Below are 133,973 nucleotides of genomic sequence, written 5' to 3'. Positions count from 1 at the left end.
GTAGTGTAGTACTTCTTTCTCAACATCTGCTCATTAGTCCCTCTTTAGTCGTTAAAAGTTAAGAGGAGACGCTTCTTGTTTTCTGGCATCCCGATAAAACATCTCCGGCCCTTCAAGTTCAAAAACTAAATTACTCACCAATTCCCTCTCCCGCTTTTCCCAAATTAAATCTAAAAGACTCCCATAACTACATTTATTTTCGTAAGATCTCTCTCCAAATCTGCGGATTTGTTCGCGTGGAACTACATTAAATTGGTCAAATCTTTGGATAAGCCAACACGGATAAAGAATGTATTCAAATGTCACATTCTTTTAAAATGACTGCGTCAAAGACGGATAACATTTATATTACTTTTTAGTTGGCAAGAGGAAGAAGGATTTGGATTAAATGTACAAAGTGTGAAGTGTAATCTGAAGAGAGTTGTGGGTGTTTTGAACCCTTACTGTTTCTAAAAAATAGTAATTTGCCAGAGCTTGGCAGTGATTCATTGACATATTTTTCTTTTTCTTTTAAAGAAAAGTATTATTTCGATACTCAATAAACATCTCAAAACGCTAAACAAAATTCTAAAATTGTAAGTACTGGCTGAGATTTTTCGTCAGTTTTCTAGACCAGCAATAGTATTTTTTCCCCGTTCACTTTTATCATTTGGCTTACTATCAGAAAATTGGCCAGGTGCCTATTTTTTCGGTGACCCTATTTTTTTCAATTTAGGGAAAAAATTTTCCGAATTTTGAGCTGTAAATGTTTTTGGAATGTTTGCTCGGCAGAGTTCTTACAAATGCCCTTGAAACGGTAGAGCGCGGTTGTAAGAAGCGTGACGTGCTTATATCTTACCTAAAGCTATTCAAATCTGCCCCTCCGTTTTTATCCTCCGAATATTTTTAAGAATAAACCCTAGACGGTCCATGCCTTTAATTGTATATAATTTTTCAAAACGAACCTAACTTCCCAGGTATCCCTCTTTTCAGCAATCACATCATCCTTGAAACGTGACATTTCTTCCCTATTATTATCATTACAAGGTTTTAGACAAGAAGTTCCTGGAATAAATTTTGCTTTTAAAACTTTATAATTGTAGCAGTATTCTTTATGATGAACTCTAGTTTTCAGTTTCAGAGAATCATTAGCATATGGAGCAAAATTCAATCAGTCATTTATTCTTCCACTGGTATATGAATTATTTAAAAAATCAACGTCCATTTAGTTGAACAGAGGTGTTCACATTTCCGAGTTGTCTGAAAATCCTTCCAATATCCTTTCCCAGTTTCTTGAAAAATCCACGTTTGACACGATGATGCTCGATTGGCTGAAACACACAGAGGATTAAAGTAGGCTATGCAAGTGCGCTCTACCGCTAGGTTTATTCTTTTAAAGTTTGTCAATATACCTGAGCCATTACAGTAGAAATGAGAAGAACAGACAGAATTAGGTGAATGAATATTATTTGTACTTTCATTTCGATCCAAACTGGTTTTTTTTCTGTTCCCCATTGTCCATTTTTTTATACTCCCTGACCCTAAGTGTTTATTTACCTAGAATATTTATCCACGCTCTGATTGTTTTTCCGTTTCAAATATTTACGGTTTCTCATATCTCTTTTATCATACTTCCTTATTCTCCTACAGTTCATGTCACCAAAAAGATCTATACTCTAATAGACCGGCACACTTAAATTAACATCTGGTTGTCGGGAGAAAGAATTCAATTAAAACAGATAAAAATAATGATTCAAGACTGAAAACCTATAACTCTACCTGGAATAGTATCTGATACAGTAAAAAAGATTTCTGTTTCAGATGAAACAAAATATTTTTCAAAAATTTTCTGAAGCACTAAAAAAATTCCACTTAGAGAACTCCAGAACATGAAAAGACTGCTATCCTGTCCAGAGTGGTATAGATTGTAAATAAAACGGAGAATGTTGATGATGCTCCACCTGGACCCCCTAGTTTGACAAAACCATCCTAGTTTAAATTTTTCACCATAACTTATAATCAGTTTATTATTCCTTCAATACAAGAAATAACGATCTCTGCATTTACTTTCACCCAAGCGCCCTAATAAACGTTTAAAATTAAAAACACTTGCCGTTTCAAATGAATCAGAAAATTTAAAAGTTTTTCAGTTGCCATTCAGTTGCCATTACATTTTTGAACGGATGATTATTTTTTCAAGTTCCCGTCACAAGACTTTTACCCAAATAAACACGCTATTAAATAATAGAAGCAAATTTTACGGAAACCTAAAAATTGGTTGCCCTCACATTACTTGGCATGTATCTCTGTTTTTCACGATGCATAAATAACTGTCGTTTTGAAATCAGATCTTTTCATCTCAAGAAAGTTACACAAAGTTGACCGGTCATTTCAATTATAGCACCGACTTTTTTGAAATGCTAACTACAAGAAATACTAAGAGTATAGTGTATAATTAGAGTTTTGAAAAATAATCTGTTTCGGATGTAACAGAAACTTCTCATAGAAAGTAACTTTTTTGCATCGGTATTTTTTTTAATTTGGATTTAATACTGTATTAAAAACATACGATGAGAAAGAACAGTTTATAAGACAATAATATTTTCTGTTTCAGATAAAACAGAAGTTTTTCGAACATTTCTCTTGAAGTAGTGATTCGGCAATATATTGGGTTTCCGCACTAATCTGATAGTTATTTTTAACCTTAAAAGTTTAAGCAAGAAACATAACAAACTTCAATACTGACTCGGAACATTTTAAACCACTCTTACTAAAATATATAAAATGTAAGAATCTTTTGGTTTCCATTGAAACAGAAATTTGAAATGTTGCCCAGTTTGATAGAAAATGCTGAATAGATATCAGTAATTTTCATGGTTTGCTAACTCCAATTAAACATAAAAATAAATGTTGCTCCTCCAGAAAATTCTGTTGAACGTCCAGACTTTTGAATTTCTTGACCGATTTTGTAGATTTTGTGCATCTAAGCCGACAGAATAGTTGAACGTTTCAATCGACATGATATATTTTTCTCCATTTCAAAATTATGCTGGTTATTAATGTAGCTTTCACAACACAATGAATTTTCCCTTTTGTAGTTTTCTAGAAGAATGGAAAGGATTAATTTTTTAATTAAAGAAATAAAAGAGTCATCAAAAAAATTGGAACCAAAAAATATTTTCTGTTTTAAACGAAACAGAAAGCTTTCATAATTCTTGTTGTGATACTTCTCCTAACTTCTCCAGTACTTCTCCTAACCGCCATGGAAATGTTATCTACGGAAGAAAACACAGATGTATAGTTAGTGTATAATTAGATTTGTGAAAAATAATCTGTTTCAGGTGAAACAGAAATTTGTTGTAGAAAGTAACGTTTTTGCTTCGGTATTTTTTTGAAGATTTGGATTTAATACTGTATTAAAAACATACGATGAGGAAGAACAGTTTAGAAGACAACAATATTTTCTGTTCCAGATAAAACAGAAGTTTTTCGAACACTTTTCTTGAAGTAATGGTTCTGGTTTGGGACTTCACAAATCTGATAGTTGTTAAGGTTTATCAAGAAACATAAAAACTGCAAAATTTAAAACCACATAACGAAAGTTTACTGAAATATAAAAAATGTGAGTATCTTTTGGTTTCCATTGAAACAGAAATCTTTGAACTGCTGAATAGATATTAGCAATTTTCATGGTTTGCTTACTCCGATTAAAAATGAAAATAAATGTTGCTTCTCAAGCGAATTCTGTTGTAATAAGACACTCGTATTTCTATATTGATTTAGTAGATTCTTGTGCATCTGAGCCGTCAGAATAGTTGAATGTTTCAGACGATATGAAATATTTTTCTACATTTCGAAACTATACTGGTTTCAAATAAACTTTCAGAACATAATGAATTTTCCCTTTTGTAGTTTCCTACAAGAATGGATAGGATTAATTTTCATTTATCTAAATGGAGGAGTCATTAAATATTTTCTGTTTCAAACGGAACAGAAAGCTGTCATAATGTTTTTTGTGGTAGTAAGTCAGTACTTCTACAAAGTTGACTGGTCATTTCAATTCTATCGCGGACTTTTTTTTGTATCTCTTTTTTGTACGTTTTTCTATTTTTCCATCAATCCCTAACTGCCATGGAAATGTTATCTACAGAAGAAAACACAGATGTCTGCAACCTTCTCTTCTTAAACATAATGCATTTTCCTTTTTGTAGTTTCCTAGAAGAATGGAGAGGGTTACTTTTTTAATTCGGGACAAATCGAAATCACTAAAAAATTAGAACCAAAAATTGTTTTCTGTTTCAAACGAAACATAACATTTTCATAATTTTCCTAGTGGTAGTAGATCAGGGAATTCAGGAAACTGCTGGAACATTTCAATTTTTTCACCGGCTATTTTTACTTCTCCACGTTTTTCTCATTTTCCATGAATTCTTCAAAACCGCCAACGGAATGCTAAACGATGAGTGTATGATTAGAGTTGTGAAAAAATATCTGTTTCAAATGAAACAGAAATTTGTTGTAGAGTGTAACAATCTTTTTACAAGCACTAACATTTTTGCTTAAACAATCTTTCATGCTAACTAGGAAATAACTCACACATAGGTTGCAGAAGCACATCGTGTTATTTAGATTTGATAATCGATAAAATGAAACCTACGGTGGTAAAGAAAATCAGACTGGAAGGTTATAAGAGAGCAATATTTTCTGTTTCAGATGAGGCAGAAGTCTTTCGAACATTTTTCTTGAGATTGTTCATTTCTTTTTATTGGATCCATTTATTCAAAATACCTCAACGAATCGGTGAATGATCAAAAATACCGTAACGTAAATGATCTAACCTAATATTTGGTAAGGCTTGTGCAAGAGACAGAACAAATTTGAAGCCTTCTTGCAAAAGTCATATGAACATACTTGAATTCTACTTATTCCTGAAAGTCTTGTTTTCCACATTCTAAAAAAAAAAAAACTTGAAAAATGTTCTGTTTCAAGTTTCTGAAATTCTCCTTATCTTTATTTTTTGATACTTCCTCAAGAATCGGAGCTGAAAATATATGTAGGTTATTTGTCATTTATCTATTCGCTCGGCACAGTTCTTACAACTGCGCTCCATCGATATTCCTCTTGAAAAATGTCTCTTTATCTCTGCGCCTCTCAATTTTGCACAAATTTTCTTTGATTTCGGTAGAGCGCTGTTGTAAGAGCTGTGTCGTGCTAATACTAAAAGTTATTTTGGAAACACTCAAAGTTAGTGGTGTTTCAGATTAAAAAAGAGCAGTGCTAATGTCGAAGCCTTACCCATTTCCGTATCTGTTCCAAACTAAAATTTTGCAGTTTCAAATTTTTTTGAATGTGAAATTCTTTTTTTTAAATCAATTCATTTTTCATGTCTGTTTAGAATCGTCATCAAATCACTCTGAACAATATTTTGGTGTTTAGTCTCAAAAAGTTTACGTACATATGAAATCTTCAATCTCCCGAAAGATTCACAAAAAGTTCTCGAGATTTCACTCGTTCAAGAGAACACTAATTGAATCGGAAACCTTCTCTAATCAACAGATCTTGTTAGGGGAGTGCAAAATGTTAGACTGGTTCCAGGAATCGGTGTGTTAGAAGAAAACATATGTATACATATATGAAGTTGTCTTTTGAAGTTTGCTTTTTAAAAAAGAAGTTGTGTGATGTCTTAATCGGATTGACTTATTTTCAAAATTCAAAAAAAGTAATACTTTGAAAAATATTCACTGTTTCAACGACTTTATGTTTTGTTTAAGAGAAAATAAACTTTGATAGGCTAATAAACCCTGTAATATTTGCTCATGAGTTATGAAATTTAAAAAAAATTCGTCCTAATAAAATTTCGTGTTTTGAAAGAATAAAAACCTCAACTTCTGTCTCAACCAAACTCCTTTTTAGCATACTTGCAACGGGCCGGGCCGGGCCGTAAATTTGCAAGTATGCTTTTTAGAATGGTTTTAAAAGTGAAAGAACAGTGATCAAACAATTTTTTACATAAGAGAAAAACGCCCAATACACTTTGAGAGTGCATTTTATTATGCTCTGTCTGTGTCAAAGAACTGTTGGACTGTTCCGGAAATATGGATACTGTTTCAATGTTTTTATAAATTTTTTGAGCGAGGAGAATCAACAATACAAGTCTGATTGTTCCCAAAATCGCTGACTTAGTCTACCGCATCGATTAGATTCCGTTTGATCCATTTTGTACATTAAAAGTATGTGAAACAGAAAAAAGTATCCAACACTTTGATATATTAGATAAATTTTGATATATCAGATAAATGCTAGAATAGCTTTTTTGGCCATTTTTGCATTTTTTGGCACTTTTTCCCGGCCCGCGGCACATTAACGAATAGCCATGCGGCCCGTAGCATATCACGGATATAGAACTCGCCGAGATCTACATTTTGGTATATTTTTCAGCTCATAATATTCATTTTGACGCGAGTTACGCGCCGGCCCGTTTCGGCCCGGATGAAAAGTATGGAAAAAACTACGGCTGGGAGTTGTGAAAATGGAAGTATTAGGATGTGTGTTTAAATCTTTAAAATTTTCTGAAACAGTGAGAACTTCGTTTTCAACAATTTCGGTTTCAAAACTTTCTTTAATTCTTATTGTTGCTCTTTATTGACAGAACAACCAGATATCGTGGACTATTGAAAAAAACAAGAAATTCAGTAACTGTAAAACTGGAGAAAAAGATAGTTGAATCTCAAGTGATGTACTAAAAACAATCGGAGAACCAGTTTTTACCGATAAAAAATTATAATCTAGTAAAGGCAAGTTTTCAAAAAAACTTACTAAATTTACAGACTTTTACGATTGTGTTGATTTTATGCCTAATATTCCATTCCACTCTTCTTCTCTTTCATGAACATTTAGAAATAGTTACTGTTTCAGAATATTATTTTCTTTTGTTTTAGCCAGTGGTGGTTTGAGAGAGAACTAGTTAAAATATATTTTTCACGAATAAAAGTATTAAAAACAAGAGCGTGTGAAAATTTGAATATTCTTTGAAACAGTGAGAATTTCGTTTTCAGAATGTACTGTATTTCATCCACATATTTAATTCCAACTGTGTTATCACAACAATACATTTTTCGACTGTTCTTATTTTTAAATAAAGGTTTGAACCAGTTAAAAAAAAAACCTACTGTTTCTGACAAAAAATATCACAGTCATTGATCAATTTAATTAATTCCATTAGGTTAACTGTTGCTTATTATAGACTTTCAGTCTTGAATCATTTTTTCTATCTGTTTTAATTAAATTCTTTCCCCCACCCCTTTATTCTCCTACAGTTCCTCTCTGATCTCAAAAGAGCTATACTCTAATACACCGGCACACTTAAATTAACATCTGGTTGTAGGTGAAAGAATTCAATTAAAACAGATAGAAAGAATGATTCATGACTGAAAGTCTATAACCCTACCTGGGTTTCTAAAGGTGGCTTGTACATCTTTGGCTCTAACTTTCAAAAGTCTCTAAATGCAACGTTTTTCCAACAACATTTATGAATTGTGAAAGTTGAAGCATGGTGTGGCAGATCTATGAAAGTAGATACGGTAGCTTAGTTTATTTTACAAAAAAAATCCAGACATGATCTCTATACACAGTGATTGTCATACCAAATTAGTTTGTTCCGTTTTTCTGAAATTTTTCGTGGCTATTCCAGAGAATTCACTTGGAATGAATACCAGGTACAGTAGAAAAGATTTCTGTTTCAGATGAAACAAAATATTTTTCAAAATTGTACTTATTGTACTTTTTTGTATTCTATATTTGATTGATTAACCTTCACGTATCGAGAATGCGTAAACAAATAATAATAATAATAATTTTCTGAAGCACTAGGAAAATCCCACTTCGAGAGTTCCAGATTTTACGGGAACAAGAAAAGATGGCTGTCCTATCGTTTGTGAGCCCATCTGACATTGTTATAGGTTGTCAATGAAACGGGGAATGTTGATGCTGCTCCACATACATCCCTAGTTTGACTAAACTACCACAGTTTTGATTTTTCAGCAAAAATATTACTTTCACATAGTTTATTATCAGTTTTTGGGATTTTCAATACAAGAAATAGGAATAATAATAGTTCCCTTAATGAAAAATTAGAATCGAAACACATTTTCTGTTTCAAATGAAACAGAATTTTTTTTACAATTTTCATTGCGGCAGTCGGTAGAACTTATAATGGATGATGAATTTTTGATGTTCCTGTCACAAGACTTTCATCCAAATAAACACGCTATCAAATAATCAAAGCAAGTTTTACGGAAACCCAGAAAGTTGGTTGTCCCCGCATTACTTGACAGGTATCTCTGTTTTTCACGATGCATGTATAATTTTCGTTTTGAAATCAGAAGTTTTCATCTCAAGAAAGTTACACAAAGTTGAGCGTTCATTCCAATTTAAGTATATTATTAGAATTGTGAAAAATAATATGTTTCAAATGAAACAGAAATTTCTCGTAGATAGTAACATTTTTGCTTCGGTATTTCCCAGAGGACCCGGATTTGATACTCTATTTAATAAAAATACGATAAAAAAAGAATAAATTAGAAAAAATAGCAGTATTTTCTGTTTGAGATGAAACAAAAGTTTTTCGAATATTTTTCTTGAAGTAGTGATTCGGCGATATATTTGGTTTCCGCACTAATCTGATAGTTATTTTTAACCTTAAATTTTTAACCTTTTTAACCAAATTTCAATAATGACTTGGAAAATTTTAAACCACTTTTACTAAAATGTATAAAATGTAAGAATCTTTTGGTTTCCATTGAAACAGAAATCTTTTAAATGATAGAAATTTGAAATGAAATGATAGAAAGTACTGAAAAGATATCAATAATTTTCAAAATTTGCTTGCTCCGATTAAAAATGAAAATAAATATTGCTCCTCAAGCGAATTCTGTTGTAATAAGAGTCTTGTATTTCTAAATTGATTTAGTAGATTTTTGGGCATCTAAGCCGACAGAATAGTTGAATGTTTCAATCGACATGATAATAACATATTCCCTGTTTCAGACAAAATGAAATATTTTTCAATATTTCAAAAGTATGCTGGTTAACAAAAAAGCTTTCACAACATAATGCATTTTCGGTTTTGTAGTTTCCTAAAAGAATGGAAAGGATTAATTTTCATTCATCAAAATGGAAGAGACATTATAAAATTGGAACCAAAAAATGTTCATAATTTTCATAGTGGTAGTTCATAATTTTCATAGTGGTAGCCGTCCATTTCATTTTTTTTTCAATTTTATCACCGATTTTTTCATATTTCTCCACACTTTTCTACTTTTCCTTCAATTCCTCAAAACCGTCAGGAAAGTGTTATCTAAGAAAAAACCGGTGACTGTACAATGTATCTTTATCTTTATCTTTACTAATAATATTCAGCAGATCCGTTTGTCTGTCCGTCTGTCGCCGACTCCAGCGCCTTCTGTACTGAACCGTTTTTAATGAAACTTACACAGATCGCTTGGAAATTTTCCCCGGATGATGCCCGTCTATTTTTTAGATAGAATAGTTCGAAAATAGGTCACTACGTGAAAAAACGTGGTTTTCAAGCCTTTCATTGCCTTCCATTTTCGAAATAGGGAAATAGGAGTTCACGGGAAAAATAGTTATAGAAACTTTTCATTCTTCAAATAAATTCATTTCTTCAAATCGTCTAGAAAATGCGTGGGTTTCAAACTATTTTTTGGCTCTATTCCAGGTTAGATGTCCTTTGAAAACTCAAACGTCCCATGAAACACTTAGACGTCCCTTGAAACACTTAAACGTCCTATCATGACCTAATTTTTTTCCGAAAGTTAAAACGTCCTTTCGAATGTTTAAACGTCCCAAAAAATGTTTAAAAGTTCCATAAAATGTTTAGACGTTTCCAAGAAATTCCAAAGGCTCAGCACCCTGGAAGTAGTGGTTTCCTTAAAACAGAGACACACTGATACTTGCTTGCACTTTTTTCCATAACTTTAAGCTTGATGTTTCTGTGTTAAGAAATCCACTACTTCCGTGTGCGGAGCCTAAGAACAGTGTCAAGATTCAAAGACGTTTTTGTTTTTAGACAATCACTACTTATAGGTGTCACAGCAATCTCTTGGTTTTGAAAGTTCAAAGGACGTCCGAATATTTTTTGGACAACTAATTAGTTAAAGCAAATTTCAGGATTTCAAGGAACGTCTAAACATTTTATGGGACATCTAAACGGTTTTAGTACCCCAAAGAACGTTTAAATGTTTTGAGGGATGTCTAAGTGTTTTAAAAGGTGCTTAAATGTTTAAGGAACGTCTTAGTGTTTTTTGAGACGTTCGAGTTTTCAATATAGTCTTTTTTTCTTGACACTCTTTCAAAGTTGGACATTTTAACTGAAAACGGTCAAAGTTGTTTGATTTATGGCCATTACTGTACTCCATTTTTAGCGGCTGTCTAACTTTTAAACTTAGAAATATGTAGAATAGTTTTGAAGTCTTTCAGAGAAAAAATTCAGGAAACAAAACTTTTCAGATCAAACCAGACTGAAGAGAAGATTTCCGTGTATATGAAAAACAATTTTGAAAGATTTTGGGGGGGGGGGGGGGGGGAAGCGGCATTGCTGCCGATCAGTCAAAAACTTAAAAGTAATACTTTAAGTTAATTTTTTAAAGATGTGAATAGGAAAGTTTCCAAATTTCTAAGCTTCAGTAAAAGAGTTGGTCATTTTCTGTGTTTAGTACAATTCATTCTGAGACTTCGGATGTCTCCATCATTAAAGAAGTTGCTACAGTCATAAGCTTAATAGAAATAAATTGAATGAAAAAAACATTACTCAAAAAGTGGTGGTGATTTGTGAATAAGTAAATTTGTCGTTGATCGATTACCTTCAAAAGGCAATAACTTCTAGGATGAGGATTTGTTAAAACATGGTCTCAGTCTGCCATATTCATAGAGGGAGACGGCATTGCCGCCGAAATTTGACATTAATATTTGAAAGATCACTCGCCTCTTGAGGAGGGAGAAAAGGAGAAAAGTTCCTGTTCTTTTAAAATAGTATGTTAGATAAAGAAAAAAAATGAATACAGTTCTGAATAGTGAATTGAAAACTGCTCATATTGAAATCCATTTTTGATCAGGGTAGAAATGTCCTTGAGTAAATTTGTCGAAATCGTATCAGAAAAGAAGAGATGTTTTAATTTTTCTCTACCGGAACGAGCTGTTTAGCTAACAAAAACTACCGGCAAGTGAAGAAAATTAATACGATCCAGGGGAAGGAGAAAATTCTGAGACCTCGATACTCTGAACAATTTGAGAGACGCCACAGGCGCTGTAACACCCAAAAGGGTGGTGTAGAAAAGGAGGTTGAGCAGCCGTTAGGCTGCGTTAACCGACTGGTATAATTAGAGTTGTAAAAAACCTTTTTTTTCAAATAAAACAGAAATTTATTGCAGAGGTTTGATACTCGATTGAATTCCACATTCGGTGAAGAAAAGCAGACTGAAAAGTTTGATGAACAAATATTTTTTTCTGTTTCAGATGAAACATAAGTTTCTTGAACTTTTTTCTTATAGTGGTTCGCTTGTGGGTCTACGAATTTGGTTCAGCACTATTCCGAAAGTTGTTAAGGTTTATCAAGAAACAAACTGCAAAATTTAAAACCATGACGATAAATGTTGCTTCTACAGAAAATTCTGTTGAAATAAAACTTTTGTTTTTCTAGATTGATTTTAGTAGGCTACCATCGAAAAGTTAGAACTAAAAAAGGTTTTTCTGTTTCATTGTCAGACGAAACAGAATATTTTTTAACTTTTTATAGTTGTAGTGGAAAGTTCGTAACGAAACGCACATAGAATGGTTCAAATTTCTCTGTTCGCCGCTCTGTTAGCATCCCGATCGCGGCGGGACCTTTGCTCATAATTGTAAGCGCCTTTAATCGCACACTCTGCGTCTCTCTCTCGAAACTCGGTTCTCTCTTTCTCACAGGAGAATAACTATTATTCCTCCCCATTCGGGTTGGGATAATACATTTTCCTGTTTCGGTATCGTTCGAATAGAAACGAAGATTCTACAGTAAACACAACGTTTACAGTTTTATTGCTTGTTTTTAGGCATTAGTGGCGTTGTTTTTGGTAGCTAGAAACTAAAAAGGTTTATCTTGAAAAGTCTAGCATCGCCACCAAGACTTCATTGCGCATACTGATGTGTTCGCTCTACCACTGTGGTTGGAAACCGGCGCTCCTGACAAAAGATTTAGATTTCTCTTTCCAAAATCGACTGAAAAGAAACGTAATATTTTCCTTATGGGCTTCGCTAGAAAACATCTAATTGACGTGTTTTTCTGCATTCGGCAGTGACAAAAAACGGGACACGAGACTTGGTAGATGCAACCACCAAACAATTCTCGTTTGAATGCTCTCGAGGTGACCGCACACCCCGCTGCTTGTAAACCTGGAACAAAACGACTGTATTTAAGCCTTTTCCTTGCCTGTGGCCCCTTCTCCGTTAAATTTTCTCTTATATGACCTGGACCCGTAGGAAGACATACTACTCGACTTTTATTGAACTCGACGTTTCTACTCAGAAAGTTGGTCGACCATTACAATTTTATCTCACCGACTTTTTTGTATTTCTCCGCATCAGTCTGAACAATATTTTGGTGTTTAATCTCAAAAAGTTTACGTAAATATGTAATCTTCAATCTCCCAAAAGATTCACGAAAAGTTCTCGAGATTTCTCTTGTTCAAGAGGACACTAATTGAATCGGAAACCTTCTCTAATCAACAGATCTTGTGGGAGTGCAAAATGTTAGACTGGTTCCAGGAATCGGTGTGTTAGAAGAAAACATATGTATACATATATGAAGTTGCTTTATGAAATTTGGTCTTTCAAAAAGAAGTTGTGTGATGTCTTAATTGGATTGACTTATTTTCAAAGTTCACAACAAATTGTGAAGGAAATCCTGGTTTCAGATATAATTTCAAGCTGAAATGACAGTTTTCCTTTTTGATTTTGTAAATAATTATCAGTGTTTATATTTTTCAACATAATCAAACAAATGATAGCTCACAACATTCGTCAGAGGTTTGGTTTTTTTTTAATTTGGATAATTACTTCTCAAGAAACTGGCAGAGAAACTAGCAAAATGTTTATTCTGTTCATCAGAAACTATTCTGAAACAGTGAAAAATAAGTTTAAAATTCCACTGGTTCAGAGTACTCTAAAAGTAGAAATTTTGAAAATCCTATTTATTTATTTATTTACAAGCCGAGTGATGAGCTCTGAAACTTTTCATACGGATAAGCTTTTTTTACATGGAATTCCAAATCGACAAGTAATATATGCAAGATATTCTCACTTTTGCAACGTACGAGCACATGTGAACCGCTGGTAAACACAAATGGAACCGCACTGTGGCGTATATACCACCGATTTGAAATACCATGTGAAAAAGCTGGTAGTCATATAAAAAGTTTGAGAGCTCATTGCTCGGCTCGCAGAGACATTTAGCAGGTTTTGACTGCAGAAATGGACTCCCCGTGGTCGAAAATACCTATGACCAAATTGTTAGATCGTTTGAAAGTGGCGCCTCCAAAGACTTCCTTTGTTAGATCCCATAAAAATTTTAAACATAAAAGAAGAAGCACACTTGGAGAATGCAATTTATTATGCTCCCTAACAAGAAAATGTTTGACTGTTCCGGAAACATGGATACTGTTTCAATGTTTCTATAAACTTTTTGAGCAAAAAATATCTATGCTTTGAAGACTTTAAGAGTGTTAACCAGAACTTTACTGTTTCAGCAATTTTTTCAATAAGATCTAGTACAGAATACCGGATTATTTACGCAGCGAACAGATCAGAATTGTGTTTGAATTAGAGTTTTTCTGAAACAGTGACAAATTTTTTAAATCTGTTTTTTTTAAATAGAATTTTTTAGGCTTTTTAAAAAAAATTTGAAAAGTTTGAAACGTCAGAAATACACCATTCAACTCCTCTCTATTATCAAGAAAAATTGAAACAGACAATTATTTTCACGTCTTGTATTAATCAGAGAGCTTTAAATGCATACAAAAAATTGAAAAAGCAAGTTGTTTCATATCTCTATTGTATCTCTAATATTCCATTCAACTTTTTTTTTGTATCATAAACTTATTAAAACAGTCAAATATAGTTTTGAAAAAGTTACTGCCTCAGACAATTATTTTCATGTTTTAGCCAGTTAAAGTGATGATGAAATCGTATTGTTAGAAAAACTTATTCATGAATGAAAGTATTAAAGAACGAGATCGTGTCAAATTTGAATATTTTCTGAAACAATGAGAATTTTATTTCCAGAATGTACTGCATTCCCTTTACATATATATTCCCAGTTGTGTTCATTCAACACTTTTCGATTGTTCTCTTTTTTAAAATAAAGTTTTGAAACAGTTAAAATAAAAGAATTTCGTAAAATGAAATCATGATAAAGAAGTTTTTGCAGTCAGAAAACTGTAAAATTTCATATCAATCAGGTTAAATATCCCTATCATAGAAATTATGGTTTTGAAACAGAAATATATTTAAAATTATGTTTCTCGGGCCACGCCTAATAAGAACTGATACACATCTGAGTGAGTTCTATTGAATTACTGCTCGCAAAGTTTTATGTTAGCAAAATGACTTTCAAAAACATTAATTTGATTCCGTTCCATTCATTTTGTTCATTAAAGTATGTGAAACAGAAGAAAAAAACCAAAACTTCAATATTTCAAGCATTTTTTTTTGGTTGAAGAGTAAAAAACTTATTTACGAATAAAACGAGATCGTGTGAAAATTTGAATATTTTCTGAAACAGTGAGAATTTTATTTCCAGAATGTACTGTATTTCATCTACATATATATTTCCAGTTGTTCTAATTTAACGTTTTCCGATTGTTCTCTTTTTTAAAGTTTTGAAACAAGTTTTTTAAAAATCTTACTGTTTCTGACAAAAAATATCACAGTCATTGATCAATTTAATTAATTGTATAGAAGAAAAATATGACCGTTTTTGACAAAACTAGGTTAACTGTTGCTTCTTTTATTGTTGCGAAACCTATTAGTTTCAAAATGTCTCAGTTGCAAAACGTCGCGGAGCGACAATTCCAGCCATCTTTCCATCATTTTCCCACTGTTTCAAAGTCCATCCCTCCATCCCAAAAATAGCCCCTCTCTGTCTCCTTTAAATCCAATTGTCCCCTTCGTTTCCCCCATTTTGTTCATCCATCCAATACACTTTTTCTTCTTGTCTTTTTGTACCTTTTTTGACACTCTTTTACCCTCTCTCTCTTTCCACCTAATAGCCTTCGTTTTCCATATTTTCTGTCATTCACTCTCTTTTTTTTGGAAAAAAAGTGGCAAAAAGTGAGCAACAGAGAGAAGAAGTAAGCCGTGTGTGCATAATATCCGTTTTGATGTTTCGTGGACTTTGACGTCGTCTCTAATCCCGTTCACATGTCCCTTTAAAGGCGGAAATCTCTGGATTTGCCAGTCGTTTCTGTTTTTTGCGGCTTTGAACTTTTGAAACATGCTGCAATCAAAATTGCCCCGAATTAGCACTAAATACATCTCAATTTGGTAGTTTCGCTTTATACCAGTTCTTATTCGCAGTTCTTATTAGCTATAACATAATTTTTAATATTTTTCCGTTTCAAAACTATATTTACCATGATAGGAATATTACTGATACTCATTATGCACTGTGAATTATACATTGTTTTCTGAATGCAATAACTTCTTACTATCACTTCACGAAAACATTTCTTCTGAATTTTCTCCCTGTTTCAAATTAATTTTATTACTAGCTGATCATTTTACTGTAGGTATTGGGTTCATCTTCATTTCTATTAGAAAAAAGAATACATTTACTATTTTACTACAAAAAATGAAACCGTGTTAAGAGAACAAAAAAATGTTGATTTTGTAAGAAAGGTATTTTTGGTGGATTCAAATTTAAAAAGTTTCATAGAAACTCATTAAGAAAATTCTGGGAATCAGTACATTTTGATTATTTTAGACTTCATGGTATGAATTGAAAAAAATTAATCGATGTTACCAATAGGAATGAAGAGACTTTTTTAATCTACGCATTGAACAATTTCATATCCACTTCTAGGTAACGGTTTTTTGAAACAGTAGGTTTTTAAATTTCTTCTTGTTTATGACGATAATAGAATATATCTTTCAGCAATTATCTACTGCTCTTGTCTATGAAATATTTGAAATCAGGTTTTGTTGAAACTGTAAAAATATATTAGTAATCGCTGGAGTTTAGGTAAGAAATTTAAACAAATTTGTTGGACTATGAGAGCAGTGTCAAGTCGAACAGAGAAAAGGAGACATTTACAAGGGCATTCCGGTGGAGCGCTGTGAGAAGCGTAGCGTGCTAATAAATGTTCTGAAAACCCTGATCTGGCCTATGTACTAATTGAAATTAATTACTGTGGAAACAAAAACTTTAATTTCTTTATTCAGAAAATAATAGAAAATAATCATTTGCAGCATCGACATTTAGAAAGTGAAATTTTGAAACCGTGAGTTTTTTATGGTTCCGAAAGTTTTCTGATAGCGAAAGGAAGAACAAGACTATCAGGAAATTATAAATTTTTCTTTGATAAAATTTTTGAAACAGAAAATATTTTAACACTTACTATAAGCGATGTAGCCAAATTTTTTACTGTTTCTGAACAATTTTAAACTATGCAAACATTTTTTTTGTCGATAATGAACATTAGAAACATTTTTCGATAAAAAGATTTCTGTTTCAAACAATTCCACAATTTTGAAACGTTATGTTTTGGATAGTCATAGATATATCGAAAATGTTCTAAAATTCCAGAAATCTCAATTTTGTAGCTCCAAGACATTCCAAAACACATCGTTTCTATACTTGCGAACCGGGCCGGCTCGTAACTCGCTTCAAACGCAATGTTATGAGCTGAAAAATATCCCAAAATGAAGATATTATACTGTTCGTTAATGTGCCACGGGCCGGGCTAGAATTGCCATTATTGCGTTTTTTGGTACTTTTTCCCGGTCCGCGGCACATTAACAAGTAGCCATCCGGCCCGTATAATATCAGTGACATAGAACTCGTCGAGATCTACATTTTGGTATATTTTTCAGCTCATAATATTGCGTTTGAAGCGAGTTACGAGCCAGCCCGGATCGGCCCGTTTTGGCCCGGTTTGCAAGTATGGTCGTTTGAAAACCTGACACGTAGCAAACATGATGAATTTTATTTCAGTTTTAGGTCTATATCCCAAAACTTGAGCAATTTTTGTTTCAATTTTACCCCTGAAATTTCCCAAAAACTCCAAACATCCCAATTCCAAAAATAAAAATTCCCATTTAACCATTCCTAATGACGTCCTCTTTCTCTCTTCAAAAACCCCATCCAATCTATCTTTTTTCCAAAAAAGTAAGTACATGATGACATGCGGAACTAAACGACTTTTTGACTCTGCACCCATCCATCTTTTTTATTCTTTTCTACAAATGATGAGGGCTCTTGAACTTGTGTTTTCTAACTTCCATTCAACAGACATCCGCATGTTTTTTTTCTGCGGAAAAAAATAAAAAGTCCATGAATTTTCGAGAGTCCAACCTAATTATCAAGCTGTGCGAGCAATTATGTTTGGGCTTGTAGAATAAATTGAGTTGATTATCGACGATAGACATTTAATCAATCACTTTTTACATTTCTTATGACTAAGACCCCACCTTTCATATACTTTATTTGACCAAACATTACTTGACTTTCGTTTTTTTTCCCATTTTTTCACAATTAGTTTCATCCAAAAAATCCGTACAATAAATAAGGAACGCGGCTGAAAAATATGGCCCGAAGCATTTATTTGAAAAGAAGAAGAAGAAGGGAAAAAAGATACAAAAAGAGAGGAAGAGAGACCAACTTTTTTAGTTGAAAATTCAATTTTTTAAATTTGCTTTCGAATAGGAAAGAGGACACACATTTTGGCAGTGTTCTCAATTTTTTCAAAATTTGTGTTTTTGTGACCGGAAATTTTGGATTTTTGGAGATTTTGAAACGTTGGAGTTGGAACTACTAGATGTATTTAACCAAACAAAATAAATGACCTAGGCAAATATTAATAACAAGATTTTGAAACAGTGAAAAATTATGGACAGTGATAAGATAAGATTTCAAATTTTTCTATGAAAATCACTGTTTCAGAATTTCTGAAAATGTAACTGAATGTTTAGTTCTCACTTTCAGATTTTTTTTCCATTATTGATACTATCTTTCTAGTCATTGATAAAGTAAGAGGGCTGGTAGATTTGAAGTTATGTGAATTAAGATTGAGATAATTAGATACATTTAATTGGGGTTATATTTGATTTGATTTCACTCAATTAAATACCGGGAAGAGGTTTTAATAGGGAAAACATGTTCAATGAGTTGATTTCAGCAATTTACAGTACGGATTATAATAAATTGCGAAAATCTATTAGACGAATTTTGAAAGAGTACCATGTAATGGCTATGCCATCGTAGGTTCCGGGTAATACGTACAAAGATTATCATAAGTGTAGATTTCCTTTGATATAAGGGATTCATATATATGCACAATAGAATATTGATAAGCCTCGTGTAATCCAGCGATCTTTAAAAAAGCATTGAAAATAATGTTTGCGTCTTCGAAAATAGGTAAAATCTAGGTAACACGATAGGAGATTATATGTAAGTACATATTTATTTGAATATGAGGGATTAATATATGCAAAATAGGTAATTCACTGATAAGCCTCGTTGCAGGGATTCCAACTTCCAAGTATCCGAAGAGTCAAAATACAATATTTTTTCCATATTGAACTTTTTTTTAATCAAAGATAGGATTTCCCCTTCTCTATTTTTAAAATTTTGGTATTAATCCTATCCAGAACTTCCTGTCTCATGACAGGGTCCTGTTCTCCAAATTTTCAGAAGTTCCACCAAAATCAAAACAATTTTTAATCCCTGTTGAACTTTTTGTACCAACGATAAAAAGGATTTCTGAAAGCAATTCCAATCCCTGTTTTAAAAATTGTAAGAATTGGAGTAGTTCCTATCAGAAACAATGTTCAACACAATAAATCTGTTCCAACAAATCAAATTTATTCTGTTTCAAATGTTCTTTTTCATTATTTTCCAGTCGTATACCATAGTAGAATACTCAATAGTTTTTTTTTTCAAATATTCACCATCCACAAACGTTCTCAGAAATGCATTAGCTCTCATCTCCCCTCGATCTCCTAGATGATGATACTAATCCCTCTGAAATGTTTGTTTACCTAAACACAATGTACATTTTCTAGGAAGAAGAAGACATCCTTATTTGTATTTATTTTCTACTTTTTTTTGGTCACTCGATTTATGGAAAAAAAGAGAAAAAGTTTGTAAAAATATAGTTTTTAATGTTTGAAAATTCTTTGAAGTTGGATCAAAAGATCAGAAGTTTTCTCTTGATGAGTGCAACTTTCTATTTTAAAAATCTGGATTTTCGAAATTCAATAAATTCAGATATAGAGCGCGGGTGAAGAACCAGACTTGATGTCATAAAAAAGGTAAATTTGACTGCTTCAAAAAAAATTTTCACGGAAATGTTTATTAAATTAGTCAGCATATGCCTTAATTGATATGATGCACAATTAATTTTTATGTTTCTCCCAAAACTTATAAAATTGAGTCATTTTAGTTTATCTGCTTACATCTTCATTTATTTTCTAAGAATCCGTTTCAATACTTTTTTAAAGTTGAAAAACATTACTGTTTCAGCGATTTACTTTTTGAAAACTTTCTTAAATTTTCATTAATATGTTCGTCATACCCATTTTCCAATGTATAAGCCATACTTTTTCAATAATTGTGAAACTCGTGATTTTTAAATTAAAAATGTTACTGTTTTAGTAAACATTTACCAAAAACTTCAACTTTTTCAAACGCTGGCAGGTTTTTACTAAAATTTTTTTATTATTATGAGAAATTTTCACTATTTCAAAATAAGGATCTAAAATTTTTACCGTTCTTATTGGTACTACGTCGATTTTTTTCGCACACTGACTGATTTTTATTAGTTTTTAATCTTATTACAAGTTTTTAGATAAAGTTTCTAACTCTTTTGAGTTTCCTCATAGTTTCCGGACTCGCAGAAGTCCGGGTCGGTCAAATTTTTCAAACTTTATCTTAAATTTTTACTGTTTCAAATGAATTACTAATTTTAAAAAACTATAAAGGTTAGTTTTTCTGGTAATTATTTTTAGTTCGGCCAAAAACAAACTATTATTAGATTATGTGATTTTGGAATTAAAATGTTCCTGTTTCAAAATGTTTATCTCTAAACTTTACGAGTTTCTTCAATTATTGTTATCTTGCTATAAGCACTTTTTGTAAATCCAATTATTCCTAAAAGTCGTAGCTTTTGAAGATGATTCGAACTTCATAATATCTGAAAAATAATAATTTCTTTGTAAATCCAAAAAATTCCACTGTTTCAATGTTTCTATCTATCTTTGAACTTTTCTGCAATCTTCAGTTATGATTCTAACACTGCAGTCGCACTTATTTCGAATTTTTCGAATTTTTCTATCTATTTCATTCCTTGTAATACAGTAATACTTGAAAATTCTTACGAATCATTCTGAACTGTTTAATCGGTATTTCATACATTATCGGATGAAAAACAAATGCTCACCCGCTGTTCCTAAACAGCTTGAGAATGGAAAATTTTACTGTTTCAAATAAGTAATTTAGACTTTTCTAGACCAACGGACTCAGTACATCTATTTCCATATTTTCACCTGTTTCTAAATGTCTAAAAATTTAAAAATTGTTGCATTTTCTAATGATCAATCTTCAAAGGCCTTTCTTTATTTGACTCTATCCGATTTCTCTATCTAATTCATAATCTTCGAATAATAGTCTACTCTGAAAAAAAGTTAATGAGTACTTTACTGTTTCAAAATAGTGTCATCTACAGGTGATATGTACTGTCACCAGTAGCTTTGTTCCCACAAACTCTCTTCAAAAAGAAGAAGTACTGTTTCAAAATGCGTCAAGTAGTTTTATCGATTCCAGAAGCGTATTCAATATCTGTGAATTGTTTCTTACTTGTTTAAATTCTCATATGCTTACTAACAAGTACTGTTCCACAATTTGTGCTTATAATGAGACGCTGGATTTTTAGGAGGTAACTTTTTGCAATAGGTTTGGTGAAGCTCATACCTTTTTTTTAAATTCCGTATTCTCTTTCTACCAGTTTGCAAATGAAAAATTACTGTTCCAAAAAATTTTATTTTTAAAGTTTATTGTATTGGCAGATGGTGAACGTTTGACTGACTGTCGACTATTCTCTTGTCAATGAGATGAAGATTCTTATATTTTCTCCCTCCTACATTGACATTGACACGTAGAAGAGGCAAGATAAGCTGGTAGTAGACGGCGTCGGCCAAGGAGATATGTAAGTATACTGTATCCCATTTACGTCTACATACAGTATCGTGCAGTAAGGTATTCAATCTGGCCTTTTCTCAGTTGAAAACGACCAAGAGGAGGGTGTTACGGTATCACTGATTATCCCCCAAAGTAAATTATGTATAAACCATACAGAAAAAAGGTAGAGCTCCATTTTTGTAGTTGGCAACTTTTTCGTGCGGACACTCCCTAGAGAGTTGTGGTCATTTTGTCATGTTCAGAACATGATACCTGTCCCATAGCTTGGTGTTCTTATTTCAGTACCGGGACATTTTTTGAAGTAAAATATTTACTGATTCACAAGGGAACCTCAAGGGGTCGCAAGTTTGGAATCGTTCCAAATTGCTACCAGGCATTAAGGACAGCTTGAATAGGCATATCCCAAATTTTTGTTTTGTACTCGTTAATTGCCGCTGAGAAAAACCGTATTCATCTCTGGTTTTACAAGCCATTTTCAGGCTTTTACAGCGTTTAACTACAGGAGTGAACCTTTGAGATTGTTTTTCTCAGCGGCAAGTGACGAGCACAAAACAAAAATTTTAGACATGCCTATTCAAGCTGTCCTTAATACCTGGTAGCAATTTGGAACGATTCCAAACTTGCGACCCCAAAAGGTTCCCTTGTCAGAACTTTTGTTTTAACGACTACTAGTTTTTTTTTTCAATATTGGTTCCTCAATTAAATCTTCTGCTCATTTCTGTTTCCTTAATATTTTTTGAAAGTCAGCTCACAGAAGCCGATATGACAGTTTACCAGGGAAACAAAGTTACCCAATTTTCACGGTTTCATAACTTCCGTTTCTAGTATTCATATTTTTTCTCCAATAATCCGTATATTAATTGCTGACTAGTGAGTAAACCCGATATCCTGATTTCTGTCCATCCGAATTCTCATTGTTCTTTCTTTCTCCTCTTCTTCTTCCTCGTCTTTTCTGAAATTTGTTCTCACTTCTTCTCAATTACACATATTTTATTCACGTTCCTCCCTACCTTCATAAATATTTATTCTTTTCGAAAGAATAATAGACAAAGAGAGAAGAAAGAGGAAAAGATCTCGTTTTAGAATCAAAAAAATAGAAAAAATCTTCTTTTATTTTCCCTTTTGTAATTATCTTATAATTTGATCAGCTCCTCTATGCAATAAAAGAAAATAGTAATTAGAAGGAAGAAAAGCGATTTCTCAGAATAAATTTTTTTTCCATACTTGCAAATTTACGGCCCGGCCCGAAGGCCCGGCTTCAAAAAAGGTACCTATTTTTTACCAAATTTTTTGAAATTTTTTGAAATTTTACATTAAAAATTTCAATTTTTTGACGCATAACTATCTTTTCATTGAATTCTGAAGTATAGTCAAAAATGCGACATTTTTGGGAAAAAATTCAAATTTTCGTTCAAAATTTCAGTTCAAATTTTTCAGCCGGGCCTTGGAAATTCTCGTCAAGGCCCGGCCTGTTGCAAGTATGTTTCATTCCTTGTTTCCAAAATATAATATCTGAATATAAATTGTATTGTTTCGAACTAACAAGTTTGTAAGTTTAGCAATTATTTTGAGAAAAAATTTCTGTTTTAATCAGCTATGAATTATAATTATTATATTTGAAAAGTCGATATTGCCATTAAAAAAAAAAAATTAACTAATTTTCTAAAATTTTCTCACAAAACTTGTGAACTCTGTAAAAATGGATCAGTTTCAGTCAAGCATTATTTCTCAGACAAAATTTGTCATTGTTTTTTTTTCGACCCCAATTTTTTTTCGAAATTCCAATTTCCTGGAAAACTCAATTTCTTAATTTCCGGCGGGGTTCTTTACTACCGGAAGATACCTGACATTCCTATTAGTTCCGTGTTTCACTCGGATATTCAATACGGAAGGATGTTGGTCATCACCATAACATTTTTTGGTATATTAGATGAAAAAGTAACATTTTACTGTTTCAAAAAGTTATGTAAGAGTAAAACACATTTTGAAAGCATTGGGTGAGATTTAAAACGAGCTTTTGTTTTCGCGACTGAAAATTCCCTAAAATCATTTGTGTTGAAAACATTCCAAGGAATCGATAAAAAGTTTTTGTACAGTTTCATAATTAGTTGAATTATTTTCCCAATTTCCCAACTGTGTTTCTATCATGTCATTTTGGTTTTTACAACCGTGCTACACCGAAATCCCAGTCAGCAAATGATTATTTCTTTGCGTCTATTTACTAAAACATAAAGAACAGAAACGTGCTTTTTCCTACTTGTGGACGTACGTACTTTGTGAAAACCCTAATCAAATTTTTACTGTTTCAAAATATATTTTCAAACGGATGATACCGTTTTGAATAGTTTCACGTATTTTTCCCATTTAACAGAAAAAACTTATTTTTTTTGAAAACTCCAAAAAATCCGTTACAACCAGCTGCCAAACAAAAATGTTTATATAAAAAAATTGCATTTTTTCAAAGTATTTTTTGTGAATTCTTATGAAAAAATGCGAGAATAGGTCAAAAGCTACGGAATCTGTATCGGCGCGCGAAAAAACTCTGCGTCTCTCGCCTCTCGTTTGCGATGGGGCGCAGTTGTGCGAGGTGTGCACTGCTAATAGCGCCTATCAGAATTGAAACTAAAACTTTCTGTTTCAAAATTATATGAAATAATAGAAAATCATTTGGAAATGGTCAACATTACATTTTTCGTGAAAAAAGTTTTAAGAACACTTCACTTTTTCGAAATAGTGTCATCTACAGGTGATATGTACCGTCACCAGTAGCTTTTAACTCACATCTTCTCTTTATAACAAAAAATTGAAAATTACTGTTTCAAAACTTGTCAAACTGCTTCATCGATTTCAGGAGCGTGTTCAATAAATGTGCAGCTTTTCTTACTTGTATATCTTTTTATATGCTTACTAAAATTTACTGTTTCACAATTTGTCTTTATAATGAGACGCTGGAAATATTCATTGGATACTTCAATAAATCTTGTTTCAAAGAAAAGTGTAACAATAGAAAACTTCCCACATCAATTTTTAAAACAATAAGAGTGGCATAAATGCTTCATGACCATCACATGTCAGATATCTTTTTTTCCTGAATAGATTATTGATTTTAACTGTTTCAGAGATAAAAGGGTAACTTAATGTAGTTGACTATCTTTACTAATAATATTCACCAGATCCGTTTGTCTGTCCGTTTGTCGCCGACTCTAGCGCCCTCTGTACTGAACCGTTTTTAATGAAACTTACACAGATCGTTTGGAAATTTGTCCCGGATGATGCCCGTCTATTTTTTTAGTTCAAATAGTTCGAAATTAGGTCACTACGTGAAAAAAACGTGGTTTTCAAGCCTTTCATTGCCTTTCATTTTCGAAATAGGGAAATAGGAGTTCACGGGAAAAATAGTTATAGAAACTTTTCATTGTTCAAATGAATTCATTTCTTCAAAATTTCATAATGTTTTAAAAGGTTTGTACTACAAATCTTGGGTCAGATCTATTCTGCAAACGTTGACCTGTTTTTTGCTATAAACAGCTGGATGTGGATGAGGCGAGTCAGATGTTGAAGTGCAGGTTAGATAATATTCAACCAATCTGTTGTTTATCTGCTAATAGTAAGGAATCTGACTACTTTCAGATGGTGATTTTCATTCACTCGACATTTTGAGAAAATAATAAGGTGGTTTTTTTTAACTTTTTAACTTAGAAATATAAGCAGCCATTACCGACGAACAGTCAAAAATTCAGGAAGCAGAATTTTTTGGATAAAAACATACTAAACAATCTTGAAAGATTTTGGAGGAGGGACGCGGCATTGCCGCCGATCAATCAAACACTTAAAAAGATTACTTGAAGTTAGAGACCGCAACATTTTTTTCAAACTCATTTTTTTCATAAAAAATTTCCATCCTGGCCTGTTCTTCAGGTAAATGGAAGTACATTCCCAAATTTTTTCCCGAAAATATTCACAGTCTCCGAAGTTACAGTACCTTTTACTCAGCCATGGTTTCTACTGAATTCTCTTAGAGAATTCTTTTGTTTTCCTGACCACGCAAAAAATATCTTCTATTTTCACGTTCAGTCAGTCAAATTTTTGCAAAATTTAGGAAAGTTCGAACCAGAAACCCTTTGATTAAAACCCCCGCGTGTTATGCACTGAACCAAATGACCACAAATGTGACGCGGATAATAGAAAATATATTTTTGACGTGATTTCTTAAAATTCAAGAGAATTTTTTTGAAGGATATTCAGCATATTTTGAGATAAAACATCAAATATCTAAAATTCGACAGCACAAAATTTTTTGTTCCCAAGCGCATCTAGATCGAAATTTTGCGTAGAATCTGAATGCGTCAAGAAATGATGCGTATTTGACCTGCATTAACCTGAACTGTCGGGAAAACTGATTTTCTTTCTGAGTCTGTTGTCTTCCGACACAGAGGAAACTACATTTTACGAATTAATGAGCTTCAAAATTTTGGGCCCAGGTACCTGAAGAAATGTCCAAAAAGAATATGTCAGAAAATAGATAAGTTATCACAGAAAGTTTTTTGATGTGATGCCTCGAAGTTCAGATGGCTCTCAAAAAAATTCGACAGCACGAAAAACGAATTTTCTTTCAAAACATATTAGAGTATGTCCGAGACTATTAGAAACTGTCAAAAAATGATGCGTGTTCGGCCTAGAACAAATTAAACGTGACATTTTTCTGAAAAAAGCAAAACGTTTTTTTCAGTTTTCTGAGAAAACCATACAATTGGGTGAAAGGAAAATATGCTCATCGAATTCTACGTACTCGATTACATAGGGGTAAAAAGTTTTCATTCTGTTTTATCGTACTGGGCTCTCAAGGCAGTCCACCAAACATTTCGATAACCTCCCCATGACGTCCCAAGAGAAGAAAATGAAAAACTCCGCCCACGTTCATTGCGGTCCCTACTTGAAGTGCATTTTTTGAAGACGTGAATAGAATAGCGAAAAAACATAGTAAACCAAATTTCAGCAAAATGATTTTGGTAAAGGTTTCATAGTCTCAAGCCAAAGAAAGACAGTGAAAAACACCCAGAAGCCAACTAGGAGTATTCTGAATGAAAGAATACTACTCAAAAAGTGATGGTGATTTGTGAATAAGGAAGTCGAAACTTAAAATGGATATTTGAAAGATCACTCGCCTCTTGAAGAGGGAATTTAACTGTTCGCTACCGGAACAGGCTGCTTAGTTACCAGAGTTGAGCGGAATGTGGTTTTTAAAATGCCAGAATGCGGAAGGCAGAATAAGAAGTCATATTTCAGAAGACGATTTTGTTTTTATTTTGTTGTGAAAACCTTTTTTGGAAAAACCGATAGCTTCGGTGCAAAAAATCTCAGTAAATTCGAGTAAGCGAACTAATTTTTCAAACTGATATTCTCTAAGCAGAGGAAAAAATTCTTAAAATGACGGAAAGCGAAAATAGGAAAATTGTTGGCGGAAAGAAGAAAGTGGAAGGCGGAAAGAAAAAAGTGAATAATTCCGCTCGCCTCTCTTAGTTAACAAAAACTACCGACAAGTGAAGACGTTTTACGATCCAGGAGTAGCAGGGAATTCTGAGACCTCGATAGTCGGAACTATTTGAGAAGCGCCGCAGGCGCTGTAACACCCAGAAAAGTGGTGTAGAGAAGGAGGTTGAGCAGCCGTTAGGCTGCGTTAACCGACTGGTACTATAATATTCTCCTATACATAGAAACAGAGGCTAGAACGGCTGATTTCTCTGTGAACTCTCTAATTGCTATCCTATAAAGTATAAAGTTAGTATGTCAAATTCGATGGATTTTTTTTAAAATCTGTTTCTAGTTGTCTTGTTAGTCATGTCTATTTACCTTGAACCTCATTCGTAAACGCTTCTTAAACCACAACCAGTTACAAATATTGTATCTTTCTGATTACTCCCTATTCACATCAACAACTAACACACATTGATCTCACTACTCAGTATACCTTCCTCTCTTCAGACATCCCTCAACTAGTTCTCAAAAATCTTTTTTTTGACTTTGAAAAAACCTTGCAAAAGGATTCTCGAAACCGGAAGACGTCTCATGAATAGTTCTTAAATTTTTAATGCATTTCTTGAATTTCTCTTCGATCATCCTCAATACATCCGGACTAGCGTCAGAGTTTTTGACTTTATGAAAAAGATCGAACGGATTTGAAACTATGTAGAGAAAAGTGTGGTGATTCGAATTTCCTGTTTAATAATTATTGCGTTCTCAGAGCATCGAGTGGATAATGGTCGTTTTCTAAAAGTTTTGAATTGAATCTGAAACAGTAAACAATTACAGACATATATTTGATTTTGTTTTCTTATAAAATCTTAATTATGAGCAATTTTAGGGAATTTATTTATTTATTTATTATTATTTTCTTCTATAAACCTCCAATAATTTCCAACAATCCAGATTTTGTCAAACAATTTTCGAAGACTTTTTCGATAAATTTTTCTTCACTGTTGGTAATATTAGTTCTAAGGACATTCAAGTTTTGCTGAAACAGTAAAGTCTTCGAGTTTCCCAATGAATTATTTTAGTGTTCGATAGAACACATTTACATAATTTAAATGGCATAAAATTATCCAGCAATTCCATATTTACCCAGAATAATTACCTGAAAAAAGTCCTGAAACATTGAAATAAGGGAAAATGGTGATTCGAATTTTATGTTTAGAGAGTTTGGAGTTTTTAAAGCAATAGTCTTACTGAAACTATATTATTCTTAACAATATTCGAATTTTGCTGAAACAGTAAAAATTTTGAAACTTTTTCTTTGAAATGGTTTTTTAGCTCTCGAACTTGTTTGATCGCAGTTACATAATCAAAATGGCCTAAAGTATCCAACATTGAAACAATTCCATATGAACTCAAACTAGTTTTCTAAAAATCTTGAAACAAAAAACTCAACTTTCTCGAAATTGAGAAGTCACTCGAAATCTAGATTTCTGCTCATTCTGACCAAAAATGTGTTATTTTTTGCCGCAACTCTTTTGAAGTTTTTGAACTGAATTATTCATGATCTAGGTTTTTTTCTAGCTCTTATTTGACAAGTTTTTTTTCAAATTTTGTTCAAAAGGAGTGTCTAGAAATGGTGACACAATGACGAATGCGATCTCTTGTAACTGAATGAGCGTGTAGACACAAAAGTCGGAAACAGAAGTGGTCTCTGAATAAGTTTTTAATGGTAGTTGCATCCTGAAATTGCAAGCAAAACTGTCGTACGGCCGTAAAATAGTTTTGGCACCAGTGGGGGTCAAACCCTGTTGGTCAGACTGGTACCAAATTGTCAAAAGTATATAAAGTCATGTTTTTAGTTGAAACTCTAGAAAGTCGCGGCTGTTTGAGATTTTCAGGAAAAAGCCGGGGCCGGCCGGCCGCGACTTCTGACAGCCGTAATTATAAGTAAATTATCAAACACTTATTGTTCAACAGAAACTCATGAAACATTGTTTTTATTAGAGGAACGCGTCACTGAAATTTCAAAATCTTCACTGTTTCAGCAGCATTTAAATGTTCATTTTCAGCAACATTTAAATGTTTTTTACATGAAATTCGAATCTCCACTTTTCCTTGCTTAATTGTTTCAAAACTTTCGGAAAACTATTTTCGGTATACATGGAATTGTTTGATAATTTTTTACCTTTTTGACTATGTTAATGTGCTTTATCGAACCTAACAAAAATTCAATGGGAAATTCGAAAACTTTACTGTTTCAGCAAACATTTCAATGCTTTCAAAAAATAATAGCATCAGTATGTATGTGCTCTCCAATTATGGTTTGAAAAATTCTAGAAACAATTATTTCGCTTAAGAATATACAGTACAGGCTTCCGGAGTACTCGTGTTCGTCTTCGGATAGGTTGGTTGGCTTGTTCATTTACGAAAAATGACTGATAATCAATATTTTTAGGAAACAGTAACAACAAGTGTTTTGTGAGAAACATTATAAAAATTGGTATTTTATATTTTTTGATTTTTTGAAACAGTAAATTTTTCTAAAAATCACAAATAAGCTTCCCCATCTTGTTCCTGTTCATTATCACTATTTCTCATTTTAAACTTTTTTGTTTAATTGTTTCTTTACTAACACTGTGACCATACAAATTTTTGGTAAATGACTACCTGTCGTTCAAAAATTCATAATGTCCTGAATAATTACTCCACTTCCTTCTAAACCTCTCTGAAACAGTCTTCTTCAGTTTCAAAATTTCCTCCTCTCCCAGTCTCTCTCCATCACATTCCATTGTTCCTCAAACTCCGTTCTCTGAACAAAAAGCGAGAAAAAACTAAAATCCGTGAGCAAAAAACTAAGAAAGAAAACCAACAAGTTAATTGTTTTCAGCATGTAATAATAGTGTTGTTTTTCTCGGCTTCTTTCTCACTCACACGTCGATTCGATAACTGAATCATGCACATTATTGGTTTCTGACTTTTTTCATTTGGGAGAAGAGAAAGTGACCAGTTTTGTAGACAAAAACCACATCCGGTTTGCTGGAATTTTATTATTATTATTGGAGAAACTTGAGTTCTCGTATTACCACATCAACCAGAAACGGTAAAAAATTCTGAGCAAAAAATTCACTGTTTCAATTTTCTATTCAAAAAATGTTATCATATGTGAATTCAGTGATTCGAAAGTTTCCATTACATCCCTCATTTTTACGCTCCAAAGGCGCACCAGCTACATCTCTTCGTTTTTGAAAATAGTAATTGTCACCAATCATTATTTTCTCGAAGGTAAACTTTTTGATTTTTCGTCGAAACAGAAAAAATTTGTTTCAAATTATTACGAAAAAATTTCCCTAGAATCAAAATTTTGTTAGTTTTCTACTTAAAAATTCAAATGTGCAACTGAAAGCACCTAAGGTGCAACCGTGCCCCTGGCTGAAATTATATACATAATTTTCAGTTGACATATAAAAAAATCTCCTGTTTCTGAATTTCTCAAATAAAAATTTAGTACAATAGTGCTTGCCAGTTATTGTGAGAAAAGCAAAACTCTGCCTAAACGCGTCAACGGTGTGCCAGAGGATTTTTTACGATTTATATTTAAAAAAATGGTTTTCCAGACGAATTTTTTTGAGTCATTGAATGATAATATGAACATTTTTTTCTTTATATGAAAATATTCAATTTTTAATTGAAACAGTACAAATTTAATTTGTAGAAGTCGAATCAAAGTTTTTTTGGATTAGCTCGGCATAGTTCTCGCTTTTTGTTTGGCGCTCCACCGAAATGCCCTTGAAAAATGTCTCTTTTTCTCTGAGTCTCTCAATTTCGCACACAATTTTCTTTGGTTTCGGTAGAGCGCGGTTGAAGGAACCGTACTGTTCATAAATTTTTGTTTCTATAAAACAGCAACAATATAATTTCACAAAGTTTTGAGTTACTTCACAATAAATAATTTGAAATTAAACGCGCCCAAGTCGCACCAGGTGTGTCTTTTTGAGAACTTGATTTTCGACATCGAACCTTAAAAACACTATCATGGTTTCTAGTCAAAAGTTATTTCAGTAATTATTGAAAGAGAAAAAAAAAGAATTTTACAGCGAAAAGAAAATGGTTTCAAAATTTCCAGAAAAAATAATACGAAAATTCAATTTTGTTTCGTCAATTACCTCATCTTCACAACATGAAATTGTAACATTTTTGAAAGCGCGCCAGCTACATTTTTTTTAATTGATGTATGAGCATTACTTCAAATAGAATTAGTTAATTTTCAACTGAAACTGAAATTTTTTGGAAAGTTGGGAAGTTTCAAAGTTTATGAATAATGATCTCTCTGATAAGCTATTCGTCAAAATAGTCCGTCGCAGTAGTGAGTTTTTGCAGAAAAATTATTCATGTTTGTTGAAACAGAAATCATTTTTACCGAATTCAAATAAAAATGTAACTGTTTCAAAGCATCTGGAAAACAATTGAGTCATGTACGTATTTTAATAACAAGTAAAAGAAATGCAGGATTAAACTTCGCTTAAAAACGCGCAGGGCACGCCAGTCAGATGTATTTTTCAGATTCAATCAAAATAGGTAGGAAACCGCCATTATCTTTTAGTGGAATTTATTGATAGTTTGTTGGAACAGAAATTATTTTTAAATGGAAAAGTTTTACTGTGCTAACTATTCTTTAAGAAGAGCTGGAATAAGGAGTATGGGTAGTTGTTAGCTGAATAATTACAAGGTCAAAATTTTCTTAATTTGATTTATAATCGAAACAGAAAATAGTTTAGAAAATTGAAGTCCAACAAATTTTGTTTGGTTCCTAATTTTTAAAATTGAAGGTTATCTTCTGAAATCGCGCCAAAAGCGCGCCAGCCAATAAATATATGCATGCTCCCACTGATTCTGTAGAAGAATCACATCACACTTGTGACACACAAGTTAACTGGGAATCATGGCATATTTCCCCTAATAAAAAGTGTCTAGACCAGTCAAAAAAGTTTCTTAGAAGCTGAAAAATAAATATGCCATTGAAACTGGAGAATATTTAGAGTGTTCATAAGAAAGAAGTTTGTTTTTGCAGAAAACTTGCCATCTCATTCTTTATTCAGTGTACACTAGAAATCTGGATGCCTTTTTAAAGAGAGGAGAAAGGAGGAGAGATTTCGTGTCTGACATTTGGATTTCGCCGGCATCTTAGCCAAGTTTTAATTAGTTTTTGAAATTTCTAGTTTGAGAGAAACTGAAAACTTTTTGGAAATGTTTACTGTTTCGAGTGAATGTCTTTTACCAACACTAAACAGAAAAAAAATTGAAAACAATATTTTCGACAGTGAAAATTTCATAACTAATTTAATCTTTTTCGGATTCTGAAACAGTGAATGTTTGCTGTAGACAAGAGAAGACAATCAAAAACCAGTTTCAGGCTTATGAAGTCGTAAATTCTCTGAAACTGTGAAAACGTGGTAATCTGAAAACATAGATACTGTTTCAACAAAATATCAATTCAGTGATGAAAATAGTTCCATCAATGAGTGTATTCAAAGGAAAACTTTAGACATTTTATTTTATTTTTTCTGTTTCAAAGAGAAGCTTGTAAATCGGAAGAGTTTATTCGGGTAGTCCAAGAGATTTCAAAATAGTCAAAATTCGCCGTTTTTAGCACGCATTCTTTACAGATTATTTCTGATTTTCTGATATGAGAAGCTGGTCTTTAAGTTTCACATAAAATTTATGTTTCAAAAAATTTGAAATTATCAACAATGTCAATCACAACGATAGAATGACTTCTCTTTCAATCCGTGAATAACATTTTTCAGCAGTGTAACTGAAAGCGCCTGAGGTGCACCAGATCGGGGACTGAGATTATATAACTTTTAGTTGACATATAATAAATATCCTGTTTCTGAATTTCCCAAACATAAATTTGCTAAATTTGCAATGATGCTTACCATTTATTGAAAGAAAATCAGAACTCTGCTGAAAAAGACTCCTGCGTCAGACAACTCTTTTCTGCATTTTGCCCAGCATTTTTTTCTTATCATGAAGATTTTCCGTTTCTAACTGAAACAGTACAACTTATATTTGTAAAAGTTGAATTAAAGTTTACTATATTAACTTGGCACAGTTCTTGCAACTATGCTCCATCGAAATGCGCTTGAAAGATGTCAACTTTTCCCTGCGTCTCTCAATTTCGTACACAGTTTTTTCGATTCCGGTAGAGCGCGGTTGTGAGAAGCGTGCCGTGCTAATATCTGATTGCCATAAATAATTTGAAATTAAACGCGCCCAAGTCGCACCAGGTGTGTCTTTTTAGAAACATAGTTGTTTTAAACATAGAAACACTATCATGCTTTCTAGTCAAATTATTTCTGTAATTATTGAAACAGAAGGAATTGAATACTAGAACAAAAAGAAAACGGTTTCAAAATTTCCCGAAAAAACAACAAAAGTTTATGAATAATTTTCTCTCTGATGAACGTTCCAAATTCAAAATACTCCGTAGTGAGTTTTTTGCAGAAAAATTATTCATAGTTTGTTAAAACAGAAATCATTTTTACCGTATTAAAAAAAAGTACCGTGTTTCAAAACTTCTGGAAAACAATTGAGTTATCGGTTGTATTTGATTTTTAGTTTCCGCTATTCGGTAATTGTTTTTCAAGTAAATAAATAAAATTGTAAGTAATTTGATAGAAAGCAGACGAAATATGTATAACATCAAACTTTGCTTAGCTCAAGGCACGCCAGTCAGGTGAATATTTCAAAGGACCATAAAGTTTACCATTGAAAGCGACATTATCTTATTAGCGAAATTTTTCATAGTTTGCTGGAACAGAAATTATTTTTTTAATGGAGAAGTTTTACTGTGCTAACTATTCCTTAAGAAAAGCTGGAATAAGGAGTATGGGTATTTGTTAGCTGAATAATTACAAGGTCAAAATTTTCAAAATTTGATTTATAATCGAAACAGAAAATAGTAATAGCTTAGAAAATTGAAGTCCAACAAATTTTGTTTTGTTCTTAACTTTTAAAATTGATGGTTATCTTCTGACATCGCGCCAAAAGCGCACCAGCCAATAAATATATGCATGTTCCAACTGATTCTGGAGAAGAATCACATCACACTTGTGTCACTCAAGTTAACTGGAAATCATGGAATATTGCCTCTAATAAAAAGTGTCTAGACCAGTCAAAAAAGTTTCTTAGAAGCTGAAAAAGAAATATGTCAAATGAAACCGGAGGATTTGTTTTTGCAGAAAACTTGTCATCTCATTCTTTATTCAGTGTACACTAAAAATCTGGATGCCTTTTTAAGGAGAGGAGAAAGAATGACTGACAGATTTTTGAGATAGTTTTAGTAAAACTGAAATTTTTTGAAACGTTTTACTGTTTTTAAATAAATGAAAACAAAATTTGTTAAGAACACGTAGATATAAGAGATTGTGAATTTCAAAAAAAAAATTCCCCACAAATTAGATAACGGATTTACATTGTGTCTCCTAGATTACTAGACTGAATATTTTGAATATAATCTACACACATCTTTTAAATATGTCCCTTTTGTTTATCGCATCAAAATGTACTTTCGATAGTCTGTAAAAAACAGTTTTTTAGTGAATAAGAGTACTTATTTACATAGCCACGATGAGATCTTTTTGTTTTCCTTCGAAATGAATATGAAGTTTTCTGAGGAAGTACAATACGTATTCCCAAAATATTGCCAGCGTCATGTAAAATTTATTTGAAAAAAGAAAATTATTTCCAAGGAAAACAAAAAGGTCTCATGGTGGCTATTCAATTTTTTCAAAGAGAATACAGATCCGGTGCATTCTAGAAGCCATTCACTGAAACACTGTTTTTTTAATCAAAAGTACATTTTGATGCGATGAACAAAATGGACATATTTAAAAAATGTGTGTAGATTATATTCAAAATATTGAGTCTAGTAATCTAGGAGATACACTGTAAATCCTTTATCTAATTTGTGGGAATTTTTGTTTGAAATTCACCATCTCTTATATCTACATGTTCTTAATGAATTTTGTTTTCATTTTTTTTAAACAGTAAAACGTTTCAGACACTGAAAATCCTTTGTCTATTTCGTTTTATGGTTTTCAAATTTTACATAAAAATTTCTGTTTTAAAAATAGAGACATTATCAACAATGTCAATCACAGCGATAATACGACTTCTCTTTCAATTCATGAATACATATTAGCACATCACTCTTCACACAATCGCGCTCTATCGAAACTAAAAGAGAAATTAAGAGAAAAGAGAAATTTTGCAAAGGAGTTAGGTGGAACGCGGTTGTAAGAATATTTATGCACAAATATGTACCTTTTTGAAATGTTTTCCAAAAAAGTTACGGTTTCAAAAAAATTTTAAAATGGGAACAAGATATTTTCCGTCACTGGGTCGTATTATTTCATAAAAAAGTAAATGATCATGAATTTGAGAAAAAAACTCTAAAAAGTAAGTATTTTGGAACAGTAGCACGCTGCTTACAACCACGCTCTACCGAGACCTAAGGAAGTAGTTTGCGAAATTGAGAGACTCAGAGAAAAAGAGACATTTTTCAAGGGAATTTTGGTGGAGCGCAGTTGTATAAACTGTGGTGAGCTAGTATAACACGAAATTTCATTTCCTTCTGCCCTTACCATCCAAAACTTCTGTTCCAAAATTCAAATAATGAAACATGAATGTTTGAAACAGTGAAAAAGTTATTTCAGTCAAATCTGCTTTTTCTAGAAACCCCTCATCTTTAAAAATCACATGTTTTTTTTCAGAGCTCTGAATCCTTTTCTTCAAAGGTTTCGTCCTTTTCTAATGATCCCTTCTTTGCACTTCTTCTCTCTCTTTTCCCAATTATTTGACTTCTTTTCCCTCAATTTTCTATCTGCAACAACCCCTCATCATCATTTTTTCCATTACATTTTTTCCCGTTTTTTTCAATTCCATTCATCAAACATATCCCATCTCTATTCAAATGAGCGCACAAAAAAGGGGAATTGCTCTTTGAGCCCGCCTAAAAGGAGGCGGGGCTTGTTGGGAAACGAGGGGATTTGATGTAATCCGTTGGGGAAAGGAGGGGGGATCAGAGAGGAGAGAGAGAGTAGTCCTAGTCGCGTTCTTCTGAATCATTCATATGTCTCTTGCTCATTTTGGATGGGAACAGAAAGGGATGAGAGATTTTTTGTTGCTGTTTCAAAAAATGAATATGTCTAATCAAAAATTGAGAATCTTGTTCAAATGTCGAATCACTCGTTCGCTATATTTTTATTCATAGCATTTTAATGCTAATGTATTCTATTCACTTTAAAATCAAACTCTTTCATTTTTTAGGAAAACAAATTTCTGTTTTAAAATAAATTCAAATTATGAGATTTTGGATGATTTTATTTAAGATGTGCCTGCTACAGAACGTTTTTTATTTTAACATTCTATTCCAATGTTTTTTATTAGATTTCTTTGAAACTTGCTTAATTTACAGAATTTTCAAAAATTTGCGGTTTCAGATGAGAAACTTCTGAAATTAAGTTTTGTATAAAGTAGTTCTTCAGGATCTATCCGTTCTTTGCTTTCATTTATCAATTTCTAATTTCTCAGAATTGAATAAGCAACGCTAATCTAGATCTCCATGTTATCAAATTACCCTGCGAAAATATATATTTCCAATAGCAAATTTTCAAAAAAACTCTCTGTTTCAAGAAAATTTCAAAACGTGTTGTTAACTGGACAATGTAATTTTAATTCTCGTTTTTTTGAAATTAGCTATCATAGGCCACATATATGTATCATTTTTCTAAGCGTCCTTCTATTTTTTGACATAAAAATTGCTGCTTCAAAAAATTTTTCATTTCTAACAAGGGAAGGTCATGGACTCGGTCTGGAGTTATGGATCGAGACCTATATCATTGAAAAGCTGAAAAAACGCTGATTCCAATTATATATTCAGTTTGCCCTCGAGGCCTGGTTTTTGAGAAAAATGAGGTCAAAGTTTGGACAACTAACAAATTATTGCCTTTTTATCGCAAAAAAATTTAAAAACGTTTTTCGCGTGTCAGAAAGGCAATAATTTGTCATTTTTACAAACTTTGATCTTGTTTTTCTCGAATTCCAGGCCTCGAGGGCAAAAAATGAATATATATTTGGAATCGGCGTTTTCTCAGCTTTCAAAGATATGGGTCACGACCCATAACTCCAGACCGAGTCGAGGGCCTTCCCTAGTAAGCTGCTCAGAACCTTATTTAAATTTTCCAATAATGTGGTTCAGACAACATATTCAGCTCAAAAGCAATAAACCAACGGAAAGTTAATTCAGTCATTTTTTACATCCAGAATAATATGAATGAGGGCTCCAAAAACAACGCATGAACTATAGAAACCATATTTGATTACAATCAACAGTTCGATAAAACAATAATCTTCAAAGACAAATTTACTGTTTCAAAGAGTCGAAATTGTAATAATTCCAATAAATCGGAGCTATATTTGATTTATCGGTGTTCTTCATGTGATAAATTTCAAACTAAAAGTTTTTTAAATAATCTTAATTATTTTAAGCTTATGAACTGCTCCCCCCTAAAAATTAGGCTCCGCGACAATTCGCAACTGCGACATTCCGCAACTGCGACATTCCGCAACTGCGACATTTCGCAACTGTTCGTTTCGCAACTGCGACATTCCGCAACTACGACGTTTCGCAACCATAGAACTAGCAATATTTTTACCTAGTTTTGTCTAAAAATGGGTCAGATAACTTTTTCTCCTATTTAATGTTTTCAAATATGTTCCCAGACCCTTCGGTTTCAACATTTTCAACTGACCTAAATATGCAAATGCGGTGTGGTTGCGAAACGTCGTGGTTGCGAAATGTCGTAGTTGCGGAATGTCGTAGTTGCGAAATGGCTAGCTGCGAAATGTCGCAGTTGCGAAGTGTCGCAGTTGCGAAACCTACGTGAGTTGCGAAATGTCGCAGTTGCGGAATGTCGCAGTTGCGAATTGCCGCGGAGCCAAAAATTAAATTCCGTTTCAAAAACTCTAGATACACCAATTCCCGATTTGCGAATAGTAGCATATGGTTTTTTAATTTCTGCACTTCTTGTACTCAATAACACATGTTTACCACCTCTAAAATTATCAGAATATGAAGGAAGTGAGATTACTCGAACTATAGCAACCACATTTGATTACAGTAGTCAGTCGCTTGAAACAGTAACCTTCATGAAAAATTTACAGTTTCAACGAGTCCATATTTTGAAATTCCCAATAAATCGGAACTAACTTTATTATAGAATTCAATTCAACATTCATTCAAGAGCATTTTAATTTCCAGAAACAATAGGAATTCCAGTTTTGTGAATAACTATTGCTTTTTGTGAAATAACTTTTTTGTGAAGTGAATGTCCATTGGCAACCACATTTGATTATAGTAATCAGTCGCTTGAAACAGTAACCTTCAAGAACAAATATACAGTTTCAACGAGTCTATATTTTGAAATTCCCAATGAATCGAAACTTGAAATGAATTATATAGTGATCTTCAAACGATGAATTCTAGGTAAACAGTTTTTCAAATAAACGCGATAATTTGAATCTTATGAACTGCAACCCCTGAAAAAATTAAATACTGTTTCAAAAGGTCCAGATACCCCGCCCTCATTTTGAAATTGGTGATTCCGTTTTCTACTCGTGTTGTTCTTTAAAATATTCTCACTTTGTTGATAATTTCAAATTTCCAGGAAAATGAATGGTTCGGAGCACATGAAACTATGGATGTTCATATCGAAATGTCAATTCTGGATCATCCTCTGCACCGTCTTGATCTCTTTACTTCTAGTCGCCAAAGCATTTTTCAATTTGATTAAGAGGAAGAGATCCAATTATTTCGTATTCTTGATAAGTATCATTGCTGCTAATGTTATCACTCTTCTCATTATTCTATTCGATATTTTTAACTTTTCGTTTAAAGGTGAGTCAAAGCAAGAAGTATTAAAATTAAAGCTCCCGTTTCAAATTTTCATAAATTTAAAAACAGCTAAAGTAGTTTTCAATCTTATATTTTTTTCCAGGAACGCTCGTCTGCAAACTGGAACTTTTCTTCTCGAACAGCGCCGCGTGTTTCATAAATTGGATCTGGTTATGTCTCTTCTCTCAGAGATTTTTCATTCTTTTTTACCCGATGAAACGGTCTTCTCATGGATTCTTTGGATTTATGAGGTCTGGGAAGAAACTGATTCTTGCGACCGCTTGTTTTGCACTTCTGACGCAGGTATGAAGAGGATGAAGATGGGATAAAAAGAAGAAGAGTACAAAGATATTCTTGCAGAGTTGGTCATTGATATTCATTGAAGAAGTCACAATGTTAACTGACGATGATCAACTGATTGGTGTTTGTGAACGGGATGTTGATATTATGAGGTAAGCTTTTGGAGAAAATTGTGTCTAATAAATATACGTAGGTACCTAAAATTGTTAAAATAAGATGTCGAATTATTGCTTGGCTCATTAAAATACTCTGCTTGGATCATTAATTCAGAATTTTTGAAACAGAAAATGTATTAAAAATTTAACAATGGTAAAGTGTCTTTGTTACTAAATTAAGTTATTTGTCCGATCAGAGTTACATATATAGGAGAAAAACTAATGAACAATTAATAAAAAACATAATTAGGCTAAGAACTGAATTTAATTGAAAATTTTTATTTCCGGAAACAATGGAAATTACATTTTTGTAACTAATTGAGTTTTTTGAAACAGGAATTTTCTGAAAGATCTCTATAACATCCCATGTAGAACTGTTTTTTTTGTCATTTGTTGGAAATAGGTTTTTGAAGTACATATGCTCATTGCTTCTGACCGATTCGAGAACAATAGTTATTGAAACAGTGAAAAAAAAAACAAATAGAACAATGGGGGTTTTTCAAAATTTTATTAAAATTAATTTTCTTTAAAACATTATTATATGGGTGCTCTAATTGATTGCCATTTTAAAACCATTTTAAAACGATTAATCAAATATTGGAAAAAGAAAAAGTGTTGCAAAGAGGGTTCGAAACTTTGATTAAATTTCTCTTACAAACAAATTCACAACAAATTGAAACAACTATCTTCTATTTATGAAACAGAATATTTCTGGAGTGTAAAACATCATTTTGAATTAACTATTTTCAAACAAAATCGTACTTCCAACTAGATCATAACTTATCAAAACAATTTGATAATTAGGAAATCTTGGAACAGTGAGAAAACTGTCAAACGAAATAAAAACACAGTTATTTCAGTGACTTCGGCTACCGTATCCTTGCAATCGGAGAAGCATTCATCACCTACGCATTCCCATTTCTTCTAACTATTGTCATGGATATTGCAGTACTGTATCAATCGGCTAATTCGAGGTGAGTACAGTAATTGTTATAAGAAATCGGAGTAACTGCAAGACTTCTATTGAACTTTTAGAAGTTTGTAGAATCTATAAGAAAATTCTGAAACTGTAAGAATTATCTAGAATATGAAAATTTCAAATTGCACAGTGTAATTAAATTATTATAGTAGATTCTTGAAACTGGATTTTGTCATCTGAAAAGGGTTCTAACAGAACTATAATCAGTTTTTAGTGATAAACTTATCAATTTTAATCATGGCAGCCAACCACTGGTTATTATAAGCTTAATTGAAACAATTTACTGTTTCAATGAAATATAGAAATTTTTATAAAAATTAAAAATTCAATCACTCTTTAGCTTATGAATGGAAAAATAGTCTTCAATGCTTTACGCTTTGAAACAATTTTCTCCCGTTTCCAAAGTTCCTTTTCAAGGCTCACAGCAGCTACTCAATATTCTCATGATGAATCAGAAGTTAATTTCAGTTTCGTGGTAATGTCGGCTGAAAACATTCGAACGGAACACAGTGTCCTGCTCCAAGTGAATGAAACCGTCAAAATCCAGTCATCTCAATCGATAAAACAATCGAATCGACGGAGACATCAAGCAATGAGGCGATGTTTGATGATGGCGACTATTCAAGTGTCCCTCAATGCTCCATACTACACATTACAGTTGTGTGATGAGATATTCAGTTTGAGAACGTCTACACATGTCTATTTGTATCTCGATGCCTTCTTATACTTTATTTATTTGACTCAATTCTCTATGATCTACTTTTACACTAATCTTCTGGTCTCACCACGCGGTAAAAGTTGTCGGTGAGTGAGGTTTTTATGCAATCTCTGTCATTGTATAGACCGACGTAAAAATTTCAAAATCTAGCAATTCCATATTTACCCAGAATAATTACCTGAAAAAAGTCCTGAAACATTGAAATAAGGGAAAATGGTGATTCGAATTTTATGTTTAGAGAGTTTGGAGTTTTTAAAGCAATAGTCTTACTGAAACTATATTATTCTTAACAATATTCGAATTTTGCTGAAACAGTAAAAATTTTGAAACTTTTTCTTTGAAATGGTTTTTTAGCTCTCGAACTTGTTTGATCGCAGTTACATAATCAAAATGGCCTAAAGTATCCAACATTGAAACAATTCCATATGAACTCAAACTAGTTTTCTAAAAATCTTGAAACAAAAAACTCAACTTTCTCGAAATTGAGAAGTCACTCGAAATCTAGATTTCTGCTCATTCTGACCAAAAATGTGTTATTTTTTGCCGCAACTCTTTTGAAGTTTTTGAACTGAATTATTCATGATCTAGGTTTTTTTCTAGCTCTTATTTGACAAGTTTTTTTTCAAATTTTGTTCAAAAGGAGTGTCTAGAAATGGTGACACAATGACGAATGCGATCTCTTGTAACTGAATGAGCGTGTAGACACAAAAGTCGGAAACAGAAGTGGTCTCTGAATAAGTTTTTAATGGTAGTTGCATCCTGAAATTGCAAGCAAAACTGTCGTACGGCCGTAAAATAGTTTTGGCACCAGTGGGGGTCAAACCCTGTTGGTCAGACTGGTACCAAATTGTCAAAAGTATATAAAGTCATGTTTTTAGTTGAAACTCTAGAAAGTCGCGGCTGTTTGAGATTTTCAGGAAAAAGCCGGGGCCGGCCGGCCGCGACTTCTGACAGCCGTAATTATAAGTAAATTATCAAACACTTATTGTTCAACAGAAACTCATGAAACATTGTTTTTATTAGAGGAACGCGTCACTGAAATTTCAAAATCTTCACTGTTTCAGCAGCATTTAAATGTTCATTTTCAGCAACATTTAAATGTTTTTTACATGAAATTCGAATCTCCACTTTTCCTTGCTTAATTGTTTCAAAACTTTCGGAAAACTATTTTCGGTATACATGGAATTGTTTGATAATTTTTTACCTTTTTGACTATGTTAATGTGCTTTATCGAACCTAACAAAAATTCAATGGGAAATTCGAAAACTTTACTGTTTCAGCAAACATTTCAATGCTTTCAAAAAATAATAGCATCAGTATGTATGTGCTCTCCAATTATGGTTTGAAAAATTCTAGAAACAATTATTTCGCTTAAGAATATACAGTACAGGCTTCCGGAGTACTCGTGTTCGTCTTCGGATAGGTTGGTTGGCTTGTTCATTTACGAAAAATGACTGATAATCAATATTTTTAGGAAACAGTAACAACAAGTGTTTTGTGAGAAACATTATAAAAATTGGTATTTTATATTTTTTGATTTTTTGAAACAGTAAATTTTTCTAAAAATCACAAATAAGCTTCCCCATCTTGTTCCTGTTCATTATCACTATTTCTCATTTTAAACTTTTTTGTTTAATTGTTTCTTTACTAACACTGTGACCATACAAATTTTTGGTAAATGACTACCTGTCGTTCAAAAATTCATAATGTCCTGAATAATTACTCCACTTCCTTCTAAACCTCTCTGAAACAGTCTTCTTCAGTTTCAAAATTTCCTCCTCTCCCAGTCTCTCTCCATCACATTCCATTGTTCCTCAAACTCCGTTCTCTGAACAAAAAGCGAGAAAAAACTAAAATCCGTGAGCAAAAAACTAAGAAAGAAAACCAACAAGTTAATTGTTTTCAGCATGTAATAATAGTGTTGTTTTTCTCGGCTTCTTTCTCACTCACACGTCGATTCGATAACTGAATCATGCACATTATTGGTTTCTGACTTTTTTCATTTGGGAGAAGAGAAAGTGACCAGTTTTGTAGACAAAAACCACATCCGGTTTGCTGGAATTTTATTATTATTATTGGAGAAACTTGAGTTCTCGTATTACCACATCAACCAGAAACGGTAAAAAATTCTGAGCAAAAAATTCACTGTTTCAATTTTCTATTCAAAAAATGTTATCATATGTGAATTCAGTGATTCGAAAGTTTCCATTACATCCCTCATTTTTACGCTCCAAAGGCGCACCAGCTACATCTCTTCGTTTTTGAAAATAGTAATTGTCACCAATCATTATTTTCTCGAAGGTAAACTTTTTGATTTTTCGTCGAAACAGAAAAAATTTGTTTCAAATTATTACGAAAAAATTTCCCTAGAATCAAAATTTTGTTAGTTTTCTACTTAAAAATTCAAATGTGCAACTGAAAGCACCTAAGGTGCAACCGTGCCCCTGGCTGAAATTATATACATAATTTTCAGTTGACATATAAAAAAATCTCCTGTTTCTGAATTTCTCAAATAAAAATTTAGTACAATAGTGCTTGCCAGTTATTGTGAGAAAAGCAAAACTCTGCCTAAACGCGTCAACGGTGTGCCAGAGGATTTTTTACGATTTATATTTAAAAAAATGGTTTTCCAGACGAATTTTTTTGAGTCATTGAATGATAATATGAACATTTTTTTCTTTATATGAAAATATTCAATTTTTAATTGAAACAGTACAAATTTAATTTGTAGAAGTCGAATCAAAGTTTTTTTGGATTAGCTCGGCATAGTTCTCGCTTTTTGTTTGGCGCTCCACCGAAATGCCCTTGAAAAATGTCTCTTTTTCTCTGAGTCTCTCAATTTCGCACACAATTTTCTTTGGTTTCGGTAGAGCGCGGTTGAAGGAACCGTACTGTTCATAAATTTTTGTTTCTATAAAACAGCAACAATATAATTTCACAAAGTTTTGAGTTACTTCACAATAAATAATTTGAAATTAAACGCGCCCAAGTCGCACCAGGTGTGTCTTTTTGAGAACTTGATTTTCGACATCGAACCTTAAAAACACTATCATGGTTTCTAGTCAAAAGTTATTTCAGTAATTATTGAAAGAGAAAAAAAAAGAATTTTACAGCGAAAAGAAAATGGTTTCAAAATTTCCAGAAAAAATAATACGAAAATTCAATTTTGTTTCGTCAATTACCTCATCTTCACAACATGAAATTGTAACATTTTTGAAAGCGCGCCAGCTACATTTTTTTTAATTGATGTATGAGCATTACTTCAAATAGAATTAGTTAATTTTCAACTGAAACTGAAATTTTTTGGAAAGTTGGGAAGTTTCAAAGTTTATGAATAATGATCTCTCTGATAAGCTATTCGTCAAAATAGTCCGTCGCAGTAGTGAGTTTTTGCAGAAAAATTATTCATGTTTGTTGAAACAGAAATCATTTTTACCGAATTCAAATAAAAATGTAACTGTTTCAAAGCATCTGGAAAACAATTGAGTCATGTACGTATTTTAATAACAAGTAAAAGAAATGCAGGATTAAACTTCGCTTAAAAACGCGCAGGGCACGCCAGTCAGATGTATTTTTCAGATTCAATCAAAATAGGTAGGAAACCGCCATTATCTTTTAGTGGAATTTATTGATAGTTTGTTGGAACAGAAATTATTTTTAAATGGAAAAGTTTTACTGTGCTAACTATTCTTTAAGAAGAGCTGGAATAAGGAGTATGGGTAGTTGTTAGCTGAATAATTACAAGGTCAAAATTTTCTTAATTTGATTTATAATCGAAACAGAAAATAGTTTAGAAAATTGAAGTCCAACAAATTTTGTTTGGTTCCTAATTTTTAAAATTGAAGGTTATCTTCTGAAATCGCGCCAAAAGCGCGCCAGCCAATAAATATATGCATGCTCCCACTGATTCTGTAGAAGAATCACATCACACTTGTGACACACAAGTTAACTGGGAATCATGGCATATTTCCCCTAATAAAAAGTGTCTAGACCAGTCAAAAAAGTTTCTTAGAAGCTGAAAAATAAATATGCCATTGAAACTGGAGAATATTTAGAGTGTTCATAAGAAAGAAGTTTGTTTTTGCAGAAAACTTGCCATCTCATTCTTTATTCAGTGTACACTAGAAATCTGGATGCCTTTTTAAAGAGAGGAGAAAGGAGGAGAGATTTCGTGTCTGACATTTGGATTTCGCCGGCATCTTAGCCAAGTTTTAATTAGTTTTTGAAATTTCTAGTTTGAGAGAAACTGAAAACTTTTTGGAAATGTTTACTGTTTCGAGTGAATGTCTTTTACCAACACTAAACAGAAAAAAAATTGAAAACAATATTTTCGACAGTGAAAATTTCATAACTAATTTAATCTTTTTCGGATTCTGAAACAGTGAATGTTTGCTGTAGACAAGAGAAGACAATCAAAAACCAGTTTCAGGCTTATGAAGTCGTAAATTCTCTGAAACTGTGAAAACGTGGTAATCTGAAAACATAGATACTGTTTCAACAAAATATCAATTCAGTGATGAAAATAGTTCCATCAATGAGTGTATTCAAAGGAAAACTTTAGACATTTTATTTTATTTTTTCTGTTTCAAAGAGAAGCTTGTAAATCGGAAGAGTTTATTCGGGTAGTCCAAGAGATTTCAAAATAGTCAAAATTCGCCGTTTTTAGCACGCATTCTTTACAGATTATTTCTGATTTTCTGATATGAGAAGCTGGTCTTTAAGTTTCACATAAAATTTATGTTTCAAAAAATTTGAAATTATCAACAATGTCAATCACAACGATAGAATGACTTCTCTTTCAATCCGTGAATAACATTTTTCAGCAGTGTAACTGAAAGCGCCTGAGGTGCACCAGATCGGGGACTGAGATTATATAACTTTTAGTTGACATATAATAAATATCCTGTTTCTGAATTTCCCAAACATAAATTTGCTAAATTTGCAATGATGCTTACCATTTATTGAAAGAAAATCAGAACTCTGCTGAAAAAGACTCCTGCGTCAGACAACTCTTTTCTGCATTTTGCCCAGCATTTTTTTCTTATCATGAAGATTTTCCGTTTCTAACTGAAACAGTACAACTTATATTTGTAAAAGTTGAATTAAAGTTTACTATATTAACTTGGCACAGTTCTTGCAACTATGCTCCATCGAAATGCGCTTGAAAGATGTCAACTTTTCCCTGCGTCTCTCAATTTCGTACACAGTTTTTTCGATTCCGGTAGAGCGCGGTTGTGAGAAGCGTGCCGTGCTAATATCTGATTGCCATAAATAATTTGAAATTAAACGCGCCCAAGTCGCACCAGGTGTGTCTTTTTAGAAACATAGTTGTTTTAAACATAGAAACACTATCATGCTTTCTAGTCAAATTATTTCTGTAATTATTGAAACAGAAGGAATTGAATACTAGAACAAAAAGAAAACGGTTTCAAAATTTCCCGAAAAAACAACAAAAGTTTATGAATAATTTTCTCTCTGATGAACGTTCCAAATTCAAAATACTCCGTAGTGAGTTTTTTGCAGAAAAATTATTCATAGTTTGTTAAAACAGAAATCATTTTTACCGTATTAAAAAAAAGTACCGTGTTTCAAAACTTCTGGAAAACAATTGAGTTATCGGTTGTATTTGATTTTTAGTTTCCGCTATTCGGTAATTGTTTTTCAAGTAAATAAATAAAATTGTAAGTAATTTGATAGAAAGCAGACGAAATATGTATAACATCAAACTTTGCTTAGCTCAAGGCACGCCAGTCAGGTGAATATTTCAAAGGACCATAAAGTTTACCATTGAAAGCGACATTATCTTATTAGCGAAATTTTTCATAGTTTGCTGGAACAGAAATTATTTTTTTAATGGAGAAGTTTTACTGTGCTAACTATTCCTTAAGAAAAGCTGGAATAAGGAGTATGGGTATTTGTTAGCTGAATAATTACAAGGTCAAAATTTTCAAAATTTGATTTATAATCGAAACAGAAAATAGTAATAGCTTAGAAAATTGAAGTCCAACAAATTTTGTTTTGTTCTTAACTTTTAAAATTGATGGTTATCTTCTGACATCGCGCCAAAAGCGCACCAGCCAATAAATATATGCATGTTCCAACTGATTCTGGAGAAGAATCACATCACACTTGTGTCACTCAAGTTAACTGGAAATCATGGAATATTGCCTCTAATAAAAAGTGTCTAGACCAGTCAAAAAAGTTTCTTAGAAGCTGAAAAAGAAATATGTCAAATGAAACCGGAGGATTTGTTTTTGCAGAAAACTTGTCATCTCATTCTTTATTCAGTGTACACTAAAAATCTGGATGCCTTTTTAAGGAGAGGAGAAAGAATGACTGACAGATTTTTGAGATAGTTTTAGTAAAACTGAAATTTTTTGAAACGTTTTACTGTTTTTAAATAAATGAAAACAAAATTTGTTAAGAACACGTAGATATAAGAGATTGTGAATTTCAAAAAAAAAATTCCCCACAAATTAGATAACGGATTTACATTGTGTCTCCTAGATTACTAGACTGAATATTTTGAATATAATCTACACACATCTTTTAAATATGTCCCTTTTGTTTATCGCATCAAAATGTACTTTCGATAGTCTGTAAAAAACAGTTTTTTAGTGAATAAGAGTACTTATTTACATAGCCACGATGAGATCTTTTTGTTTTCCTTCGAAATGAATATGAAGTTTTCTGAGGAAGTACAATACGTATTCCCAAAATATTGCCAGCGTCATGTAAAATTTATTTGAAAAAAGAAAATTATTTCCAAGGAAAACAAAAAGGTCTCATGGTGGCTATTCAATTTTTTCAAAGAGAATACAGATCCGGTGCATTCTAGAAGCCATTCACTGAAACACTGTTTTTTTAATCAAAAGTACATTTTGATGCGATGAACAAAATGGACATATTTAAAAAATGTGTGTAGATTATATTCAAAATATTGAGTCTAGTAATCTAGGAGATACACTGTAAATCCTTTATCTAATTTGTGGGAATTTTTGTTTGAAATTCACCATCTCTTATATCTACATGTTCTTAATGAATTTTGTTTTCATTTTTTTTAAACAGTAAAACGTTTCAGACACTGAAAATCCTTTGTCTATTTCGTTTTATGGTTTTCAAATTTTACATAAAAATTTCTGTTTTAAAAATAGAGACATTATCAACAATGTCAATCACAGCGATAATACGACTTCTCTTTCAATTCATGAATACATATTAGCACATCACTCTTCACACAATCGCGCTCTATCGAAACTAAAAGAGAAATTAAGAGAAAAGAGAAATTTTGCAAAGGAGTTAGGTGGAACGCGGTTGTAAGAATATTTATGCACAAATATGTACCTTTTTGAAATGTTTTCCAAAAAAGTTACGGTTTCAAAAAAATTTTAAAATGGGAACAAGATATTTTCCGTCACTGGGTCGTATTATTTCATAAAAAAGTAAATGATCATGAATTTGAGAAAAAAACTCTAAAAAGTAAGTATTTTGGAACAGTAGCACGCTGCTTACAACCACGCTCTACCGAGACCTAAGGAAGTAGTTTGCGAAATTGAGAGACTCAGAGAAAAAGAGACATTTTTCAAGGGAATTTTGGTGGAGCGCAGTTGTATAAACTGTGGTGAGCTAGTATAACACGAAATTTCATTTCCTTCTGCCCTTACCATCCAAAACTTCTGTTCCAAAATTCAAATAATGAAACATGAATGTTTGAAACAGTGAAAAAGTTATTTCAGTCAAATCTGCTTTTTCTAGAAACCCCTCATCTTTAAAAATCACATGTTTTTTTTCAGAGCTCTGAATCCTTTTCTTCAAAGGTTTCGTCCTTTTCTAATGATCCCTTCTTTGCACTTCTTCTCTCTCTTTTCCCAATTATTTGACTTCTTTTCCCTCAATTTTCTATCTGCAACAACCCCTCATCATCATTTTTTCCATTACATTTTTTCCCGTTTTTTTCAATTCCATTCATCAAACATATCCCATCTCTATTCAAATGAGCGCACAAAAAAGGGGAATTGCTCTTTGAGCCCGCCTAAAAGGAGGCGGGGCTTGTTGGGAAACGAGGGGATTTGATGTAATCCGTTGGGGAAAGGAGGGGGGATCAGAGAGGAGAGAGAGAGTAGTCCTAGTCGCGTTCTTCTGAATCATTCATATGTCTCTTGCTCATTTTGGATGGGAACAGAAAGGGATGAGAGATTTTTTGTTGCTGTTTCAAAAAATGAATATGTCTAATCAAAAATTGAGAATCTTGTTCAAATGTCGAATCACTCGTTCGCTATATTTTTATTCATAGCATTTTAATGCTAATGTATTCTATTCACTTTAAAATCAAACTCTTTCATTTTTTAGGAAAACAAATTTCTGTTTTAAAATAAATTCAAATTATGAGATTTTGGATGATTTTATTTAAGATGTGCCTGCTACAGAACGTTTTTTATTTTAACATTCTATTCCAATGTTTTTTATTAGATTTCTTTGAAACTTGCTTAATTTACAGAATTTTCAAAAATTTGCGGTTTCAGATGAGAAACTTCTGAAATTAAGTTTTGTATAAAGTAGTTCTTCAGGATCTATCCGTTCTTTGCTTTCATTTATCAATTTCTAATTTCTCAGAATTGAATAAGCAACGCTAATCTAGATCTCCATGTTATCAAATTACCCTGCGAAAATATATATTTCCAATAGCAAATTTTCAAAAAAACTCTCTGTTTCAAGAAAATTTCAAAACGTGTTGTTAACTGGACAATGTAATTTTAATTCTCGTTTTTTTGAAATTAGCTATCATAGGCCACATATATGTATCATTTTTCTAAGCGTCCTTCTATTTTTTGACATAAAAATTGCTGCTTCAAAAAATTTTTCATTTCTAACAAGGGAAGGTCATGGACTCGGTCTGGAGTTATGGATCGAGACCTATATCATTGAAAAGCTGAAAAAACGCTGATTCCAATTATATATTCAGTTTGCCCTCGAGGCCTGGTTTTTGAGAAAAATGAGGTCAAAGTTTGGACAACTAACAAATTATTGCCTTTTTATCGCAAAAAAATTTAAAAACGTTTTTCGCGTGTCAGAAAGGCAATAATTTGTCATTTTTACAAACTTTGATCTTGTTTTTCTCGAATTCCAGGCCTCGAGGGCAAAAAATGAATATATATTTGGAATCGGCGTTTTCTCAGCTTTCAAAGATATGGGTCACGACCCATAACTCCAGACCGAGTCGAGGGCCTTCCCTAGTAAGCTGCTCAGAACCTTATTTAAATTTTCCAATAATGTGGTTCAGACAACATATTCAGCTCAAAAGCAATAAACCAACGGAAAGTTAATTCAGTCATTTTTTACATCCAGAATAATATGAATGAGGGCTCCAAAAACAACGCATGAACTATAGAAACCATATTTGATTACAATCAACAGTTCGATAAAACAATAATCTTCAAAGACAAATTTACTGTTTCAAAGAGTCGAAATTGTAATAATTCCAATAAATCGGAGCTATATTTGATTTATCGGTGTTCTTCATGTGATAAATTTCAAACTAAAAGTTTTTTAAATAATCTTAATTATTTTAAGCTTATGAACTGCTCCCCCCTAAAAATTAGGCTCCGCGACAATTCGCAACTGCGACATTCCGCAACTGCGACATTCCGCAACTGCGACATTTCGCAACTGTTCGTTTCGCAACTGCGACATTCCGCAACTACGACGTTTCGCAACCATAGAACTAGCAATATTTTTACCTAGTTTTGTCTAAAAATGGGTCAGATAACTTTTTCTCCTATTTAATGTTTTCAAATATGTTCCCAGACCCTTCGGTTTCAACATTTTCAACTGACCTAAATATGCAAATGCGGTGTGGTTGCGAAACGTCGTGGTTGCGAAATGTCGTAGTTGCGGAATGTCGTAGTTGCGAAATGGCTAGCTGCGAAATGTCGCAGTTGCGAAGTGTCGCAGTTGCGAAACCTACGTGAGTTGCGAAATGTCGCAGTTGCGGAATGTCGCAGTTGCGAATTGCCGCGGAGCCAAAAATTAAATTCCGTTTCAAAAACTCTAGATACACCAATTCCCGATTTGCGAATAGTAGCATATGGTTTTTTAATTTCTGCACTTCTTGTACTCAATAACACATGTTTACCACCTCTAAAATTATCAGAATATGAAGGAAGTGAGATTACTCGAACTATAGCAACCACATTTGATTACAGTAGTCAGTCGCTTGAAACAGTAACCTTCATGAAAAATTTACAGTTTCAACGAGTCCATATTTTGAAATTCCCAATAAATCGGAACTAACTTTATTATAGAATTCAATTCAACATTCATTCAAGAGCATTTTAATTTCCAGAAACAATAGGAATTCCAGTTTTGTGAATAACTATTGCTTTTTGTGAAATAACTTTTTTGTGAAGTGAATGTCCATTGGCAACCACATTTGATTATAGTAATCAGTCGCTTGAAACAGTAACCTTCAAGAACAAATATACAGTTTCAACGAGTCTATATTTTGAAATTCCCAATGAATCGAAACTTGAAATGAATTATATAGTGATCTTCAAACGATGAATTCTAGGTAAACAGTTTTTCAAATAAACGCGATAATTTGAATCTTATGAACTGCAACCCCTGAAAAAATTAAATACTGTTTCAAAAGGTCCAGATACCCCGCCCTCATTTTGAAATTGGTGATTCCGTTTTCTACTCGTGTTGTTCTTTAAAATATTCTCACTTTGTTGATAATTTCAAATTTCCAGGAAAATGAATGGTTCGGAGCACATGAAACTATGGATGTTCATATCGAAATGTCAATTCTGGATCATCCTCTGCACCGTCTTGATCTCTTTACTTCTAGTCGCCAAAGCATTTTTCAATTTGATTAAGAGGAAGAGATCCAATTATTTCGTATTCTTGATAAGTATCATTGCTGCTAATGTTATCACTCTTCTCATTATTCTATTCGATATTTTTAACTTTTCGTTTAAAGGTGAGTCAAAGCAAGAAGTATTAAAATTAAAGCTCCCGTTTCAAATTTTCATAAATTTAAAAACAGCTAAAGTAGTTTTCAATCTTATATTTTTTTCCAGGAACGCTCGTCTGCAAACTGGAACTTTTCTTCTCGAACAGCGCCGCGTGTTTCATAAATTGGATCTGGTTATGTCTCTTCTCTCAGAGATTTTTCATTCTTTTTTACCCGATGAAACGGTCTTCTCATGGATTCTTTGGATTTATGAGGTCTGGGAAGAAACTGATTCTTGCGACCGCTTGTTTTGCACTTCTGACGCAGGTATGAAGAGGATGAAGATGGGATAAAAAGAAGAAGAGTACAAAGATATTCTTGCAGAGTTGGTCATTGATATTCATTGAAGAAGTCACAATGTTAACTGACGATGATCAACTGATTGGTGTTTGTGAACGGGATGTTGATATTATGAGGTAAGCTTTTGGAGAAAATTGTGTCTAATAAATATACGTAGGTACCTAAAATTGTTAAAATAAGATGTCGAATTATTGCTTGGCTCATTAAAATACTCTGCTTGGATCATTAATTCAGAATTTTTGAAACAGAAAATGTATTAAAAATTTAACAATGGTAAAGTGTCTTTGTTACTAAATTAAGTTATTTGTCCGATCAGAGTTACATATATAGGAGAAAAACTAATGAACAATTAATAAAAAACATAATTAGGCTAAGAACTGAATTTAATTGAAAATTTTTATTTCCGGAAACAATGGAAATTACATTTTTGTAACTAATTGAGTTTTTTGAAACAGGAATTTTCTGAAAGATCTCTATAACATCCCATGTAGAACTGTTTTTTTTGTCATTTGTTGGAAATAGGTTTTTGAAGTACATATGCTCATTGCTTCTGACCGATTCGAGAACAATAGTTATTGAAACAGTGAAAAAAAAAACAAATAGAACAATGGGGGTTTTTCAAAATTTTATTAAAATTAATTTTCTTTAAAACATTATTATATGGGTGCTCTAATTGATTGCCATTTTAAAACCATTTTAAAACGATTAATCAAATATTGGAAAAAGAAAAAGTGTTGCAAAGAGGGTTCGAAACTTTGATTAAATTTCTCTTACAAACAAATTCACAACAAATTGAAACAACTATCTTCTATTTATGAAACAGAATATTTCTGGAGTGTAAAACATCATTTTGAATTAACTATTTTCAAACAAAATCGTACTTCCAACTAGATCATAACTTATCAAAACAATTTGATAATTAGGAAATCTTGGAACAGTGAGAAAACTGTCAAACGAAATAAAAACACAGTTATTTCAGTGACTTCGGCTACCGTATCCTTGCAATCGGAGAAGCATTCATCACCTACGCATTCCCATTTCTTCTAACTATTGTCATGGATATTGCAGTACTGTATCAATCGGCTAATTCGAGGTGAGTACAGTAATTGTTATAAGAAATCGGAGTAACTGCAAGACTTCTATTGAACTTTTAGAAGTTTGTAGAATCTATAAGAAAATTCTGAAACTGTAAGAATTATCTAGAATATGAAAATTTCAAATTGCACAGTGTAATTAAATTATTATAGTAGATTCTTGAAACTGGATTTTGTCATCTGAAAAGGGTTCTAACAGAACTATAATCAGTTTTTAGTGATAAACTTATCAATTTTAATCATGGCAGCCAACCACTGGTTATTATAAGCTTAATTGAAACAATTTACTGTTTCAATGAAATATAGAAATTTTTATAAAAATTAAAAATTCAATCACTCTTTAGCTTATGAATGGAAAAATAGTCTTCAATGCTTTACGCTTTGAAACAATTTTCTCCCGTTTCCAAAGTTCCTTTTCAAGGCTCACAGCAGCTACTCAATATTCTCATGATGAATCAGAAGTTAATTTCAGTTTCGTGGTAATGTCGGCTGAAAACATTCGAACGGAACACAGTGTCCTGCTCCAAGTGAATGAAACCGTCAAAATCCAGTCATCTCAATCGATAAAACAATCGAATCGACGGAGACATCAAGCAATGAGGCGATGTTTGATGATGGCGACTATTCAAGTGTCCCTCAATGCTCCATACTACACATTACAGTTGTGTGATGAGATATTCAGTTTGAGAACGTCTACACATGTCTATTTGTATCTCGATGCCTTCTTATACTTTATTTATTTGACTCAATTCTCTATGATCTACTTTTACACTAATCTTCTGGTCTCACCACGCGGTAAAAGTTGTCGGTGAGTGAGGTTTTTATGCAATCTCTGTCATTGTATAGACCGACGTAAAAATTTCAAAATCTAGAAAATATTCCGGTGAAACTGTAAACTTTCAAATATAAATTTTTTGCAGACAACCTCCAAAAATGCCAGTGAGCTGTACATCAAGTCTTCGGAGTGAATATACAATAGTTTAATCTATCGATTTCTTACTATTTTCATGTATTCTTGCTGTGATCTCATCTCTATTAATTTATTATTCGTTATGATATAGTTTCTGTGATAAATTTTGTGACCGAAAATCCAGTTTTTTAGAAGTAAAGAGCTTTTGTGAATCGAAATGTTTCCGATGAAAATCATTAGACAAATCCATTGAATAGTATTCACAATTCCCCTGAAACAGATTTTTTTGTTCAAAAATTTTTCATTTTTCCTGTTCCAAGGAAAAATTGTTATATAAGAATCAAGTTTGTTGGTAATGGTCTTGGTGGTGATTTGTAGAAATAACATGTTTTCCAAATTCAAGAGTCTAATTAATTTTTATAAAACCCGAACCTTTTAATTGAATCGTATGAAACAGTAGCTTCTAGTAAGAATTTTGAAAATAAATCCTGTTTCAAAATATTTATTTGTGATTTTGGAATACCCGAAATACAATCACATGTTTCTATCAAATTACTAAAAAGGAATGTTCTGTCAATTCAATTTTGAAACTGATTGTTTATTATGAAATTGAGTCATTGAGATGTATATGCAACTGTTCTCTTCTTGAAACCGAAAAATTGTTTTTGTTGCAAATCAAGAAAACACAAACTAGAATTCACGGTTTTCCTGCAATAAATCATTCATATTAGGTAATCTCAAAACCTTTCCCAATAGATTTATTTGGCTCTGGACGTTTCGAAATCGGGCATTTTGAAACCGAGACGACTGACATTTCGATAAAGCAATTCTGCTCTGTAAATCGCTTAAATTTATCCTTTTCAGTAACCTATTTAACGGCTTCAACACGTCTGGTTCCGAAGTGTCTGGTTTCGAAACGTCTCGCAGTCTTTCATTACACAATCAATTATTCAATTTTGACGGGATAATTATACAATTCGGAAAAAGAAACACCGTGACCTCGCCCTACCGTATACTTCTTATTCATTGGAATGACGTGTTGCCACGTTGGATGATTTGGAACTATTCTTCCCGAAACAAAACAAAAAGAAAATCTTCAGTTCTCATCCAAACTTCTTCACTGAATTCTCCTCTGCTCCCTCCTCTAGAAAGTTCTTCTGGAAGGTTAGTTTTCTGTTTCATATCTACCAATTTACAAATTCTTACTGTTCCAGATCTCTCCCTCCATTGTCTATCAACTTTAATCTAAAAGTCACCAAAAATGAATGATCTCAAATCAGATGACGTGGAACTCGGATTGAAAAAGTTCACAGCGAGCAACGAGAGGATAATCCATCGTTTCCAACGTCTGCTTCTCCAAATTCTCTCCCGAAAAAGTCTGAAAATCACTGAAGAATTGGATCTACATGACCCCATTGTGTAGTGAAAAAGCTAGTCTATATTAATATTTCGTTTTTTTCTCTTTTTATTATTTTTATTGATTTTCGGTATAGATTACCGATTCAAAACAACTCTGACTTGTATTATTTGTACTATTCATATGAGATGTATTCCATTGTTTTATGGATTTAATAAATTAATTGAATCACGACTATTTGTTTCATTTGAGCGTTGGGAACCAGAGAACAAATCAGTTTGTAGTATTTTTTTAACTTGAATAAAAGTTTTTTGCTGTTTCAAAAAGTTGATTTCGTCGACAGATTTTCCAGAATTTTGTTGGATATGATCATCTTTTTCACAGGAATGGAGTAATCAGTGCTAAAAATAATAGAATAACAACTGTCTACAGTAACAAAACTTATTAAATCTACAAAAATGTTTCACTTTTTCATCGAGAACTCAGTCGAACTCTATATATTAAAACTTAATACAAAGATAAGTTTGTTAATGAAACTAATCAATTCCATGATTGAAACATTTCATCCAATTTCGGAAATTATTTTGAAATCCAGTTGAAACAGTAAATGATCTGAAATCCCATACAATCTATAGAACTGTATTCAGAAAAGTGAGATGACCTTTTATGAAATGTTCTGTTTCAAAAGTGTAATAATAGAAATACAATTTTCAAAAAAATATGGATACAACACTTTTATCATTAAACTGTTAGAATATGTCTGAAACAGTAAATGTTTAGACTCAAAATTTCTTCGACGGTCGTGAGAAGAACTTTGAAGAATGAATTTTTTTGAACATGCAACAAGATTTTTTAATTTTAACCAATGTGATCAGAATCAGCAAAAATAGAAAAAATTAACAGAAAGTGTGGATGGACACTTTGGATCAATAACAGCTAACTAGAAAGTTGAATGACTTTTTCTGAAACAGAACAAATTTTGTAAAATACTGATTGGATCGATGAATGACATACCCAATAATATGATTTTATTAAGAACGCTCTGAAGCAGTTAAAACAAAGATGTTATTTTTCGAAATTAAAGATAAAAGAACACGATTATTGTGTTGAAACGACTGATTGTAAAATCATCAAATCGATCAAAAATTAAACAAAACCCCGTTTATTTTCAAAAACTACAAATCTTGAAACAGTACACAAATATTTTCGGGTTTTACAATTAGTGAAATGACCGTTTGAAACAATTCCGATTAGAAACGTTATGTTCTTGAACAGATTAGACAATGTTCAAACGTTTTCTCAATATCATCTTTTTGAAACAGAAAAATTTGAAAATTTTTTGAATAAAAAGCACTGTTTCAAAGAAATGAGAAATCCTGTCCTGTGTATAACTCCACAATTAAAAAAATACAGATTCAAAATTTGGATACCCGTTTCCTTTTTCTTTTTCATGATTTACAACACTGGATTTACCTAAACTTCACATTTCAAGCTCGTGTAATTACTAATTGATTTTATCTCCCCCATCATGTTTCTCTGTTAATTATTTTTAGGCTGTCGTATAAGAGGCTTCCACTTTGCAGGACAAATAATAAATTCGTTCAAGGTTAGGTAGATTTTTGAAACTGTAAACATAATTGAATGGATGATCATATCGGAACGAGTAATCACACATTTGAAACGGAAAAATCGTTACAAAGTGATTCTGAAACTTCAATCAAACATTGATCAAAAGTAAAAAAAAACATACAAAACAGTGCGGCGAAGTGATTCTTGCAAAGTTGGTCATTGATACTCATCGAAGAAGTCACAATGTTAACTGACGATGATCAACTGATTGGTGTCTGTGAAAGGGATGTTGATATTATGAGGTAAGCTTTTGGAGAAAATTGTTTCTATTATAGTACATTTACGTATTTAACTAGAAATAGTTGAATAAGACATACCTCTGCTTGAATCATTATTTCAAAATGTTTTAAATAGGAAAATTAAAGAAAATTAAATGATGAGAGAGTCAATGAAAAATCACTAAAACTGCAAAACATAAATTATTTGGCTAAGAACTGAAACAGTGAGAAAATTTCATTTTGAATAATTTCGTTGTAAGAATTGAATTTAACATTCACATTTGAATATTTCAATTTACACGATAGTTTTTTGTTCAATTGGTATTTCGCATCAATTAACAGAAAATTATCAGTAGAATAATCTGTGATCATACGAAACTTCTTTTCGGCGAGAAGTGAACATTTAGTGTGCATTTTGTGGGGTTTCAACAAGTTGAAAATACAATTTACTAGTTTCAAAGCAGAATATTTCTGAAGTGCAAAACTATGCAAAATATCATTCTGAATAAACTAATTTGAAACAATAAGTCTTCATCAATTAAATGAAAACATGTCAGCACAACTCAAAATATCCTGAAACAGTGAAAAACATCTATCGCATCACAAGTTCCGTTTATTTCAGTGACTTCGGCTACCGTATCCTCGCAATCGGAGAGGCATTCATCACCTACGCGTTTCCATTTCTTTTAACTATTGTCATGGATATTGCAGTACTGTATCAATCGGCTAATTTGAGGTGAGTAAAGTAATTGTTATAGGAAATTGGAGGCATCAAAACTCACATCGAACTTTTAGAAATTCGTAGAAGCTATAAGAAAGTTCTGAAACAGTAATATTTATCTAGAAATAAGGATAGCATGGTTACATGCTACTTAGTGTGTCTAATTATTTCCAGTAGACATTCAATATCATTTGAATCAGTAAATTATCTGATTTTTTACAAAAAAAATACAAAAACGTTCTGATATAAAAATATTCAAATAACTGAAACGTTAAATATAAGCTCTTATTGATTGAATGATCATTTTGGAACGGTTAACCACATATTTGAAAAGGGAAAAATTGGTATAGTAGAAGAATTTGTAACGCAACAGGAAGTTAAAGACTAGAAGTGAAACGTTTACAATTAGAACAGTGAATCTTGAAATACGTGGAATTATTGAGACAAACTAATAGTCTTAATGCTTGTTTGGAATTTCGATTTATTTGAAACAGTGAATATTAGCAAACATCACTATTTATTTATTATTGTGCGGATGCGCATTTCGAAACGACTGATCACAAATTTAAAAATAACATATAAGACGGTTGAAATTTCAAAAGTTCAGATAATTGAAGAAAAATTTCAAAAATTCAAGCATTTTTGGACCATTCCATTAATACTGTTTTCTTTTCTTTCCGACACAGATAAGAATGGTGGGGGAAGTCAGTTTCATAGAAAATATCCCGTTTTTTGATAAATTTATAAATAATTTTAATGATTTCTAACCCGGGAGGATTCAAACCCGCGTCTACTGAAGTACACTTCAGCCCGGTTAGTACAGACTACTACATCCTCTGATCGACGAGTCTATCCGGTACCGACACAGATAAGAATGGTGGGGGAAGTCAAAGTGAAGAGCGATAAAGTATCTAGATTCTAGGGGTTATAACTCACGTCCATCAAAACTATCGTCGTATCTCAAAGATGGCCAAAAAAGAGAAGATAGTAGAGTCATCATCCAGTACGAAGAGATGGTGAAACCAAAAAGATGAGTAATGGAGATTCGGGGCCATCGGGCGGTCGTCATGATCGTCGTCTGATTCTTCTCGTCCCTGAAAAAGAAAGCATTAATTTGTAATCTTAATAAACGATAAGGAATATGAGTACGAGATAAGTCATGGTTATTTGGATATCTCAAGGATGGCCAAAAAGGGAAAATAGAAGAGTTACCATCCAGTACGGAGAAATGGTGGACGACTGAACCAAGAAGATGAGATGAGGATACTGTGGACCAGTGGGCGGAGTCTGGTAGATTGCAGCCATCTGATGGTCTAATAGTATATGCCATAAAAAGTGATTTCTCATGGAGATAAGTGAGCAGGTGGTTTGTGTTGAGACAGAGTAATGAGACAAAAGGAAAGTATTATTTGTTTTCTTGGGAAGGGTAGTCTTGTACTATAGTATGAGTAGACGAGAAACGGTTTAAAGGCGCAGAGACTTTTACGCGAGAAAGGTCCCGTCGCGACAGCCACCCACGCTATGCGCGGGCCGGTCATCTTTTCCTCATTCTACGTGTTCGTTAACGTCCCTCCCACCCGGACCCAACGAACACGAACAGGAGAGAGGGAGAGAAAAAGGGGCAGGACAGTTCAAGAAGGCTGAAAAGAAATAATAAGTTTTTGCAGAAGGAGAGAAGTTGGCGTTCGTCAAAAACATGGTCAGCTCGCTCGGACCGGGAAACCTTGTGAAGGCAATCGAATTTTTGGCTAGGGCGGCTCTGGAAGGAAAATCACCGTCGACAGCTCGGGACTACTTGAAAGAGAACGCCGCTAGAAGGAAGTGGATACAAAATAACGGTCTTCCACTCAACGAGACATCCACTCTGATATACTTGGCATCCAGGTCGGAGTTGGTGGGCGGTGGTTCGCTGGCGAAAATCGTGGCAGCATTCAAGATGTCTAACACAGAAATGTCAAAAGTTGGACGTCAGCTGGCAGCAGATGTGGTTCGAGCCACACGGAGGAAAGAGGTGCAGACGAGGCAACAACCAAAAGCAGTGTCGTGGAGTGAGCTGCAAGTCGTCGCTGGAACGAAGAGCAACGATGAGAAAGGTGAAAGAGACACATTGATTCTGTTACTGTCTCATCAAGCGTTACTGAAAGCTGAGGAAGCCGCGAATCTGAAATGGTCGGACCTAACTCAAACTAATGGAATCTTGGAAATCCGAGTGAGAAAAGCAAAGAACGATCAACAGGCACTCGGTCGAAGCACGTTCATTCCTTGTCCGGATAGTTCGGATTTGGACTGTCGCCTCAAGCGATGGAAAGTTTGCGAATCTCTACGATCGAGAAAGAGCGAGTATTTGTTTTCAAATTTGAATAACGGAGCTGGGCTCTCGGCGAGTGCGATAAGCTCCATAGTTAAAAAGAAGCTGATAGAGTTCGGGATAGACGGGACTCACCACTCATTGAGACGAGGAGCCGCCAACGACTTGCAACGACAAGGATTTTCGAAGGAGGAGATCAAGGCGCGTGGGAGATGGCGATCTGATGCTGGCCTCGAAAGGTACTTGGTGGATACGCCCGAAGCGCAAGGAATATCGGCGGGAGCGGAGGAGAAGGAGGATGGACCACCGGTGCTAGTACGTCAGCCAGAAGAAGGATGAGATCAGTCCATGTTGTCAAATTACCTAATTACCTTTCCCGTTAATCTACGTTATTTGTTTCTGTTTTATTAATTACCGTTCCCGTTCTATTTTAGTTGTTTCCGTTTTACTAACCCTGTTCGGATCACCCAAATTAAACCGGTCATCATGTAAATTCATTACGGATTATTGATTAATCATAGATTATGCTGTATCATTTATCGCTACCAATTTCTGGAACACAAAACCCAATAAATTCTGTAATATCGAATATTGTTAATAATCAACTTTCCTCTTTTTAGCCTAGGACCAAAGAAAACTAATTCTCTCGACCCGAATGGGGAGGGAGAATCTATCTATTTTATGTTGTCTTGGGAAAGCCATACCGAAAGGGGGAAAGGAGTCGCTGAGGTCAAAAAGAACATGATAGTTCAAAGTCAGATGAAATAAGAAGACAATCATCTGGGGAATGACAGGTGTGTTCTCTAATCCGACCGTTAAAGGTTCCAAGTTTCTCATCCATTCGGACAGATTTCCCAAGGAGATAAGGAGGCAGATGGTAATATGTGAAGAAAAATGTCGCAGACAATAGATCGAGAGAGAGAGAGAGAGAGACAATCTGTGAATTAGTTGACATGTTTACGTTGGATAAAGACATTTGTTATTTACACAAATTAGCGCAGTTGGAATAATAATAGGGGCCAGGGAAAACTTAAGCTTTCGTAAGGTAACTAAAATAGAAATAAGAATATCGATTATATGGATAATGTGATACTTTCTTGATATTTGTAGAAAGTGGGGTTGTGGCTAGAATGTATGAAAACAAATTAACAAGGATACAGGTTTGAAATATTGAAAATACCAGCCCTAGATCGTCAGTCTCATAATTTGAAAAATTGCGTAAATTTCTTTTTATAAGAGATATCGACAAACAGTGAAGCATATCATATTCAGAAAATTTGATAAGAAATTAACAAAGATTCCGAGGTTGGAAATATTGAAAAACAGAGTATTTCAAGATAGGTCGAATGCAATTAGAAACAGTGAGAGCCCAAAAAGAGAACTACTCGGAAGGGAATTGAAAGGAACAACTGAATGTATCAACCAACCTCATATCTTCAGGGGGCGGGGAATTTGCACTGTATATGGTCCGATTTCTCAAGAAGATAACATGGCAGGTGGTATTTGTGACAACAATCGACCCAAACAATAGACAAAGAGAGTGAGATTGACATGTTCACATTGGATTACGACATCTGTTGTTTTTTTGTTCTAATTATTGATAGGGGGTCAGGGGAGAAAAAATAAAAAAAGAAGATGAAAACGTGTTCGAAAGAGTGAGAAGCCACCATGTATACCGGAAAAACTTTATCTTACACCTATCAAGTCTTCAATTTTGTACCAGAACGTTTTCTCTGAGCAAATCTCACTAGAATCCTCAATTCAAAGTAGTTGGTGCGCCACAATCATTCAAAGCGGAAGTCAGAGAGCGTCTCAATTAGAAGGGCGCTTCTCCTGTTTGAAAATTCTCCATAAATTTCCTAAACCAAACATGGCTAAGAGACTACGAAATATATTTTTTTTAACCCAAAATTACATTCCGTAAAAACTGTATTATTACCGTATCTGTACTAACCCAACGGAGTGCCAAATCGTTGTCTCTGATCTGTAAATGATCTCAGTCTTTCATCTTGAAATCCGGGTTGTATTTTTTTAATCAAAATATTCACGACACCTGCTACTATCCATTACATAAGAATCAGTATCAAAAAATTATGTTTCTTCAATTTTATGTGATAGAAGTTAATTAGTGAATGACTAGTTTCTCCAATGATAAACAATGAGAGTTCTCTTTGAAAACATTCACTAATTTCACAACTCTGCCAACTAAATCTATTTAATCTCATGATGTTTTTTTGCAAAGAAATAGAGCTTAACCAGAATGACATAACTTTGCTTTGGTTCTACTTAATTATTTTATTTTCCCATCATGTTTCCACGTTAATTTTTTGTATCCCGCTTGTCGTATATGGAATGCCCTTCATCAAAGAAATAATTTATTCGGGAGTTTACCTGATCAAATCAAAAATTATATTATTATTATAATTAAAATAAAAAAAAATTGACTTTTTCATTTTGAATAACAACTGTTTACAGTAACAAAGCTTGCAAAAACTACAAAAAATTCTTAAAACATTTCATAGTCTTCATTTCTCACAGTCAGTTTCAAACTGTCTATATATTGAAACTAAACATACAGACAAATTAGTTAAAGGAAAACATTTATTGAGTTAATATGTGTTTTTGAAGTCCAGTTGAAACAGTAAATTTTCTGAAATCACAAACAAGTTAGGAAACTGTATTGAGAAAATTGAAATGACTTTTCATGAAATATTCTGTTTCCGTAGAAATATAATGAAAGTACAATTTTCAAGTTCTACTCGATTCTTTAATTCAATTGATTTATTCAGATTTTCATTAAGGTAACACAAATCGGTTTTTGAATACTAAAAAATGTCAAACAACGAAACTATAATTACACTCAAAGATTTTTTCAATTGATTTCTCAGTAGCTTCCCACTTTGGATTAGAAAGACATGTATCAGTAAAATGTTAGAAAATGTCTGAAACAGAGAAATTTCAGACTTAAACTTACTGCGACGGTTGTGAGATGGACATTGAAGTAGGATTTCTCTTACAAATACAAAGTTAAACATGCTAGAATTTTTAAAAAATTTAAACCAATATAATCAGAATCAGTAAAAATAATAATAATAAATCCCAGAAAGAAAAGATGGAAATTTTGGATTAATAACACCTAACTATAAATTTAAATAATATTTTCTGAAACAGAACAAATTTTGACAGAAGGCATTGGGATTGACGAATGATATACCCATTAACTTAATTTAACGAAATATTAAGAATGATCTGAAACCGTAAAAACAAGTTTCTACTTTTCGAAATGATAGATCAAACAAAATTTGTGTTGTTTTGAAGCGATTGTAGAATCCCAGCTTTGAACGCAAGATTAACCGAAATCCCGTTATTTTGAAAAACTACAAATCTTGAAACAGTACATAATTATTTTTGGATTTTGTTAACAGTCAACGGTCGTTTTGGACTGATGAAAAATAAATTGAGACAAGAAATTAAATTTTTGAAATGGTAGGTTTTTGGAGACTTTAGACATTGTTTTAAAGTTTTTCAATATCCTTGAAACAGGAAAATTTGAACATTTTAGAATGAAAAATTCTGTTTCAAATAAATATGAAATTTAGTTATCAGATTATTAAAAATGATATGGTATTGTTCTAGAATTCAAAATTACAGTCACATAATTTGGATGCCTTATTTATATTTCAAACTCATGATAACAGCATTGGATTTGTTTAAATTTCTTACTTTAAACTCCAGCGATTACTAAGTAAATATATCCCTCATCATGTTGATTCTATCCTTTACCGGTTGTCGTATAAGAGGATTGTCCTTTACCAAATAAATAGTTCATTCATTTAAGATTGTATAGATTTCTGAAACTGTAAATATACGCTATTATTGAATGATCCTTTTGGATCAATTAGCCAAATATTGGGAAAGGAAAAGTCGTTACAAATTGTGAAATACTCCTGTCTGATTTGAAAGCATTATATTATTTATTAGAAACTGTAAAAAACATACAGACAGTGTCGATTTTTTATTAATTGAAGAATTTGTAACGGAACAGGAAGTTATAAAAATGAACATTTTAGAACAGTGAATTTTGTAAAAACGTTCATGTAATGAAACAGAAACTTTGGAAACCGTGTTGAATTCCTACATAATACAAACTAATAACTTCACTGCTTGTTTGAAATCTAAATTCATTTGAAACAATAAATATTAGTCTTCACTATTGATTATTCTGTGGATGGCCATTTCGGAACGACTAATCACAAATTAAAAAATACAATTTACTTTTTTCGAAACAGTAAATTACACAACAATACCAATGTAAGTTTCCAATAATCCACTTTGAAAAGAGTTTTGATTTCGCGCTAATCAAAACTCGCCAGAATCATTCTGAAATTAATTGTAAGATATCCCGAGACTGTTAAGAAACTCTATCGCATCACAAGTTCCCTTCATTTCAGTGACGTCGGCTACCGTACCCTTGCAATCGGAGAGACATTCATCACCTACGCATTCCCATTTCTTCTAACTATTGTCATGGATATTGCAGTACTGTATCAATCGGCTAATTCGAGACAAGTTCTGGCGACAAAAAAGGTGGCATTAGTATAATTGTTAAAAGAAATTCGAAAGATATTGAAACTAACTATCAAAGTTTTAGAAATTTGAAGAAGCTATATGAAAGCTCTGAAATGGTAAACATTATCGTTGTGTCTAGAATTGAATTGAATTTTTCAACAGGGTGCATGCTAGTTTTCGTTTCGAGGAATATGAGTGAAAAAGTTCTAAAGATACTAGAATTCATTTTCGGGTGATTGATTTTGTTTACTAGAAATACTAAATCTAATTATGAGTACCGCATGAGTATAAATATACTAATCGATTTGAAAAAATTACAGTTTCAGTAAAATGTTAAAAGTTTTCAGAAAAAACTGAAAATTCAATCAGGTAGTTGCTTGCTAAACGAAAACTGAAAATCTTCCGTTTCTGAAAAAATTATTTCAACAACTTTAACAATTTATGAACACTATAAACTAAAAAAGCTATGCAGCTATTTTCCCGTTTCAAAAGTTATCCTGACTGCTTATTCAACAAAACTCCCACCGAATTTTAAGAAATCTAAATCTGATTTAATTGGAAAAGATTTACTGTTACAATGAAATTCAAAAACTCTTATTAAAGTTTAAATGTGTTGCCGGATGTGCGTAAAGTGGAAAACGTTAGTGAATGGAAAAACTGTTTTTAAAGTTCCAATTAATAAGCTATTATACAATTTCCTCCGTTTCAAAAGTCGTTTTTCAAGGTTCACAGCCAATTCACGGAATGTATTGATAAATGTCAGAATATAGAAACACTTTCTATGTAACAGTGAAATTAAAATAAAGGTTTTCTTCCAGACAGCCTCCAAAAATGCCAGTGAGTTCTAACAATGTTTTAAACAATCATCTATTTGACTTTTTTGCTTTTTTCACTTTTTTCCTGTGATCTCATCATTTTTAATTTTAATTTTTTCTGCTAGTATTTCAGTGATAAATTTGTGGCTCCAGTTTTTTATTTGCAGTGGTGATTTTCATTGAACTACGTGAAGGAAGCATTGTCAAAACGGTAACTTCACTTTTCAAAACAAGCAAATCAATCAACCAATCAATTCATTCGGGAGTAGAATTTCCTATTCCCTTGAAACAGATTTTGTTTGAGAAAAATTTCCAGTTTTTTCCTGTTTCAAGGAAATTTGATCATTTAGCAATTGAATTGACGGTAATGATTTTTGGCTAAATTCAGAAGAAGTAACGTGTTTTCTGTTGGAAAGAAAAGAGAAAGTACCCATTTACTCCTTTATAGCCAACGCCTCATATTTAAGTTGTTTAAAACAGAAACTTCTAATAAGAAATTCGAAAAAAAGAAGTTCTGTTTCAAATTATTTGTTTGTAATATCAGGGTGGACGATAAACAATCCCACTAATTTAGGATGATTCTGAAAATATTATTTCAATTTTATCCTCAACTTTTTTCCAACTATCAAAAAACCTTCAGAATTCTATTCGAATATAACTGATTGAAGTGACACCTTTGTTTCGTATTCTTTTGAAACAGAGCTTCAAATCCGCAAAATTTAATTATTTTCTGTTTCAAAAAAATTAAACGCAATGCGATTGGATTGGCTTACAATGCGACCCGACTTGCGCTTAGAATGATGATTGACTAATTTGTTGGGGTAAAAAACGAATCAAAATGCTTTTTCTGGAAACAGAATAAAATTTAACGTCAATACTGTGAAAAAGGAAAAAACACCGTGACCTCGCCCTACCGTATTTTTCTTTTTCATTGGAATGACGTGTTGCCACGTTGCATGATTTGGAACTATTCTTCCCGAAACAAATCAAAAAGAAAATTTCAGTTTCTCTTCAAACTTCTTCACTGGATGCTCTTCTGTACCCTCCTCTAGAAAGTTCTTCTGTAAGGTTAGTTTTCTGTTTCAGATCTACCAATTTACGAATTCTCACGGTTCCAGATTTCTCTCTCCACTGACTATCAACTTGGATTTAATCTAGAAGTCACCAACATGAATAATCTCAAATCAGATGACGTGGAACTCGGATTGCAGAAGTTCAAAGCGAGCAACGAGAGGATAATCCATCGTTTCCAACGTCTTCTTCTCCAAATTCTCTCCCGAAAAAAACAGAAAATCACTGAAGAATTGGATCTACATGGCCCCATTGTGTAGTGAAAGAGCTAGTCTATATTAATATTTCGTTTTCTTCTCTTTTTATTATTTTTATTGATTTCCGGTATAGATTACCGATTCAAAACAACTCTGATTTGTATTATTTCTTCTATTATTAGGTAATAAATTAATTGAATTAAGTTTTTGTATTTTATATGTGTTTTATTTGAGTGCGAACCAGAGAGTAAGTCGGTTTGAGAACCAGATAGCCTATCAGTTTGGGGACTCTTTTTTGAACTTGGATCAAAGTTTTTTTGCTGTTTCAAGAAACTGATTTCGGATTTTCTAGAATTTTGTTTTGTTTTGTTCCCCAATCTCCATGTATTCATAAAAGTGTACCATTCAAATTTTTTATTTCTTCTGTCTTTTGCAATATTAGTACATACTCTCAGATTAGTTTCGCTTTTCAAAAAAATGTTCTGTTTCAAGAAAAGTGATTAATAAATTAACTGCTTTGAATACTTGATGTTTTCATTCCTCTCCAAATCAGTTGTTTCCATTGAGAAAAATGAAAGTTTGAGTTTTTCTGATGCGATCTCTATGGTACGAGAAGTGGACTGTTTCAAACTATAAATACATTTTTGCAGGATTTTGTCAAACTCATTGCATTAATTATGAGGAGTATACCTGATCAAACCAAAAACTATTGAATATCAATTATCTACAGTAACAAAACTTGAAAAAAACTACAAAAAATGTTTCACTTTTTTATCGAAAACTCAGTTGACTCAAAACACTTCATACTTTTCTGTTTTTTTCTTTCAGTTTCAAAGAGTCTTTCTATTAAATCTAAATTTTCAGACAGGGTTTAAATCAAAACAGTTACCAATGTCATTCCATTTCAGTATGTTTTTTTGATATTCAATTGAAACAGTAATTGAGATGATTTCATGAAATGTTCTGTTTCAAAAGTGTAAATACAGACTTCAGATTATCAAGAGCAGATTGGCAAGTCTATCAGTAAAGTTAGAAAATATCTGAAACAGAAAATTTTTACACTCAAAATTAGTGCGAAAATGAACTTTGAATAAGGATTTTTCTAGGAAATGCCAGAATATATTTAATTTAAACCGATATTATCAGAATCAGCAAAAAATAAGAAAATTTCACAGAAACTGTAGATGGCCATTTTGGATTAATAACAACTAACTAGAAATTTGATAAATATTCTCTGAAACAGAAAAAAAAACAGAAGTGCTGTTTTTTTTCAGAATTATTGATAAAAGAAAACTATTATTGTTTTGATTTGACTAATTGTTGAATTATACCAGTGATCACAAAATCAGACAAAACTCCGTTTATTTTCAAATTATTTTTTGGTTTTTGTTAACAGTCATCGGTCTATTTGGAAAAATGAAAAATACATTAAAGCTGAAATTAATTGATTTTGAACTTTTTTGGAATGTTTAGACATTGTTCAAACGTTGTTTTAATATCATCTTTTTGAAACAGGAAAATTTGAAAACTTTTTGAACGAAAAGTTTCAAAGAAATCTGAAATCTAGTTCTCAGATTATTAAGCGTAATAGACTTTGTACGGTTGGCACCGTTTGCTCTTCTATATAATTCTTGTATAGATGATCTTGAATAAAAATTTCCATTTCATAATTTGGATGCCTGTTTTCTCATCCAAACTCAACAACACTGAATGTATCTAAATTTCTCACTTTAAATTCCTGTAATTACTAACTAATTGTACCTTCCCATGATGTTTCCCCGTTAATTTTTCTTATCCCGTTAATATTTTTCTAATCGCCGTTTAAAATTATTGAAGTGAAACTTTTGGAACAGTGAATATAAAATCATTCATGTAATGATACAGACTTTGAAAACATTGATAAATTCTCAAAACGGACTAATATAACTTCAATGCTTGCTGGAAATTTAGATTCATTGATCCATTTGAAACAGTAAATATCAGCAAACATCACTATTTATTTATTATTGCGCGGATGCGCATTTCGGACTGATCACAAATTAAAACATAACTTTTACTTTTTTCGAAGCAGAAAATGTTTTGAGTACACAGCTTGACAACAATACCGGAGTTAGTTTCAAATTATCCACTTTCAAAACGGAAATTAATTTTCGCAAAGATCAAAACTTGCCCAGAAGAATTCAAAAATTAAAATATTTTGAAACAGTAAAAATGACTCTCTTGCAGTCCCTTTATTTCAGTGACTTCGGCTACCGTATCCTTGCAATCGGAGAGGCATTCATCACCTATGCATTCCCATTTCTTCTAACTATTGTCATGGATATTGCAGTACTGTATCAATTGGCTAATTCGAGGTGAGTTCTGGTAACATAAAAGTGATATTAGTAATTTCTATAATGGTTTCCAGTTATATTGAAACTAACCGAGACAGTTCTGAAACGGTAAACATTATCGTTGTGTCTAGAATTGAATTGAATTCTTCAACAGGGTCGCATGCTAATTTTCGTTTCGAAGAATATTAGTGAAAAAGTTATTTACCGCAGGCATTTGAAAAATATTTGAAACATAATTTTTTTAATTTGAAAATGTTCTAAATATAATCTAGAATTCATTTTTGTGCGATTGACGGTGTTTACTAGAAGTAAGTAATCTAATTATGAGAACCGCAGAGGTATAAATATACTAATCAATTTGAAAATAGTTACAGTTTTAATAAAATATTAAATATTAAAAAAACAAAAAAAATCCAATCAGGTAGTTGTTTGCTGATCGAAAACTAAAAACCTTCCGTGAATTTAAAAATTCCGTTTTTCAAAAAAAAATTATACAAATTAAACAATTTGTGAACACTATTAACTTCTTATTCAAAACTTTTCTTCTTGACTCCCAATTCAACAAATTTCCACCGAATTTTATGAAATATGTTGACCAGCCTTTGGTTATAATAAGTGTATTTGAAAGAAGAGGAGCCGAAAAAAAAGTAACTGTTTCAATAAAATATAGAAACTTTTATAAAAATTTGAAATTTAATCAGTCCGTTGCCGGATGTGCGTAAAGTGGAAAACTTCAGTAAATGGAAAAACTGTTTTTAAAGTTCCAATGAATAAGCTATTCTACAATTTCTTCCGTTTCAAAAGTTATTTTTCGAGCATCACATCCAATATACGGAATGTATTGATAAATCTCAGAATATAGAAAAGCTTCCCGTAAAACAGTAAAATTTCCAATTTTTATTTTCCAGACAATCTCCAAAAACGCCAGTGAGTTGTACGCTGAGTCTTCGAAGAGAGAATACAATAGTTTAAGAAATTATCTTTTCGATTTTATCATCTTATTATTTTGGTATCTCATCCAATTCATTCGCGAGTTGCAATTTCCATTCCCTTGAAACTGATTTTTTTGCGAGAAATTCCCAGTTTTTTCCTGTTTCAAAGAAATTTGATCATCTAGCAATTGAATTGAAGGTAGTGATTTTTGGCTAGAATCAGAAGAAATAACGTGTATTAAGTTGGAAAAATAATCAACTCCTTTTTAGCCTACGTCTTATATTTAAGTTGTTCGAAACAGAAAGTTCTAGTAAGAAACTCGAAAAAAGTTATGTTTCAAATTATTTGTTTCTGATATTGGGATACAAGATATACAATCCCACTAATTTAGGATGATTCTAAAAATATTATTTCAATTTCAACCTTTACTTTTTTTCCAATTATCAAAAAAGTATCTTATGAGTAACTGATTGATCTGTCAACGAAAGCTTTATTTCGTACTTTGTTGAAACAGAAACATTTTCTCAAAATCACGGTTTCCTACGCGTAAAAAATTCTAAATAAATTTCCACATCATCTGACCTTTCACGCTGAGTATTGTCCTTGGCTATTTTTGAGAAAAAAGTAGGGCAATTGTTTAGAACGCTCTAGCTTCAAGAAAAAGTATCAACTTGACTGGAAGTTTTCAAAACGAATAGAGGAAAAAAATCCCTACATTTTGATATACAACAGTAATATGAACTTAGGCTTTGGAAGCCAGTGAACGAGAAACAGAAAAACTGAGAAACTTGACCGAATTTGAGAAATGTAATCGACTATTTGTTGTTCATGCGCTATAATTATGTTGAACAAGTTGTTAGTGATCGTTTAGCTCTGAAAAACCGTCTGGAAATCTTTTTATGTTCCTATACACTCCGTTCTCAACCAATATTCAGTCACCTGAGAATTACGACATTTGCCTCTCAGGGAGAGGCAAATGTCGTAATTAGGTACCGTATACCTAATTACGACATTTGATTAAAAACTGTTTCCATGGGGTTGTAGAAATTCTTGATCTGATTATTCAAGTGGAATGAATCTTCCTGGAGCAAAACCAAAAAAGCAGATCCCAATTTTCGATGTCAGTTCAAAATGGCAAATTTTCTGTACATTTTCCGATTTTTCTCAAGAATTAGGTCAAACTTCGAAAATGTGGCATCTTGCAAAGTTTCTAAATTTTATACTGATTTTAATGAGCCGTCAATGAAGAATTTTCATTGGAAAATAAAAAAGTTGATCTAGTTTTAAGAATTTCCTTCGACTGAGTAGTAATTCTTATATATGCATCTACTTTTTTATTTTTCAACGAAAATTCTCGATTTATGGCTCATTCGAATCAGAATAAAATTTAGAAACTTCGCATGGGGCCAGTTTTTTGATTTTTTACTTTGTTTTCAAGATATTTGCCAAAAAGTACGAAAAGATCGTATTTTTGTACTGAAATTGTATTTTTGAATCAACTTTTTCAGTTTTTGCCTAAAATCAAAATTTCAAGATGCAAACTGATTAATTTCAGATTCTCTAAAAACTCATGGCAAGCGATTTTTGAAATACATCGTAATTAGGTCATCGGCAGTAGAAAATCATCATATTATCTACTGAATTCCTAATTTTTTCATCCATCTGATGTTTTTCTGAACGGTTTCGGTTTACAAACTGCTTACGGAAGCCTTCATTAACAATATTCTATCCAATTTTGAACGAAAAGTAGACTACATCTCCGAAAATGGGTCAAAACACTCCATTCGATTACACAAGAGATAATGAGCTCCATAGACGGCAGAATAATATGATTCATATATGAAAATGCTGGGAATGTCTTACTCCATCTACTTTTCATAAAAATCAATCAAAATCCTGCTTTTTCCAAGTCACCAGATAGCTTGAAGTTACGTTTATAAAGAGATAAAAATCACAGTGAGAGACGCAGACGACGTGCAAATTAATAAAATTTTTCACGTGTAGGAGACCGTGAAAATGAAATTATTTTCTGTTTCTGTAAAGTTCGAACGCAATGTGATTGGGTTGGTTCACAATGCAATTACGAAAAAATAACACCGTGAACTTGCCCTACCATATCTTTCTTACTAATCGAAATGACGTGTTGCCACGTTGGATGATTTGGAACTATTCTTCTCGAAACAAAACGAAGAGAGAAACTTTAGTTCTAATCCAAACTTCTTCACTGGATGCTCTTCTGCTCCCTTCTCTAGATAGTTCTTCTAGAAGGTCAGTTTTCTGTTTCAGATCTACCAATTTACGAATTCTTACTCTTCCAGATCTCTTCTCTCATTGTCTATCAACTTGGATTTAATCTAGAAGTCACCAACATGCATGATCTCAAATCAGATGACGTGGAACTCGGATTGCAGAAGTTCAAAGCGAGCAACGAGAGGACGATCCATCGTTTCCACCGTCTTCTTCTCCAAATTCTCTCCCAAAAAAGTCTGAAAATCACTGAAGAATTGGATCTACATGGCTCCATTGTGTAGTGAAAGAGCTAGTCTATATCAATATTTCGTTTTCTTCTCTTTTTACTATTTTTATTGATTTCCGGTATAGATTACCGATTCAAAACAACTCAAAATTGTATTATTACCACTGAGATGAATTTTATTGTTTTGTGAGTGAATAAAATAATTGAATTAAGTTTATGTGTTTTATTCGAGTGCTAGGAACCAGAGAGCAAATCTGTTTGGTTTTCGAGGGAAGTTGTTTGCTGTTTCAAAATGGATTTGGTTGCCAAAGTGCTAAAAAATAATTTCAAGGAAACTTTAAGTTTCATAAGAAACATTAAACCACATGATGGGATCAAAACATTCATTTTCAGAAAGTTCACTGTTTCAAGTGTTTTCTATCTCCTTCTGCATTTTAAGCAAAAACCAGTAGCAAGGGTTAATAATTCTTTAAGACAGGAAAAAACTGGATCGGAGTTAATCATTATAATTACTAACCTGTTTGTTAAAAAAAAGCTTTCAGTTTCAGAGAAAATGATTAATCAACCACTTCAAATACTTGGAAGTTTTCTCCAAATTTTGTAATTTCCTCCTAGAAAATTGAGAGTTCCGATGAATTTTTGTCATTTCTTTTTTATATATTGACCGGTTGAGATTATCTCATTGTTATTCAATTATCATAAAGGAGGACTGTAGTCATATTTTTTATTTGAGATTCTGATACTTCAGAAAATTCTGAGTAACTTTCATCATTGGAGCATGTGCTGAAAATCGCTCTAAACGCTCTAAATTCCCGTTTTCCTGGTTCAAAAAGTGCTTGCGTGGAAGAGTTTTCCCATGCGAATTTTCCCCACCGTGTAGTCCTCTCGGACAAAATAATTTCACAATTCCTTTTTTTCTTGGTTTGTTTTTTACAAAATTTCGTGTCACACTTTTTCAAGAAAATAAGTTCTGAAAATGCTTATGTTTCAGAAAAACCAGAATCGCGAACTAGAACTTTTAATCTATTAAAATTCTGACCATTATTTTAAGAATCGGTGAAAATGAAAAAAAAAATAAATCAGTAGATGTCCACTTTGGATTAATAACAATTAACTGGAAATTTGAATAATATTTAATGAAACAGAAAAATGTTAGGAAACGAACTTTGACCGTTTTCAGTTGAAAATGCCTTACTTTGAGAGTGTGTCATAGTAAAACTAACTGTCCCCACAAAATAACTTTTTATGGATCAAACAGATCAAAAGTAGAGCTCCATTTTTGTAGCTGACAACTTTTTTGTACGGACACTTCCTAGAGAGTTATGGCCACTTTAAGAAGGCAGCTCAAAAATATCACGACTTTGCACTAAAATTGGTCGATTTGAGTGAGAAATTACTTTGACGATAGGTTACATACTAGGAAGTGCTCGTACAAAAAAGTCGTCAACTACAAAAATGGTGCACTACTTTCGATCTGTAGGGTCCAGTAAAAACCTATTAGGTGTGACAATCAGAATTACCATTCCACACTCTCAAAGTTGGACAATTTCAACTGAAAACGGTCAAACTTATTGAACGGTACTGTACATATTTCAATTAAGATATATCTGAAACAGTAAAAAAAATCTTGAAATTATTCTCTGGAGAATGTTTCTCCATTTCATTTACTAGCTTAACTCGGATTCAAAAACGTGACGTCATTAATGGTTATAAATATTTGCTTCCATTTAAACAGATTAGATGGTGCAATAATAGTTATACGATGCTTACGTCAATAAAAAAAACTTAATCAATGTCAACTGACTTCTAAAATAACGAAAGTTCGTTGAAACAGTGAATTTTCATGAGATAAATGAGATAATCGTAAGAGTGAAGTTCATAATTTGAACGAACGCATTTCTAATGATAACACAATCATAATTATGGACCCATAATGAAACTGAACCTGAGAAGGATTTTTACTATTAACAAATACCAGATTCTTTGTGTTTGTCCGTATGTCGCCGATCCTACCGCCCTCCCTACTGAACCAATTTTCTTCAAAGTTGGACCAAAAAACAGAAATTTTCCCCTCGCAATGCCCGTGCGTAACAAACCAATCTAATGTTTGCTTCTAAAAATGTTATCAAAAATCTTCGAAATCGTATTTTTTTAAACTTTTCCAAATCTAGCCGATACAACTACTATTTCATTTTTCATTGTTTCATAAACAAGTTATATAGTTCAAGATGTTTCCTTAACATTTGAGATATTTTAAGCGGGGAATTTCTAGAAGACTGACCTCATAAAGTTGAATAGGCAAGTTAGATTTTCTACAGTTTCAAAGGAAACGTGAATAATTTCAAATTTCGAAAATTGCAATAAATAGTATCTCACAACTGTTCTTACAACGGCGCTCCACCGGAATCATTTTGAGGAATTTCTCTTTTTCTCTGAGTCTTTCTATTTCGCACACAATTGTCTTGAGTTTTGGTAGAGCGCGGCATCAAGAAGCGTGTCGTGCTAATAAGCAATGGGAAATAGTTCAAAATTATCGAAAATGATGGCAATAACACAACTATCCTAGTTAAAAAACTATATTTGTTTAAGATTTTTTCAAAATTTAGTGAGTGAACACAGTTAGTCTATTCAATTTGATTTAAACTTTCCCTATCTGTCTCACTCTTTTTCTATGTAATCTCTCGTTATAATTACAGATATTTTTCACTGTTTCGAAGAAAAAGTAAATAGTTTGAAATTGTGAAATGAAGAGTTGGAATTATGAATTAGGGTTGATTCATTCTTTTCAAAGCCCGGGTGTTTGGCGCCAAAGTTCAAATTTCAAATTTTTTCAAATTTGTTTTTGCGAAAAAGTCAAATTTTGGTCTATCATTCAGAATTAGAAACGATTCAGAAAAATCATCTAACATTTTCGCCGGGCCGGGTCAAGAGAAAGTTCGGCCCGGCCCGGCCGGGTCTTCGAAAGTTTTTCAGGAGGCCTTGCCGGGCGGGGCCGGACCTTGACAAGTATACATTTTTGAATTCAATACAGACACTTTTTAATTTTTGTTTCGTCTAATCAAATTTATGCAATCACTTTAAAAACCAGACTAAATTTTTGTTGAAACAGTAAATTTCGAAACAGTGAACACTGGAGCGTAAAATACTCGGTTCATAAGATTTTGTAGTTTGTAGTTGCTTAATTCATTTCGATTTCGATTTCTTATGAGAATAGTATTCTCCGCATAAGCCTGCTCTCAACGTTTAATTAAAGAAACACTTCACATCTACACCCTTTATTAAAACCAGTATCAATATTCACTCTAAATTCTAAATTATCACTCAACGCCACCGTTTTCATCTCGCGACATTGTTGCCATAGACCGAGAAGAGAATCGCCGAATTGATGAATGTAGCCTGTTCATGAGCTGCTTGACGGGTAATCAGGTATATGTCCTGAAAATTGTTAAATTCAAGAAGATGGAAAACTCGCTCTAATCCAAACGGACCTTTTCTAAATTCTGATAAAATCTCCTCTCGTGTAACGTCTCTCTCCATCTTTCATACGGTTGTCCTGGTGCGGGTACTTCTGGTTGAAACGTATGAAATTCGGGAACGATGAAGAACTTGGCGAGTCGAATTCCAAATTTGGGATCCTCTGAGGCTAGTGTCACCAATTCCAGTCGTCCTTCCAGTTCTCCGGCATCCGGTGTTACTTTGAATGGGATCGAGTTATGGTACACGGCGAACGCTTCTCTGAAAAATAAATCGATTTCATCGGAATCTAGAGTAGATCAAAAAATTTCATTGGAATCTAAAGTAGATCGAAAATTCGTTTAAACGTCCCATAAAATGTTTCGACGTCCTTTGAAATTTCAAAATGTAGTTGTTAATATTTATACGTCCCAAAAAACAATACGACGTCCCTCAAAACATCTAAACGTCCTTTGTGGTCCCAAAAGTTCTCAGAAATGTTTAAACGTCCCAAAAAACATTTAGACGTCCCATAAAATATTCAGACGTCTCTTGATCACTTTCAGTGACTTTTAGTGTTCAAGGGACGTTTAAATATTTTATGGGACGTTTTAACGTTTTTTGGGACGTATAAATATTCAGAACAATATTTTGGAATTTCAAAGTACGTCCAAACATTTTATGGGACGTTTAAAGGTTTTTTGGGACGTCTAAGTGTTTTGATGGCCGTCTATGTGTTACAAGGGACGTCTAAGTGTGTTTGAGGACGTTCAACTTTTCAAAGGACACATCTAAACTGGAATAGAGCCGATCAAACTCACTGAACACTCCGTTTCTCCTCCTCGGTTCCGTTGTTGTCCTCTATCCGTCTCATTTCCTCCAAGTAGACTCTTTGCAATGCCTCATTTATTTTGTCATCTGGCTCCACAGAGACAAGTTCTTCTCCCAAGAAGTGATTCAGACGGAGATTCCATCGATGATGCAGGTGCAACTGCTCATTCATCGTCAGGTATCCTTCCATCACTGCTTCTCTTTCCTCCTTCGGCAATTTGAACATCTGACGCACTTCGAAGATCGACCACATCGTCGTTTCGTTGTACGTTGGAGCGAAGAAGTCAGGAGCAAATCGTTGGAGGAATTCCACAAACTTGGCCTTGTCCTGGAATAGTATTCAGTTAAGAGTTTTCCCATGATAAAAGTAACCTCTGGACAAGTCATCATTTCCTGGAAGGCGCAAAACGCCGAGTAGATTGAAGCCGCGACGACGGTGATGCTGAAATTCAACGATTTCTAATCCATGAGCTCTTATCTGACAACTCACATTCCCCACATCGGGTCATCTCGACGATCGGAGGAGAAGATGACGGAGATCCATTGGATGATTAGGAGCACGAGACCCATCAAAGCCATGAAATCGTTGTCCCTGCACTTCTGGATACGACGGCCAACGACATGACCCAACTCTCTTTCTATCTTCATGTCGATCATGTATCCGAGAAGTGGGCGACGACTAGAATATTGATGAAATATGTATTAAAAGAGGCCTATTGAAACTCACCGTTCGATGAGGAAGCTGCACTCATAGAAGCCTAATCCGGTGATTCCGAGAACGCCGACACCGAAGAAGATGGGAAGCCAAATGTTGACTGTCTGCTGACAGACGACCCCGACACAGGTCCAATCGGCAGCCAATCGATACCATCCTGTCTGGAATGTGATGAGAAGGAAGGAGGACACCACAACAGTTGTTCCGATCATTCGAGGCGCCAGTTGGACTCCCAGTGGTCGGTTTCCGTACCAATCCCGTTCCCATTCATTTGCATGGACGAATCGGATCACTTGGTTCACGTTGAAGCCCTCCCAAACCCACTGGGTCATTGCTGGAATTCATTCCTTCTTTTAAACTTCCAAAAATAAACTAACCCATGATGTAGCAGAAGTGGAGGGCAATGAAGTAGAATCGGCACGTTGGTTGGTCGATTCCGAACACCGTCGGGTTACTGAAGAGTGTCATGATGATTCCAGCGGCAGACATTAGGTACGATCGGAAGCGTTGGTGGGTGTCTTGCGGATCCTGAAAATTGAAGAATTGAATCACAAACAAAAATAGTTTCCTGAAACTCACATCTTCTTGTTCCGAGAATGTGATTCCGATGAAGGCTACCTTGAGAGCTCGGAACAAGAATCCTCCGAGAGTGATGGTTGCTCCGACTGTCGTTGAGTATCCCTTGTTTCCCTTATACTTTTCCTTTAACAGTTGGTCACAACGTTCTCCTGTCCATCCCCAACCACATGTGCAGAACATCGCAGTTCCATTGAATCCACATTTTCCATTTGGTCCACAGACAGTCGCATTACACGGATTGAACATCTTCCAGCAGGTTCTCATCTGGAATGTTTAAGTTTGATTGGCTCTATTCCAGTTTAAATGTCTTTTGAAAACTGAAACGTCCCAAAAATACTAAGACGTCCCTTGAAACACTTAAACGTCTTTTGGGGTTCCAAAAGTATTCAGAAATGGTTAAACGTCCCAAAAATTATCAACACGTCCCAAAAAACGTTTAAACGTCCTTTGAACACTTTCAGTAAATTTTAGTGTTGAATGGACGTCTAAATGTTTTTTGCGTCTAAATATTCAAATCCAACTTCTGGGATTTCAAGGGATGTCTAAGTGTTTTAAAAGAAGTTTTAGTGTGTTTTTGGACATTCGAGTTTTTAAAGGTTATCTAAACTAAAAAAGAACTTTTTAATTCTATCAGTTAAAGACAACTCACATAGTAGTCTTTGTTGCAGATACATCTGAATGTCTTCTCCTTCTCATCCACAACTTTACAATCTTCTGTTCCTCTCAGATAGCACATTCCACAATTGGCAACTGTCTGATTGGTGGTGTCCTCGAGTTTCATGTACTTTTTCTCCTCACAATCGATCAGACTCGGGCTGGGATAGATGGCTCCGAGACTGTTGCACGTCACTGTCGCGAACTTCTGATTTCCATAGATGCAAGTGACAGTGGCAGTTTGTTGTGGGTGGAGGAGGTCAGTACTGTGACGAAAGTTCTCGAAGTAGCCGTACGCCATGAAGAGTCTTCCAATGTTGCACTCGTTCTGGTTGCAGTACTCTGAAAATCATCTTTTTTTGATTTTTAGAATTCAAGAAACTTACGTGGAAGTACACAGAGTGCCGAGATGTTCTCCGCAGATTTCGAAATGCCAACAGTCTTGATGATTGGAGTGCCGACAACTGTTTGGTTGTAGATACTGTAAACCGACGCTGCCTTGTTAAACCTCTCTGCATATCCTCCCATTCCGTTGGTGTAAATCCAGTCAATATTCTTGAGTGCAGCACTCTGTTGTATCATTTGAATGTCCGCCTTGTTCTCGATCTTATCGAATGACGCCAGTGTCTGACGGTCGACGGTCTTGCATTGTGACAAAGCGGCCTGGTATGAGTTGATTCGAGACGAGCCACGGTACAGCAGGTAGCAATACTTTGTTCCAATAAGGTATCCATCTGGACATTGTTGACGGCATCGCGGGTCTGAGGTGGTGGAGGTGGTGGATCGAGGACTTGTGGAAAGGGTTGAAGACGTTTGAGAGAACGATGGAGATGACTTCACCGCTGAAGAAGTCCGAGTCGGAGTCGATGACTGAGAAGATGTCGGAGTAGATGGAGACGATGGAGAAGATGACTTCCGAGTTGTGGCTGGCTGCACCGAATTGGTCGATTTTGGAGAGCTCGTTGACTTTGGAGCAATTGAGGAGGATACCGTTGACGACGGAGAAGTACGAGTGGTCGATGGCTTGGTCGATTCCTGTTTCGCTGTTGTACTCGAGGAACTTTGTTTCAAAGTGGTGGAGGTGGTTGCTGGAGAAGATGATATTGTCTTCAAATTCTCCGTTCTGGTGGAAGACACATAATTGGAGGTGGTCTCTTTTGTAGCTGGAGCTCTCGAAGAAGGAGCAGAGCTCGTAGCCTTCGTCGATTGACTGGTAGCTGTAGTCTCTGGGCTCTTCTGAGCTGTTGACGTGGTCTTCACAGAAGATGTGACTGTAGAGGAGTCAGTGGAGATGATTGAAGTTGTTGACGATATTGATGGCTTCACAGATGTTGGAGTAGATGTGGTGCTACTTGTCTTCCCTCTCGTCGCGTCAGAAATAGTCGAGGAAGTTTTCGTGGATTCGGTTCCTGAAGAAGACTCAGACGTTGCAGAAGGCGTCGGCTGAGTGGACTTCATGGGTGTCGTCGTGTTAGCCACATCCAACGATGAATCTTTAATTTTCGAAACGGGAGAAGATCCGGTTACCGTAGTGGATGCACTGGTTGTTTGAGAGGAAGTGGAAACATTTCCGGAAGACGTGGTTGGAGTTTCTGAAAGAAGAAACAAACTGCGCATCTAATAAGATGATATGTAAGCTTACCGGTTTTTAATTCACTCGTGGTCGTCGAAGTAGTCGAAGTATTGCTCGAGACTCTTTCAGTGGACTCGGTCTGCTCGTCAGAAGATCCAGTGGCTTTGGTTGATGTCTTCGGAAGTGATGAATCCGACGTTTCTTCTGTTGTCAAGGTACTATCCGAAGAGTGTGTGGTGCTTTGGGTTTTTCCACTAGACGCCTCATTTTCTGTTTCAGTAGTATGTCTCAGGTTTGTCTCAGATGTCGTCGACGATCCTCTCGAAGATTCTTCGTCCACCGAGCTGCTCGTTGAAGATGTACCCTCAGATGAATGTTTGGTGGTGCTCACGATGTCAGATGAGTGATGTTGCACTGTAGACGTTTCCAAGCTTGTAGTTCTAGTTTCCGGTGAAAAATCAGTGGGAAAAGTTGCAGGTGTCGTCGATTGGATCTCAGTCACAACTGTCGATGCATCAGAGATAGCGGTGACGGCACTGGTAGAAGGGGAGCCTTGTTCACTGGTCGAAGATGCTGAAGTTTGGACTTTTGGAGTAGTGGAGCCCGAAGAGACATCGGTAACATCAGTTGGTGTTGAGGAGCCAGTTGTCGTTGAGGTCACCCTGGTAGTCTCTTTGTCGATCGTGATGCTTGTGGTGGTAGACTTTGAAGAAGAAGAAGGAGAAGGAGATGATGATGATCGACTAGTAGTTCCGGATGTACTTCCACTTGACGAGCTCGTTCCTGTAGTTGAAGATATCGATGAAACCGGAGCCGTCGTGAAGGTCTCTGATGAACGACTGCTAGATGATGAAGTATTTTCTTGCTTGAAGGTGTTAGTAGTTGTCCTTGATTCTCCTTTTTCAATTCCATCAATTGGTTTTTTGGTTGTGGAAGATGACGTGGCGGATGAATAGGGAGAACGAGAGGAAGAGGTCGTAGAAGCAGATACAGATGAGGTAGTGGGAGATGAAACTGAGACTGAACTTCCTGGACGAGTAGATGTTGAAGACGTCATGTCTGCAGATGATGTAGTCGCTTCTGAAAATAAATGTTTAAATATACGACAACCTAATTTTTGTCAACGAACCAGATGATCCTTGTTTCGGAGTAGAAGTTGATTTGACTGTTGTGGGAGAGGTTCCGGTTGATTTACTACTGATAGCTGGCGTACCACTCGTTGTCTTTGTAGTTGTTGTGTATGACGGACAGGTCACAATCTGCACTCCGTCTATCGTGTACTCCACTCCCTCTTCCAAACTTTCTACCAATTCAGAGATGGTCAGTGGCGCCTTTTTAGTGGTTGTGGTGACTCGTGGAGTAGTTGGAAGTGGCTTAGTCGTTGATGACGATGGGCTGTTGGTGGAAGCCGTGTCTGTTCTGGTAGACGATAGAGTTGACTCCTTTTCCGAACTATTTTCATTGGAGCTTGATTCAAGCTTCTTCGATGAAGAGGTAGTAGAAGCACGGGCGGTCGTAGAATCTGGAAATTTAGGCATTTCAGAATCTCTCAGGATACTATTTTTTTAATCAAAATACTCTTACCTCCAAGAGTGCTCGTCGAAGTTTCCAATGAAGTGGTTTCAGAGGTGCGATGGGTTGAATGTTGATTTGGAAGATTGCTCTTCCTTGTTGATTTGGAAGATTGCTCTTCCTCCGAACTGTTTTCAATGAAGTCCAATTCGAGTTGTTTCGATGAAGATGTAGTAGAAGAACTGGTGGTTGTAAAATCTAAAAATTAAGTCATTTCAGAATCTGTCAGGATTTTTTTAAAATCAACTCTTACCTCCAAGAGTGCTCGTCGAAGTGTGCAATGTAGTGGTTTCAGAGGAGCCTTGGGTTGAAGTTTCAGTGTTTGGAGAAGTACTCATTGTTGATGTCACTGAAGAGGAAGTTTCAGTGGATTTTGTAGTGGAGAAAGTCGTTTCTTCAGAAGTTGTTGATGTGGAAGATCCCTCTTCCTCGAAACTGTTTTTAATGGACTCCGATTGAAGTTGTTTCGATGAAGAGGTAGTAGAAGCACTGGTGGTCGTGAAATCTGGAAATTAAGTCATTTCAGCATCTGTCAGGATTTTTTTAAAATCAACTCTTACCTCCAAGAGTGCTCGTCGAAGTTTCCAATGTAGTGGTTTCTGAGGTGCCTTGGGTTGAAGCTTCAGTGTTTGGAGAATTTGATGTCACTGGAGAGGAAGTTTCAGCGGATTTTGTTGTGGAGATAGTCTTTGCTCCAGAATTTGTTGATTTGGTAGATTGCTCTTCCTCGGAACTGTTTTCATTGGAATCAGATTCGAGTTGTTTCGATGAAGAGGTAGTAGAAGTGGAGTCTGGAAAATGAGTCATTTCAACATCTGCCACATATCAACTTTCACCACCTTGAAGAGTGCTCGCAGTAGTTTTCATAGTAGTGGTCTCTGAGGTGACTTGAGTTGAGGTTCTGGAAGCACGAGTCGTCGTGTAATCTGAAAACGCTTTTTTTAAAGTTTACCATAACATGGACTGTAATTTCTGAGGTAAATGCATTTCTACGGTCCCTTGAATACAACAATAACTACACAAAAATCTTGAACATTCTTAGGCGGATTTTTAACAAGTTCCTTCTCAACATTTTCATTTTCTCTCATAACATCTTTTATCAATACTCACCTTCTAGAGTGCTCGGAGAAGTAGTCGTAGTTGATATCACTGGAGAGGAAGTTTCAGCAGGTTTTGTTGTAGTTGAAGACTGGCTTTGTGTTGTTGTGATAGGCGTCTCTTCAGAAGTTGTTGATTTGGAAGATGACTCAGATTGCTCCTCCTCGGAACTGTTTTCATTTGAGCCTCCCTTCGGTTTCAATGAAGTAGTAGTGGTTTTCGAATCTAAAAATAATTGTAGGATAATTTACGAGAAGATAAGAAAATATGGTTCATAATCACATTTGTAGGAAAACTATATTTCATTATGTGAAGTTGTCAACAATTTTAGACGTGAGTATGTGCTAACGAGTTGTACTGTTCTCTTTTCAGATTAATATAAATTTTGATGTTTGAATCTTTTGATATCCAAATAATCGTTGAACAACTTATGCAAATCACTGCAGTTAATATTCAATTATTCATCCTCAGAAAATTAGCATATCAAAATAAAAGCGGAGGAATCAACTATCCAACAACACTAAACCCACCGAAATGAAACTACTTTTATCTCTTGCTGTGATCTGCTCTGTTTTTATTCTCAGCCTAGCAACTAGTTGTCAAGATTCTTGTCCATGTCCAGATTTGTCTGAACGTTTTGTTCGTGAGTTTTGAAATATATGTATATCAATGATTCAGTATAGGATTTATAAGAATAGAAACGGTCTGTACCATTTTCATATCCTTCAGATCCAAATAACACTTTATATAGTGAAGGACCGGGATGTGTTCGCAATGTTACTTGTCGCACTGGCTATTATAGCTTTATAGCTACAAACTTTGATCGTACGGAGATCACAAAACCCGAAAACGCAGCATCAGATACAGTGGTAAAAATTTGATCCTACTTTTCAGAAAAGTTCAAGCCTTTTAAAACTCTTTTCAGTATTTTGACTCACATACAGCTGACCTAACTTTGTCATCAATCATAGATTTTGTTACTTATTACGGAGTAGTCTGTGAGAATAATGAGTGGTATGTCACAAAGTACCCAAATGGTTGGTCCTACAAAGTAGATAATACTACTGCGAAGGGAGGCTTAAATGGAGCGGATGATGGAAAAAAGAGCGAGGCATCAGCATTTGCATGGCAAGTTTTGGTGCTGAAGACATTTGAAAAAACTACTATTTTTCAGCCTAGACCCAATCTGAACATAAATGGTTATTTTAAAAAATAAATGTGAACATTTTCTAACTGTTTCTACTATATTTAAAAATATTACATGTTAAGCTTAGATTTAGAGATTTAAGAACTCGTTGAAAACTCTGTTTTGATATATTTTAATTTTCCTCAAGACTATCAACTTCTGTCATCACTTACCACCAGTCGTCGTCGAAACACTTGAGCCCACTTCCTTTGGCGTGGTTGCTGTCTCATCCTTAGTTCTCTGACCAGTTACAGAGAATCCTGGTTTTGCTCCTCCTCCTGAAGCTCCAATTTCTAGTACCAGGTTGCTCGCAGATCTTTTACTGATTTTTCTGATTTTGTTTCTCTCGTTTGGATGTTCATCTGAAAATTAGAAAGATAGTTACGTTACACTGATCGGATTATTTTCAGTGAGAAGTGAGAAACCGTGAATCTATGAAAGTCGTGCACACGACCTACTTTGAAATGCAATTAGCATTTGGGAAAGTACAAAACAAACCTATTGTGCTAGAGGGTCATAGAATTAACCAAAATCTGCATGCAACTTCAATAAAAAAACACAAGTACCTTAAAAACTGTATTTGAGGTGCCCCTCTAATTGAGGTGCTTCTCTAATACAGTTGTCCTCCAGCGATTTACAAATTTCTCTAATATCATCGTTAACTGACTCCGAACTGTTCTCTCTCTTACTTTTTCAGCATTTTTAATGTTAAAAACATAGTGTGCAATAGAAATTCAGGATGTTCTCCGTTTTTTTTTCGTTAAGGTTTTGTCACAGGCCAAAATCTGTCCTGTCTATTCTTCCTTTTCCTCGGGTTCTATCTCTGGATTGAGAAGATTGATTACCATCTGCCCCGCGGTAGTGTAAACAACCTCGGGCAGGCACACACATCTCCTCTTTACATTCGGCATTATATTATACATTCACTGGTGGAAGATGGTGACCACAAGTCACTCTCTTTCCTATACCGGCCAATAAATGATTGCAATCATCAAGAATGTACCTAAGACAGACAGAAATACTAAAATACAGAGCAGGCGCAATCTGGTATTTTACAGTTTGATGATTTTGGCATTAAAACTAATAAAATCAAACAAATTCAAAAGATAGTTGGGTATCGAGGTCGGGCGAATCCGTCGACGAAAAATAGAGGTGCACCGACTTTGAATTGCCTTTCTAATAGAGTTGCACTCCGACGGACCCTCTGAACAATGGAGTTGCATGCAACTCAAATACAGCTTTTAAGATAAATACAAAAACCAAACTAGTCGTTGCATTTCAAAAAGAAATGAAGAGATAAGCTGAAAAAAAGGGATGTACCTCAATGGGTTACTGAGCAGGGTACTAAGTAATTAGTGACTGGTTTATGAGTGGACGGAATAGGGAAACTAACGAATTTATGGGTGGAGGAAAAAATACATTTCGGTTAGTCTTTTGAAAAGGAGAAACTTCTGGTTACGTCGCTACTACCTAACACAAAGTGGCTCTGCTCCTGGTCCTACTTTCAATAAAGATGTTGTGGTTTTCGAATCAAAAAATAGTTTCATCCTAATTTACGAGAAGATAAGAATGCGTATTCAAAAACTTATGTTTTCCAATCTCGTGAATATTCAAATTTGAGGGTTTAAGTGAGTGTGTTGGATGACAGACATAAAAAGGAATTCAACTCTCGGAATCACGCTGTGAGAAAAATCTTATCCTCATCTCATTATTAGATGTTTTCAACAATATGTATTAGGTATGTATAAAATTAAGTTACAAACTATGAAGCTTTTGGGGCCAAATCGATATCAATTTTGATGTGATATCAATTTTGATGTTTGAATCTTCTGATATCCACAGAATCATTGAACAACTAATGCAATTCACTGTTGTTAATATTCAATAATTTATCATCAGGAAAAAAAAAGACATGAATAAAGTTTCTTAAAAACACATTTTCGCAATTTTTTGAAGAAAGTTATTAGCTTCCGAACTTCCGCGCCAAATTTCTCTAACCTTAAAGTCCTCCCTGGCACTCCCCCTATTTTTCAGAATTCTGAAATGACACTTACCTTTAGAACCTCCAGCTGTCCACAATACAAGAACAGCAAGACAGAGTAAAATAATTGGTCGCATTGTTGAAGATTCTTTTTCTTCTGTTTTTTTTAGTTTTATTCCAGACAAGTGAGCGGAGTGGAACAGACTAGTCAGTACAAAGAAAGAATTCAGTTGGTAAACTTTTTGAGATCTGAATAAAATGTTATTGGAGATTGATTATAAGAGAACAGAAAATAACGAAACGAAAATATGTAGTAGAAAAAGAACATTGGCTAGAACAAGATGATGAACACTTGGAAGCAGGGTTGGGAAATTCCGGACCGGGCCGGGTCGGGCCGACTGAAGAATTTTCCTCGGCCCGGCCCAGCCCGGCCCGGCTCCTGTAGAAAATTGAGTGATTTTCAAAAAATTTGAATTTTTTCCAAAAAAGTCGAATTTTCGACTATTTTTTGGAACATCGATAAAAATTGAAGCGTACGAGAATATTGGAGAATTTTGACTATTGTTTAATGAAAATTGAGAAAAAATTGTGCACATTTTTGAATCCGGGCCAGCCCGGGCCGAGCCGGGCAGGAGCTGACGAGTCGGCTCGGCCCTGACTGGCCCGGAATTTCCCAACCCTGCCTGGCAGTTAGTAAAACGAGAAAAATGAGCAATTCAATGAGGAGAACAATTGTGAAATCTGGAAATGGGAAATGTTGAGAAAAGAAGACAAAAAGAAAGAAATAGTCTGTGAAAATTAATACAGGAGAGCATATAAGGAATCTTTGATTCCGAAGCGCTGAATAAAAGTTTAGATATTTACAACAAATTTGTGCATTTTGGGCTTCTGGGCTTCTTCTCAAACAGAAATAAAAGGAAGAGTTGAAAAAAAGGATGCTGCTGGATGGGTTACTAAGCAGGTAACTAAGCAGCCAGTGACAGGTTTATGAGTGGACGGAATAGGGGGAACTGTCGAATTTATGGGTTGGAGAAAATACATTTCCGTTAGTTTTTTGAAAAAGAGAGAAGCTCCTGGTTACCGTCGCTATTGTCTGGCATGAAAAGTTTGACGAATTTATGGGTTCGAGAAAATGCATTTCGGCGGTTAGTCCTTTGAAGAAGAAAGGTGCTATTGTCGTGGCATAACGGTTTTGAGTTTTTGGTTTTAGAAATTTCAGGTTTTGATTGATGGGGAATATGCCGAGTTGCTAAATTTTTTTGTCTGGAAACTTGCTATCTAGCAACTTTTCTGCTTATTGAGCAGCCGCCCGTTTAAACTTTTCCGGGAACATGGTTGCGTCAGGTGTTCTAGTTCGCGTTTTTACAAAAAACCCTATTCATATATTTCAGAAAACTTTAAAATCGGGACGGTACTACTCTACTACCGCATACTAATAATATTTAGCAGAATTGTGCGCTAGCTGAGAAACCAGCACACCTAAGCACTGATGAGTTTCCTTAATGTCTCCTCAGGACTATCTATCATTCAAGCCTATCAAATGTCTGATTTGAAAAGAAGGCTACCCCATTTACCATGTTGAGTTCTGACCGTACAAAAACTTTACTATTCTCAAAATGAGTTTTCTATTCACTTCTTGACTTTTCACACTAACCTTTTCTTATTCTACTTCCCCAAAACCTAATGCTAGACCCCCCGAATAAAACCTCACTTACGTTCGGATCATCTTATCCTCGCAGCTCTCCAAATGAGAAAAAGCAACAAGAAAGGAAGAGTTGGGCGCATCGTGGCTCGAATGGGGAGTCCACTTCTTCTTCTTTTATACTATAGGTTGCCAGGTGACCGTGAGAGGTTTATGTGTGTTTCAGACAAGTGAGCCTGATTGATTTACGGTGGAATGGCTTGTCTGTTTTTGACTACTATTTCAAATGGGACGGACCTAGTTACTGGTAGCTAAGGCTTTTCGTATTTTGTAGACGGTCATCGAAACTACTGTAGGAGTACAGTGACAATTAACTGTTTTTGAAACAATCAGCGAGTGAAGAAAACAACGGGAGTTTACAATACGAGAAACATCAATCGGAATAGTCATGGAGGGAGATATTGAGCCTATTTTTAAATATTTACTTATATTTTTCAGTTCATTTTCTGGGAATTCTTATTTCCGAAAAAAACATCATTGCGAAATTAAACGAACCCCGTTTATTTTCAAAAACTACTAATCTCGAAACAGTACAATCATTTTGGAACAATAAAAAATAAATTGAGACCGAATTAGTATATTTGAAAAAGTAGATTTTTGGAGAGTTTAGACATTGTACAAACGCTTTAAAAAATTTATCGTAATGTAAAGAAACATGGAAAATTTTGAAAAGTTCTGTTTCATGGGAATATGAAATTTTACTACAATGTTTTACTACAATGCACAAAAACACAAAGACTACACTACCTCTATTTAATTATCAAGAGTGATGCAATAGCGAATAATACTAAAGAATACTAGAGAATAGAGCGGGAGAGATAACTACCAATTAAAAATTACTGTTTCAAAACTTGGTTACTCATTTGCTCTTTTAAACGCATCATTATGTTTTGTACGCCCTGTGGTTGACATGAAACACTTTCATGCATTTTAACGGATTTCTCAATAAAATTAACGTTTTCAAAATTTTAAGAAACTGAAAGGAGTTTGTAGTGAAAGAGCTAGTCTATATCAATATTTCGTTTTCTTCTCTTTTAATTATCTTTATTGATTTCCGGTAAAAATTACCGATTCAAAACAACTCTATATTGTATTATTAGTACTGAGATGAATTTTATTGTTTTGTGGAACGAATAAATTATTTGAATTAAGTTTTTGTGTTTTATTTGAGTGCCGGGAACCAGAGAGCAAATCTGTTTGGTCTTCGAGGGAAGTTGTTTGCTGTTTCAAAATGGATTTGGTTGCCAAAGTGCTAAAAATAATTTCAAGGAAACTTTAAGTTTCATAAGAAACATTAAACCACATGATGGGATCAAAACATTCATTTTCAGAAAGTTCACTGTTTCAAGTGTTTTCTATCTCCTTCTGCATTTTAAGCAAAAATCAGTAGCAAAGGTTAATAATTCTTTCAGACAGAAAAACTGGATAGGAGTTAATCATTATAATTACTAATTTGAAACCTGTTTGTTAAAAAAAGCTTTCAGTTCAGGGAAAGTGATTAACAAATACTTGGAAGTTGTCCCCAAATTTTGTAATTTCCTCCTAAAAAATTAAGAGTTTCCGCTGAATTGTTGTTTTCAGTTGAAATTATCCAACTTTGAGAATGTGTCATGGTAAAACTAACTGTCCCACTAAATAAATTTTTATGGATCAAACAGACCAAGAATAGAGCTTCATTTTTGTAGCTGATAACTTTTTTGTACGGACACTCCCTAGATAGTTGTAGTCACTTTAAGAAGGCAGCTCAAAAATAGCACGACTTTGCACTAAAATTGGTCGATTTGAGGGAGAAATTACTTTGGCGATAGGTAACTTACAAGGAAGTGCTGGTACAAAAAGGTCGTCAACTACAAAAATGGTGCACTACTTTCGATCTGTAGGGTCCAGTAAAAACCTACTAAGTGTGACAATCAGAATTACCATGACACACTCTCAAAGTTGGAGAATTTCAACTAAAAACGGCCAAAGTTCATATCCTATTGAACGGTACTGTACATATTTCAATTAAGATATATCTGAAACAGTAAGAAAAATTTTGAAATTATTCTCTGAAAAATGTTTCTCCATTTCATTTACTATCTGAACTCGGATTCAAAAACGTGACGTCATTAATGGTTATGAATATTTGCTTCCATTTAAACAGAATAGATGGTGCAATAATACGATGCTTACGTCGAAAAAAAAACTACTTATCAATATCAACTGACTTCTAAAATAACGAAAGTTCGTTGAAACAGTGAATTTTCATGAGACAAATGAGATAATCGTAAGAGTGAAACTCATAATTTGAACGAACGCATTTCTAATGATAACACAATCATAATTATGGATCCATAATGAAACTGAACCTGAGAAGGATTTTTACTATTAACAAACACCAAATTCTGTGTGTGTGCTTGTAGATCGTCAATCCTACCGCCGTCCCTACTGAACCAATTTTGTTCAAAGTTGGACGAAAAAATCAGAAATTTGCCCCTCGCAATGTCCGTCTTTTTTCTTTTTTCAAAACTTTCCGATCTGGCAAGTTAGGCAACGTTTTATCAATTGAGTCACTTGTTTGAATACCTTCCTTTTTTTCTTGTTTCTACTTGGTGGTTTTTACCATAGGATAAAGGGGGATATTTTACTGTTTTATAGCTTAAAACTTTTAAAGCATCGATGACATTAGGGCAATACTATTATTTGCTGAAATTTTTAAAGTGCTGAAATTTCGATCGTAGGCAAAAAAAATATAAAAAAATCTAATGTTTGCTTCTAAAAATGTTAACAAAAATCTTGAAATCGTATTTTTTAAACTTTTCTAAATCTAGCTGATACAACTGCGACCTCATTTTTCACTGTTATTATAAACAAGTTATAAAGTTCAAGAGGTTTCCTGAACATTAGAGATATTTTAAGCGATGAATTTCCAAAAAACGAAATACTGATCTCAAAAAGTTGAATAGGCAAGTTAGATTTATTACCGTTTCAAAGGAAACGTGAATAATTTCAAATTTCGACGATTGCAATATTAAGTATCTCACAACAGTTCTTACAATGGCGCTCCACCGGAATCACCTTGAGAAATGTTTCTTTTTCTCTGCGTCTTTCTATTTCGCACACAATTGTCTTGAGTTTTGGTAGAGCGCGGTTGTAAGAAGCGTGTCGTGCTAATAAGCAATGGGAAATAGTTCAAAATTATCGAAAATTATGGCAATAACACAACTATCCTTGTTAAAAAACTATATTTGTATAAATTTTTTTCGAAATTTAAGAAATCCACTGTTTCAAAAATATTTGATCTCCTCAATGAACACAGTTAGTCTATTCACTTTGATTTAAACTTTCTCCTATCTGTCTCCCTCTTTTTCTATGTAATCTCTCGTTATAATATATTTTTCACTGTTTCGAAGAAAAAGTGAATAGTTTGAAATCGTGAAGTGAAGAGTTGGAATTATGAATTAGGGTTGATTCATACTTGTCAAGGCCCGGGTGTTTGGCGCCAAAGTTCAAATTTCAAATTTTTTCAAATTTTTTCAAATTTTTGCATTCAGAATTAGAAAAAATTCTGAAAAATCATCAGACATTTTCACAGTTTCGATGAAAAATTGAAAAAATTGGTTTATTTTTTGAAGCCGGGCCTTCGAAATATTTTCAGAAGGCCTTGTTGGGCGGGGCCTGACCTTGACAAGTATACATTTTTGAATTCAATACAGGCACTTTTTTAAGTTTTGTTTCTTCAACTCATATCTATGCAATCATTTTAAAAACCTGATTAAGTTTTTGTTGAAACAGTAAATTTCGAAACAGTGAACACACTCTGTTCATTGATAATTAGAGCGTAGAATACTCGGTTCATAAGATTTTGTAGTTTGTAGTTGCTCAGTTCATTTCGATTCCGATTTCTCAAAAGAATAGTATTCTCCGTATAAGCCTGCTCTCAACGTTAAATCAAAGAAACACTTCCCACTTACACCCTTTATTAAAACCAGTATCAACAATCACTCTAAATTCTAAATTATCACTCAACGCCCCCGTTTTCATCTCGCGACATTGTTGCCATAGACCGAGAAGAGAATCGCCGAATTGATGAATGTCGCCTGTTCATGAGCTGCTTGACGGGTGATCAGGTAGATGTCCTGAAACTCGTTGATTTCAAGATAGCAAACTCGCTCTAATCCAAACGGACCTTTTCTAAATTCTGATAAAATCTCCTCTCGTGTAACGTCTCTCTCCATCTTTCATACGGTTGTCCTGGTGCGGGTACTTCTGGTTGAAACGTATGAAATTCGGGAACGATGAAGAACTTGGCTAGTCGAATTCCAAATTTGGGATCCTCTGAGGCTAGTGTCACCAATTCCAGTCTTCCTTCCAGTTCTCCGGCATCCGGTGTTACTTTGAACGGGATCGAATTATGGTACTCAGCGAATGCTTCTCTGAAAAATTAATCGATTTCATCAGAATCTAGAGTAGATCAAAAAATTTCATTGGAATCTGAGTAGATTTAAAAAAACGTCCTATGTGGTTCCAAAAGTGCTTAGAAATGTTTAAACGTCCCAAAAACCACGTTTAAAGGACGTTTGAAGGTTATTGGGACGTCTTAACGTTTTTTGGGGCGTATAAATATTCAGAACAATATTTTGGAATTTCAAAGTGCGTCTAAACATTTTATGGGACGTTTAAACGTTTTTTGAGACTTCTAAATGTTTATTGGGACGTCTAAGTGTGTTTGAGGTCGTTCGACTTTTCAAAGGACATCAAAACTGGAATAGAGACCATCAAACTCACTGAACACTTTGTTTCTCCTCCTCGGTTCCGTTGTTGTCCTCTATCCGTCTCATTTCCTCCAAGTAGACTCTTTGCAATGCCTCATTTATTTTGTCATCTGGCTCAACAGATACAAGTTCTTCTCCCAAGAAGTGATTCAGACGGAGATTCCATCGATGATGCAGGTGCAACTGCTCATTCATCGTCAGGTATCCTTCCATCACTGCTTCTCTTTCCTCCTTCGGCAGTTTGAACATCTGACGCACTTCAAAGATCGACCACATCGTCGTTTCGTTGTATGTTGGAGCGAAGAAGTCTGGAGCAAATCGTTGGAGAAGTTCCACGAACTTGGCCTTGTCCTGGAATAGTATTCAGTTAATAGTTTTCCAATAATAAAACTAACCTCTGGACAAGTCATCATTTCCTGGAAGGCACAAAACGCCGAGTAGATTCCAGCCGCGACGACGGTGATGCTGAAATTCAACGACTTCTAATCCATAACCACCTGTCTGACAACTTACATTCCCCACATTGGGTCATCTCGACGATCGGAGGAAAAGATGACGGAGATCCATTGGATGATTAGGAGCACGAGCCCCATCAGAGCCATGAAATCGTTGTCCCTGCACTTCTGGATACGACGGCCAACGACATGACCCAACTCTCTTTCTATCTTCATATCGATCATGTATCCGAGAAGTGGGCGACGACTGGAATATTGATGAAATATGTATTAAAAGAGGCTTATTGAAACTCACCGTTCGATAAGGAAGCTGCACTCATAGAGGCCTAATCCGGTGATTCCGAGAATGCAGACTCCGAAGAAGATGGGAAGCCAAATGTTCACTGTCTGCTGACAGACGACTCCGACACAGGTCCAATCGGCAGCCAATCGATACCATCCTGTCTGGAATGTGATGAGAAGGAAGGAGGACACCACAACAGTTGTTCCGATCATTCGAGGCGCCAGTTGGACTCCCAGTGGCCGGTTTCCGTACCAATCCCGTTCCCATTCATTTGCATGGACGAATCGGATCACTTGGTTCACGTTGAATCCCTCCCAGACCCACTGGGTCATTGCTGAAATTCTTTAATTTTTTGAATCTTTGAAATTTCAAAAATAAGCTAACCCATGATGTAGCAGAAGTGTAGTGCAATGAAGTAGAATCGGCACGTTGGTTGGTCGATTCCGAACACCGTCGGGTTACTGAAGAGTGTCATGATGATTCCAGCGGCAGACATTAGGTACGATCGGAAGCGTTGGTGGGTGTCTTGCGGATCCTGAAAATTGAAGAATTGAATCACAAACAAAAATAGTTTCCTGAAACTCACATCTTCTTGTTCCGAGAATGTGATTCCAATGAAGGCTACCTTGAGAGCTCGGAACAAGAATCCTCCGAGAGTGATGGTTGCTCCGACTGTCGTTGAGTATCCTTTATTTCCGGTATACTTTTCCTTTAACAGTTGCTCACAACGTTCTCCTGTCCATCCCCAACCACATGTGCAAAACATCGCCGTTCCATTGAATCCACATTTCCCATTTGGTCCACAGACAGTCGCATTACACGGATTGAACATCTTCCAGCAGGTTCTCATCTGCAATATATCAGTTTAATTGGCTCTATTCCAGTTTAAATGCCTTTTGAAAATTCAAATGTCCCAGAAAACACATATACGTCCCTCAACACATTTAATCGTTCTTTGTGGTCCCAAAAGTGCTCAGAAATGTTTAAACGTCCCAAAAAACGTTTAAACGTCCCATGAACACTTTCAGTAACTTTTTTAGATTTTTCTTTTAGTGTTGAATGGACGTCTAAATATTTTTTGGGACGACTAAATATTCAAATCCAACTTTTGGGATTTCAAAAGATGTCTAAGTGTTTTAATGGACGTCTCAGTGTTTTAAGGGACGTTTTAGTGCTTTTTGGGACATTCGAGTTTTTAAAGGTTATCTAAACTAGAAAAGAACCTTTTAATTCTATCAGTTTGAAACTACTCACATAGTAGTCTTTATTGCAGATACATCTGAATGTCTTCTCCTTCTCATCCACAACTTTACAATCTTCTGTTCCTCTCAGGTAGCACATTCCACAATTCGCAACTGTCTGATTGGTGGTGTCTTCCAGTTTCATGTACTTCTTCTCCTCACAATCGATTAGACTCGGGCTGGGATAGATGGCTCCGAGACTGTTACACGTTACAGTAGCGAACTTCTGATTTCCATAAATGCAAGTGACAGTGGCAGTTTGTTGTGGCTGGAGGAGGTCGGTACTGTGATGGAAGTTCTCGAAGTAACCGTATGCCATGAAGAGTCTTCCAATGTTGCACTCGTTCTGGTTGCAGTACTCTGAAAATCATCCTATTTTAAATTGATTTTTAGAATTCAAGAAACTTACGTGGAAGTACACAGAGTGCTGTGATGTTCTCCGCTGTTTTCGAAATGCCAACAGTCTTGATGATTGGAGTGCCGACAACAGTCTGGTTGTAGATACTGTAAACCGACGCTGCCTTGTTAAACCTCTCTGCATATCCTCCAAGTCCGTTGGTGTAAACCCAGTCAATATTCTTAAGTGCTGCACTCTGTTGAATCATTTGAATGTCCGCCTTGTTCTCGATCTTATCGAATGACGCCAGTGTCTGACGGTCGACGGTCTTGCATTGAGACAAAGCGGCCTGGTAAGAGCTGATTCGAGACGAGCCACGGTACAGCAGGTAGCAATACTTTGTTCCAATAAGATATCCATCTGGACATTGTTGACGGCATCGTGGGTCTTCCGTTGTGGAGGCGGTGGATCGAGAACTTGTGGAAAGGGTTGGAGACGTTTGAGAGGATTTTATCGATGAAGAAGCCGAAGTAGATGACTGAGAAGATGTCGGAGTTGATGAAGACGATGGAGAAGAAGATTTTGGAGTAGTGGCAGGCTGCACGGAATTGGTCGATTTTGGAGAGCTGGTAGACTTCGGAGCAGTTGATCTCGTTGACGACGTTGACGACGAAGAAGAGCGAGTGGTCGATGAATCTGTTGTACTCGCGGAACTCTGTTTCGAAGTGGCGGAGGTGGTTGCTGGAGTAGACGATGATGTCTTCAAATTCTCCATTGTGGTCACATCATTGGAGGTGGTCTCTTTTGTAGCTGGAGCTCTCGAAGAAGGAGCAGAGCTTGTAGCCTTCGTTGACTGACTGGTAGCTGTAGTCTCTGGGCTCATTGGAGTTGTTGACGTGGTCTTCACAGAAGACGTGACTGTAGAGGAGTCAGTGGAGATGGTTGAAGTTGATGACGATATTGATGGCTTCACAGATGTTGGAGTAGATGTTGTGCTGCTTGTCTTCCTTGTCGTCGATTCAGAAGTAGTCGAGGAAGTTTTCGTGGATTCGGTTCCTGAAGAAGGCTCAAACGTTGCAGAAGGCGTCGGCTGAGTGGACTTCATGGGTGTCGTCGTGTTAGTCACATCCAACGATGAATCTTCAATTTTCGAAACGGTAGAAGAACCGGTTACCGTAGTGGATGCACTGGTTGTTTGAGAGGAAGTGGAAACATTTCCGGAAGACGTGGTTGGAGTTTCTGCAAGAAGAAAGAAACAGTGCATCTAATAAGATGTTATGTCAGCTTACCTATTTTCAATTCACTCGTGGATTTTTCATCGGTTGTCTTGCTCGTCGAAGTATTCAAAGTATTGCTCGAGACTTTTTCAGTGGATTTGGTCTGCTCGTCAGAAGTTCCAGTGGCCTTGGTTGATGTCTTCGGAAGTGGTGAATCCGACGTTTCTTCTGTTGTCAAGGCACTATCCGTAGAGTGTGTGGTGCTTTGGGTTTTTCCACTAGACGACTCATTTTCTGTTCCAGTAGTATGTCTCAGGTTTGTCTCAAATGTCGTCGACGATCCTCTCGAAGATTCTTCGTCCTCCGAGCTGCTCGATGAAGATGTAGCCTCAGATGACTGTTCGGTGGTGCTCACGATGTCAGATGAGTGATATTGCACTGTAGACGCTTCCAAGCTTGTAGTTTTCGTTTCCGGTGAAGAATCAGTGGGAATCGTTGCAGGTGTCGTCGATTGGATCTCAGTCACAACTGTCGATGCATCAGAGATTGCGGTGACGGAACTGGTAGAAGGGGAGCCTTGTTCACTGGTCGAAGAATTTGAAGTTTGGAGTTTTGGAGTAGTGGAGCCCGGAGAGACATTGGTAACATCAGTTGATGTTGAAGAGCCAATTGTTGTTGAGGTCACCCTGGTAGTCTCTTTGTCGATCGAGATGCTGGTAGACTTTGAAGAAGAAGAAGGAGAAGAAGATGATGATCTACCAGTGACGACACTAGTAGTTCCGGATGTACTTCCACTTGACGAGCTCGTTCCTGTCGTTGAAGATATCGATGAAACCGGAGCCGTCGTGAAGGTCTCTGATGAACGACTGCTAGATGATGAAGTGTTTTCTTGCGTGGAGGTGTTAGTAGTTGTCCTTGATTCTCCGTTTTCAATTCCATCAATTGGTTTTTTGGTTGTAGAAGATGACGTGGCGGATGAAAAGGGAGAACGAGAAGAAGAGGTCGTAGAAGCAGATACAGATGATGCAGAGGGAGATGAAACTGAGACAGAACTTCCTGAAAGGGTAGCTGATGAAGACGTCATGTCTGCAGATGATGTAGTCGCTTCTGAAAATAAATGTTCAAACATACGACAACCTAATTTTTGTCAACGAACCAAATGATCCCTGTTTTGGAGTAGAAGTTGATTTGACTGTCGTGGGAGAGGTTTCGGTTGATTTACTACTGATAGCTGACGTCCCACGCGTTGTCTTCGTAGTTGTTTTGTATGACGGACAGGTCACAATCTGCACTCCGTCTATCGTGTACTCCACTCCCTCTTCTATACTTTCTACCAATTCAGAGATGGTCAGTGGCGCCTTTTTAGTGGTTGTGGTGACTCGTGGAGTAGTTGGGAGCGATGAAGATGGGCGGTTGGTGGAAGAGGTTGTCGCCGGTGTGGAAGTTGTGTCAGTTCTGGAAGACGAGCTATTTTCATTGGAGCTTGATTCAAGATTCTTCGATGAAGAGGTTGAAGAAGCACGGGTCGGCGTGGAATCTGGAATTTTAGGCATTTCAGCATCTGTCACAAATCAACTCTCACCTTGAAGAGTGTTCGTAGAAGTTTTCAATTGAGTGGTCTCTGAGGTGCCTTGGGTTGAAGTTTCAGTGCTCGGAGAAGTACTCATCGTTGATGTCACTGGAGAGGAGGTTTCAGTGGATTTCGTTGTGGAGATCGCTGCTTTAGAAGTTGTTGATTTGGAAGATCCTTCTTCCTCCGAACTATTTTCAATGGAATCCGATTCGAGTTGTTTAGATGAAGAGGTAGTAGAAGCACTGGTGGTCGTAGAATCTAAAATTTTAGACATTTAAGCTCTATTTTTTACAATCTACTCTAACCACCAAGAGTGTTCGTCGAAGTTTGCAATGTAGTGGTTTCAGAGGTGCCTTGGGTTGAAGTTTCAGTGCTCGGAGAAGTACTTATTGTTGATGTCACTGGAGAGGAAGTTTCAGCGGATTTCGTTGTGGAGAAAGTCGTTTTTTCAGAAGTTGTTGATTCGGAAGATCCCTCTTCCTCGGAACTGTTTTCAATGGAGTCAAATTCGAGTTGTTTCGATGAAGAGGTAGTAGAAGCACTGGTGGTCGTGAAATCTGGAAATTAAACGTTTTACTGTTAGAATTGAGTTCCTAGAAATAAAATACTAGATTCAAAACTATTATATGTTAAGCTTTTGATTTAGAGATTAAAACAACTCTTCAAAAAACCTTGATGGACGCCTATGTGTTACAAGGGAGTCTAAGTGTGTTACTTCTGTCATTTCTTACCTAAAACTTCTGTCATTTCTTACCTAAAGTAGTTGTTGCCGAAACACTTGAGCTCACTTCTTTCGGCGTGGTTTCAGTATCATCCTTAGTCTGATCAGTTCCAGAATAGCCTGGGCTTCCTGTGGCACCAGTTTTTACTGTTTTTTTATCGCTCACAGATCTTTTGCCGATTTTCCTGATTTCGTTGTCCTTGTTTGGAGGTTCATCTAAAAGTTTTGAAGGATAGTAACAATAGGTTAATAAACAACTAGCCATAGCATTTTCTCAAAATAGAATTTTTAAAAAAGTAGAAAGAAAGGATGCTCCTGGATGGGTTACTGAGCAGGTTACTAAGTAGCGAGTGGCAGGTTTATGAGTAGACGGAATAGGGGAAACTGACGAATTTATGAGTTGAAAAAAATTACATTTCGGTTAGTTTTTTGAAAAGGAAAGAGGCTCTTGGTTACCGTCGCTATTGTCTGGCATGAAAATTCTGGGCTCTTTGACGAAAGTTATGAGCTCTCAAACTTCTACACCGGATTTTTCTGACCTCAAAGTCCTCCCTGGCACTCTCCCTATTTTTTCAGAATCCTGAAATGGCACTTACGTTTAGAACCTCCAGCTGTCCACAATACAAGAACAGCAAGACAGAGTAAAATAATTGGTCGCATTGTTGAAGAATCTTCTTTTTCTGTTTTTTTTTAGTTTTATTCCAGACAAGTGATCGGAGTGGAATAGATGTAGCAACAGGTAGCTATAGCCTTCTTTATATAGGAGTTAGTACAAAAGTTGGTAAACTTTACGAGATCTGAAAAAATGCTATTAGAGATTATTAGAGAAGAGAAAAAAACGAAAATGTATTGAGAATAGAAAAAACATCGGTTAGAACAATATGATGAACACTTGGAAGATAGTGAAACGAGAAAAAATGAGCAATTCAATGAGGAGAACAATTGTGAAATCTGGAAATGCTGAGAAAAGAAGACAAAAAGAGAGAAATAGTCTGTGAAAATATTTTGTTAGCATACAAAATTAATACAGGAGAGAATATTTACAAAAGGAGTATTTGATTCCGAAGCGCATTTTGGTAGACTAACCACCCAGGGCTTCTTCTCAAAAAGAAATGAAAGGAAGAGTTGAAAAACGGGATGGGTTACTAAGCAGGTAACTAAGCAGTCAGTGACAGGTTTATGAGTGGACGGAATAGGGGAAACTGACGAATTTATGGGTTGGAGAAAATACATTTCGGTTCGTTTTTTGAAAATGAGGAAGGCTCCTGGTTACCGTCGCTATTGTCTGGCATGAAAAGTCTGACGAATTTATGGGTTCGAGAAAATGCATTTCGGCGGTTAGTCCTTTGAAGAAGAAAGGTGCTCCTGGTTATCGTTGCTATTGTCGTGGCATAACGATTTTGAGTTTTTGGTTTTACAAATTTCAGGTTTTGATTGATGGGAAATATGCCGAGTTGCAAATTTTATTGTCTGGAAACTTGCTATCTAGCAACTTTTCTGTCAGGTGTTCTAGTTCGCGTTTTTACAAAAAACCGTATTCTAATATTTCAGAAAACTTTAAAATCGGAACGGTACTACTCTACTACCGCATACTAATAATCATTTTTAGCAGAAGGGTACCCTAGCTGAGAAACCAGCACACCTGAGCGCTGGTGAGTTTCCTTAAAGGGTCCTCAGGACTATCTATCCTTCAAGCCCCTCAAAAATCTGATTTGAAAAGAAGGCTACCCCATTTACCATGTTGAGTTCTTACCGTAACAAAAACGCTCATTTTCTTTACTATTCTCAAAATCAGTTTTCTATTCACTTCTTGACTCTTCACACTAACCTTTTCTTATTCTACTTCCCCAAAACCTAATGCTAGACCCCCCCCCCCCCCCCGAATAAAACCTCACTTACGTTCGGATCATCTTATCCTCGCAGCTCTCCAGATGAGAAAAAAAAACAACAAGAAAGGAAGAGTTGTCGTGGCTCGAATATGGAGTCCACTTCTTTTTCTGTTTCTTTTATACTATAGGTTGCCAGGTGACCGTGACAGGTTTATGTGTGTTTCAGACAAGTGAGCCTGATTGATTTACGGTGGAGTGTCTGTTTTCGACTACTATTTCAAGTGGTTCGACTACTATTTCAAATGGGACGGACCTAGTTACTGGTAGCTAAGGCTTTCGTATTTTGTAGACGGTCACCGAAACTACTGTAGGAGTACAGTGACAATGAACTGTTCTCGAAACAATCAAAAGGTGTCACATTTGAAATAGACAAGTGTGATTTTTTATGATAATCAGAAATTAGGAAACAACGGGAGTTTACAATACGAGAAACATCACAATCGGAATAGTCATGGAGGGAGATATTGAACCGATTTTTAAATATTTGCTTTCATTTTTTAGTTCATTTTCTGTGAACTCTCATTTCCGAAAAAAACATCATTGCGAAATTAAACAAACCCGCGTTTATTTTTTTAAAAACTAGAAATCTCGAAACAGTACACAATTATTTTCATTCACAGTAAATAATCATTTTGGAACAATAAAAAATAAATTGAGACCGAATTAGTTTATTTGAAAAAGTAGATTTTTGGAGAGTTTAGACATTATACAAACGCTTTAAAAAATTAATCTTAAAGTAAAGAAACATGGAAAATTTTGAAAGTTCTGTTTCAAGGAAATATGAAATCTAGTTCCCAGATTATCAAGAGTGATGCAAAGCGAATAATACTAAAGAATACTAGAGAATAGAGCGCGAGAGATACCCATCAATTAAAAGTTTCAGTTTCAAAACTTGGTTACTCATTTGCTCTTTTAAACGCATCATTATGTTTTGTACGCCCTGTGGTTGACATGAAACACATTGATACATTTTTACGGATTTCTCAATAAAATTAACGTTTTCAAAATTTTAAGAAACTGAAAGGAGTTTTGCAAACGATTTTTGTTTACATCTTATTTTTTGCTATGCTAATAGTAAGCACTCAAAGGTATTCCATATGGAAATATCACCGACTCAATCTCAAAAATATGCTTCATTTTCTTGAAACAGGAAAAATTTTAAATTGAAAATATTGAATTTTCAGCAATTTTGTGAAGAAATAATTATTCAAAATGAATAGAAACACTTGAGTTTCCCGGTTTTGTTGTTTCAACTGAAGGATGCTTGTAAATTATCAGTCTGCTAATGTCCCGTGTGAAAGTTCCAACCAAGATGTGTCCATTTTACTAATATTTTCTGAAACGGTTACAATATTCTACGATTACGAGATATCTTGATCTCCAATGGGCTTGATTCAGTTTCGAATCGTCTTTAAACTCCCCCAATTGGGACGTCATTTTGAGATTATCGAAATGTTTGACGGTCTGCCCTGAGAGCCCAGAACGCTAAAACAGAATGAACACTTTTTAACCCTTTGTAGTCGAGTACGTAGAATTCAATGAACACACTTTCGTTTCACCCAAATGTTTAGTTTTCTCAGAAAACGGAAAACACGTTTTTCATTTTTCAGAAAAATGACACGTTTAGACCGTTCTAGGTCAAACACGCATTGTTTTATTTGCAGTCTCGGTTAAACTAATCAAAAGTCAAGTGTTTTCCCCCCAATGTAAAATTATATTGAAACAGTGAATTGTTTCTCTTGTAAAACATTTTTTTGTTGAAATAGAACATTATTATATTCAAAAAGAGTGTTTTCTTTAATCTCATAATGTTTTCAATATTTACTATGAAATATTAATTTACTCTTTGCTGACTATAGAAATCGTAAATGTTCAAAATAAATGTATTTCATGAAACAGTAGTTTTTCAGACAAAAAAAATTAAGATTCAAGCTAATTTATTTTTAACCTTTTAAAGTTATTTAAGGAAATTTCTGAATTCTGGGTATATAATTATTTTGAAACAAGAAAAACTGTCGTAAGTTTTCCAATAGGTTCTGAACAGTGCATTTAAAAATTTGAACAAAAAAATGTATTGAAAAAGTACATTTTTAGATTCAATGTATGCGTGCAAGTACTTCAAAAAAACTTCTCTCTCCAATTAAATTTTTGTTGAAACAGTAAATTTTGTAACAGTGAACATAGTCTGATGCTTTTAATCACAAATTGCTGTCTTTTTGAAGGAAAACGATCAAAAGCTACTATTTTAAGCAAAATAGAATTCCAAACAAGTTGAAAATGGAATTAGGCACCTCCCACAAGTTTCGCTATCATTGAATTTCCAAACAGAAAAAAATTGCAAGAAAAAATGTACTTGAATTCCCTTTACTGTTCTGAAAATATCCACGTGGCCTTCGATAGTTATTTTCTCATACTTCACGGTGAGTAGTTAGTAAAATGATGGCGGCTTCAAAAATCTTTTAGTATGATAAATATTATATGAAAACTAAACTAAATAAAAACATAGTTAAACAAGAGGTATCTTCTCAGAAACAGAGAATTTTTCGGAATTTCTTATTTTTGCTCATTGATAGAACGATCGGCTTCTTTCCTCACTCAAAAGACAATGAAATCAAATAAATATCACTTGATTCCCATAACAACCCCGTTTCGAAATAACAGTTTCTATATTTGAAACATTTTCAGTGAATGATATTCTGATAATACTTACAAATTCCATTTTCAGTTTATATGCGCGATAAATTCCAATGCATATCAGAAATACATAAAGAACGGAAAATTGCATTGTATTTTGAAACAGTAAAAAATTGTGGCCCAGATCTTACTGACTCGTCTACCACATTTTGATGAGAAACTATTCAGATCCTGCCTAAAAACATAATTTTTAAATATTAGTTACAAAAAAAACAATTCCATCATGGTGAATTTTCCCGTGAAATTTTCTGTATTTTCAGTAAAATAAATTTAAATTTTTTATAGCCTGACCTTGCCCCTATTAATTTCAAAAACATGTTGCCACGTTGGATGAGTTGGAACTAGTCATCGAGAAACAGAGGAGAAGGAGAAGTTCAGTTTTTATCGTAACTTCTCTACCGGATGGCCGTCTTCTCTCGATAGGAAATTCTTCTGGAAGGTTAGTTTTTTGTTTCAGGTGCAATTTCAAATTTTCAACATTTTCTGTTCCAGCTTTCTGCGTTCCTCTCATTCTTCATCAACCTGGATTTAATCGAGACGTCGATAAAATGTTGGATCCCAAATTAGATAACAGATGGAATTCTTCAAGAATAACAACCCTTCTAACTGAGAATTCATTGAATCATGGAACTATTCTATTATCAAAAGAGCAAAGCTTAAACAAAAGTTTCTAAAGTTTCCATGTCGATTTTCAATATTTTTAAATAAATATTTGTGCATAGAATTTTGTTTTTGTGGATTGAAATACAAAATTATTCGAAATGAATAAAAGCACTTGAGTTTCCCGGCTCTCAATTGTCGTTTCATATAAAACGAACAAAACTCAAAATTTCCATTTTACTAATATTCTCTGAAACAGTTACATTATTCCATAATTATGAAATATCAATAACCTATCAAAAACTAAACAAAACCTAAAACCATATTTTTTTTTCTTTTCCCCTGTAACAGCAAAAATTGCGAACTTACTGCTCAATAAGAATCGCATCCTTGTGTTTTGTGTAGTCTCTAGTCAAGCGGAGTGTCAAATCGTTGGCTTCTGATATCAGATTACATTTTAATCTGGAAAACCGCTTTGTACCTTATTTATCAAAATATGCTCACTGTTTCACAATCCTGCAATCTAAAATTATTTAATCTCATGATGTTACACTGCCAAAAAAGTAACCAGAATGACATAACTTTGCTTTGATTGTCATTAGTGAGGTCAATTTTTCTTCAAATGCCGATTTTCAAGGGGGAATTATTTTTTCTTCGAACCTTATACAAAAACATTTAATGTTCCACTCATTGACAGTACTTAAGATACTTTGTAACAGAAAATTCTAAAAATGTATTGTAGAAATTGTGGCATCGACTGTAGATAGACATGTTTTTGAATGATAACTGTATGTTGAAACAGTGAATATTGAAATTGAAAAAGAGTAATTCACAATTCACGGTCTCCCACACAGTGAAAAATGACTGCAAGAAACTTGAAGCCGATTTTTTCAGATTTTAATTCAATTCTTTCTTTATTTGCACTGAAAATGCAGAATTTTCAGGTTTCCAGACGACGGAATCGGTTCCTCGTATCAAAAAGTCAATTTTTGACCAAGATGCCAGTTTTCTGGGCCATAAGATAGATCGTGAAAAAATCATCTTCATGTTTTTTGCAGTTCTTTTCGGAGTGTGCAATATATTTATTTTTCAAAGGTAAAAATCGCAAAAAATGAGTGGTTTTGGTATCATGAGTATATAATTTCATAGAAACAACATTTTTTTGGAACTGAGTTTCTCTAGCTTTATGTTGTGACCGAACGACTAATAAACTCTCCTCACTACCAGATAAGAATTTTTCTGAAAACAGTAAATTTTGAAATATGAAAAATCATGAGCCAGGTGTTTTTGTTCTGTAAACTAATGAAGTTCGACAGTTATTAAAAAAATTATTGCAGAAGCGAAAAATATTTGTTTTCACAGCTAAAGAATTTTTTGAAACAGTGAACTTTGAGTTATGAAATAATGACTATATAGAAACTTTGATACCATATAACATTGAAAACATCTATAAAATTTTAGTTACAAATAGTTTCTGTGAAATAGTAAAATTGAAGACTGAGAAGTTGAGTCAACGCAGTTAGTGTAAAAAATTCTATTTCAGAATTAAACCAATTTGTTGAAAATAAAAAGTAAACTCACAATTTTCCGGATGAAACATTAAAACTATAATGAGAAACCTATTTTAAGTATTCTAAATTGAATAATTTTTGTGTAAAAAATGTTCAATGAACTCACAGTTTCCCGAATGAAATATTAAAACCATGATGAGAAACCTTTTTTCATTTAATATATGGAATAATTGTAATCAGATTTCATTATTATCTGTTCACGAACACGGCCTTTAACTGTAAAACCAGGTGTCTTATTGAGTGTTTAGAATAAATCAATTTCTGGAAACAGTAATTCTATTTATTGTCTCAATCGAATTCAGATTAGGTCGGGGGCGTAGATTGACATGTTTTTGAAACAGTAAACGTTTTGTTCGAACAGAACATTCATTTTCAATTAATCAAAAGGCAATTATTTTCCCCCATGTGAAAATTATATTGAAATAGTGGAAATTGAATCAGGAAAAATAAGAGTCAGGAGTAGACATTTATTAAAAGAAAATTTGTATTCTACATGAATATTTTTGTTTGAAACAGTTCATTTATGAAATTGTTCAAAATTGTTTCTTGGAGTAAAATAATTTTTGTTGAAACAGACAATTTTTAAATACAAAAACAATATATATTTTTTTCATAATGTCTCCAACACGAAAAATCACTACCTACTATAGGCTGTTTATTTTCACAATGATTGTACTTTCTTTGTCTTTTTTGAGATTTGATGATGAAACCTACTAGAGATAATTTCGATCATTGGAAGTATAGAGGTTTCATGAAACAGTAGTTTTTCAGACAAAAAATCAGGATTAAGGCTAGTTCATTTTGAAACTTCTGAACGCATTGAAGGAAAATCCTGAACCCGAAATAAAAGATTATTTTGAAACAAGAAAAACTGTTGTAAGTTCTCTTCTACGTTATGAAAAGTGCATTCAAAAAATATGAACGAACAAATGTTGAAGAAGTACATTTTTGAATTTAATACAGGCGTTTCTTAATTTTTATTTTGTCAACTTCATTCATGCAATTAAAAGTATTTTTAAAAATCTCCTTTATCAATTAAATTTCTGTTGAAACAAAAAATTGTGAAACAGAAAATACTCATTCTTTTCCGCCGCTGGTAATTTGCATTTTATTTTTACCTTTTTGAACCTTTAATTGTTGATCAACAACTACTATTTCATGCAAATAACAATACAAAATATTATGAAAAAGACGAGACAAAATACCGTCGTATTGTAGCGTTTGGCACCTTCCACAGTTACTGAAAACATACTATCTCAATCCGAACAATTTCGCTTGTCTCAAGAAAAAAAGTGAGTAGAGACTCAAAAAAAGGAACTTTGTCGTGCAGTTTTTGTGTGTAATTATGCTCAACTATAAATATCAGTTATAGAATCTGAATGCTGAATATTTTCAAATTCTATGAGTTTTGTTATCATCGAATTTTGAAAAAAGTCTTTCGCAAGAAAAAAATATTTGAATTCCGTTTACTGTTCTGAAAATATACGTGTGGCTTTTGATCAATTACAACAATTCGATATCAACGGTTGATCTGAAAACTTTTTGCTGTCACATTTACTCTTGAATCCTCTCATTATTAGAGACGCAATGATAAAAACTGTGCCGAGCTAATATTTATAAAAAGAAACTTATAAAGTGATTTATCTCATTTCTGCAAGTGTTATAACTGGCTGAACAAAATTATGAAAAATAGACTTCCTATGAAATTATATAATTAAAATTTCACATATTACTTAATAGGCTTGAAACAGTAAAGAGGTTGTTTTAGTCAAATGATGATGTGGCTTCAATTATTATTTGTTATCATAAATATTACCTAAAAACTAAACTACACAAAAACATAGTTGAAATAAGAAATTTGTTCTCAGAAACAGAAAATATTTCGGATTTTAATCGAACAAATATTTTTTTGCTTGATGACAGAACGATCGCCTTCTTTCATACTTATTTTTTCATTTTGAAAACTAGAATAATTATCTCCCGATCAAATAAATATCCTTCGATATCAAAAACAATATATTTGAAACAGTAAAATTTGAATTTTCACCTGAAAACGACAACTTTAGGAGACCTGCGTGAACGTTGGATACTCATTTCGGAATAACAGTTTCCACATTTGAACAGAATTAATATTACTGAAACTTCATTAGTGAATTCTATTCTGATAATACTCAAAATCGTTTTTTTCTGTTTATTGGATTTGTAAATTCGGACTATTATCGAAATGTATAAAGATAAATACATTTTACTGTTTTTTGAAACAGAAAAATATTTTGGTCAAGATTTCACTAACTCGGCTACCACGTTTTGGTGGGAACTAAAAGCCCAGAACCTGCCTAAAAAACTCAATTTTTATATTAGTTTCATCATGGCTAATTTTCCCGCGAACTTTTCTGTATTTTCAGTAAAACCAATATTATTTTTATAGGCTGACCTTGCCCCAATTGATTTGAAAAACCTGCTGCCACGATGAATGAGTTGGAACTAGTCTTCGAGAAAGAAAGGAGAAGAGGAAATTCAGTTTTTATCGTACATTCTCTACCGGATGGCCGTCTTCTCTCGATAGGAAATTCTTCTGGAAAGTTAGTTTTTTGTTTCAGGTGCAATTTCAAATTTTCAACATTTTCTGTTCCAGCTTTCTGCGTTCCTCTCATTCTTCATCAACTTGGATTTAATCGAGACGTCGATAGAATGTTGGGTCCGAGAAATCAGATAACATATGGAATTCTTCAAGTATAACAACCCTTCTAACTGAGAATTCATTGAAACATGGTACAATGCGATTATCAAAAGATCAAAGCTTCTACAAAAGTTTCTAAAATTTCTATGTCGATTTTCAATGCTCTTTAATAAAAATTTTCAATTTATTATGAGTAGATTGGTAGGTGAAATTTACCACCATGTCGTCAAATTTACCATGAGATTTTGTGACTGATGGCATTAGCGTATGACTCAAGATTGAAGACTGGCCAGAGAGCTGACCAGAGCTTGAGCAAAAAGAGCTCAAAAATGTGTCGAAGATGCTCCAGGGGACCTAAACTATAGGGTCATATGGGTAAATTAACCGCATTTGAACCACACTCCTAATGGTGATAATTTTACCACGAGATATTATGTTGTGAGTTGACCAGTCACCTACAATCAAATACTAGGCTCAGTAGATTCTCACACGCTCACTGGCTCAGAATAGGAGCTCAAAAAGACGTCGAAGGTGCGCCAGCTGGCTCTAGCTATTGGGTCATATGGTTAAATTCACACCGCCCAGCCTATCCTCAGATGTAGTTAATTTCACCATGGGGTTCTCTTCTGTGAGATCTGGGGCCAGATTCAAGGTTGCTTAGATAGACGAAACCACCCACTATCATTAAACTTTGATCCGTGACCCGTAGACCTGACTTTCCGTCATGTGAACATCAAGTGTGGGTAATGTGAGGCCCACAGAGTCCATGTTTTTGGGAGGTTCTCGCGCGTTCTAGGCACATAGGACAGATCTCCAAATTTACACGTTTTGTCAAGTTCATGGCCAGGCTTTTTATCAATTTTCACTCAATGTTTGATCTGATGATGATGATTGTAGGAAAGGCACAATCATGTAAAACCTGATGGGTAAAAAGTTTTTGTTTTATCTTCTATGTTGTTAAAATTGTGAGAGACTCCTCACCTCACACAACCAGGCAAGGATTGTGCGAGTCGAGGGCATAAGTAAGTGTGGTTTATTCTCTTACAAGGGGATCTTTTTTCATACACCGGTTGAAAATTCTCATTTGACATATGTATGACGCATCCACAGAGAAGACGCTTTCATGCTTGTGAGTCACATTCAAATGCTAGTGATTAAAATTTTATTGTTTTTTCATTAATTCTCAACATTTTACCGTTTTAAAATAATTTACATCCAAAAAAAAAAAATATATAGACATTGGAGACGAACATAGAATATTATTATTTAGACTTTCCGGGTATCCGCGGCTTCATTCGATCTGGGAAAAGATAGTTTTGGAAAAATAGTCTTGGAAAGATGGTTGTTGTGGAGTGTGGAAAGTTTTTACATGAGGAGCACGGTGTTCTGAAAGATTTGAAGAAATGTTAACAAATATATCGATGATCACTTACGGAACTTTGGCAATAAACAGTTCAGAAATAGGATAGTATATCCTTTGCTTATCCATCACAACAAATTGTTCATCAGTAATATTCTCCTTGAGCCTGCTGTTGTAAAATTCAAGCAAGTTAACACCGTCTTGGATCGAGGGGACTTCACTTGGACATTTTGTAATCACTTCACAGTATTCAAGAATTCGACCGTCCTTATAGTAGAAAATTGCTTCATCTTTTGCCAATTGGTCAGCAATTCTGTACCGTAAAGTTTCCGAATCCTGCAGGAGTCCACATTCTATGCCCAAACCACCACGATATCTTATTTCACGAAAAGTACGAAACATCTTACATTGACTTGTATATTTTGATCGAATATTACGAAGAGGGTCCATACAGTTACATCGTTTGCCACGGTTACCGGATAGTTTTGGAGGCATTAGAAATTCTGGAAAACAATTATAGAAAAGAGAGAACTCAGAAACAGGTCACCTACCACTATCACGTAATAAATCACGAATGACAATTTTGCGTGACGGTTAAAACCATAGAACGAGAGAGTATGAAAAGGAGAGACGAAGAAAACAAAATAAAAGTTAGTGATGACGTCATCAACCAAAAAGTAACAGCTGACGTTTGCAGAGAGTGATTTGAGATATTCATAATCTGTGGCTCATTCTCATCTTTTTACCGCATGGTAAATGGTGACCTATTTTTAAGCTCTCATTTCTCATTTCTTTTCTCGTTTCGTATCGTCCGTTTATTCATCCTTCTTCATCTTTTCTTTTTCAGTTATGAAACGCAAAACGCTAAACACTCACAATTCAACAGGAGGACCCCCTCCACCAACTAGTCTTGAGCCAAAGACGAAAAAGAAAAAACCAGAAAGTATATTTCTTGGAGAAGAAGTGACCAAAGACCACGCAAGAACGGATATGAAGAGAAAATATGAACCATCAACAAGTCCAGCTCAGAATCAAGAAGGATTTTCAAAAGAAAAGAAAAGACAGTCTAAGCCAGCCAGAATAGTTTCGACACAAAGACGTGAGTGATAATGAAAACATAAAGAATTTCAATTATTCATTTTAGATGGCAGAGGACCGCAGCGAAAAATGCAATTACGAGACTTTGAAAGAAGCGAGGCCTTTCCAACACCTGAGGAAGAAGAGTTCTTCACAGAAAATGTTATAACTTCTAATGAACCACATTTTCGAAGACACAACAGCCAGTTTCTGATTGCGGACACTGTCAGAATGAAATTTGTTAATCTTGATAAAGTAAAAGACAACAAGATACTCCATCAACATGTGGCCAAGCTCTTGGACATTTTTATTCGTAAAATGCTCAAAAAAGCTGGAGGAAATCTGAAAACAACCAAATATTGGCTTCAGTAAGTTTTATCATACTTTCAAATCTTAAGAAGAACGTTTACAGACTGAACCATGATGGGTATACCGATAGAAATGGTTTCTTTGTAACCCACAAAACGTATGCAGTGGCTGATGGAGGAGTGATAATGAATGAAATTGCTAAGCAGATGCAATCTAATAAAGAGCTACGCTTAGATGAAAGTTTTACTGTTGCTATGAACGTTTTCAAGGATAAACAATCACAACTACGAGGCAGGGGAACACAGAATACTCGGAAAACTGATAAAATTGAAAAAATAAGAAAAACACTATTGGTAAGGCATACTGTCTTTTGTCAAACTATAATATATTTTATAACAGAAACAACATTTTGGTGTTAGCCTCAGCAGGATCACAGGGATGAGCCACTGTCTACCAAAAGCACTTGCACTAGGAAAACTGGAAAGTGATATAGAAACTACGACCAACGGAGACGAAAGGCAGAAATTGGAAAAATTTTATCGAAGCCTCGTAAGACCAGAGGTACCTTTAGACTCTTTGATTGTCCGTAATATGTGCTTTTTACAGATAACCCCAAAATTCAAAAGTGAATCACAAGGAAAGCTTGCCAAGCAGCTTTTGGCCGATGCAGGGATGGATGTGAACAAAGAGGAGCATGGCCGAAAAGATCTTATAGAGCTTGCAAATTATCTTTCAAACTATCAAATAATATTGTGGACTGCAAACAAAAATCAAGCCGTCCCAACTGAAGAAAAGCGCTTCAATCCCGATGGCAAAGGATTTATTGGATTATTTTATTATGAAGGACATTATGAACATGTGAATCACACCAAAGGAAAACATGCATCAAGGTAAGTTATCAATTGATCGTTATAAGATATTTTTATTATTAGGTTTTGTTTCCAATGCTCTACTTTTGACGACAACCAGCATTATCGAAAATGTAAAGCCAAATGCAAGAGATGTGGTACCACAGGATGCAAACAAGAAGATGAGAACATTCATTGCAGCTTTTGTAATATTTACTTTCGAAGTAGAATGTGCTTCGACGCCCATCTCACTCCACAATCAAAGAAGGGGTTGTCACATTGCAAGAAATATAGCAGGTAACTAATCAATTAGACAAACATTAGTAATGTCTTACAGATGCGAAAAGTGCAATAAAATTGATAGGTCAGAGAGGATTCCTGGAGAAACACACGTATGTAACGCGAACGAGTTCTGTTCCATATGCAGGGAGAAAGCATTGAAGGGACATGCCTGTGCTCACCACGTCCCTGACGAGAAAGAAAAGTTGAGGAAACGAGAAAACCAAAAGCAATGGGCTATTATCGTGTATGATATGGAATGTATTGTGTCAGAGTCAGGAAAATTCAATGGTAAGAAACATAAACAATCAAAGTATAAGCTTTCTTTTTCCAGGACATATTGAAAGAGGTCCCAAGCACAAGCCCAACTTTATTTGTGTAAGAATGATCTGCAGTGATTGTCGAGGAGAGGAAGGATGCCAATTATGTGCCCAACCATGGACCTACAGCTACAAGAATTTTCCACCATTCAAAAACAACAAACACGATTCTCCATTAGCCAGTTTTGCAGATTTCCTACTACATAACCCACGGGCAGCCGGTGCATATGTGATCGCACACAATGGTGGAAGGTATGTTTCAATAGTTAACTTTTTCAACTTCCAAGATATTTTCAGGTATGACCATGTTATGTTGTTAGCAGAGCTCGATAGACAAGGAGGCACAAAGGCAAAAGAACCAAAAATTTTATTAAATGGGATGACAATCATAACGGCAGAGTTTGAATATGAGAAAAGAAAGCTGCATTTTCGTGATTCTTTCCAATACTTGCAAATGGGATTAGCAAAAATGCCTGGAGCTTTTGGCCTGGAGGGCGAGGCAAAAGGTTTCTTTCCCCACTTATACAATCATCCGGACAATTACGATAAAGAATTGAAAACGTTGCCATCGAAGGAATACTATAGCCCGCAGTTCATGGCATCTTCTACAAAGAAAGAATTCGATGACTGGTATGAAAAGTGTTACCATGATGGATTCAAGTTACATGATGAGCTGCTAAAGTATTGCCAATCGGATGTTCGCATTCTCACGTTAACATTGATGTCTTTCATTGAGGTGAGTAAATTGTTTCAACCTGTTAGTATTTTTGTTTTTACAGATGTGTGAATCGACTTTCAATGGTTGGAACCCAATTGTCAATGGATGTACTATAGCTTCCTATGTCATGTTCGTATTGAAGCACGAATACATCAAAAAAGGAGATGTTGGATATATTCCCGAGAACGGCTATGGAGGAGGAAACAATTCAATGTTAGCGTTAAAGTATATTCAATGGCTCGAGAAAATAGATCCAACACTACATTTAAAGTACAAATTACGTGGAGGAGAAGTTAAAATTGAAGCTAATGGACATTCTTACTTTGCTGATGCTTTCAATGAGGCCACAAACGATGTTTTTGAGGTATATTTTCATTTTTGATACAAACCCATTCCATTTACACACACACACACACACACAGACCCCAAGGAAGACTGACCCTCGCAACAAGTGAGGTGAAGGAAACCTTTTTCTCTGTATCGAATAGTATCAATTTCATATAACTTTTCAGATTTATGGTTGTGTATGGCACGGGTGCCCAAAGTGTTATCCGGATCGCGACAAGAAATGTCCAATGAGGCCCGACAAGACAATGGAAGCTTTGTATAAGGAAACAATGAAGAGAGAAGAAGATATTCTAAACGAGGGATTCAATCTGAATTCTGTTTGGGAATGTGAAATATACGAACAGATGGAAAAAGATAGAGAGATGCAAAAATTCTTTGAGCTAGTAAGTTTTCAAACAAATAGGACAATCATAAAGTATTCTTCAGAACAAGTACGATCAAAGACTCAAACCACGCGAAGCATTGTATGGAGGAAGAACACAGGCATTTCGATCAATGGCAGTTGCGATTGAAGACAATCTTCTAAATTATTACGATTTCAATAGTTTATACCCATATCTCAATGCAGGAGGTACAGCTTACCCGCGAAGAAACCCAATTGTGGTCGATAAGGACTTTCCCAATACTGATGAACCATTAAAACTAAAAGGTATTATAGTTTTTCTCATTTTTACTAATTTATATTTTTAGGAATTGTGTTTTGTGATGTACTACCGACACAAGATGCAGCCATGGGGTATTTACCGCAGAAAATAATGAAGAAGCTCATGTTTGTTCTCTGTAGAACTTGTGCGAATAATCAGAATATTGAAGGAAAGTGTACACATACCAAGGTCTCTGAAAGATTTTTGACTGGAGTATGGTGCACAGATGAGCTGAACAAGGCCGTTTCGAAGGGGTACAAGGTGCTCAAGTACCATGAAATCTGGCATTGGCCAGAAGAGGCCTGGGTCAAAGGAGGGTTCTTTGCCGATTACATCAAGCCTCTATTGAAATTGAAACACGAAAGTAGTGGATGGCCAAAGGAAAATATGACGGATGAGGAAAAGAAAGCATACATCGCAAGAATATGGGAGATGGATGGAGTCAAACTGGATCCCTTGAAGATCATAAAAAACAAAGCACTGCGAAGCTTGTGCAAAATATTCCTCAATTCCGCATGGGGTAAGTAGAAATCTATTGTCTTCTAATGTTATTCCTTTTTCAGGAAAATTTGCACAAAACCCAATGAAAGTTGAGACAAGACTCATCTACAACAGTGATGGACTTGCAATGGCCAATTTTTTCAACGATCCCAACTTTGAACCAACTGGACTGCTTCCTTATGGCGAACACAAGCATTTCATCTCAAGAAGACCCAAGAAAGACTTTCTCAAAACATCACCATTCACAAATCTTGCTATCGCGGCGATCACAACATGTGCGGCCAGGTTAAGACTCACTGAAGCTATAGAGAGAGTTGGAATAGAGAATATGATTTATTGCGGTATGTGAGTAAATGTAACACAAATACAACTATTATTTTTAGACACTGACTCTGTGATTTTCAAACAGAAGAAAGACAGTGATCCTCTTGGAGACCTCAAGGGAGATAATTTAGGCTACTTAACGAACGAAATTCCACCAGGGAATGAGTTGGTTGAAGCCGTAGCAATGGCTCCAAAGGTTTATGCATTGAAGATAAGAGACAAGGACGGCAACTACAGCTATACAGTAAAAGCAAAAGGAATGTGTTTGAACAGTGGCAACACTGGAAGTATCAACTTTGACACTATGAAAGAAAGTGTAGGTATCAGTTCTGTTATGCTTTGGCCAAGGTATTCTTTTCAGATGAATGCATTCATTCGAGATGGTGTAGCAACCCCCATGGAAGGCGAGATGTTAACGTTCAAAAGAGGAGATAATGCATTAGATGGCCTTTGGACCTTCAGATTGAAGAAGACTCTCAACCCTCGAATGGACAAAGGACACTACGTTGATGGTGTTGTAGCACCATTCGGACAAATATCAGGAGATATACAATTAATTAATGATTATCCTTTCTGACATTGTAAATAAATATTGTAGAGACAAAACATTTGTACACATTTCATACACAATCTGCACAATCTACGCACAATCTTTGCACAATCTTTGCACAAAAAATATATTGAAAAACAATCTATGCACAATCTCAAAACAAAAATTTTGCAGAGACACAATCTATGCACAAAAATTTTTTGACAGAAATCAGTGTGAAATCTTACAAAAATTGAGAAAAAACAACACTTTTATCAGATTTTCAAAGCTTTTTAGTCAGTTTTTCATGTGAGCATGTCTGATTTCACGACATATGTATGCATATATCAACGTTTTTAGTAATTTAACCTGAACATATACCCATTTTAAAGGCATAGCCATACATGCAGGTCTATATTTTGATCCATATACATGCACTTTTACAATATTTCGGTGTATATGCACACGTTTTTGATATATTTCGGGGTATACGCACACGTTTTCACAATATTTCAGTGCATATGCAGACATTTTCACAATTGTTTAATGTATATGCGTACATTGCTTGCATTATTTTAGTGTATACGCACAGATTTTCACAATACTTTAGTGTATATACACCCATTTTCACAATATTTTGATACATACGCACAGATTTTAAAAATATTTTGATACATACGCACAGATTTTAAAAATATTTTGATCCATATGCGTAGATTTTCGCAATACTTTGGTGTATATGCACCCATTTTCACAATATTTTAGTTGTATATACATACATTTCAACATTATTCTGGGGTATACGCACAGATTTTTGCAATATTTCTGTGTATATACACATGTTTTCAAGATATTTTGGTGTATATGCACACACTATCACAATTTTTTAGGTGTATATGCACACTTTCTACATTATTTTAGGCGTATGTACACACATTTTCACGATATTTTGATGTATATGCGCACATTATCACTATATTTCAGTCCATATACATACCTTTTTTACTTTATTTTCATACGTGGACACACGTTTCAGACTACTTTGCATGTATGTCTACGCATCTTTGCCTACACGTCTACACTTTTTTCGTGCGCATACACATATTTTACATGTATGCCTACAGATTTTCGTGTATTCCTACATATTTTGTGTATGCCTACACTTTTTCAAGTATTTCCACAGATTTTTTCGTATATGCACATATATTTTTCGTGCGCATACACAAATTTTTCGGGTATGTCTTCTAGTTTTTTCATATACGCCTACATTTTACATGTATACCTACATATTTATAATGTATACCTGCATATTTTCCGTGTATTCCTACATATTTTCCGTGTATTCCTACATATTTTCGTGCATTTCCACAGATTTTCCGTGTATTCCTACATATTTTCGTGCATTTCCACAGATTTTTCGTGTATGTCCACATATTCTTCGGGTATACCTACATATTTTTCATGCATACCTGCATATTTTTCGTGTATGTTTACACTTTTTCGCGAAAGCCTACATATTTTTGCCTATGCCTACACTTTTTTCTCTATAGGATTATGTTTTTCAATCTTTTGAGATGATACTCGAGCTTCAATATGGCGGCAACGTTTCTTTTTAGCAATATTTACCGTGATACACACTAACGTATTCATATTACGAAGTACTTGTCATCATATTACCGCTTAATGCAAAGAAAGCTGATAATACGGGCGCGCATTTTTGCATCTAGGGATGCTTTCCGAGGAAGATGTTTAGTGTTTGTTCATCAACAAATGCCTAAGTTCAGACGTAAAAGCTTCATATTTTTATCAATAACCACTTATATTTGCTATCGCTTTTATCTATATGGATCTTTTGTTTACATTAGGGTATATTACATTTTTCATGGACATATACTTACAGAGCATCAGCATACTACATTCTTCTATTCTATCAACAAAAGCACTAAAGTGTTGTTTTCAATCATAGCTTGATAACGTATTTCAGGTGCGCAGCCAATACTATGAGTAATATTCTTGAAGAAATATGTGTGTACAGAATAGAACTAAATAGGGTAGCGACAATTTCCAGAAAGGAGAAGGGTTTTTTGACCTATGCACTTTCTCTGCGTCTCTAACTCTCTCACATTCAGCTGCTCAAGGACTATTTTTGTGCCATTCCGTATTTTTAACGTCATCGTGATTGGTGATCTATTTCATACGCTCTCGTTGTGTTATTATGGATTCCTGTGAGGATTTTGATATGTGTGAGGACTTGGACAAAATAAATATGTACTTGCCAACAAAGAAAGAGGATAAATCAAAACCATGCAATCATCAAGAGATTGAAGACCGTTTTCGTGAATTCAAGCAATCAACATACAAAGAAATTCACCAGCTATCTTGTGCTTTGAAGAAAGTTGGATATTCTTCTTTGTGTCCGGACGTCAAACGCCGAACAGATTTGGATTATATTCGCGAATGTTTGGATCGAATGACTGCTGACCAAGCTGTGTTTTACAGCCGAGCTGGTGAAGTATTGGTAGGGTGCTACGTCACTCCATTACGTCCGACTGAAGTTCAATGTGGCCAAGGAAATCTTAACCTTTGTCAGTATTTTGCTGCTAAATGGTGCTATAACATTGATGACAACCAGTATGTAGTGATCAACGGATGTGGGGCTGCGTATCCTGTGTCAGAGCTGTTCATCGTCAGAGTTCCAAGGTAACTACACTTATTTTAATCAGAAAATATATTGGTTTTTACAGACCTGAAGCTATGCAAAACGATAGAGAGGTTCGTGCTCAGAAGAAACGAGACAGCGGCATGAGATGGTCAATACCTTCATCGGATATTTCTGGCGTTCAAAAAGTTCTACGTCCTAACAAGTGATATGATATTGCCAAATTGATGAATAATTGATCTTTATGTATATGTTTTGTCTGCTTACTCCTACTTGTTAATAATGTATCAATTGTACACGAAAAATGCAACAATTTCAGTTATACAACTTTTCTATAATGCCTAAAACTGTGTTGAATAAAGAACTATACATAATGTGAAGTTGAAATAAACAGCTATAAACATGCGCTCTTTACCACAAAGTCATCAAAAATAAAAGAACTGACACGTCTTTGAATCAAATGGGTTTGAAACATATGCATCATCAAAAGACAGTGGTTTATAGTCTTCTAACCCATATGCATTATTTGTCGGCATAATTATAACATATTAGCCCAATAAATGATTACAGTCAGAATTTGTGTGCACTTTCGGAGATTGTTAAAGACAAAAAGGGGAATTTTTGAAGAAAGTACGAGGAACAGTAACTCAAATAGGTGCAAAATCAAATAGTTGCATTGTGATATAATAAGTTTTGTAGAACACACGAAACCTATGTTTCAACATAAATTTAGCAAAATATTTGTATTTAGAAATAACTTTCATTGAAAAAGTCATTCAATTTATGAGTTTTTTGCCATGAATACTCATTTTTGCAACTTAAAACAGCACGCAAAAAGACATAGACCCCCGATATTCTTCCGCTATTGTAAGGGTGAGGAGAAGGGGGTCCCGTTTTTTTCCGCTGGGGGGTGTGTGTGTGTAAAGAGATCGTGGTCCGTAAGTATGCAACTGTAGTATGGGGATAAGGATGGAAGGGGGACGCCCTCCTCTTTTTTTTTCACACTCTCTCACCCACCAAAGCGGAAGAATACCGGGTCACCCTCCTCCTCACCACCGCGGAAAAAAAACAGGAACCCTCCAGAGGGTCTTCTTTTTCGGGAAAGTTGTCCCGTTTTTTTCCGCTGGGGGGTTCCTGTTTTTTTCCGCGGGGGTGAGGAGGAGGGTGACCCGGTATTCTTCCGCTTTGGTGGGTGAGAGAGTGTGTAAAAAGAGGAGGGTGTCCCGTTTTTTTCCGCTGGGGCGAGGGGTGTCGTGCGGGGAACAGCTGTTAGGGGACCCCCCCCTTCCTTTTTTCTTATCCCCATACTACTGATGGAATTCTTCAAGGATAACAACCCTTCTAACTGAGAATTCATTGAAATATGGTACAATGCATTATCAAAAGAGAAAAGCTTCAACAAAAGTTTCTAAGTTTCCATGTCGATTTTCAATTTTCTTCAATAAAATTTTTTCTATTTATTTTGTGATACACATAGGAGTTAGTGTACGGACCGTTGGCGTTCAAAAGGATTCCAAAGGATTTACGGAGGGCGAGGATGGTTGCAATGGCAAGTTTTTGGTCGGGTTCACGGGTTTGACGGTCTTTGACCAAGCCGATTCCCCAGAATAGGCCGACTCCCCTGAAACAAATATAATTGGAATTTTTGTACAAAGTAAATGCGGAGAATAACTACCATAGTTTTTGGGGAAATAATTCAAAAGTTAATTGAAACAGTTATTTTTCTTCAAATACCATTTTCCAATGGGAATTCTCCTTTTGAACAATTTATGCAGAATTATTAAATTAATGTGAGAACATGTAAAGCAAAGCAACTACTGAAAAACACAAACAAGTAACTGAAAAAATATTAAGACAGTAAATTTTGTTAGACAAACTGAAATATGATACCAACTATTCAAATCTCTCTAAATGTAAACATAACACAACCTCAAAAACGAAACGCATTTTACAAAACAGTGATGTTTTTCAGAGCATTTTCTGAAACTGAAAATTTTGTAACAAACAAATGATCCGGCTGAAAAATATATATTTATACGGATTAATAGCTCATGAAAAAAGACCTGTCCCAATCATTGACAGCACCTAGAATGAATAGCATTCTTGTAACAGGAAATTCTAAAAATTTAATGTATGAAATTGTGGCAAATACTGTAGATATACATGTTTTTGAAGAATTACTGTATGTTGAAACAGTAAATTTTGAAATTGAAAGAGAGTAATTCACAATTCAAGGTCTCCCAGACAGCGAAAAATGACTGTGAAAAAGAATGGCAAGAAATTTGAAGCCGTGAAAAATCGGCGTCATGTTTCTTGCAATTCTTTTTTGGAGTGTGCAATATGTATATTTTTCGAAAGTAACAATCCCAAAAGATCAGAGTGGTTTTGGTATCATAGGTTGATAACTTCACAGAAACAGTATTTTTTGGAACTGAGTTTACCTAGCCTTAGGTTGAAATTTTTGTGTCTGAAGTACTAAAGAAAAACTCACTATTAGATAAGAATTTTGGCTCTATTACAGTTTAAATGTCCTTTGAAAATTTGAACGTCCCAAAAAATACTTAGACGTCCCAAAAAACATTTAAACGTCCCAAAAAATGTTTAGACGTCCCTTCAACATTAAAAGCCACTGAAAGTGTTCAAGAGACGTCTAAATGTTTTTTGGGACGTTTAAATTTTCAGAACTATATTTTGAGATTACAAGGGACGTCTAAACATTTTATGGGACGTTTAAACGTTTTTTGGGACGTCTAAACTTTTGAGAGGACGTTTTAAAAAAATTAGAGTTTGAAAAGACGTTTAAGTGTTTCAAGGGACGTCTAAGTGTTTTAAGGGACGTTTTAGTTTTTAAAGGACATCTAAACTGTAATAGAGCCAGAATTTTTGTGAAAACAGTAAGTTTTGAACTATGCAAGAGCCAGGGGTTTTTGTTCCGTTAACTAATGAAGTTCGACAGTTAATTGAAAAATATTATAGAAGCAAAAGATATTTGTTTTCACAGCTAAAAAATTTTGCTGAAACTGAAGTTTTTGAAGTATGAAGCCATGACTACTTAGACACTTTGATCGAAGAACGCACTGAATTTAGTAAAAGCACCTATAAAACTCTGGGCACAAAAAATTTCCTTAAAATATTAAAATTGAAGACTGGCGAACGAGGATATGGAAACGCAGTTAGTGTAAAAAATTATATTACACAAGTAAGTTGAAACAGTAAATTCTTATTTTTCCGTATGAAACATTAAATGATGAGAAACTTTTTTTCAGTTAATATTCTATATAGAATAATTTTGATTAAGTTTTATTATTATCTGCTCACAAACACTCATCGGGGCGCATGTAGTTGAAAATGACGAAAGACCGTATTTTACTACAGATTTCAATACTTTTACCAAGATTTTCCATGCTTTCAACTACGAGACCTATGTTTTAACAACAAGCAGGACTCTTATTGAGTGTTCAGAACAAATCAAAATTTTAGAAACAGTAATTATATTTATTGTCTCAATCGTATTCAGATTAAGTCAGGGACCAACTGCAGATTGGCATATTTTTGAAACAATTAACTTTTTGTTGAAACAAAACATTTAATTAAACAAAAGTCAAGTATTTTCCTCCTATGTGAAATTACATTGAAACAGTGAATATAAATCAGGAAACATAGAAGTCAGGAGTTGTATTGTAGTGATATTGAAAGAACATTTGTTTTTCATGCGAATAAATTTCTTGAAATAGTAAATTTATGAAATTATTTAACTATCATAGGAAAATTGTTTCTTAGAGTAAAATACTTTTTGTTGAAACCGGAAAATTTTGAATACAAAAAGATTTTATTTTTATTTCATAATGTTTCCAATATCTACATTAAGAAATATTCATATTCTTGCATATTTTCGCTCACTATTGAAATCGTAAATGTTCAAAATAAATGCATTTCATGAAACAGTAGTTTTTCAGAAAAAGTAAGGATTCAGGCTAGATTATTTTGAAACTTCTGAAATCATTAAAGGATATTCCTGAATTCTAAATAAAGAATTATTTTGAAACAAGAAAAACGGTTGTAAGTTCTCCAATAGGTTCTGAACCGTGCATTCAAAACATTTTAAAGATTAAAAAGTACGCGTTCATATTTTTTCAATGCCAAGTAATTTTTGAATTCAAAATTCACGAGCGCTTCTTTATTTTTGTTGTTTCAAGTTTGATCTATGCACTCTAAAGTGTCTTTAAAAATCTGTTTTCAAAATTAACTTTTTTGTTGAAACATTGAATTTTTAAACAAACTGAAAATATTATTTTGAAAAAAATCAATCCGAACAATTTGGCTTGTTTCAAGAAAAAATGTGAGTAGAGACTCTAAAAAAGAACTTTGTTGTGTGGTTTTTTTGTGTAGTTATTCGCAACTATAAATATTCGTTATAGAATCGGAATGCTGTACATTTTCAAATTCTAAGAGTTTTGTTATCATGGAATTTTGAAACAGAAGAATTTTGAAGAAAAGAAACATTTGAGTTCTCTACACTGTTCTGAAAATATCGGCTTCAATTATTTTTTGGAATGATAAATAGTAGTGTTCCGATTCGCGAGACGATTCTCGCAATTCTCGCTGTTTCTCGTTCTCGCATTACTCGCATTTTATATTTTAGTCTTGCGTGAATGCGAGAATATTTTCATTCTCGCAAATGCTCGCATATTTCTCGCCTCGCAAATGCTCGTTCTCGCACGTGATCGCATTTTCTAATGCTCGCGTGATGATCGCAAAAAATATTGCGAGACTCGCGAGTCTCGCAATCTACGTGAACTACAGTACATTTTACTGTTTTCCTCTGTTTTTAATAATGAGAATCATAAAAATAAAAGGCACGTGGCGGACTTATTCATTTTCTTCTCTTGGGGAGTCATGGGGAGGTTATTGAAATGTTTGGCGGGCTGTCATGAGAACCCAGAACGCTAAAACAGAATGAAAACTTTCTATGTAAACGAGTACGTAGAATTCAATGAACACATTTTTAATTACATGAAGAACAAGTCAGGATGAAAAATGTGATGAAACCTTGAACTTGAAAAAATGTTGCGGTCTTTAATCATAAGAAATACAATAGTATGTTCAATCCATCTAATTTATAATTACGTTTTCAGGTCACCCAAGCCAACTTGACCAATAAAACGTTGGCCTAATTTACCAAAAACTTCAAAATACATATGTCCAAAAATGTTTTTGTCTAATAAACGGCTGAAAATGTTACCTGACGTTTGAAACATACTGTAATTTAACTCAACCCAATGAAATTAGTTTTTCGGATAATTTACGTGACTTCAAAGTTTCCATTTTGGTACTCACAAAACCCTGAATAACTTATTTCATAAAATCGTTTTGCAAGATTAGAATGCATATTCGAAATCAGTGTAAAATTTCCGATCTAGTGATATCTGTCTCGACCCATAAATCCATCTCGACTCGGGATTCTTCCCTAGTAAGAAAAATGCTATTTTCAAATGCGAGTCTCGCGAGTCTCGCAATTTTTTGCGATCTTCACGCGAGAATTTGAAAAATGCGATCATCTGCGAGAACGAGAAATGAAAGAACGAGAAAATGCGAGCATTTGCGAGAACGAGAATATTCTCGCATTCACGCCAAACAAAAATAAAAAATGCGAGTACTGCGTGTGCGAGAAATGCGAGATTTCTCGCGCTCGGCGAGCATTGCTGATCGCTTGTCGGAACACTAATAAATAGCAACTTATTTCACCACAGAACTACATAAAAACATAGTTGAAATAAGAAACGTGTTCTCAGAAACAGAGATGTTTTAGAAGTTTTACTTTTTGCTTAAAGGGGGACTGCGGTATTCCGAAAATTGAGATGTTTTGATATGGATCGACTGAGAATTTTGTAGAAAAGAGAAAAGTCTCTTGAAACCAGGTCCGAAAATTTGTCTGAAACGAATTATGAGGTCTCAAAGTGTCAAAAAAGGACATCTCCCCGTAAAGATTTGTCTTATATTTCGAAGTAAAATTCTCTCGCGTGAACATGAAAAATTTTTGAAATATAAGGCAAATCTTCACTGCGAGAGGCCATTTTTTGACACTTTGAGACCTCATAACTCTTTTTAGACTAATTTTCGGACCTGGCTTTAATAGACTTTTCTCTTTTCTACACAATTCTGAGTCGATTCATATCAAAAAACCTCGATTTTTTGAAATACCGCAGTCCCCCTAGTTCCAGGCTCAACAAATAGAAGAAACAGATAAATATCACTCGTGTAAACGATGGATGCTCTTTTCGGAATGATATTTGAACAGAATTAATATTTTTGAAACTTTATTAGTGAATCATAATCTTATAATACTGAAAATCGTTTTTTACTGTTTATTAGTATAGTGAATTCAAACGATAATCAAAATACATAAACATAGGAACATTGCATTGTTTTTTTGAAACAGGAAAAAATTGTGGCCCAGATTTCGTATAAAAACACAATTTTTAAATATTAGTTACAAAAAAAAACAATTCCATCATGGCGAATTTTCCCGCAAACTTTTCTGTATTTTCAGTAAATTCAATTCAATTTTTTATAGCCTGACCTTGCCCCAATTATTTCAACAGCATGGTGCCACGATGAATGAGTTGGAACTAGTCTTCGAGAAACAGAGGAGAAGGATAAATTCAGTTTTTATCGTAACTTCTCTACCGGATGGCCGTCTTCTCTCGATAGGAAATTCTTCTGGAAAGTTAGTTTTTTGTTTCAGGTGCAATTTCAAATTTTCAACATTTTCTGTTCCAGCTTTCTGCGTTCCTCTCATTCTTCATCAACTTGGATTTAATCGAGACGTCGATAGAATGTTGGGTCCGAGAAATCAGATAACATATGGAATTCTTCAAGTATAACAACCCTTCTAACTGAGAATTGATTGAAACATGGAACTATTCGATTATAAAAAGAGCAAAGCTTCAACAAAATTTTCTAAAATTTCTATGTCGATTTTCAATTGTTTTTAGAATAAAAGAATTCAAAATTTTTATGTGATACACACAAGCATTAGGAGTTCAGATTCCAAATCAAGAAGTAAAAAGAGTATCATTATTCAGCACAAAGTTCTTTCAAGAATCTATCGATTCATAAGAGTGAGAACTTGATCCAAAGCGGTCACAGTCTCCATAATATTATCAGAATTGAAGCAGAGTGGTGGCTTGATTTTCAGAATATTCGTGTACGGACCGTCGGCGTTCAGAAGGATTCCAAAGGATTTACGGAGGGCGAGGATGGTTGCGATGGCGAGTTTTTGGTCGGGTTCACGGGTTTGACGGTCTTTGACCAAATCGATTCCCCAGAATAGGCCGACTCCTCTGAAACAGACATAATTGGGATTATTTGTGAAAAGTAAATTCAAAGAATTACTACCATAGTTTTTGGTCAAATAATTCAAATGTTAATTGAAACAGTAATTTTTTTCAAAACCATACCTAATATCTCCAATACACTCGTGTTTCTTCTGAAGATCCCTCAGGGCGACCTCCAATTTCTCTCCCATTGCCTGACTGTGTTCCAGAAGATTCTCATCCTTCACAATTTTCATCACCGAGATTACAGCGGCACAGGCCACTGGGTTACCACCGTACTGAAAAATTCGAGTTTTTAATTTGTAAGAAGTAATTTAATTGATTTAATTACGTATCATCATCAGAAATTGAATGCATGTATTAAAAAAGTTGAAATTTTGAAACAGCGATATTTTGAAACATAATTTGAAGTAAATAGTTTTTTGTGAAATATGAATTTTTCGATATTTGAATTTCTTACAGGAACTGGGTAACTTCATTACAAACCAAAAAAATTCGAATATCAAGACTAAAATACTTATTTTGAAACATTAAAGTTTTGTTACACACTATCAATTGAAAATTATCCGATCTGGAAATCTAAACGGCACAAAAAACAAATATTTTCGAAAAACTATTTCTTTGCGAAAATTTGTGACCGAAAAAAACCTAATAAATTCAAGGCAAAAATCTTGAATATGTATGAAAGCTGTAAGTATTTCAAGGACTCCCAGAAACCTTTTTTTGAGTACAAAATTAGAAAAAATTTATGAAAAATCGAAAAAAAAACTATTTTTGTTACTTAATTTTTGAAAATTTAAGCAGAAATTTCAAAGATTGGTTTTTTTCAAAAAACCTCCGAATTTGTTTCGCACAGCCCTAATCCCCATCACTCACCGTATTAAAATAGCCAACCTCTCCACCGAGAGCATCAGCAATCTCCTTTCTCGTCGCCACCGCCGACACCGGGAATCCATTTCCCATTGGCTTTCCCATAGTGACAATATCCGGAATGAATCCATCATCATACAACTGATGAGCCCAATACTTTCTTCCAATTCTTCCGAATCCAGTTTGTACTTCATCAATGACCATCAGTCCTCCATGTTTTCTAACGTGAGATGCCACATCTTTAAAGTAATCTTTCGGTGGAATCACTTGTCCACCACACGACTGAAGTGCTTCTGCGAAGTAGGCGGCCACTCCACGTTCACGAGATTCCACGTCGTCCAGAATATTCTTGACGTCATCTGAATATTGTTTTCCGGCGGCGTACAACTTCTCCTCATCAGTCAACTCGTTGTCAGCAAGACGATGTTTTCCACGGAATACGTCTGGGCACGGGGCGACGTGCACCCATTCTGGTTGGGAGACGGTGGAGCCATGGTCGAATTTGTAGGGGGAGAGTTCCATGGTAGTGGTGACGTGGCCATGGTAGGCGCTGGAAACAAAGGGAATAGAAATTGTGAAAATGCAACCTAAAACTGAAAAAAATGCAAAAAGTCTTAGAAATTTGTTCATGGTTCAGACATGCAATCAATGGTAGTGACAAATATTTATTCTACTAAATAAACTTTTTGAAACAGTAAATTATAGAATTTCAAAGAGTCAGTTGTAACATAGGTTTATGAGACCAGGTGTTTAAAATTTTTTGATTTCTCAATTATTAAGTTTTTTGGTGTACTCATTTGAGAACGTACGGTTCCTAATTGTTTTAAAACAGACACAGACTAGCGTCCCGAGCCTAACGGCTCGCTCCGCCAGACTCGGCTGCGCCTCGAGCCCGGTGCTAAGCAAGTTTTACATTCAAAAATTGGTTTTTAATAAGTGGCAAGTGAAAGTTGAATTTACTACCAAGAATTCAAGCTTTTGAGTTCGAAACAATTAATTTTCATGTGTTCGATCGGAAAGCCCGGCATTTTTCTTTGATTCTTTTAACAGTGTTGAAAACGCGATCATGGAGGGCGTCCGGTTTCGATATTTTTGATTGCTCTTTTTGGTTCCATTAGATCTCGAAAGGTTTAGATCGGTGTCCAAACCTCAAAACAATTGAGGAAATCCAGTTCCCAGGACAGGAAACCGAGTGAATCCCATATTACCAAAAAACGGCGAAAGGTCGGGTTACTGAAAGTTTTACTGACTAAAAGTGCTTTTAATTTTACATGGCTCGATAGAGTTTTTTCTACACATTTCTTATTTTCGGATCCACAAATTTCGCAAAACTGAGTGAATTACAGTCGGCTAAAAAAGTTGGCCAGAAAAATCTTTTTGAATCCAATAGGTATGACGTAACTGATTTCGGTGCGCGGAGTTTTGCAGTGTGAGCTCAACTTTTTAAAACGATTTTTTCAACTTTCCCACTGCACCCTATCACTCCAAAATCTACTTTTAAGGCGTGAGCACGACAGGAAACGCGTCAGAAGTCTACTGTGAACATAACGCGATAAAAGTGTTTTGAAAATGTCTTCAGTGGAAAAAACCAATTTTTCCGAGATTGAAAATAAGTTTAGGGGAAATTTCGAAATTTTATTGCTATAAAACATCTAAAATTAACTGAATTCGGTAGAAAACTGCTGATTCAGTAATTTTTGTATACTGTAATAAAATTTTTTTTGCTATGCGCCTTTAAAGCTACAGTAAGAATTTGCACTGCTAAAGCGTCAGCAATGCCTTGGGTCATTTGGTTGAGTAAGGACCTGTGTTTCCTCTCGATTATCTGCATCCGCTTTAGCTTCAAGGACCATTCTTCAAGGACCAAATAAATTAAGAAATGAAAAAAATAACTTAAGAAATGATTTTTGAAAAAGTAAAAAAAACCTTGAAATTTAAAATTCCATTATCCATTCCGTCACGTCATTTTTACGTCATTTTTACATTTTCTCATTTTTTGAGGTTATTTGAGTGTAACTCGAAGCCATCAGATCTATTTCAAAATCTGATTTTTTAGCCATCTTTCTCATGCCCAGTTACATAACTGTACCTAATTTCAAAGCTATTGGTTCAATACAACTCGAGATATTGAGAGGAAAGTGAAAAAATCAAGGAAAAAAATTGAGCTCAAATTTTTATGGCTGTAAATCTTATTTTCCCAGATATCCAAATAAATTTTACATGACTCGATAGCCAGATTTTCAGAGATCTTAAGTCCAGAAAATCCCTCGGAAATGTTCAAAGCTGGCGCCGTACGAAATAGAAAATGGCGTAAATCGTGAATTTTTCAAGCCATATTCTTTACAGGAAAAAGTTGCTCTTACTATTTAGCTCATAACCTCTTCCCAAATGCTCCAAACCCAACCCCTGGCGGTCGCCACTGGCGCCCCAAGTTTTTGTATCACCCCAAAAAAGAAATTTTTGAAAAAGTTGAGAACAAAGAAAGTTATTAAGAAAAATGAGTGCGGACAAAATTATCGACAAAATTATCGACATTTTTTGAAGCTCCGCCCACTTCAAATCGGCAAGCTCATACTTACGTGATTTAAGAAGAGGGGGTGATTGAGCATCAATCGAAAAAAATTCAACTCTCATTTTTCTCTATTGCCGATTGAAACAGAAGAAAATTTTCAATAAATTTCGCAAAATGCGGTTTCTAAACGTAACAGTTTCAAAATGACCGGTTGTAAAAACTGAGTTTTGAAATGTTCCGCCAGAAGAAACACAAGCACTAAACAAAACCCAAACCTTCAATCATTACTTTTTTCCCCGAAACAGTAAAAAATGCCAACTTACTGTTCAATAACAATCGCATCCTTGTGTTTTGTGTAGTCTCTAGCCAAACGGAGTGCCAAATCGTTGGCCTCTGATCTGCAAAATGATCTCGGATTACATTTTGAAAACTGGTTTCTCATAATCTTATCTTATCGTGACCTCTGCTACTATCAATTACGCAGGAGGCAGTCTCTCTCTCAAATCGAAAAAAAAATTCCGTTTCATAAGATTTTGATGAATGAAAAATACGGAAGGGTATCAGTGAGTCGGCTAAATTGGACGCAAAACACAAAACTTAATATCCAATTCCCATTGTATGAATTACTAAAATCAAAGAGCACATAAAAATAACTTACCCAGAATTACAGAACAAGACAGTGTCCAAACCAGGCAGTGTCGAGAGAATCTGCTCGGCACAATCCGTCAATTGAGTTGACACAAAACGAACATTACAAGTGGAAGTTGACAACTGTTTGGTGATTGCATCGACGACTTTTGGATGGCAATGACCGACTAAAAAGAGACGGTCAAAGGGATGACCTGTGAGAATGAAATAGAGTACCATGCTGGACGTTGCTGATGCAATCCAAGAACTTGTTGCCCTTTTCATCGTAGAGATATTGCATCGAGGCACGGGATACCATGAACGGATCGTCCGAGTAGAAGATTTGGCATTTTGATCTGGAATGGGAGAAATATTGGAATTAAATTTTGTAAGCCAGAGTAATCCCTGTAATCCCAAATTATCAATTTTTGAGACATATAATGAAATTGATACTATAGCTGAAACAGTGAACTTTGAATTGATTTAAAAAAAGAATGATGGAAATTTGTTGAGGTTACTGACCGAAATTCAAAATAGGAAAATATTGTATTTCACTCTTACAATATGTTTTTGAAGCAGTAGGTTGTATTAATTTTTAGTTACCAAATACTCGAAATTAACTCCATTAATTCAGAAACTTTTCATAAAATAGTGAATTATTTGAGTTGTGAATTGGAAATTGCTTAATTCGATTGTTATGTAACAAACATGTCTGAAAAAAATGTTTCATCTAAACAGTTATTCTGAAATAGTAAAAGTTTCAAACCGAAATATGAGAATTCAAAAAATAGATTAAGAAACGTTGTCGAACTATGATAGTAATAAAAAAAGCGAAGTCTACTTGAATAACTACTTTGAAACAGTCAATTTTTTAAACCGATGTTTTATTGTGAAACAGGTTTGCAGCTGAAATAGAACATATATTTCAATTGGCAAATACTGTTAAGATTCTGTTTAAACAGTAGTGGATCAAGTTACCAAAAAAGTTATGAGATTATATAGTCACTCAATTGGTTACAGGTGAAGCTCCATAACTATTTAGGGAAAATCGTTGTCAATGTAAAATGTTTCGCTGTAACAGTAAATTTTGAGCGCGAAAGTTGAATTTTCAGATGTTGTCTATGAATCTGCTAAACTACAAATAATAATGTAATTTTCTTAGAAAGTACTGTTATTTGATCCCTCTCAAAACTTTGTCCTATACTTTTTGACCTACTAAAAAGATCATCACGTTCAATCACTGATAAGAACATAATACTCTCAAAAACCACGGTGACATTTTCTAAATGGATTATTTCGTTTATTTCGGGAAAAAAGTGAAGTGACTAAAGATAAGCAAAGAGTACACATGACGGTTATTATAGTCCAGACCACAGACTAGAAATATCAGTAACAAAAATTTCAGAAAAATATTTTACTGTTTCAAGCTCAACTGAAATTTCATAGTTCTGAAAATTAAACGATATGAGTACGTTATCCGCTTTTTAACATTTCATATTCATCTTTCTATATAATATTCAGTTTCCAGATTTTCAGACTCACCCGATGGTATCCTTTCTTTTTTTGAGAATCTCTTCCTTGCTACGGACATCTTTTGTCGCCGCAGCGGCTGGCGTCGAGGAAGTGAAGAATCCCAATGCGTTGACCAAGGTGGACATGATTTGTCTGGAAATGGGAATATTAATTTATTAATTGATTAATTAATATAAATACGTGGAAATACGTGAAAGGGTCAATAAGGTAAAACAACTAAAATAAATAGAGCAAAACTAGAAAAATGAGGGTAGGGTAGATAAGTCGCTAATGTTATCAGGCGGGAAAAAATTATTGTTTAAATTCAAAAAAATTGAGCAAAAAAGCTAATTCGGAGGAGTGAGACAGTTTTAATTAATGAAACCAATACTGAGATTTCCGCAATCAACTGTAAAAACTAAAACTTCTTTTTAAAAATTTATGAAACCGTACAATTCTTTTTTGCTAGATTGACTATTTCAGGTTGTTTAATTAGTCAAAATTCAAAAAAAAATTACAGTCTCAAGGGTTTCTCTTCAAATATTTATGTTAGGTAATTAATGCTCCTTTGGTTTCCTTATGTGTACAACTGTTTGTAGATTTCAGACCGTCTTAATCTACTTTTAGTTCTAAAATGTAATCTTAGTGAAACAGTAAAACTTTTTCCAATTTTTAACGGTTTCAGTTTTCACACAAATTTTCAATTTTCGCAAAAGTCTCCAATATCTCGCGAAATATCCTGATCCCTACTTTTCTCCTTTTCAAAAAACAAAATTCTACAACAAGGAAGTTTCTAAACCTCCGATATGAAAAAAATTCATATCGGGTTGTGGTCAAACACGAGAAAAAAGGGGGAAAGATGATGATCAAACTTTCGGTCTGATCGAAAAGTATGTCTTATCTCTAGAATTGATAACAGGGGGGGGGGGGCGGAGTCACCACTCCCCCCTTCGTGTCGTTGAAATAAAAAAGAAGATAAACCGAGAGAGAGAGAGAGAGAAGAGACGCAGGGAGAGAAGAAGAATACAAAGTTCGTCTCGGGAATGACTGCTCATTTGTCATGGACATCCACCCTGGAGATAAGACAATGGGGGCCGGTCAGCTGTTTGACGACGGGTGGCAAGGAAATAGGGTAGTGTGGTCTTGAAAAGGAGGACAATTACGTAGTTGGTTCATAAGAAAACATTAGGGAGAGAGAGAAAGAGACGCAGAGAAACGAGAGTGTCTCGCTGTCTACTCTCTCGCGATTAAAGGTGGACTAAACTCAACTCTGATATTTTCATAGAATAATGTATGGGTACCTGTGAGTTCATTTTCATATCGAAAGAATTTTTTATTCGGTCTGGAACCCACTGAAAACGATTGAAGGTAAGTTTGGGCACTTCGGTGGCCTAGAAATTCGACTTCGGCCATGTTGATTTCTTCAATTTTGTCGCTATTTTCGCTCATTTTTGTTGTGTTCTTTCAATAATTTTGAAAGTAAACGGCAAAAGTTGATAGAAACACTACAACGATGGTAGAAAAAACGACGAAAACTTGCAAAACAACATTTTCGAAAAAGTTCTAAAATGTTCCACGGCCACTGAAATGCCCAAACTGTTTCGGCGCTCGTTCTCAGCGGGGATCGGACCGAATTGAAAAATTCTTGAAATATGAAGATGAACTCACGGAAATGAAGAAATTAACATACGACCGAAGTTAAATTTTTGGGCCATAACGCCAATTTTCACCGGCCACCGAAATGCCCAAACTCACCGGCGATCGCTCTCAGCGGGTTTCAGACCGAATTTTAAAATTTTTTCGATATGAAAATGAACTCACAGATACCCAAACATTATTATATGAAAATGTCAGAGTTGAGTTTAGTCCACCTTTAAACTTTAAAGGGGCGTAACCTATTGGGATTTTGGTATTAATATTGTGTTGTGGGAAATTTTCAAAAGTTTTTATTGAAACAGAAAAAAATTCTCGACCAGGAAAACTGGCATGCCCTCGGTTTGTGTGTAAAGTTTGGACCAAACCGAAAAGATTTTTCTCTCCTCTGATATATATCAAATAAACAATTTCTCATTCTATCTCTTCGGGAGAATACTTTTGTTTTGTTTACTTTTTGTTTCCCTTCTATCTCGGAGGCGGAAAAGATTTTCAATAAGGAAGATATTTTCTGAAAAAGAGACTTTGGTCCCGGAAGCTTTTTTTTAAGCTAGGGTATTACTGTTGTATATTAGCTGGGCACAGTTGTTACAACTGCGCTCCACCGAAATGTCCTTGAAAAATGACTATTTTTCTCTGAGTCTCTCAATTTCGCACACAATTTTATTTGGTTTCGGTAGAGCACGGTTGTAAGAAGCATGCCGTGCTTATAACTGTGAAAATTTTTTCTAACACAGTAGAAAAATTCACTGTTTCACAATCAGAGAAATTTCAATGTTATTAAACAATTTGATTCATCAACTCCGAATGTAGGAAATTTTTCTTTACAATTTAAAAAGTTTGCCAAAGATATGCTGGCATATAAAACATCTCGATAAGACCCACTTAAACCTGGAAATTTCAGAAACATTGGATTTTTGAGTATCTGGCAGTTTTTAAAACTACTCAATTTTAAAAGTTTTGGAGAGATTGAAAAGTGTTGAACAATATTATTAATGTCAGTAAAGCGATAGCCAAACTATTATTCGCTGTTTCAAACATTTCACAAAAAATATTTATGTTTGTTCAAGTTGTAAACTATTCGCATATAATTAAATGAAAGGCAAGTTTTTATCAACTGTGCAACCGGCCGGGTCCAAAAAAAAATTCTCCCGGCCCAAAAGTTCAATACTGAAAAGTTCAACTTTTTTTTCAAAAATTTTCCGATTTTTCTAAAAAAAATA

General features: G+C 34.5%; 11 protein-coding genes across 11 annotated transcripts; 7 read left to right on the top strand and 4 right to left on the bottom strand.

The window, feature by feature from the left end:
- Positions 1 to 38,647: 38,647 nt before the first annotated feature.
- Positions 38,648 to 41,112, top strand: GCK72_015377 (uncharacterized protein; the record flags this gene model as incomplete). Its single annotated transcript, XM_053730826.1, has 5 exons — positions 38,648 to 38,873; positions 38,974 to 39,173; positions 39,231 to 39,322; positions 40,186 to 40,299; positions 40,773 to 41,112. 5 exons carry the CDS (start codon positions 38,648 to 38,650, stop codon positions 41,110 to 41,112), a joined length of 972 nt encoding a protein of 323 aa, XP_053585598.1.
- A 10,662-nt stretch (positions 41,113 to 51,774) lies between these two features.
- GCK72_015376 (uncharacterized protein) lies at positions 51,775 to 54,411 on the top strand (the record flags this gene model as incomplete). Its single annotated transcript, XM_053730825.1, has 6 exons — positions 51,775 to 52,000; positions 52,101 to 52,300; positions 52,358 to 52,449; positions 53,313 to 53,426; positions 53,900 to 54,235; positions 54,348 to 54,411. The coding sequence occupies 6 exons, from the start codon at positions 51,775 to 51,777 to the stop codon at positions 54,409 to 54,411; spliced, it is 1,032 nt and encodes a 343-aa protein (XP_053585597.1).
- Positions 54,412 to 57,506: 3,095 nt separating this feature from the next.
- Positions 57,507 to 59,296, top strand: GCK72_015375 (uncharacterized protein; the record flags this gene model as incomplete). Its single annotated transcript, XM_053730824.1, has 3 exons — positions 57,507 to 57,565; positions 58,164 to 58,277; positions 59,185 to 59,296. The coding sequence occupies 3 exons, from the start codon at positions 57,507 to 57,509 to the stop codon at positions 59,294 to 59,296; spliced, it is 285 nt and encodes a 94-aa protein (XP_053585596.1).
- A 662-nt stretch (positions 59,297 to 59,958) lies between these two features.
- On the top strand, positions 59,959 to 60,909 carry GCK72_015374 (uncharacterized protein; the record flags this gene model as incomplete). Its single annotated transcript, XM_053730823.1, has 1 exon — positions 59,959 to 60,909. One exon carries the CDS (start codon positions 59,959 to 59,961, stop codon positions 60,907 to 60,909), a length of 951 nt encoding a protein of 316 aa, XP_053585595.1.
- Positions 60,910 to 65,238: 4,329 nt separating this feature from the next.
- Positions 65,239 to 67,285, top strand: GCK72_015373 (uncharacterized protein; the record flags this gene model as incomplete). Its single annotated transcript, XM_053730822.1, has 3 exons — positions 65,239 to 65,255; positions 66,959 to 67,022; positions 67,073 to 67,285. The coding sequence occupies 3 exons, from the start codon at positions 65,239 to 65,241 to the stop codon at positions 67,283 to 67,285; spliced, it is 294 nt and encodes a 97-aa protein (XP_053585594.1).
- A 2,148-nt stretch (positions 67,286 to 69,433) lies between these two features.
- On the top strand, positions 69,434 to 73,019 carry GCK72_015372 (uncharacterized protein; the record flags this gene model as incomplete). Its single annotated transcript, XM_053730821.1, has 3 exons — positions 69,434 to 69,576; positions 70,464 to 70,482; positions 72,807 to 73,019. The coding sequence occupies 3 exons, from the start codon at positions 69,434 to 69,436 to the stop codon at positions 73,017 to 73,019; spliced, it is 375 nt and encodes a 124-aa protein (XP_053585593.1).
- A 3,281-nt stretch (positions 73,020 to 76,300) lies between these two features.
- On the bottom strand, positions 76,301 to 86,743 carry GCK72_015371 (uncharacterized protein; the record flags this gene model as incomplete). The annotated part of the gene is made up of 19 exons (XM_053730820.1): positions 76,301 to 76,399; positions 76,453 to 76,699; positions 77,239 to 77,576; positions 77,621 to 77,690; positions 77,739 to 77,927; positions 77,976 to 78,297; positions 78,341 to 78,491; positions 78,543 to 78,806; positions 79,192 to 79,538; positions 79,583 to 80,788; positions 80,839 to 81,849; positions 81,899 to 82,291; positions 82,354 to 82,539; positions 82,595 to 82,846; positions 82,902 to 83,132; positions 83,181 to 83,267; positions 83,452 to 83,664; positions 84,799 to 84,987; positions 86,680 to 86,743. 19 exons carry the CDS (start codon positions 86,741 to 86,743, stop codon positions 76,301 to 76,303), a joined length of 5,859 nt encoding a protein of 1,952 aa, XP_053585592.1.
- A 5,584-nt stretch (positions 86,744 to 92,327) lies between these two features.
- GCK72_015370 (uncharacterized protein) lies at positions 92,328 to 99,549 on the bottom strand (the record flags this gene model as incomplete). Its single annotated transcript, XM_053730819.1, has 16 exons — positions 92,328 to 92,426; positions 92,477 to 92,723; positions 93,076 to 93,413; positions 93,458 to 93,527; positions 93,576 to 93,764; positions 93,813 to 94,134; positions 94,185 to 94,335; positions 94,387 to 94,650; positions 95,055 to 95,401; positions 95,451 to 96,617; positions 96,668 to 97,702; positions 97,752 to 98,132; positions 98,178 to 98,426; positions 98,474 to 98,725; positions 98,923 to 99,105; positions 99,486 to 99,549. The coding sequence occupies 16 exons, from the start codon at positions 99,547 to 99,549 to the stop codon at positions 92,328 to 92,330; spliced, it is 5,358 nt and encodes a 1,785-aa protein (XP_053585591.1).
- Positions 99,550 to 109,585: 10,036 nt separating this feature from the next.
- On the bottom strand, positions 109,586 to 110,178 carry GCK72_015369 (uncharacterized protein; the record flags this gene model as incomplete). The annotated part of the gene is made up of 2 exons (XM_053730818.1): positions 109,586 to 109,709; positions 109,757 to 110,178. 2 exons carry the CDS (start codon positions 110,176 to 110,178, stop codon positions 109,586 to 109,588), a joined length of 546 nt encoding a protein of 181 aa, XP_053585590.1.
- Positions 110,179 to 117,795: 7,617 nt separating this feature from the next.
- GCK72_015368 (uncharacterized protein) lies at positions 117,796 to 118,448 on the top strand (the record flags this gene model as incomplete). Its single annotated transcript, XM_053730817.1, has 2 exons — positions 117,796 to 118,280; positions 118,325 to 118,448. The coding sequence occupies 2 exons, from the start codon at positions 117,796 to 117,798 to the stop codon at positions 118,446 to 118,448; spliced, it is 609 nt and encodes a 202-aa protein (XP_053585589.1).
- Positions 118,449 to 125,344: 6,896 nt separating this feature from the next.
- On the bottom strand, positions 125,345 to 131,243 carry GCK72_015367 (uncharacterized protein; the record flags this gene model as incomplete). Its single annotated transcript, XM_003095326.2, has 7 exons — positions 125,345 to 125,582; positions 125,700 to 125,854; positions 126,453 to 126,996; positions 129,282 to 129,356; positions 129,617 to 129,773; positions 129,823 to 129,941; positions 131,128 to 131,243. The coding sequence occupies 7 exons, from the start codon at positions 131,241 to 131,243 to the stop codon at positions 125,345 to 125,347; spliced, it is 1,404 nt and encodes a 467-aa protein (XP_003095374.2).
- Positions 131,244 to 133,973: the final 2,730 nt, after the last annotated feature.

This window comes from Caenorhabditis remanei, chromosome IV, assembly GCF_010183535.1.
Source record: "Caenorhabditis remanei strain PX506 chromosome IV, whole genome shotgun sequence".
Classification (NCBI taxonomy): Eukaryota; Metazoa; Nematoda; class Chromadorea; order Rhabditida; family Rhabditidae; genus Caenorhabditis; species Caenorhabditis remanei.
The sequence above is the reverse complement of the archived record's forward strand: the minus strand, read 5'-3'. Positions and strand labels throughout refer to the sequence as shown.